Source organism: Lepus europaeus, chromosome 1 (genome assembly GCF_033115175.1).
Source record: "Lepus europaeus isolate LE1 chromosome 1, mLepTim1.pri, whole genome shotgun sequence".
NCBI lineage: Eukaryota > Metazoa > Chordata > Mammalia > Lagomorpha > Leporidae > Lepus > Lepus europaeus.
Window position 1 is genome coordinate 150,991,231 of NC_084827.1, and position 144,179 is coordinate 151,135,409.

Here is a 144,179-nt window from a genome sequence, read left to right on the forward strand (position 1 = left end):
TATTATGTACACATGTTGTTTTGAAATATGCATGCACCAGGATGATTAAATCAAGCTCATATATGTATGCAAGCCATCGATTCTACTTCTAGGAATTTAGCCGAAGGAAGTAATATGACGATGATGCAAAGATTTATTCAGAGACATTCATGAAAATTTTGGAAATAATACAGCTATTTAAAAGGTTCAGTAGGTTTTTAATACTGTACTTCATCATGGTAAGATGATTTTTTATTATTTTTCATTCTCTGAAATCAGGGTGTGTCTTATAGTCAAAGGAGTCTGCTGATTGTAATTGATAGGGATTTTTCTTTCTTATGGGTGCATAACCTAACAATTATAGGTGCCTTTCACTGATTCAGTGAAGTATGAAATATTGATGTGGAATATGGTCACCACATATTAAGTTAAATAAGAATCCTACAGAAAAATTCAATGATAAAGTCCTATTTATGTTAATTTATATGTAAATCTCTGGAAACAGATACACCAAATTTTTAATTGTGATTGTCTCTGGGTAGAGTAATGAGAGATTTAAGTTTTCTTTTTTGGCATAATTTACAACATTCATGCATTGGAAAAACTAAAGATGTTTTCAAATAAATAAGTTGCTTTGTTTTTAGCTTCCCACCCATTCTAAGGTTTTTCACTCAGAATGAGAAGAATTTCAGAACTAAATCCCCTTAAAGGAGTCAGGTGAGCAACACATTGCCTTTGTCTCTCACAATCACAATTGGCAACATGGTCATAGCCTCAGGTCCATGGTTCTTGGCTCTCAATTCTGTAATCCAAGCAATCCTTTTATGATGTGTATTAGTGGGCTATTAGTATGTATGTATTAGTATTAGTATTAGTATTAGTATTAGTATTAGCTATCAAGTTTAGCCTAATAGGACTGATGTCACACTGACTGATGGTGAGGCATTGTCGACATTGCTTGACAGAAGGATGAAGGGGAAAGAGAGAAAGTGATCATTTGAGGGGAGATGCTAGGTATTCTAATAATGTAAGAGTAATAAGAGATGGGGGAGACATATTTATGAGTGAAGCTAGCCGTTTATCTTCTCTTAAACCAGAAGTCACATATGTTTGGTAAAGTTGTAGTTGTCAGGGTAATATTATTTCCACAAGTATTGCAGAATTGAAGATCAAATGCTTTAAAGAATTCGGAATGCAAGATCATCACCTAAAAGTAAGAGGGCTTTAAAAAAGTATTTAATTATATTACAGTATTTAAATAACCATAATTAGACGATAGCCAGTTATTCAAATTTATTTAATGTGTGGTTTTTAAATTCCTAAGCATTGTGCTAAGTATAATGTTATGATCAATTAAATTAGTATTCTTACCCCTTTTGCTCTCAATAACTTCCCAGCCTTCCACTGCTATTAACTGGAATTTCAGTAGCATCTCATTAGTAATGGCTCATTGTTGCTATCCCGTCTGTTCCATTAATAATTTCTTTTTTTTATTAAATGAGGTGACAGCTGTCCCTCCTGCCCTCACTATTTTGTCACTATCTTTCTTCCCAAAGTAATTTTTTTCTGATCTTCCTCATTTTCATTCCTCATTTTCCCCCCACAGACAAGCTTAGCTCCTGGTGTCTTTCACAAATGGATCTGGAATTTCTTCTCCGATCTTCACCCCGCCTACCCCAATCTGTTCACGCTCTGTCTTCTTGATTTCAGTTCTGTATTCATCTCTCCCCCTTCAAAACCCCTTCTCACTTCTCACCATCTTTCTTCCCTACTCCTCCCAATTGTCTTGAGCTCCTTTTCTGCTGAACCCTCATTCCCCCTCCTAAAAACCCAATCATGCTAACTTCATTCTCTATTTCTCTGTGCATTTTAGTTTATATTCTAAATATCCAGTCACAGAAACACAGTCTTTAACACAACGAGACAAACTTAGCACCGATTTCATCCTGGAAGCCCTTTGTGATCTCAAAACTATCAATATCATACAAACAGCCTCCTTTACTGCCATCAACTTATTTATTCAATTCTGGATGTTTTTCCCCTAGCAGTTTCTCGTAATGAGAAATGGAAAATGTTAACTTTGGAACAAGTCATCCACTTGATATCCAAATATAACTCCCAGGAGAACGTGTTTTTTAAGCAGTTCATCTTCCAGGACTGCCTTTTACTGAGAATGTGTTGTCACTATTTTAAAGTCTTCCCTCTTGTTGATAAATAAGCCAGCTACAAACTTTTAAAATAATTCAATAAGAATTATATCTTAGTTGAGAATTTTTTTAAAAAGTTATTCAGGACTCAATCTTAATTCTATCAGACTTGATTGATCTGTTTCTTAATTGTGTATGTAGAAGCACAGATAGAACTAGAAGAAACCTCAATGGATCCTCACTTCATAGATGAGGGCCCTGAAAAGGTAGAGCTTTCAGATTTGTACTATTCAATACAATATCCACTTGCCACGGGTGGCAATTTAAATTTATACTAATTAAACTTTTAAAACAAAAGTGAATATTCTTTAGTCACACTAGCCACATTTCAAGGGCTCAATAACCATTGTGGCTAGTGGCTACCATAGTAGAGAGTGTAGATTTACAATATTTCCATTTTAGCTTAAAGGTTTAGACAATACAAGGTTGAGGGTTTAAAAATCTGGGACTGCTTCAAGTTAAAGATGCCAGTGCTCTCTAATATAATTTATTCCATAATGTCGCCTCACAATATAGGAACCTGAGAGGTCACATACAAAGGGAAACTGAATTAAATATAATTTCATATAGTTGGTCGCACATGAAAAGATGCTTTTCAGCTTACAAAGCACTTTCACATCCATCATCATATTTGAAGTCCACAACATCCCTGTATAATAGGAATGACAAGTGTTCAACATAATCATTCAGAGAAAGATCAGCAGCTCAGAGAAATCAGGGCTTGTCCAAAGGCACACTTCTTTTAAACTAGGACATAAACCTGTCTCCTTTTCTAAATCCTTTGATCTTTCTACCACATTAAAATGCATCAGGAAGATGGGAGTCATTTTTAAAAATACCATGTGCATTAAAAACATTTTAGAAGCCCCTAGCCTGAGTTTCGGTTTAAAGTTTAAATTGCTTTCTTTTGGGGGTGTGGGGGGGGGGCGGTTAAATTTGAAACTTCGTACCTAAAACCAAAACTCAGGCTAGTGGTTGCATAAGATAATACATCCAAAATACTAGAAGAGCCTGCAGCTTCTAGAATGTTTTTAAGTTTTTAATGCACATGGTATTTTTTTAATGACTTCCATCTTCCTGATGCATTTTAAATGTTTGATAGCTTCTCAAATTTACAACAGGTAAGGTAGCATTGCAATAGCCTAGACAAGAGATGGTAGCTTAGATGAAGGTGGCATTAGTGGAGGTGGAGAGAAATTAAGATGGTTGGGGAATATTTTAGAGAGCAAGTTCCCTGGATTTGTTGATGGAGAGGGAGAGAGAAACTGAGGAACCAAGGAGGACTCAGGTTTCTCACACAAGCAATTAGATCGATGCTATCACTTTCTGCTGGGGGAAGAGTACTTGTTCCAAGAAATAAGTAAGATATGGGTGTCTTTCTGCCTAAATCCCTCAGTGGCTCCCCATTGCTCTTAGAGCAATCCAACATTTTGTCCTATGAGACACATGTCACCTGACCACTCTCCAACTTCTCTTTTACCAATTACCTGATGGCTCTCTGTCCACTGACCCCAGTGGCCTCCTTTCTGCCCCTCCAGCTCTGCAATCCTATCTTCTCCCTTGGTTTTGTTCATCCTTCCTGCACCCAGACAGCTCTTCTTTATCTCTCCCCATGAATGCCCATTGTCTTCTCCCCAGGTCTGAGAGCAAATACCAGCTCCTTAGAGCAGCCTTTTCTGACCATTCCATCTAAAAGGCTCCACATCCACCATCAAAACTGCACTGTCCTGTTTAGTTCCTTCATAGTACTGCATAAAAATTTCCATCAACTTGTACATTTACTGCTTTCCTTGTTGATGGTCTAAGAAGACAAAGACTTAGCTACTAACGTCAATTATTTCACATTTGGTTGGTATGGCGGCTAAAATTTGAACATAAATATATTTGACATCAAGGTCTGTTCTTAATCACGGGTTTATGCTATGTCCTCATTTAAAAAAAATTCTCTGTGCTCATTTATTTGTTTGCTCATCAAATACTCATTGAGCACTTATAAAGTACAAGACATAGCAGACAGGCAAAATTTTGGTTCTTCAAAAACCAAATCTATTCCCTTTCTTTATATGACTTAAAATCCAATAGGTAATTCTTTTGTAAGATGGAAAAACAATCACCAATTCATTTTACCTATTTAAATGATTTCCTTAAATCTGCATATTCTGATTAAAACAAAAGAAACATAGTGATAAGCAATTTCTTGGGAGATAATTTCTTGTTTCTTTCCCCTACTCATTCCAATGACAAGAATCTCTTTTAGATAATTTTCTGGAATGGTGGTTTCGGAAGATTTTTTAAAATCACTGATCAAAATAAGATATATACGGTGCTTTGTCATAATAGACTGAATTATTCATGGCACAGATGTGATCCTTTAAATTTGTATTAAAGCAAAACCCTGAGATAGAAAGAATAGTGAGTTCAGCATTGAAAAACCAGGTAACAGTCCCAGCTCTAATAGTAAACTAACCTTAGCCAAGTCAGAATCCTTTAAAAATTTCTTTCTTCATCAATAAAATGGGGGGAAGGGGTTGTGTGTGCTACTTGCCTCAGCAAAACTGTGAATCCAATGAATTCATGTAGTGCACCGAAAAGCCAGCAGTGCTATGCAAGGTGTTTCCACCATTTAAGGACTTCACTTGCTCCTCAGAGGATGAGGAAAGTGGATGGGTCATAGGTACCAAGGCGTAGACTGTTATTTTTCTTTTCAATTTCATCTTTCCATTCCTTCATGCTGTGATTCCATGCTCCTGAGCCTCTAGTCATGCTGTTCCTTCTGCCTGCAATGCCCTTTCTTCACTGATGATTTTCTTTTCATATTTCAAGGCTCAGTTTGAAACTCACTAATTCCTATCTTTAGGCAAAGTAATTGATGCTTCTGTGTTTTTTTGAGTAAAATGGTATATGCCTGTAATTGAGCTCATGTTAAGATAATAGAGTCATTCTCTGTTTGGAGACCACAAGACTGGGAGCATCTAATATTAACTGATAGAATTAAAAAGGAGAGAACGATCCAACATGGGAAGCAGGATACACAGCAGATTGATAGAATGGCAGATGTCCTAAACAGCACTCTGGCCTCAGAATCAGCCCTTAAGGCATTCAGATTCAGCTAAAAAGCCCATTAGAGTATTTCAGGCATGGAAAGCCAAGACATTCTGACAAAAAAAAAAAATGACCTAAATGAAAGATCTCTGTAAGTGAGATCCCAGCGGAAAGAACGGGCCATCAAAGGAGGAGGTACCTTTCTCTGAAGGGAGGAGAGAACTTCCACTTTGACCATGGCCTTGTCTAAATAAGATTGGAGTTGGTGAACTCAATAGGCTTCCATAGCCTTGGCAGCTCATGAAAAGAGCCTTGGGTGATTACTGATGTCATAAATAAGAGTATCAATTGTTAAGTCAACAACGGGAGTCACTGTGCACTTACTCCCCATGTAGGATCTCTGTCCTTAATGTGTTGTACTATGTGAATTAATGGTATGCATAGTACTCAAACAGTACTTTATACTTTGTGTTTCTGTGTGGGTGCAAACTGTTGAAATCTTTACTTAATATATACTAAATTGATCTTCTATATATAAAGATAATTGAAGATGAATTTTGATGTGAATGGAATGGGAGAGGGAGCAGGAGATGGGATGGTTGCAGGTGGGAGGGAGGTTATGGAGGGAAAAAGCCACTACAATCCAAAAGTTGTACTTTGGCAATTTATATTTATTAAATAAAAGTTTAAAAAAAGGTTGGGAGCATCACAAGGGTATGGACTGCCCTACATTCATGGACAATTTTTCCACCTCTCCACATCTCCTTGCTGTAACAGCTGCTTTCCATCTGCACTCATGGGGCCATCATGGCATCCATCACACATCAGTGTGTGCTATGCGTTGCCCCTGCTGATCCATTGCACAGGGCAGTCATTTGGTACAGGGTGAGGTCCTTGGTCCAAACAGGGTCAATCAGTGGTCTTCCTTGGGAATTTTGGATCTGAAACTGAGGAAAGAGGCTCAATATCTCTGGTTTTGAAGCAATAATATCAGAGCTAATGACAGCCACGTCAAGAGCAATGAAATAGAAATCTTCAGAAAGAAAATAATGAAATAAGTGAGCTAACAGAAACAGAGCTGGGATGGATGGTCCTGAGCTCTTGAATTCTCAGTTCTTGTGGCTCTAGAAAGCACACTACACTCCTATAGTTTCCACCAAGACATCTTACTATCCTTATAGTGAATTATGCCCTCAAATCCTTATAATGAGATTCCCTTTGTGCATAGACCACTTCAAGTTGAATTTATGTTAACAACAAAATTTAAAAAGGAAAAATAAATATATAGTTTTAACTAATATAAATTGCCTTGTGCATTTACGAATCCCCGGCGTTTAACATAGTTTTTAGCTCATTGTATACTCATTAGCTAAATTGGTGAATTAATTAATCCTTATCATGATTCCTATGTCAAATAGTTTTCACAATGCTAAACAAAAATGCCTGATCATGAAAAAGACCAAATACAACAATGTGGTTGTATGTATGTGGCTGTATCTTCATTTATTATGTATTGGAAAGAGAGAGAGACACACACAGATACTGAAAGACAGAAAGCTCTCTCATCCTCTGGTTCACTCCTCAAATGCTTGAAATGGCCAGGGCTGACCCAGTTTGAAGCTAAGATCCCAGAACTCAGTCCAGGTCTGCTGTGTGTATGGAAGGGACCCTACTACTTAAGCCATCACTACATGTCTCCCAGGGTGTGCATTAATATGAAATTGAAGTGGAGAGTGGAACTAGGACCCAAATCCAGGCACTCTGGTATGGGATGCCAGAGTGCCCACTGAGAATCTTAACCACTAGACCAAAGGCTTTCCCCTAGTTTTATTTCATAGCTATTAAAATTGGACTATTTACTGTAATAGATACGTAGCACACCTTACCTTTTGAGCAACCTTCCAGACTACTGTAAGTCAATTACAAATATAAACACCTAGTAAAAGAACCACACCTTTGGACATCACAGTAGGGTAAAAAGTATTTAATGTGAAAGTGAATTCATGTAAAAGCAATGTTTTCACCTCAGCTCTGCTGCTTAGGGTCTTTGTAAATAAACCTCCCTGGGTATCAAGCAAAGATGAGGTAGAGAGTTTGGCTTAGATAATATCGATCCTCCTGACCACACAGTTGTGTTGTGAGCATTCAATGAGATCATACATTAAAGACCTTAGTGAGCTGTTAAAGCAATAACCCAAACAGGTATAATTTTCACCCTTATGCTGTTGGATCATGAGTGAATACTCAGTCTTCAATTTATGCCTGTAAGAGCTTATTAAAAATTTAAATAAACGTGGAGCTAGTTAACCCACTGATTGCACAACAAGTTAAGCTACTGCTTGCGACACTAGCATCCCATATTGGAGAGTCATTTGAGTCCTGGCTCCTCTGTTTCCAATCAGCTTCCTGCTAATGTACCTGGGGAGGCAGCAGAAGAGTCCCTAAGTACTTGGGCCACTAACCTATATGTGAGACCTGGCTTTTGCCTGGCACAGACCTGGACATTGCAGCCAATTGGGAAGTGAACAAGCAGGGTTCTCTCTTTCTCTCTGTATCTCCCCCCATCATCACTCTGCCTTTCAAATAAATAAATGAAAGTTTTGAAATGTAAATAATCAAATCAGCCTTCCTGTTAGGATATTGTATCACCATCTATGACTGGTTTGCAAAAATCAATGCAAAATTCCTCTCAGTGAGGTAGACTGGTGAAGAATGGCTCAGAATGTTCTAGAACTCTCTTAGGTCTCTTTCCCTTTTCTTAGCTTCTCTCTCTTTTCTTCACCTCTCCTTGAATGTTACTGCCTAATATGGAAGCCTTTTCTGATCGTAATAATACATTAGGCTTGCCTGACACTTTATTTAAATCCAAGTCGAAGAGCCAGCAACTATTGTCTCCTTAAGGACTAAGGAAGTGGACTCAGGGCGGCACTGCTCCCAGAAAGTCCCCCTGCTGTTAGCGACAGAACTCAAACGCAAACACGAATCCTCTGCTCAAAGCATTAAAAAAGACACTGTTCTCTCCTCACAAAAATCACCAATGCAGGGCCGCCCAGTGTCTTGTGCTGGGAAGGCCAGGGGCGGAAGTGAGCGGCGCTGAGTCACTGCACCCCTTGGCTTCCGACTTCCTTGCCCTTCTTCCTCCCAGTGCTCTCCAAGAATTGCAGGAAGTCAGACCTCTACTCTGGAAAAAAATAACATTCAGTGAAGAGTATGACAAACATTCCCACTGGGTTCTGTTTTTTGAGAACACATTGATTAGCTTTTCTCCAGAAAGTAGGATTTCTCCAGGAAATCCCTGGAGAAAGGGCAGGAAGGAACTTAGGGATATCCCCCCCGGTAACAAGAGAGGAAGCCAGAGAGAAGCCCTGTGCCATGAATGGGGCCCTCTCCATTGACTTTCCCCACCCTGGGCCCAAAACAGAAGCCACCAGTGCAAGACATGGAGTGAATTTGAGCAGCATGTCCATTTCCCCAAGGACAAAGGTTAGATTCAAGTCTAGAAAACCCTGCCCCAAAATGATTATCATTTTTATTGTGACGATGATAGCCACACTTATTTTATTTTCTTGTATTAATTCCTTTCTTAAAACTATTCTCCCAGATCTAAACAAGGCCTGGGCAGTAAAAGTGCCCTTAGCGTCTGGTTGTTTCTCACAATGTTGTCACATTTATCTTGGAGTATAGCACTCGGGATGTTACTGAAAGTGATTCCAAGCCAGAAGAGGGGGTCTTGTCAGCAAGACCTGACATGGAAGAACATGGGAACATCCAGGGTCTTTTCAGCCATGCCCATGTTTCTCTGTAACTGTTAAGTGCTAAGGCTCCCAGGTATTTCAACAGGAGAGTGAAGGCTGAAATCCCAGGCAGGACAAAGTCCAAAATGTCACATGTCATCAATGTGTGTGGTTATGTAGGAGAAAACAGCCTTACACATAAGAGGATGGTTTACCTCTGAAATATTGCAGCATAGGTAGCAAAGAGTTTTCAATTGCACATGCTGTGAGGGATTATACCAGGTTTGGGAATACTTCAAAGGTTCCTGAGAAATGAAATTAAATAATAATGTTATTCTGGTGCAAAAACTTCTGAAACACATGCATAGTTTTTCACAGTGATCATTTTTTCATGAATTTTTGGAAGACCCATGGGATGCATATGCATAATTTCAAAAATCTTTTTTGCAGCAAAATAAACATACTTTGAAATTCCATTTTCCACTTTTCCTCTAACTTTTGAAAGTTTTCTTGCATCTGTTTGTTGTCATCTACATACCCAGAACCTAGTGTATAAATTAGCTAGCATACAAACATTCTTAATGCATACTTGTTGAATGAATGAAAACAATGGCTCATTCAAATTCTGCTGTTGCACAATTTTTGTATCAGATGTTTTTGGAAATTATATGGATTCACCTGATCCATTTTCTTGATTTTTAAGGAAAGGAAGAATGAGGCCCAGAAAGGCTAGGCAGTCCACCTCAGGTCCCACAGCTCACCAGAGGCATGGATAGATCTAGCGAAAGCACTGCTGACTTCTCACCTAGCATCCTTTTGTCTGCACATCGTGCTGCCTCTCACACAACTTAGTAAAAAAACAGCTCTGTCCTCAGCTCACTGTAACAGAATTGTGTATTCCCTGGCCTCCAGTGTGCTGCCTCTCTCCTGGCTGTCATGGAACTCTCTTGAAAGGGGATTTTTTTCCTTCTTAAATCCTTTGCAAAGAGAGGTATCAGAAGGGAGGAGGAAGAGCAATTGCTGGCCCTGTTAGGGTGAGTAGGTCCATGCAGGCATTGGAGTACATCATGAACATGGAAAATAGACCTGTTTTCCAATCTCTGTTGAACATAAGATGGTTGACTGCACCATGAAGAGGAAGAATGCCCTTGTACTTTGCTCTGAGGAAGCACATTGAGTTGCCCATCTTTTCCTTCTTGCTTGTGTCTCACCCTTGGCTCTGGAAAGATCAATAAGTGGGTCTTGCCTATACTCTGGGGCAACAGCTGACTTGGCCAATGATAAGCCACAAGCCTCAGCCTTACCACTTAAATACTTTCTCACAGGAGCTAGGACTGGGGACCCGGAAACTATGCCAGTTCCTGTGGTGAATCAGGGGCAGGTGTCTTATAGGCAATAACTAAGCAAGTTACTTAGGGGCTGTGATGGTGAACCATATACAATGGATGAGAACACAAATAAACTTGTTTGTGGAAGGAAGTGCATAGCAAATAAACAGAGAAAAACAGAAATGAAATAAAATGAAAGATAGAGAGGCTCTGATGACTCTCAGATTTTCAAATTTCCACAGAGACTATTTTCCCAATACAGAGCCTCATAGAATCCGCCGCATCTTTTATTAATCCTTTTTCCTTGATACAATTTTATATTTTTGTTCTTTGCAGAGTTGTTTACTTTTGAGTTAGAAAAACCAACAAAGCAGAGGATTAAGATTTATTCATTTATTTGAAAGGCAGAATTACAGAGAGGGCAAGACAAAGACAGAGACAGAGTGATCTTCCATCTGCTGGCTCACTCCCCAAATGGCCACAATGGCCAGGACTTGGCCAGGGCTGGGCCAGGCTAAAGTCAGAAGCCGGGAGCTTCAACCAGTTCTTCCGCATGGGTGGCAAGGGTCCAGGAACCCAGACCATCTTCTGCTGGTTTCCCAGGCCACTAGTAGAGGGCTGGATGGGAAGTGCAACAGCTGTAACTTGAACTGGTGCTCATATGGGGCACAATATTGCCAGCCTCACATTTTGTTTCTTAAAGGGCAAGTGAACTGATGCTAAGAAGGCAGTACAATTTTGAGAGTGAAGAAAGTGGAAGAAGCCTGCAGAAATGGGAAAGAAAGCCAGTGTTTGGTCTAGTGGTTAAGACATTCATGTTACATCCAAGTGTCAGGGTTTGATACCTGGCTCCAGCTCCTGAGTCCAGCTTCCTGCTAATGTAGACCCTGGGAGCACACAGAGATGGCTCAAGTAATTGGGTTCTTACCATCCATATGGGAGACCTGAATTGAGTCCCCTGCTCTAGGCTTCAGCCTGCCATGTCCCAATCATTTGGGGTGTTGGGAAGAGAACCAGTGGATGGGAGTGTGCTTCCTCTCTGTATCTCTCTCCCTCTTGAATTAAAAAAAAAAATTTAAGAGAAGAAACAGAAAAGGGGGACCAGAGAAGATGAAGACATCAGGAAAGCAGGAACATCGCAGCGAGCAACCCTGGCGAAGCTGAGGGGAGAGAGTGAACGTGGCTGCCTTCCAGACACCCCATTGACTCCGTGCCCAGCGAGTTGCATTTTCCATCCCCAAGAGCAATCAGCTGCTCATCACTGCTGCACAGGGAGCACATCAGAGGGATTTAATAATGGTTGGCAAATGTCAAATAACATTGAATCTAAACCAAATTCCAGACATTGAGGACTGCGCAGTCATTAACAATCAATTAGTGCACTCACTTTTCAGTCCAGGCATTTTTTTAAAGCCTCTCCTTTCCATGACCAGGAAGCACATGCTCTGCCTCTTTTCCCCTGGGGGGCTGAGCAGTGCATCACTCCTCCCGCTTAGTCAGGGAAGGAACAATGTAGGCCCTGTTTGCATTGTGGTTTCATTCCCTTGTTTGCTCCCCTAGCAACACTTTCAGGAGTGGAAGGAAATGGTGAGTGGCATTGGTACATCCTGTCCTAAGCAAAGAAAATCAGCCATTTCGCTGCCTTTCTGGGGAATTGTGAAGTGATAAAAAGTAAAGGCGAGATGGAGAATCAGCCCAAACTCTTTTCCTAGTTGGAAACAGTGGACTCTGGACTCTGGGACGTGCAGAAGGGCTGGCTATCAATGACACAGGAGGACGTTACGTGAACTCGGTTCACCTCTGCTCATGTGCTGCGGCAGCAGGATTACATTCCAGCAACAGCCAGTAAACATTTACCACAAAACAAGACATCGCTCTATTGATTGCTGCGTATCTGCTTCATCCTTCCCTTTCCAAATTAGCTCAGATTTATGGCCATTCCCTTCCTGTTCCCTGAGCCAACCGCACCCTCTCGGGGTCCTGCAGGTCAGAGGAAGGAGAGACAGAAGCAGGAATCTGTATCCCAACATCGTCAGGAAGCGTATTCACAATCATTTTGAACATTCTTATTCTGCTCATATTTTTCCCCGCTAGGTCTTCCAGAGGTCTATTTTTAGAATAACTTTCTCAGAATATAGAAAAGCCCATATTATTTTCCAACTGTGACATGTATTCCTTCCTCTAGTTTTGTTGCTAAAGTCTGCACATAAAACCAGGCTTAGTGCAAAGAGCTCTGTTAACAGACAGCTGTCTCATATAGTGGCCTAGAGCTTCCTCTCTCTCTCTCTCTCTCTCTCTCTCTCTCTCTCTCTCTCTCTCTCTCTCTCAGGGGTCCTCCAAGCTCTCAGTCCCTTCTACTTAAAAGTTGAGTTCAGGGCACAAAGGGGGCAATGAAGAAGCAGGCAGAGGGTTAAAAAAGCAAATAGAACTTGACATACTGATGTGTCGTTGGCCTCTCAGAAACCACAGGTGAGTCTCAAGCTGCGGTCTTGTGCCCCAAAGTGAGTGAGTCCTGCAGTGCTGGTTAGATTGGCATCTTGGTTGCCAGAAAAGGCTCTGCCTGCCATAGCTCAGGGTACAAGCTGACAAGTCCAAAACCCAAGAAATAAAAACTCATATCCCCAAAGAGTTTTTACCATAGAGATCTTTTCTAAGCAAAAACTTAGGAAGGTCCACTTCAGCACATTCTTGGGAGTTTACCTAAACAATCGCCTCCTTGGAAGTCACCCAATAAGTGGTGGGGGTGGAGACAGCTCTTTTTGTGACAGGCCCTAAACAAATGCATCCCATTGAGTAGATGCATGATGCTTTAACAAATTACAAACAGAGATGTTTAAAATCAATATTTTGGGGGGCCGGTTTAGCATAGTAGGTTAAGCCACCACCTAAGATGCCAGCATCCCATGTGAGAGCTGGTTCCAGTCCTGGCTGCTCCACTTCAGGTCCAGTTCCCTGCTAATGTGCCTGAGAAAACAGCAGAAAATGGCTCAAGTTCTTGGGCCCCTGCATCCTTGTGGGAGACCTGGATGAAGCTCCTGACTCCTGGCTTCAGCCTGGCTCACTCCTGGCTGTTGCAGCCATTTGTAGATTGAACCGAACCGGTGGGTGGAAAATTCTTTCTGTCTCTCTCTCTCTCACTCTCTGTCTCTCTCCTTCTCTCTCCGTAATTTTGCCTTTCAAATAGACAAAATAAATCTTTTAAAATTAATCAATATTTTTACATAATAAAACTAGAGAAGGTATATTTGCCTTACAGAGATGTTGTTTTGATTTACAAGGCAATCCCTCAAAGCAAGTGTTTCTCAGACTCCAGGGTGTTCTGGAATGACCATGAAAGACTGTTCAAATGCAGATATCCAGGCTCTACACGTCACACCTCCTCCCTAACACACGCATACACATAGCTTCTGCTGAGCCAGGCCTGGAGTGAAACTCAGAAGACTGATTTTTTAAAATAAATCTTTGGTGATTCTTATGCAGGTGATCATTGGTCCATACCCTGAAAAACACTGCACACAGTAGGTTTCTGCATGCATTGAAACCAAAGCCAATATCTATTTGGGAAATAGAGGTTGAACATTCCTAATCTAAAAATCTAAAACCTGAAAGTGTTTAAGCTCTGACATGAGGCTCAAAAAGTGTCAGGTTTGGGGTTTCCAGTTTTTGGATTAGGGACGCTCAAACTGGTAAAGTCTTTGAAATATTCCAAAACCTGAAAAACTCAGAAATAGAAATTTCTATAGGATACTTCTGGTACAAAACATTTCAGGTAAGGGATGCTCAACTTGTATTTACATTGGGTAAACCAAATCCCACCTGGTGTTAAATTACAATTTGGAACATTCTCAATCGGACTGGCCGCAAATGGTGGAGTTAGAAATGTGCCAGGGGATTCCAACACAATCCCATCAAGATGGCATGTACCAATGCCGTCGCCCTAGTCCAAGTGATCAATTTCAGCTCACAATTGATAGCTCTGATAGGTCTAAGAGTCAAAGAGATCACACAAACAAGACAAGTATCTGCTAATACTAACTGATAGAATCAAAAAGGGAGAGAAAGATCCAACATGGGAAGTGGGATACACAGCAGACTCATAGAATGGCAGATGTCCTAAACAACACTCTGGCCTCAGAATCAGCCCTCAAGGCATTCGGATCTGGCGGAAGAGCCCATGAGAGTATAGCAGGCATGGAAAGCCAAGATATCATGGAAAAAAGAAAAAAAAAGACCTAAATGAATGATCTCTGTGAGTGAGATCCCAGTGGAAAGAATGGGGCCATAAAGAAGGAGGTACCCTTCTCCGAAGGGAGGAGAGAACTTCCACTTTGACTATAACCCTATCGGAATAAGATCAAAGTCAGCGAACTCTAAAGGCTTCCATAGCCCTAGCAACTCATGACTAGAGCCTAGGGAGATTACTGACGCCATGAACAGGAGTGTCAAATTGTTAAATCAGCAACAGGAGTCACTGTGTACTTACACCCCATGTGGGATCTGTCCCTAATGTGTCGTCTAAAGCGAAGTGATGCTATAACTAGTACTGAAACAGTATTTTTATACTTTGCGTTTCTGTGTGGGCACAAACTGATGAGGTCTTTACTAATTACATACTGAAGTGATCTTCTGTATATAAAGATAATTGGAAATGAAAAAAAAAAACAACCTGGTGTTAAAATGGAAATGGCATAGAAAATTAATTAATTTGAAAAAAATTATGTAGGATCTCTGTCTTTAATGTGCTGTACATTGCTATTTAATGCTATAATTAGTAATCCAATGTACTTTTTTCACTTTATGTTGCTATATGGGCAAAATGTTGAAATCTTTACCTAATATATACTAAACTGATCTTCTGTATACAAAGAGAATTGAAAATGAATCTTTACATGAATGGAAGGGGAAAGGGAGCGGGAAAGGGGAGGGTTGCGGGCGGGAGGGAAGTTATGGGAGGGGGGAAGCCATTGTAACCCATAAGCTATACTTTGGAAATTTATATTCATTAAATAAAAGTTTAATAAAAAAAATTCGAAATTGCATAGAAAATTAATTAATTTTTTAAAAATATTATGTAGGATCTCTGTCTTTAATGTGCTGTACACTGTTATTTAATGCTATAACTAGTACTCCAACAGTATTTTTCACTTGGTGTTGCTATGTGGGGGCAAACTGTTGAAATCTTTACTTAATATATACTAAACTGATCTTCTGTATATAAAGATAATTGAAAATGAATCTTGATGTGAATGGAAGGGGAGAGGGAGTGGGAAAGGGGAGGGTTGCGGGTGGGAGGGAAGTTATGGAGGGGGGGAAGCCATTGTAATCCATAAGCTGTACTTTGGAAATTTGTATTCATTAAATAAAAGTTTAAAAAAAAGGCAACAACAACAACAAAAAAAGAAAAGAACTGTGAGTTAAGGAGGTGGTTTATATCTGGTATTTTTTAATCCTGACTCTTTAAAATTCAACAAACAGCTAATTCATTATTGTTGTTGTTGTTGTATTTCTCATGTGTCTTATTAAGAAATGTTGAGATTTGTAAGTATGTTGCTAACACATCTTATACAACATGCATGCCAAGCGGTTGATTCACGGGCTGGCATATCACACTGATTAACAAATGAAGATGTGTTGGAATACTCTATGTCATCCTGCAGTTTTCTGTTTCTAATTCTATCTAGGGAAACCAGGAAAACAATCAAAAGCATCTTACTAATAGTTTCTTTCTAGATTATGCTGAAAAATGAGTTCCCTCCAACTAGAAGGTAGGGACGGGCACAGAGCAGGAGGAAGAAAGAGCACCGAGGGAATATGGGGCCAGGTCATCAGAGGAACCCAGGACATGGACCTTGGAGCCAAGTCCTCACAGTGGTTTTTTGTGATACCAGAAGGTAGAGGAGAGAAAAGAAAGACAAGAGAATAGAATAAATGGGAGAAATATGAAAAAAAAAAACAAGTTTGGGGACAGAAAGATGTTAAAATTTGAGGAAATAAAGACAAGACATGAACTTTGATCACTCATTCATATTGCCATCAGACACTCTGCCCATTTGAGTGTAGTTGGATATTTCTAAAACTGAGATGGAAAACATTTTTTGACAAATTTGACCTTGCAACAATTAATGTAGGTTTCAAGTGGAAAATCTGGTCTTTGTTTCTGTGAGTTTACCAGAGTATGTAAATAAGATCAGGGTTTTTAATTTCTAAAAGCTTGGCTTCTTTGACTAGTAATCCTATAAGCCTAGCTTATGTAGTTCTCAAGAACAGTCTGCAAACCTAACCCCAGGAACACAGTATGTCATCGAGCCACAGAAATATATCATTATTGCTTTGGCTCTGATGTTAGAGTCCATACATGATGATCCTTTAAACACACCCCTGGTCCCTCAAATACATCCCCAACTTTGTAGAGTGACTGTGGGCTTTCTGCTTGCCAGAAGATCTGGAAGCTGGAAGAACAGAATCAAGCCCAGAAATGGGAGATCATAATTGCCATTATTATCTAACTAGAGGTTACCGATTTGCTGGGTAGCTGTTTCCTGTGATAAGTTCTGTGGGCTTTCATTTTGATCATGTAGGAGACTTTGCTAGCCACTCAATACCACGTCAGTCCCTTCATGAAATCACTAGACTGTCCTATGGCTCTGCCATGATGAGTGAAGCACTGCCTGCCTGGCTACTTACCACTCCCACCCGAGTCCCCAGGCTGCTCACTCGCGTCGATTGTCTGTGACCTTTCTATCTCTCATCCTCTTCACTTAGAACCTTTTCCCATGAGAGGAAGGAATAAACTCACACACATTAAGATACGCATGATCAAAAAGCCTCAAAAAGGTACCTCTTCCTGGATAGATGTAGCTTAGAAATAGGAAAACTTTAGGCAAAAAAAGAAGTTGCATTGTATGCACAGGTGCATGTAGAGTTGCTGGCCTGGGGAATCCGGGCATGAAGGTGAGGAGGTTTGAAACTGAGCCTTACAGCATGCACTGACTGTTGACTGGGCCCATCAAGAGAACAAGACTTTCTCGGTGCAGCCAATGCCCAACACTCGGGGCTCCCTTCATAGAATCAAGGCATAACTTGACCATGAGCTTGAGTGCCTTTCTCTGAGGGAAGAGGGGTACTCCAAGAACAGGAAATTGAGGCACAGAGTGCACCACACTCATTTTACTCTCAGGCCATATCTTCTCCATCTTCCTAAAAGACCTCTGCATCCTTAAGTAACTTCCCAGTCATCAGATCAGTCTTTATTAAATTTTCACATGCACTTAGTTCTAGATTCAATTTGAAATGTGCTCCGAGGAGCATCATATAGACTAAGTAATTAACGAAAGAGAAATGGTGCAGTATAGATTTTAGAGAAGGGCACAGAATAATGCCTCTCAAGTCCCACCAGCAGTAATTGGGAGCTCTAATGTAACAAGATGAGCATTTTTATTTTAAGTTATTTATTTATTTATTTTCATTTGTACTTAACAGAATGACACTTTATGAAACCAGTGGTTTGGGGAATATTGTTGCTTAGGACAAAGCTAAAACACATATTCAGAGCTTTCAAAGTGCATCAGTTTAGAGAAAACAACTAAGGAAGTAATTAGTAGCACAAGGATTTTGCAAGAATCTTGAAGGTCACACTCTACAATTTAAGAAACATTGCTCAGACTGATAGAGCATAACCGCAAATCAAGACCCTGGGGTGACCTCTGTTCTGCAAAGGACATGTTATGTGACTGTGGCCAACCTGGAATCCTCTGAGCCTCAATTGACTCTAATAGTGTGGGAGTAGTGGAGATAGGCCAGATGCCATCCACTTCTAGCATGCGATAATTCTATCTGTATTATAGTCACCTCTGTGACTATATTATAGTCACATCTGTCACTGGTGGAAAGGAAATGAGAAGATTAAGTCAAGCTGCCAATTATGATATTATTGCTGGAGACATATACCAGCCAGCTCCTGGTTACCCTGAAGTGGCGGGCATAGAAGACAGTCTGCTGAAATGGAAAACACGGGAACTATAAGCCAGCTCTGGCACTCACTATTTCCCTGGTCTTGACCAAGTCACATACGCTCTTTGAACCTCAATCTTGCCATCTGCTTTTTAATTAATTATTTTTACTTGATAAATAAAAAATTGTATGTATTATGTACAACATGGTGTTTTGAAATATGTATACATTGCACAATTGTTTTGGTGTGCTAATTAACAAAAGCATTACCTCATATAGTTATCACCTTTGGTGGTAAGAACACTTGAAATCCAGTCAGCAATTTTTAATACTATGCATTGCTATTAACTATAGTCACCATGTTTTACAATCTCTTGAGCTTGTATCTCCTACTTAGCTGAAATTGGGTCTCCTTTGGCCGACATCACCCCAGCCCTTGGATACCACCATTCTACTCCTGTTTCATGAGTTTAACTATTTCAGAATCTACATATAAATGAGATCACGTGGTATTTATCTTTCTGCACTGCCGGTTTCTCCCTTACAAAGAGCAAATGGTCATGGTGGTGAAAAATGCCTATTTGATCTACACAGTCTTGATGGGTGCCCCAACTTCAGTACATGTAACATGGAAAATTCCATGCAAACATACTCTCTTGTAGCTTTGTTTGTCATCATTTCATTAGTTTTAAATACAGCGTGGGTGCATGTATAGCTATATTATGAGGCAGGATCTTTTTTTAAAAAAAAATATTAAGTTTAAGCCAGTCAGTAGTGATAGCTTTTAAAAGCTCAGATAAAATATTTAATGTTGGAGAAGGAATTGTGAACCAGCTCATAATGGAAACGCCATTACCTACCAGGAACCTGAAAAATGTTGTTTCAGTTAAAAAGTTTTAACAATCTCCTCTTCTCAACCCCTAAGTGGAAGATGAGCTAGAAATACTAAATTATTTATCAATTCTACTAAACTCAGCTTTTCAGGAGACTCCATTAGCCCAGTGTTCCCGACTGGATACACAACCTCAGATGACAGCTGTCACGAGGGTTATGGCGCTGTACTCCCCCAGGACATCCAGGTCACACTTGCAGATGACTGCCTGTTGAATTTGAATTTCAGTTATTTTTGCACTTAAGAAGTTACCAAGCTTGCTTATTTGACCCACTAGTCGACAAGGAGATAAATACTGCTAGAAGGTAATACACAATTCTGCAACTTCCAGATGGAGAGAACACAGCAGTGAAAGTAGCAACCATTCAATATAAAGAGCAGATTCATTTAGTGTCCGGGCAAGCAACTCTGCTGTCTGGAGCAACCCTTGAATTTGTATCGTAGTGCAAGAAAAAAATGTTCAAAAAGGCGGCAATGTTGGTAACATACACAAGTATTTAGACCTTTTTATACACAAAAATTATGTCTAAATAATAGAGCTTCAGTCTTCAGGAATATTCACTTGTATCAGCCAACTTATTTCCTTATGCCAAACAGGTTAGACTTACCACTGTGTCCTCTTACCATTTCAGCACAGTGAAGGTCGTCCCCCACCTAAAATGTTCAAGTTCATATGCTTTTGTAAGTCAGAGAAACAGAATAATAAGCCTTGTTTTAGATAATATCACAAAGCTATCCTACCCCTTCTTGCTCAAAGGTGTTTCCAGCTAAATGATTTTGGTCATGAGAATCACATTTTTCACCTAGTGCTGGAGTGACTGAAAGACCAGGGCCTGGGAGGCAGGTCTGTGGACTCTGGGTGTTTTCGCCACAGGCATCATGGAGTGTCTGGTAGGTCATCCCCGGGCTGCCGTGCGCGCACACTGCTGGCCTGCTCTGCAGATGTGCCAGCTTGTATTAGACACTTTCCTGAGCCTGCAGCGCCTACTGCTTCCTTCATGCTTTGCTAGAGCACAGACACAATTACTCAGCTTCCCCGTCACATCTGCCCCACTCCTTACCCCTTACTTCCTGTTCAGAGGCTAAGAAATGTCTGTGCCCACACAGCAAGTGCAACCACCAGAGCCACGTTTCTAATGTCAACATTTCTATAAAGTGTCCTATCAGAGTCTCTTGACTAGGGGTGGAGGTCACTCACCACCGGGCCCACTTCCCTAAATCCAAAGAGGGCAAAGAAGGCTTGATCAAGCGCCGTGTTTCATGTGGCAAACACCTTTGCTGTTTTCTTCACATAATGACACCACTCCCAGGGGGACTCGCTCAGCAAGGAATGCTGGGGTAGGGCCACCGGTTGGATTCTCTCCCTTCATCCTTACTGATTCTTCCCCAGAATCCGCGTGCAGAGGGGAAGGATTTCAGAGTGTTCTTGACACTTCTGAGAATCTCCATCTCTCTCTTCCTGGCGTCTGAGGTTGCTGTTATTTGCATCTACCGTTTTGTACTCAGCACAGCCACCAGAATCTCTTGGCCTCTGATAGGCCATTTTTTGCCCACTTGGTTACCAAGTGTCTCCTGGAAATTTCCTCTCCCACCCCTCACCTAAGTCATTCCCTCCAACCTTTCGCCTTCTCCCTCCCTGCACAAACTGCTTCCAATAATCCTTTCCAAATAGTCTCTAATTCACAGCATCACAGAACAAACCGCCTCCTTCTCTCACCAAATAAACTGCTTTCAATAAGCTTCTCCCAGCCCCCTAAACAAATAACATCCCACAATCCACCTCCTACTAAAATATTGCTTTTCATAACCACCAGCCATTTGCTTCTTTTCTCCCCCTGAGGAAATAAACCATCTTCAACGTCCCTTCTTATTAGGGCTCAGAGATACTCCATTGAAATCACAAAATACACATACACACAAACACACATGCACGCACACACACACACAATCACCTCACAAACAACAGCGATCTACTACAACATTTTGCCTTCCCTTTCTCAGAAAAAGAAAACTTTTATGAGGTACAGAAGGATCCATTCGTGTCTTTTTTTGAGGATGTTTTTCCCCCAGTAAAATAAGCTCAGGAGAAAATACAGTAAGGCATTCCAAGGCCAAACACATTCTACTGTTTATTACACATATTACATTCTTAAATAAAAATGCGTCACATAACATTTTTTGCATAGATATCTTACAATATACCAATTTAAAAAAGAATTATGAAACAGACCAGTAACAAAAATAAATTTTTTCTTCATTAATAATTTTGTAACATTAACATACCACCATCATATAATACAAATAATAGTTTTAAATCTTAAGACTTTTGTACAGCAAAAAAACTTGACAAAGTAATATATTTATATATATATATAAAAAGCTTAAAAAAAATAAAATGTCAAAAAAAGGCATAACCGAGGGCTATAAGACTGGGTACTTCTGTGATATATTATAAATACCAGAGAAGGCCTGAGAGAATGTGACCGGGGAGGCAGGGTGAGGGATGGGGGCTGGGAGCAGGTCTCTCCAAACACACTTGTTAGACACATCTGGCAAAAAGAAAATGTATAGTGCAAAAATAAATTTCTTCAAGCAACTGTTAAGAGGATAATAGAGATCTGAACAAAAATGTGTGGCGGCCGGGAAATTGTATGGTGAGACTAGGAAGTGGAGGGGGTGTGTGGAAAGGGGCTGGGGTGGGGGGGTGGCGGGGAAGGTAAGGGGAGGCTTCAAAACATTAAACATTTATTTTTGCCTCTGTGTTAGCAAGGAGATCTTGGCCATTAACAGGTGTATTTTTCCTCCCTGGAATGAAGCAGAAGTGAAAGGTAAGGAAATTAAACCAAGGCTGGGTTTAGCTAGGAAATGCATGCTGGGGAGAAAAAAACAAAAAGGTTGAGAACCAGCCAATGAGCCCAAAAGCCTGCAGGACCCAGATTTGCAGAGATCACTCTGCCTCCAGTCCATGGGCCTAGGATTCACATGTCCCCTCTCCCCACCCACAGTCCCTCCCCTCCATGTGGAACTCCCAGTGTGGTTTCCATAGACTGGCAATTATAAGCATCCATCCCCCCCAAAAGATATTAGGCACTGGTGGCTACTCCTCTTAAAACGTCAGTAGCCTGTTTTCCTTCCGCGAAGGTATAATAGGTACAGATGCGCACGTGTCTAGGTGCATGCACGCACACCACCCTCATTCGTCTGACGTGGGGTCCATTTTATGGCAGTAGACAGAAGCTGGAGTCAAAGCAATTTACGATTCCAAAGCTCACAGTTGAAAAAAAGTGTATAAACAGTCCCCAACAAAGAACGCATCACCCTTCCCTCGTGATCACTGAGGGGAGCCCTGTTGGAAAAAAAGTATCTTGTTCGGGGTATTTGTGGGGCGACGGCCTAGGATCTCTCTCCATTTTTGATACCTGTTTCCCGAGAACGTATACGCAAATGCAAAACACCTGAAGAATACAGTACTAGATCGGAAGGATGCACATAAGGAAGTTAATTGCAGCTTGATTTTTTCCCCCCTTTTCCAGGATCTTTTAGGAACCAACAGAGGAGATTTAGGAGAGTGTTAAATGCCAGAGAAAGCCCTGAGGCCTCAGGCGGTTAGTCACGGGATAGCACAGGTTTACAGGCAGGTGTTGCTTCTTCTGACACATTTCTGTCGTTCCAAAGATCCTCACTGAGGAAAATAGGCCATCAAAGAGGCATTGATGTCGACTCAGGCCAGGCCCTTAGTGTTCACATCGAGCTACCACCATGTTCGCCGAATTTTATCCCGGCACCCAGAATCCAAGTCGGCCCCCTCTGCCCTCACTCCCGTGCTTGGCAGATGCCGGTTCCGGAAAATGCAAGGGAAAGCTTCCAGGAGTCATTTCAACCAGGTTCTACTTAGGGAACTTTCGCTTGGCAATGTTCCGCGCGCAAAGCTGCGGCCAGAAATGCTGGCCTTGTGTGGTTTTCTGTTTATTTTTTTAAGAAAGAAACAAGCAACAAATTTTATTTTTCTAGTAAAATATGTGGCATCTCTCTGACTTACCCTACCTTCTTCTTTTTCCTAAAAACAATTCATGCACTTACCACTATATTTTACATGGAATGAAGCGACTTCCATAGAGGAAATCATTGGAATCATCAAACGTAATTATCAGGTTTGGTTGTTCTTGCAATCTGAGTTTCTTTCTTTTGGCTTTGCCACAGCATGCAGGAGTGAAGACCATAGGCATAGTACTCTGAGTGCACTGGACATGCCCGCCCCCAAAACCCCATTTATTTACCCTTCGATGCAAATAGACGTGGATAAGCTCAAAGTTTATCCCAAACTAAAGTCCTTTAAAAATCTCCTCTGGCTTCAAAGAAGATTTTTTTAAAACTAGGAATCGGTTCTGCTAACATGCATGAGGTTGGCTGTCTTTTTTACCCTGTTATAATCAGGCTATCAAAGATGTAGAAGGGCACAAGAGGTGCAGGTGGGGAGACGATGGCATTGAGAGGAGGCATTTGAAGGGTTTTGCAAGGGAAAGTGTGTGGAGAGGAGGACATGGCTGGCATGGAGTTCATTCGGGGGTCTCCAAGATTTTTACAAAATGCAGCTTTGTCATAGAATCAGAACTTCTCTTTTTCTGGACGTGATACTCATCACCACCAGGCATTAAGCTGGGGCCAATCACCCTTGAGTGGGGCAGGAGGCCAGTAGCTAGGAGCAGCAACTTAATTTCAGGCATCCACATCTCTGACTTACAGCCACGTGGTAGGAGAAAGAAGCAAAATTTGAAATAAAGAAAATGGTCAGCGGCTTAGAAACACTTTTCTACACATCACACTCTGAACCCTGGAAAAAGCGTGCTTGGGAGGACAACCACAGAAACACGATGCCAGGTTCTTCCTTGCAAGTTTGGGATCCCCTGGAATGCTAGGAGGTAACAATTTAAATGAGAAATGGGTTTAATGTGTTTCAAATGTCCTCAAGCACTGTTTTAAATAACCAGTCCTTTGGGGGAGAGAGCTGTCTTCAGGCTGTTGACTCTGGAGGTTGCCAATAACCATCTCTGCCATTTCAGAGATGATGAACATTTCTCATAAATCTAGTTCCAAAACAGTCGGGGCTACCCCTACCCCCACAGTTAGGACTGGTTACCACAACAGGTGTCAGTCTGGGCTAGAGAACAGTTTCAAAGCCGTACGCTTAGCACCCACCAGATTCTGAGGCCAATTCTCACGGTCAACAGATAACGCTGAAGCAAGCAAGCACCATCATCGTGTTTCAGTGCACCCTGCTCTGAGAAAAGTCAGGAGCAGATTACAAAGGACCTCACTGATACAAAAGAGAGAAAAATTACCAAACATTTCAGACACTGATGAGGATCAGAGGGCCTTTGTTCTGCCACGTCCAACAGAGACCACAGATGACAACAAGGGAGCAAACAAGCAATGATCACTCTTCTGCATTCTTTTAAAAAAAAAAAAACTTTCTTTTTAATAGAGCCTTGCATTGGTCAGTTCAAAAATTAAATTAAGTATTATAAATCCTTAATAATAATAATAATAATAATAATAGCATTTTGAGAGGCAAGAGCAGCTCCAGCTTGGGAGAGAACATTTGTAAATCGTGGCAGCCATGGCTCAATGCCATCACTGGTATGTGCGTGCATTCCTGCTGGAGGCTGCTATGGGAAGGAAAAGAAAGGAACCAACAAAATTCGGGGTGTCTAAAGTTTCATCTAGTGCACTGACTGCAGGCGCTACAGTTTAATACAGCTGAGGTTCAAGGTTCCTCACACATCCTTCATCCAGAAAGGATGCACCACACATTCAAATAGAATCCCATGGTTTGCCCTGATGGACTGGCCACAAAATGCACTCAAATGCAGTAGAGAACTACAAGATTGTCAGCAAGCAGTGCTCCAGAACTTGTTTCTAAGTCATTTCTATTTTTTTTTAATCTTTGGAATAAAACTGATTTTTTTAAATACCCTCCAACTAACATATACATAATTGCCTCCGGCAAATGGACAGATTTTTGTGTGTGAATATGTGTTTAGGATGTTTTTTCTTTTTTTAAAATTTTTTTTAATTTTTTTAAATTTTTAAATTTTTTTGGTCTAAATTGAAAAAAAAAAAAAAAGGAAAAAGAGCAAGAAAATTCTAAGGGCCAGACCTCGAAATGCCCCAAGTGTCCAACTGGCAGCTACAGCATTCTGATAAGGAGGTTCCATTACCCTCAGATGAGTAGTTTCAACATTTCAGTGAAAACAAAGGTTGTAGAAAGCTGAAAACGCAAATGCCAAGGATCTTGAAGGTTGCTGTCATATATGTGTTTGTGTTTCTTATATTATGGTTTCCTTTTAAAGACTTCAGTTTTGCATCCCAAATATGTATGGGGTGACATTTTAACAGTCAATGAGTCAAACAGTCAGAGGAGGGCAGGAGGGGAGCCAGCTGGTGAGAAGGAGCAGCAGCCACGAGCGGACCAAACGCCATTTTTGATTTTTAGACTTGTCTTGAAGGGATGGTCCCAGAAGATACAAAATATACAATCTGTCCTAATAACCACCCCGCTTGCTTGCATAGGCCATATAATGGTCCTAAAGGCAGTCTTTGGAGTTGAGGCCAGTGCCAGCTAGCTAAGAATGCGGGTAGAGAGAGAGACCACTCGATGTGTGTGGGGGATGACAAGTGAGGAATGTGAGCCCCCATGGAATCAGCTTGCAGAGTGAATGCGAGGCCTCTGATGACCCCGGGTGTTCTAGGTCACAAGTCATGGTGGGCCTAGCCAAAAAGAAATTAGAAACACGTCTCTCCTTTTAGACAGACCATGAGAGAAACTCCTCAACCTTTTCCTTAAAGGTCAACCCTTCGTTCCCACAATGGCATTTTGAACTGTGTGTTTTGACAAGTGGGGTAATATGAGCTCAGTGGGTATGAAAGAGGAAGCTAGGATGATGTTTTGTGAAGCCACTAGATTTGGGAGGCATCCTCAGTTTTCCCCATTCTTGGAAAGAGTGATATTTTTGGCTTTGTGTCAGGTCATAACCCAGAGTTAGATTAAATACGCAGCTGCCCTTTGAGACTAGCGACATCTATGCTGTAACTGGTTATAGGGTAGCAGTGACACACAGCACAGTGGGCGCTCACTGTGAGCTGAGGTCACCGTGCCTCAAGGAGGATGAGAGAACTGTGATGTCCCATCTGATTGGCTGCTTCGAGAGCTGGACATCCACGTGCCGAGAGAGAGTTCTGGAGAGGTTTAGTCCATGGAGAAAAGGTAAAACATTTAAGCTTCCAAATAAGCTTTTTCAAGTTTTCGTTAGCAAAAACAGAGATTAAAAAGAAAAAATCTAGCACTGGCAATAAGGTGAGGCTCAAGGGATATACTGTGATTTATCATCAAGGACTTTATTCTCTTGGCCACTTTGCAGTCATGCTAGAAGTTTCCAGAATCCCTAGTGCATATGGTGTGCAAAAGTCAAAAAGTAAGAAAAGAAAACTCCTCCCTTGAGAGTGCAGTCTAGAGAAATGCAGGCCAGAAAGGTGTAAGGTGTAATTCCAGAGTCTGCCGCCCTAAGGCCGTTGGTATCGACTGGAAAGATCTCAGTGGTACTAAGAAGAACCAAAACCAATCAACAGTTCTGTGAGGAAGTCTGACGCACGGAATAGTAGGACTTTTCACACACAAAGGACAAATAAACCAAGAGTTAATTTTGGCTACCAAACTGCAATTTGGTTTTCTAGGTCATTTTCCCCCAACTATTTAAAAAGAAACATTAGTGCTACACATATGCAACTTTAAGACGGTGTGTTCTCCTATCAAGTTGCACTGAGAAGCAAGTTAAATAAGCCCCTCGTACTGCCGTCCACCTGCAGAGACGTCACATCCATTTTCTTTGATTTCCATTGGCAACAGCAGGAAATAATTCCAATAGTGCTGAAGTAAGCAGCCAGTCTGCCTTGCTGAGTTCACCTGGTTTCCTTCTTTTTTGTCTTCTACCATCTGGCTAGGGCAAGGCATAAAGAATAGACGTATATATTTCAATATAGTTGAGTGCATAACAGTGTGTATGTGTGTGGGTCTGTGTGAGTGTGTATGGATGTGTGTGTGTGTGTGTGTACACAGAGGTTTATAAGTGAGAACTTTCTTCTGAGAGGCAATGGGTCCCCTCCTGAAGTCCAGCCCCCTGCCTCACAGCATTCCTTCAGACATTGGCCGATGCCATGGCAACTCTGGCCTTTAGGGTTTTTAGATATGTCTCTTCATATGGAGGGCAAGATGGTCAGACCTGGAAAAACACCTAGAAAATACAAACAGCAACAAGGAAATTAGAGAGGTTCAAGGAAAGATCTCAACTTCCATCACCCCTTAAAGAGAGGTAGTACATATGTATTGAGAAACTGGGTGACAAAAGGTAGCTCAGGGGTTAGACTGCTAGGGTTCAAACCCCAGTTCTTCTAATAGCTAAGTGACTCTGAGCACATTAACCTCTCTGCCTTAAATCCTCCTAAGTGTGAAACATTATAGTACCATTCGCATAGGGTGATTGTGGGGATTAAACCAGATGATACCATAAAGTACTTAGAAAAGCTACCCCACTCCTGGGAATACATCCAATAGAAATTAAATCAGCCGATGAAAGAGACACCTGCACTCCAATGTTTATAGCAGCTCAATTACAATAGCAAAGACACAGAATCAACCTATATAACCATAAAGTGATGACTGGATAAAGAAAATATGGCATATATTTACATGTTGGAATATTACTCAGCCATAAAAAAGATGAAATCCTGACATTTCCAACAAAATGGATGGAACTAGAGACCATCATGCTAAGCGAAATAAGCCAGAGCCAGAATGTTTCCCCTTATTTGTGAAAGTCAATATATATGGAGCATAACAATTGTTTGGATTTCAAATCTTTGGGTATATGGTTATAAACATTGCTTCATTGAATCATACCATGTACATAATACATCCTTCTTCCCTCCACTGTGATCATCAAGGATCACTCACTTTTGTGATACTATTAGCTCTGTTTTCAAGAAGAATTAGTATATATGTGTATTATATAATATCTACATTTGAAGAGAATGTGGTAAAATGTTTAAAATGTTGAATTTTAAAACTGAAAAAACTTTTAAAAACTTGGTAATAAAAAAAGAATGTTGTGGCCGGCGCTGCGGCTCACTAGGTTAATCCTCCGCCTTGCGGCACCGGCACACCAGGTTCTAATCCCAGTCAGGGCACCGATCCTGTCCCGGTTGCCCCTCTTCCAGGCCAGCTCTCTGCTGTGGCCAGGGAGTGCAGTGGAGGATGGCCCAAGTCCTTGGGCCCTGCACCCCATGGGAGACCAGGAGAAGCACCTGGCTCCTGCCATCGGATCAGCGCGGTGCGCCGGCCGCAGCGCGCCTACCGCGGCGGCCATTGGAGGGTGAACCAATGGCAACAGGAAGACCTTTCTCTCTGTCTCTCTCTCTCTCACTGTCCACTCTGCCTGTCAAAAATAAAAAATAAAAAAATAAAAAAAAAAGAATGTTGCCTGGAATACAGCAAAATCTCAATGCATGTCAACTATTAGGATCATAATTCTAATTACCTAAGAAGACAAAAGTGTGAGTGCCTTTGGACATGAATCATGCCCAGATCCTGTAAAGAATGAAAAAAAAAACAAAAACAAAAAACAAACAAACAAACAAAAACAGTAGCTAATATCATCAGTGGCTTCTGACATTCCAAACCCAGATGTCAACCCTGAGCTTCACCATGCTCTGAACTTTTTAAGAAGCCCAGAAATGCTGCCTGTGATACCCAGAGGGCTAAGCAGATACACTGTATGCAAGTCAAGGGAAAGAATAGAAAAGGGTGCTCATGTTTGTTGAGTATGTTAGAATAGACACTGGGCTAGGGGGTTCCCCGGCATTACCCTAGTAACATCCCAGCAACCTTCCGTGATACGTGTGAGTGGTAAGGAAACCGGGGCTAAGACTGCTCATCTAGTAGGTGATAGAAGTGGGATTGAACCAGGCAGATATTCAAGCCACTCATCTGAACTGTTTCTTGAAATCTGATGTCCGTAATTGAATGTCCTCCTCAGTGTCACAGTGGATGCAGTAGTGATCTTCCTTCCTCTTTCCTCTGACACCAGCAACTTGATATTCTCTTGGATAGCAAGCAACTCTTTGTGTTCTCAGATGCACAGAGCTGATCTTTCTCCCAAACTGAAGTTATGGCCATAGTCATCTGTTAAGTGACAGTCACATGACCCATAGAGGCCAATGAAAGGAAACCCTGGGATACCTGCTGAAATGACTCAAAGAGAGAAGCTCTCTTTTTACTGGGACTGCTAATAAATTAGCCTGGAGTAGCTGGTGTCCATACTGCCAATGTGGAAGAAAGTCTGCTTGAGAGGGAAGTCAGCAGAGAAAAAGGCAATCTGGGAAATGGAAAAGGAAAGAGTCCTAGTGACAACATCTGAGAACCTGAATACAGCCAAGCATAGACAAATCTAATTCTGTTCATAGTTACCTGAGCTGATAAATATTCTCTGAAGCTAATGATTCTGAGTCAGGTTTATGCATTTAATAACTAATAGCATGACATTTCCACATCCTTGCAGCTTATAACCTAAGTTTCTGGCTACAATGATAGAATCTGCATGTAAGACAGTAGTTAGGGCTAGCTTTGTGGCATAGCAGGTTAAGCTATCGCCTGCAGTGCCAGCATCCTATAAGGGTGCCAGTTCGAGTTCTGGCTGCTCCACTTCTGATCCAGCTCCTTGCTAATGTGCCTGAGAAAGCAACAGAGGATGGCTCAAGTGTGTGGGCCCCAGCACCCACATAGGAGACCCCAAAGTAGCTCCTAGCTCCTAGCTTTGGCTTGGTCCAACTCCAGTCTTTGTGGCCATTTGGGGAGTGAACCAGCAGATGGAAGACAGCTCTCTACCTGTCTTTCTGCTTTTCAAATAAATAAAATAAATCTAAAAAAAAAAAAAGACAGCAGTCATTTTTGCTCTGGTATGAGCTCTCTGTCTGACTCTTTTTCCTAAAACAGGCCACTTTCTTACCAATGGTTAAGTTTTGAAGCTTCCCTCAAAGGCTGCAACACCCCACAGTCCAAAACTCTTGTAGGATATTAGAAAGCTAACCCTTTCAGGTTATCAGGGTTTCCTGTTCAGAGCAGGATTTCCCTGTGTTTGTTCATTCTTAAAACAAACAAAAATCCACCCTTTCCCTAAACCCAACATTCTCTATGCCCTCTGTTTGTGCCTATTCCTGAAATAGGTAAATGTACAGGATAAAACTCCAAAGAAGTGAAACAGGACAAATGTTCAATGAAAAACACCTAAGAATGGGGAAAGTGTAGCAGAAAACAATCAAATTCTGTAACATCCTGTATAATCACAATTCTAGTTACACCCACTTACTTCAAGCCCTGATTTCGGATAAGCAAGCTCTTTGGAAAATACCTTAGAGATACCTCTAAATAGGATTTGATTTGCTATAAAACAATGATTAGTTTTCTTTAAAAGCCAGTACTTGATGTCTCTGGTATACAGAAAAAGCAATGTATTCTGTAGGGAATTTAGCATTTCACACGCACAACTCTGTCCTGTCCTAGGGCACAGCTCACTGCCTTCTTTCCTCCCTCCCTCTTGTCTTCCTTCCTTCTTTGTTCCTTGTGTCCCTTCTTCTTCCTTCATTCCAATGTCCTAGAGAAAGAAGATCCAAGTTGGGAAGTTCTCTTTGCAGGTGCTTCTTTTAAAACTGACATCCTTACAAGAACTCTATAAAAAGAGGTACCATTCTTATCCCAACTGAGATATCATCAGAAAGTAGCAAAGCCAGGATCTGAACCCAGAGAGTTTGACTCCACAGCCCATTAACTTAGCCTCTTCTGCTTTGTGGACTGAGAAGGAAGGAGAACAGAGCAATCAATTTAGAGTTGGGCAGAATGATGCCCAACCCCCAGGTGTAGACCTGTGATGATGGTATTGTTGCATGGCCAAGGGGAACTAAGGTTGTAGACAGAATTAATTTACTAATCAGTTGACCTTACAATAAGGAGATTATACTGGATGGGCAAGGTGCATTACAAGCATCATTAAAAATGGAAGAAATAATGTAAAGAGAGAACCAAGGAAATGATGGCATGACAAGGACTGGGCCACTTTGTTGAAGGAGGAATTGCTAGGAATTCAGGGCAGGATTTCCAATGATTGCAGGCAGTCTCTAGAAGCTGGAAGATGCAAGGAAATAGACTCTGCTCCTCCTTCCATAGCCTCTAGAGAAGAATGCAGTCATGATAGTACCATGACTTCAGCCCAGCGAGACCTATGCTGGACCACCAGCCAACAGAATTATAAGATACTAAGTTTATGAAGCAAATAAATATGCTGCTAAAAATGTATGGCAATTGGTCATAGAAGCAATTAGAATTAATCCCGAGGCTAAGGTGGACAGACCTGAGTAGTTAGGATCTATGAGAAATCAACAAAGCTAGAATCTCACTAGCGGACAGAGCAGATGCTCGGAGCAGCAGTTAAGACTGCCTGGCGGGGGTGGGGGTGGGTGGGTAGGAGTTGGAGTGGGAAGGGCAGGAGCAGTGTTGTAGCACAGTGGGTTAAACTGCTCTTGTAGTACCCAGCATCCCATGTGGGTGACAGCTCTACGTCCTGACTGCTCTACTTCCAATCCAGCTCCCTGCTATTGAGCTTGGGAAAGCAGTAGAAGATGACACAAGTGCTTGGGCCACTCCTGTGCATGTGAGAAATGTGAACAAAGTTCCAGGTTCCTAGCTCTGGCTCGCACAGCCTCAGCCATTGCAGCCATTTTGGAAGTGAACCAGTGGATGGAAGATCTCTCTTCTTCTCTTCTTCAAATAAATAAATAAATAAATAACAAAACAGAACAACAAAAAAAAAAGACTGCTGGGGACATCTGAGTTGAGGTGTCTTCTCATTTTCAGCCTTCTTCTGGTGCATACGCTGGGAGGCAACAGGTAATGTCTCAAGTACTTCAATCCCTGCCACTCACATGGAAGACCTGAATTGCATTGCCTGCTCCTGGCTTCAGCCCCAGTCTGCAGGCATTTGTGGAGCAAACCAACAGACAGATAAATCACTCATGTTTTCATAAAGTAATCAATCAATTGATTAATTTTTTTAAAACAAGAATCACACCCATCCAAAAGAGGAACAAAGAGAGAAGGAGGAACAGAGAAAGGAGAGGCAAGGAGAGAGAGGTCTTGCATCTGCTGGTCCACTCCCCAGTTGGCCACAATAGCCAGAGCTGGGCCGATCAAAAGCCAGGAGCTTCTTCCAGGTCTCCCACGTGCATACAGGGTCCCAAGGACTTGGGCCATCTTCTACTGCTTTTCTAGGCCACATCAGAGAGCTGGATTGGAAGAGGAACAGCCGGGACTAGAACCGGTGCCCATATGGGATGCCGGCGCTTCAGGCCAGGGTGTTAACCCACTGTGCCATAGCGCCGGCCCTACATATTTTTTTAAAAAATGCATGGATTTCAAAACCTAGTGCACCAAAACAAATTTATCATTTAATTTCATTTTCTACACGTTTTGATCCCCTATAGTCATTCAATCTTCATTCTGCCTTTATTAATTGCTGGCTCCCTATCACTTTAAGGACATGTATCCACTTTTATCCTTCAGGTTCTTTCAATAAAAAAATCATGGGCCGGCGCCGCGGCTCAATAGGCTAATCCTCCGCCTTGCGGCGCCGGCACACAGGGTTCTAGTCCCGGTCGGGGCACCGATCCTGTCCCGGTTGCCCCTCTTCCAGGCCAGCTCTCTGCTGTGGCCAGGGAGTGCAGTGGAGGATGGCCCAAGTGCTTGGGTCCTGCACCCCATGGGAGACCAGGAGAAGCACCTGGCTCCTGCCATCGGATCAGCGCGGTGCGCTGGCCGCAGCGCGCCTACCGCGGCAGCCATTGGAGGGTGAACCAACGGCAAAAAGGAAGACCTTTCTCTCTGTCTCTCTCTCTCACTATCCACTCTGCCTGTCAAAAAATAAAAAAATAAAAAAAAATTTAAAAAAAATCATGGAAAAATCTTCAACATAGTATGAAATCCATCAATTGTGCATGATTATTTGTACAAATTCTAGGAAATATATGATGTTTAGGATTAAATCAGGTCCCTCACCCCTGTCAATGTGCCATAAATAAATATAAATAAAAATAAATCTTAGCTATGATTATATTTATTAATTTCTACTTGCTGGAGCCTACATACAAACATTAAAAGGTAATAGATAAACTCAGCATTTAGAAATGCAGAATCAAATAATTTTAAGGATAATACACCTGCATAGGGTAATTATAACTCCACAGCAACCAGATAAATAAAAAGGTTCTTTTAAGGATATATTTACTTGTTTTGAAAGTCAGAGTTACAGACAGAGGGAAAGCCAAAGAGAGAGACATCTTCCATCTGCTGGTTCATTCCCCCAGAAGGCTGCAATGGCCAGGCATGGGCCAGGCCAAAGCCAGGAGCTTTATCTGGGTCTCACATGTGAGTACTAGTGACCCAAACACTTGAGCCATCTTCTGTTGCTTTTCCAGGTGCATAAGCAGGGAGCCCTATCAGAAGTGGAGCAGCCAGGAAACAAATTGGCACCTGTATGGAATACTACCATCATAGGCAGCAGCTTTACCCACTACACTACAACACTAGCCCCAGAATGTTCTTAGTGATTTAAATTTGTGTATTTTGGAGAAATAGCCAAACCCTATCACCTTTTCTCTTGCTTACAGAAAAGTTACTATAGTCACACGGTTATTAAGCCAACAGCAACCCTCTGGAAGATCCAAGGGCTAAGATATTGGTCAGTACTTCTTAGCACCTTTAAATGGGATGATACAAAAATAGAAATTGCCCAACTGAACTGCCCATGATATTAGATGTGCTACTCTGGTGGTGGTCTTCTTGGACCACCATTGCGCTGAGTCTGTGGGACGATGGCCTGCATGTCACCAAATGGAAACAGAGCCCAGTGTACCACCAGCAGCAGCCTCATGCTCTGTGGTCTGAGAAATTCCTCATCCTTCCAGATGGGCTACACTGTTCAGTCTGATGGTGAAGAATGGCAGAGCAACCTCACTGCTTTCTGCCCTAATGCTAATCTGGAGCCAGGGGTCTCAAAATCCAGTGTCTATACGGGCGAGGCAAAATAAATAAATAAATAAGTACAGCTGTTCAAGTGTGAGAAATATATAACACCCGTGGACTCTCTCTTTCCACATCAGATAAGGCAAGCACACAAAGAAATATTATTCTCTTTCAAAGAGGAAACAACAAGCATAATAATACTTGGCAACCAATGCTTTGCCTTCATGCTGGGGAGACTACAGGGAGTGATGGGAATATCCCATGACCACTGCGAAAGGTAGTGATTGCTATTCAGCACCAGCCAATGACAGACACATAGGAATATGAAACCACTGAGGCTGGTTCTGATTTTGCCAGACAAAGGCAGAAATACAGACTTTTTTTTGGTGACATTTAACAATTTCAAATGATGGCCCCCAAAAAAGGAAAAACTTGTGTATTTTTAAACTACCCTATATGTAAAATAATCGCATAAGTTCAACTCAGTACACATTAATGAAAAAGGATGCCTAAACTCTAAGTAGCTTCCAAATAGGGTAATCTGACTGCTCAAATTTTAAAAGGCAAGAAGTGGTGCACTTACATATATGTGGCACCAACAGGATACAGTGTCCTGTTCAAAGCTATAATGGATGCCCTGCTTCTGAAGCTAAGTGTCTGCTAAGGAATGCCAAGTCCAGAGTCAGTCTAGGCTTCCCTTTCCTCTGCTCTGGGGCCCCTCCAACTCCCCAAGCCGCCTCCCAGGCCTGTCTATTCTTAGCACAATCACTGCAAAGGAAATGCAAGGTGCTGTTTGTTACGAGACACCAATGAGAGTCCAACCCTCATTTCTGACTCGTTGAAAATACACTTTTTTTCTATGCCACAGACTTTGATCTACTCACAATCCCCCAAATTCCACATCACATGATGTATATCATCTGCTTAGTAAATTTCTGCTTCCAGAAACCATAGTATAGTTTGATGAAGAAAATAAAGCAAAAGATTAACCAAATTACCCATCTCTGTCATCTCTTTTGCTGAAATATCCAATGGGTTTGGAATTTTTTTTCCATATAAATCATCCAACGAGCTTGATGGAACTGTAACACATCAACTGTTAGGAAGTCCTAAGTGCCTCGAGTCCATTGATTTGGAGAGAAGAATACTAACTCTGACAATGGCCTCATAAAACCCTTTATCCACTTCCAAGATTATGGAAAAAATGCTCAGCCTCGGAGCAACTTCCTCCAACCCTTCAGACATGCTGGACTTGTGTGTGGACCTGCTACCATCCTACTTGGATAGCACACAAAGAAAGCACCTTTGTCCCGTGCAGAGAATGGAATGCTCCCCCAGAGGACTGTGGGCAGAGTCACCATCTGCATGGCTTCTTTGCGAGCCAGGGCTAGAGAGGAGCGGACCACGCACATTTAAGATGGGAGTTGAAGGAAGATGTAAAAAAGGGAAACCTGACTGAGCACGCTGTGCAGAGGAACAGCTGCTGAGTCATGTAAATTCAGGAGGACTTCTATGGAATGGGATGGAAATGTGTTCCTGGGTAGAGAGAGCTCCAAGGCGATGGGGGGAGAATAGCTGTGGGACGGGTACTTCCTCAGCCCTGGGGTGGGAGGTTATCTCAGGCTCCAGGAGGCATGGGCTCTTTATTTAGTTCTGACAGAATACAGATAAGAGGAAAATAGCCTCTTCAGGAAGAAAAAAAAAAGAAAGGAAGGAAAAAACATAACTGTTCCTTTATAAGCATCTTACAGGAGCACCAAGCCAACTTGGCCATCCACGAGACTTTGCGCTCCAAACACGCATTGCCATGGAGGAAGGCCTGGTAAGCAGGAGGTGCGGGCACAGGGTCTGGGGGAGGCAGGATGTGCAAGCGATCACATTTCCTCCCAAGGAGAGCCAGGCCTCTGCTGACTTCCTGCACACCCCCTCCTGCCATCCTGCGAGCTGCTGCCCAAGCCAGGGAACCCTGAGGCTTTCAGGAGCTTTTATCGTATTAGAAGCATTTTTCTCATCATAACCGAGACCTTTAGTATTGCATTAAAAAGATGGTTAATTTTCTTAAGCTTCCTTTTAAACACAGAAATAGGATTAGAAGGATAACACGCTCAGATGCAAGCCCATTATTTGATTATGTCTAAACCTAATCCTGCCTTCACCTTGGCCTGCAGAGTCTCCATTTTGGGGTTTATTGGTTGATAATGCCAGGGCTGTCAGATACTATTACTTGGGTAGTATCTGTTGCTACGTGCTCTTTCTTCTACTATCAAATGCTAAAGGTTTGAAATTGAATTATAAGATAAGTTCTGAAAACCTTGCCATCTTTTGGACCTTTGTACCTGTTTTCAAGGAGGGGAAATAATGGTGTAGGCCCCCAGAGAATGGGATCTGTCTTTAGAAAAATTCACTTCCAATAATGGTTCAGTGAACAGCCTTATAACTAATCTTCCTCCCCACGAGCAAGCTTTCTATTTTTTCTTACTATGAAGGAGGAAGAAAAGTGGTACTGATGTTAATAAAAAGATCAGGAGAAGCAGCTACAGGTGACCATTTTCTATGCGATTACTTTTCCTATTATACTAAAATTATCTGTCACATCATCTCCCTGAGGGTCAGTCTTGTGGATACGCAGTGACTAACACAGTTCCTGACCCAAAGCTATTGCATAGTAAGTGCGGTATCCACCTCTGGTTTACATGGAGGAGGGCACTGCATCTCCTTGGTTCTCTAACAGAGATGTAAAAGTCATTTACCCATGAGACAGGCTGGTGATGAATCTAAGAGCACACACACAGCCCACCCCCCAGCCCCCCACCTCACATCTCCCCTCCCCAGCCCAGCAGCATGCAAGTCTCTTTACCTGTCGCAGTGGTTGCATTTAAAGGGCTTTGCACCTGTGTGTTTCCTGTAGTGCCTTGTGAGCTCGTCGCTTCGTGCAAAACGCCACTCGCATCCTTCCCACGAGCACTTGTAAGGCTTCTCACCTGCAAGGAGAGAAGGAAGGGCCCCGGTCAGCAACAAAACGCCTTGCGTCTGAGCGGGCTCTGCTGTGCTCGGTGGTCAGTCTTGGAAAGGGCTGTTTAAATCATTCTTGAAAGATTAGATTTCCTAACACAGCCTGTCATTTTTTTTTTTTTTTTAAAAAAACATCTTCTGGTGTTTGGAGCCTTTTTATTTTTTTTTTAACCTTCAAAAATGGTTTTACAAGATCCTCAAATCTGAAGTTGTCACATCAGTTCCCAGAGTCAGAGCACTTCCTTCGACTGGCGAGGGATCAATTTTTATTTATTTTCTACTCCCTGGAGCACTCTGACCCCCACAGTCCAAGCAGAAAGGAAATGTGCTATTTTCATCTGAACCACAAATGCTTCTAATTCTATTTTTCTCCAGAACCTACAGTAATTTACCATTTCAAGCTTTTTAGTCTCCTGCCTCCCCTTGCCTCCCACCACAAACAGTAGCCAGGTGGCTGACTGACAAGGCAAAGAGCCCAGGTCTCCCAGAAACACTGTAAATGGGAGCGGACGCACAGCTAGGAGGAGAAAGGACTACAGCATGAGAGTAAAACAGAAGCCTCTTGACAATTGCTGGCATTTATGGAAAATACTGTCCGAAAGGTCCTACTTAGGAAGCCCATAAGTTAATGACTCCAGAACACTCCTATTAGAGAGCAATATACATTATCACAAAATATTTTAAAAGCCAATTTGTAGAGCAAGGTTTTAGCCACGGGGAAGCTGCTTATGAGATGAAATCTGAGCACTTGTGCTCCAGCGACCTTTTCCTACAGGAGGAATGTGTAAGAAAAAGCACGGGACTTCGCCTTAGATCCCCTTTAAAAGAAAAACACAACTCATCACGTCTGTTACCAAACATGACAAATGTTTACCCTCCCAACTGTATGGTGGGCTGGTTCTAATTCAGCAGAGAAAGAATCTGTAAAACCCCATGAAATCAGGAAGCACTGAGAAGCAGGGAAGCACAGTGGTTAATAACAGCCAGAAGTCAACCTTCCCTCCCGGTCACACTTTTCAGTTCTTCAGTAGTTACTAAGTCTATCTGAGTTTCTGGTTTTTAAAGAGATAATGAGACTGTGTACCTTGGAAAGGATAAGTCAACATATATACTAGAGTACTTCAAAAATTTCACAGAAAGAATTAATTAAAAGAAAGGTTGACTTTGGTTCAACGAAAAAACAGATTAAGTATTTTGATTCAAAACAATTTGAGGGTCGGTGTTGTGCAGCAGGTTAAAACACCACTTGCGACACTGGAATCCCATATTGGAGTGCCTGGTTCGAGCCCCAGCTGTTCTGCTTTTGATCCAGCTCCCTGCTAATGCACCTGGAAAAGTAGCAAATGACAGCCCAAGTACTTGGTTTCCTACCACCTGTATCAGAGACCCAGATGGAGTTCCTGCCCCTGATTTTGTCCTGGCCCAGACCTAGTTGTTGAAGCCACCTGGGGAGTGAACCAGTGGATGGAAGATAATTCATTCTCATTCTCTCTCTCTCTCTCTCTCTCTCTCTCTTTCTCAAATGAAAAATAAATCTTTAAAAACTTTTTGAAATCCACATATACTTTCTTCATAATATGCATTTTCCATGAACTTTTTGAAGACCCTCTGTATGTATAGATTTCAATTTTTTGCACTAAAATAGACTTCTCATTCAATTTAGCACAAGGGTTTTCAAGTACCCTCAGATGTTTTTATATATTAACTCGAATGGCAGCTGGCACATATATGATTCACATAATAGGTGAAATACCATAAACCGCCAAAGTCACAAGTTCAGGATACATAAGTGCCAAGGTACTGTGGCTATCCCATTATTTCTCCATTTTTAACAGCTAAGTCTTCACCAGGCAGCCCTTAAGAAGACATGATCCAGTTATTATACCTGACCTACTTTATTCCTTTCACCTTTCCCCATCCCTTCAAACCTGACTACAAAGCTCTCTCGATTCTTTATTTGTATCACCTAGAATCAAACCAAACATGCTTGAAATTTTTATTTCATTAAATCGGTGCCCTAGTGAGCCTCTGCTCTGTAAGACACATACTGAAGAGGAACGAGACACATAGGTCTTTCTTTAAAGGGAACCAAGAGGACATGAAGGAGGGCTGGAAGCACAGGAGGAAACCCATTCATTTTTGGAAACTAGGGGAAAAATATGAATCACTGAGCTGTGATAAAAGTTCACCTTCTGGCTCCTTAAAACCAAAAGTTTAGAAAAGATGCACCTGCTAAAGAGAAGATAGCTGAGTGCGGGGTTGGGGGGGGGGGGGTTCACATAAACTCTGGAGTCAGCACTCTTGGGACCTTGCCAAGATCATTTCAAACACTTGGCCTCAGTGTCTTTATCTGCTAAATGGGGTGAGCTTATTAACAAATCTGTGTTTAATGTGAGGTTTAAATAAATCAGTATACATAAGATACAGTCCTTGAATCTGGCACATAGCTAGTGTTCCATTAATCTCAGCTCCCTTTTTAGCCCATGTAGCTGTGAAGGCCGCTGGAAAGACGGGGCTAACTAGCTGTCAATAAAAGTATGCAGCCACTCTAGATAGCCTTAAGACTGGAAAACTGAGAACATTTTAAAATTTTGTTTGTGAACAACCACTGATCAAGAGAGATGGGGGCAGGGGGAGAGAGAGAGAGAAAGAGAGAATGAGAATAAAAAAGACATAGAACTTCTATCTGCTGGTTCATTCCCCAAATACCCACAACAGCCAGGACTGGGCTATGTTTAAGCCAGGAGCCAGGAACTTCATCTGTGTCTCCCCCATGGGTGGCAGGCACTCAAGTACCTGAGACATTATCTGCTGCCTACCAGGGTACGCATTCAAGAAATTGGACAGAAAGCAGAGGCAGGACTCCCAGGTACTCCGAAATGGGATACAGGTGTCCCAAGCAGTGGCTTAACCCATTGCACCACAACACCCAAGGCAGCATTTTAAAGCTTAAATATTTTCTCAGTGTGTTGAATGTTCTTGTCGTTTGTTCTCAGTGAGTGGGAGACTGAGGGGAAGTTACAGACCCCGGAGCCCTCCTGGAGGGACTTCTCGACATCATTTCCTCAATGCTACTGATTGCCCACAAACCCCTGTTATTTCAAGGGGAAATTTGACACAAACAAAAAGAGAATGAGGTCCCTAAGACTGGAGAAATTCCAAATGTCCTCCAACCTCAAAGGCCTTCCAGTGTAAGTCAAACTGCACATTCCTGGCACCTTAGGGGAACCAAACACACCCCATAGGCAACACAGCACCCAGGAAACCCCAGGACCGTCTACAGCAACAAGCTGAGACATCCAGTTCCCAAAAATCAATTTCACAATCGAACAGATCCATCCATCATAGGCAACCCCTTTCTGAAGGACACAGGAAGGACACAGAAAATAACGGAGATGGAAGCAGGTGTCTTTGAACATCTTTCTTCATTTCAAACTAGTTGCTTTTCCCTCTGCTGAATTCTTTTGGCTGGTTTTGTTCCATTTTGATAAATAATATCACAGACTTAGTTATTTCCCAGGAAATGATGTTAACGCTTAGTTAATTCTCAGCACACACCAACGGCCCCATCCGGAAGCAGTTTCAGGGTGCTTCTAGTGGCTGTGTGCACTAGAAAGAAACTGCGGTGAGCTTGACATAGCTCTGAGCCTGATCATCTCACACTGTCTCCTGCCTGGGGCCAGGTGCTCGACAGAATGATGCCACAGACATGCCTGTTTGTGCCCTGATATCTCAGCAAAGCTGTATTTATAGGGATTCATCAAGCTATTTTGCAGTATCTGATTAGTTTACCTTCCAGTTGCCGATTCTACAAATATCCACTAAGAAGACATAGAAAAAAAAAAAATCAAGAAAGAATTCCACTAAATGAAGAAGCAGTGTGTGAAACAGGCAGAGGTCAGAAATTGGAGGAGCAAGAAAAAATATACAGAGAATTTGATATTTAGGGCACAAGAAGAATGGGGTTAGCTGGCCTCATTTCCAGGCTCTGTACCCATGTCCATAAACCACCCTCCCTGGCAGGACAAGGCAGTAAAGTTCTCCTTGTATTTTCAGCACAGCAAGAGTGTCTCTGCAAGACAACACCCATGGTGTGATCTGGGGGCGGGGCCACTGCTAGCCACAAGCTTTCCTCCTAGGAGCTTACATGAAGACTTCTGCTTGTTTTATACGAGGCATGGGTTTCTTTCTTCATAAAAGCAAAAAAAAAAAAAATTTGTTTTTTCTTTATTAAAAAAAGATGGAGGGATGGAGAGAGAAGTTCAGTAACTAGGTTTCCCACAAAATCAGCTGTCTCCTCCACTCTACTCGTTCACTCTCCCTGCTTCTCCTTCCTCCACTCCCCATACTCATGGGGATAAAACAGAAAATGCCAGACCTCTGTATAACACTATGCCAAATCACACCTGGTATAATGCACACCATTCAGCTCACTGCACCTCGAGAGTGAACGAAAATGCTCAAGAGAGGCCAAGTCGAGACAGGCAGAAGAAAGAGAATAATTGAAACAACGAGAGTCAAGTCCAGAAGGGGTGTGTGACCGCAGACAAGCACACCCTAAAGGCAGATGAGGCCGCATGGCTGTGCCCGCGCACCTCCGAGTGGAACGTGCTCTTCAGAGCCTCCTACATTTTAGGGCAAATATCAAGAACCACTTTTCCAGTCTGGCAATAACACCGGGAAACTTGTTTCCCCAGGGGAATACACACCACCGCCTCAGAGGTGACAGTACATGTAATCAGGTGTAAATAGATTTATGGCCAGATGAGGGCTCTTCGGGAGAGGTGAGGGTGCTTGAGAAACATGACTGACATTTAGCGAGGTTGAATCGTGGCAACAACTCATGCTCTCCACAGAATGGATTTCAGATGGAATGTTGCCTGAGCCAGTGCAGAATAATTCTCCTTACCTCATGATCATCAGCTTGGGTTGATCAACAAACACCATCATAAATATTTTTTTAGCGTATACCTCCAAAATGTATAGATCTTCACAAATTACATAAATATTGTAAGGTCCTAGAATATTATAAAAATGCATTCAACAGACCAATGGAAAAAGAGGGCAAATTAAATATAAGCAGAAGCTATACATTTTTGTTCTTGCACTCAAAAAAACTATAAGTTTCATATAAATAGAAGCTACACATTTTTTCCGGCACTCAAAAAGGCTGTGTTATACAATTGTATCTCGGAAGCCACGACCCTGCGGGATAAATGAGAATGGCTTTGCTCCCAGCCCTGTCTCCCTGGTCCCAGTGCCTCCATTCTTGGCCCCTGTGGTCTACTTTCCCTGCAGCCCTCAGAGGAAGCTTTGAAAGCGCAAATCACAGCCTGGATGTCCCTCACAGTGTCCTTTAATCTATCTATTTCCATATTCCTATTTCCTTTGACATCCCCTGCATTTTATTTTATGCACTTACAATCATTATTCTGCAAAGGGTTCCTCAGGCTTCATCAGATGTCAAAAATGCACACTGCAGTCAAAGGTTAAGGTGAAACTGAAATGTAATTGTTCTGATGACTCCCGTCATTCTCAGGATGCAAGTCCAAAGCCCTTGAATTCCTAGAGGGGAGAGGCTACGTGATCTGACCTCTGCCACCTGTTCATTCTGCTCCTTGATTCAGCACCTTGCTGCCCCACCTCGAACACATCTACCTCAGGCCCTTTGTACTCGCTACTCCTCCCTCTGCCTGGCACACTCTTGCTTTCTCACTTCCTTCAGCCCTCTGACGACGTGACTCCTCCCAGATACTTTTACCGTCTTCTGTAGAAAAGCAGCAGCTGTCACTTTCTCCATAGCACTTAATCACTGTTGACTTCGATGGCAGGTTGTTGACATTTATTACGGTCTGCTTCCCGCACGAGAGCATACGCTGCATGCAGGCCCTTGTTTGGCTCACCGTGATACCAACAGCTCCAACGCAGTGCCTGCCCCAGGCTTATTGAACACATTGAGAGAACTGAAAAGAGCACCTTGACGTCTGCAACAAAGACCTGAGTGCAGGGAGAGGAGCAGCACAGCCCAGTGATTTCCAGCCCTGCGCCTTCTCTCTAGGGAGCTGGCTTATGAGCAGAAATGTCTGATTGTTTACACCTGATACTCCTCTTCGATGGGGACTACAGCGTGTCCTTCTACAATGAACTGGGGGTTCTTCTGCCATCAAAGACCATCTCCACTTCGTCCCTCCCTGCCAGGCTCTGAAGAAGGAAGACTCCACAACTCTTCCTGCAGCTCTCATCTCGCACCTCGTGCCTCAGCCTCCTCAGCAACATCCCTTTGGGAAGTAAAGTGCCTCACTTTATGGAAATCATTTGTAAAGGTTTTCTCTGAGTATGTATTTGAAAGAGCGTGACTGGTATATGGAACGTGCTGTGCTATACATGTGCCTCTAAAACACAGATTGCCATATAAAATACGAACGTGCGGCAGAATCTTGGATTCAAAGTTTCAAAGTGCCTTGAAAACACACATGGCTACTACAGATTCTCTGCACCCGTTTCTGCAAATTTCACATTCTTAACTCAAGTCCTAAAACAATTAGGGCTTTGACATGTCCAGGTTTCTGGCGAAAGCAATTGTACCTGTGTACTTTATTTTATTTTAAAAAACGTGGTTACTAGCCATTTGGGATGTTAAAGTCCTAGTCCCATCAAGATCTGGATCAAGGACTTGGAAACCTTCCAACCCAGGAAAGGGAAACACAATCTGGAAAGGAGGAAGAATACTTTGAAATGGGTTTATGCTGCTGCCCAGCACATCCAGAGGAAATCAGCGAAGACCCATCAGTTGCTTTCTCACCACACTCAGCAGCACCTGGGGAATAAAGACATTGTAGAGAGAAAATGTCACTGAGTTTCCCTACACTAGGAGCAGTGGAACCAAAAAGCATTACTCCATATTGTGGCAGTGCCTACTCAAGGTGTAGGGGCTGCTACCACTGAAAAATAGAAAGTTATTGGCTTTGGAAAAGTGCCTGAGCTTCTCTTAGATTCCAGTTGAACCGTAAATATATTTTTTTTAATTCAAGGATTTTGGCTTAGCTAAATGATGGAAAATAAGACAAGTTTTTATTTTCCAAATTTCAAGAGCATTTATAAGAGATGCTACATAAAATAAAATGTGGACTCACTGATTTATGTTTCATGTCAATTTTTCATTCATTCAGGACCTGCACATCCAAAGGCCTACTAGCTACTGGGGCTTGAGTTGCTGAATTTATACAAAGTACCCGATCCTTCACAGACCATACAAACATTTACTCTTCCTGCCTTTCTTCCTGCCTTCCTGCTTTCCTTCTTTTACTCTTGAAACAATGATAAAACAAAGACCATCCTGGACTAGGTTAACTTTTCATAGCCTACATCACCACCTAAAAATAGCTGCTCAAAGGTCTATAATCTAAACTTAAAGCATATCCCCAATGAGGTACAGCTCCTATTCCAGCAAGTGAAAAGGGGTGGGGCTGTTGACAACTTCATCATCCAGTACAGTAGCCACTGGTCACATGTGGCTATGAGCACTTGAAATGTTGCTCAAGTAATACTTTGCTCAAGTAAAATTAAAAAGAACTGAACTTTTTAATTACCTATGATTAATTAAAATTTAAAATCTAAATAAGTATAAAATATTTTATACTTATTAAACATTTTTTAAAGTAATTAACTTATTTTTAAAAGAAACAGATGAACAGAGAGGACTGTTCATCCCTGGTTCACTCCCCAGATGCCCACAGTGGTCCCCAGCTAGAGCTGAAGCCAAGAGCCAGGAATTCACTACAGATCTCCCATGTGGGTAACAGGGACCCAATTACATGAGCCATCATCATTGCCTCCCAGGGTTTGTATTAACAGGAAGCTGGAATCAGGGGCCAGAGCCAGGTACTCTGATGTGCAATTCAGTTATCTTAACCACTAGGCTAAATACCTGCTCCAAAAGATATTTTATACTCTTGTTTGGTTGGACTACATTTAACTCTCACTACTGGAAATTTAGCATATGGGTTGAAATATGCTGTATGTATTTAATATACACTGGATTTCAAAGAGAACATAAAAATGTGGAATATATCTCATTATTTTTTCATATTTATTTTACATTGAAATGCTCAAATTTTGATGTATTAGTTTCTGTAAAATATATCATTAAAAGTAATATTATCTATTTCTTATTTTTTAAAAATTAGGTTATTAGCAAATTTTAAATTATATTTTACAGGTGTGGCTTGCATATATTTTTACTTTGGACAGCACTGGTTTAAATTATGTTTTCTACATAGAAACTCCACCACCAATTCAAGCCTAGGGGCTCCTCCTTCCCATATTTTCCCCCATGCCCAGTGCATGGACTTGTATGTAGCGTTTCCATTTCTACATTTCCTTTTATGGCAAAAGCACTTTCCTAGACTCAGAATCTCAGAGTGACCCTGAGCTGCAGGAAAGCCAGTAGGGGAATGATGTGGCAGCCAAGTCCAGTTGCTCTACCTTTGTGGAGTCTCTCATCTCCACCTTTCTCTTTATTCCCATCACTATCATCGTGACTGTCTGTAAACCACGACTCTCACCAAATGCAACCACAGCCCTCCTCTGTTCTGAGGGTTCCCTTCCCTGTGGCTGTTTCAGGATCGCCTCATCTATTTGCTAAAAATTCAGATTCCAAGTTCACATCTCAGATCTTTCATGTCAGAATCTGCTTTTAGAATCTCTATGCATGGTTCAGCAATCTGAGGAATTAACATGTAAGCCAAGATATGCAAGAGATGAATTTAACTAGGTGCAGAGTGAAGAAGTCTAGCAGGGTTAAAGAATAGCATATACAAAAGTACTGAGAATAGCAGCTTCTCACAAAATAGTGAAGAGCCATGCATGTGGCCTGGTCAGTAAGACATCTGTGTCCCAAACCAGAGATCCTGGGTTTGAGTCCTGGCTCTGGCTCCTGAACCCACCTTCCTGCTAATGCAGACACGGGAGGCAGCTCAAGTAATTGGGTTCCTGCCACTCAGAAACCTGGATCGCATCCTTGGTTCCCAGCTTTCAGCTGTCCCAGCCAAGGCCATTGTGGGCATTTGGGGAATGAACCAGTGGATGGCAGCACACATCTCTCTCTAATACACAAACAAATATAAAAATTGCAAATGGCAATCAAATCAAATAAACCTTCTCTGATTCCACACTCCACCTCCAAACTTAATAATACATTTGGAATCCCTCTCTCTCTAGCCAGGATGTGAATTTCATGAAGGCAGTAGACAGCTCTGACTTGTTCTCCACAGAGGGTAACACAGACTTAATCCATATTAGAAGCTCAGACAATATTCTTCCATCACCTATAAAAGTGCCATAGAAAACACAAAGCAATTTCTATCTTGAAATAGTTCTCATGCCTCGTGGTCATCTCTCTTGCCATAGCAATCCTCTAGTATGTTGGTGCTCAAACTTCAGCTTGTTGTGGACTCCTCTGAATGGCTTGATGAAAGACAGGACCTCACCCTGAGAGTTTCTGATTTAATAGGTCTGATTCTAGGGGAGGGTCAAAGACCATGCATCTCTAGCAGATTCCCAGATGATGCGGATGCTGTTGTTCCAGACACCACGCATAAAGAACAACTGCTCTAATGGGAAAAAATAGACTTGTCTCAAAACATAGGTTATTCTGGTTCTGGCTCTCCACATAATAGCAATGTGGTCTTGGAGAGTCGATCAATTTCTTTAAGACTTACAATCTTAACTGTATGAAGAAGGAACAAAATTTTTAAAAGCCCATCCCACTTTCATCGTAGCTATAAGGATTCAAAAGACATGGACCACAGAAGTGATTGTCCAGTGACAAATTCCCAAATGAATGAAAGTTGTAATTATAAGGGCAATGGTATTACAATGGAGCTTGCAGGATACAAGAAGCCAGGGGACTAAGGGAATGGAGACACCTGTCCCCTGGAGGAGTAGGAGAGGGGGAGGACACAAGGGAGGGCTTCTCTATGACACTTTAACGGGATCCCAAGCAATGCTCTGACTCACTTCATGGTCCCATCTGCCTCGTGAAGCATAGCCAGGGAAACACACAGGACCAAGCAAATCCTGCAGAGCCATATTCCATCCTCAACAATTGTTAGATTTCTCTGAAGTGTTCCTTTGGATGCAAAGTGTTAGATTCTTGGTGAATCTGAAATGCTGAAAAAAGACTGGGTTGGTTGTGAAAATTAGCAATCAGCCAAGATACTTAAAGAAGTTTAGCTGTTGAAAACTGTAGATTTCTTGCAATGCAGCATTCCAATATATGGTGTTTAGTATTGTTTCATGTTTCCCATAAACCAAGGCATAATATAAAATTTTCAAAGTCAGGGCTGGCATTGGAGTATAGCATGTAAAACTGCCACCTGTGAAGCCAGCATCTCATATGGGCACTGGTTTGAGTCCTAGCTGCTCCACTTCTGATCCAGCTCTCTGTTTATGGCCTGGGAAGAGCAGAGGAAGATAGCCAGAGTATTTGGGCCCCTACCACCCATGTGGGAGACTTGGATGAGGCTCCTGACTCCTGGATGTGGCCTGGCCCAGCGTTGGACCATCAAATGGAAGATCTCTCTGCGTGTCTATCTCTCCCTCTCTCTCTGTAACTCCATCTTTAAATAAAGAAATAAATCTTTAATAAAGTTTAGATCTTCAAATTCAAGTCTCTCTTAAAAAAGGTGTAGAGTGTTCTACTTTCTAGTAGACTGAGAGAAGTATAACTAACACCATCCCTACTCAACCAAAGCAAGCAAAACCTCACAACTCTTAGATAGATATTACAGTAATTCTCAAAAGATTGTGGACTCACTTTAGAATTTACACCTCAACAACATTCTTACCTGTGCTACATTTTCTCAAGTTTTGAAACAGGTAAGGATGACCACTTGAAGAAACTAAATGTCTTTTTAGCAACAGAGTTAGTGTTTTCCTACACTTTTGTCTTATTTTTATTCTTTCTGTTGTTCAACATTAATTTTAAAAATTATTTCATCAGCTTTTGTTAGAGATAAATCCAAAGAAATTTCATGTCAGCTTGGAAATGTAAATATATTTTAGTGATTACTAAAATAAATTACAGTTAAAATAAAATTCAAAGCTAGATTTTTACTAAATTTGAGGAGAAAAGTTAATAAAACACTCATCTTTTCCTTCCAAGATAATGACTATACCATATAAATTTATTTGAAATTAATTTGTAGGACATATCCTCCATTTAATAGTATAAGTTAAGTTCCCTCAAATTATTATGTGCAAGTTAAGTTCCCTAAAATTCAATATGATATATGTAGGTAGAAATTTTATTGTTAAAAAATATACATTTTAAGCCGGCGCCACGGCTCACTAGGCTAATCCTCCGCCTTGCGGCGCCGGCACACCGGGTTCTAGTCCCGGTCGGGGCACCGATCCTGTCCCCGTTGCCCCTCTTCCAGGCCAGCTCTCTGCTGTGGCCAGGGAGTGCAGTGGAGGATGGCCCAAGTGCTTGGGCCCTGCACCCCATGGGAGACCAGGAGAAGCACCTGGCTCCTGCCATCGGATCGGCGCGGTGCGCCGGCCACAGCGCGCCTACCGCGGCGGCCATTGGAAGGTGAACCAATGGCAAAGGAAGACCTTTCTCTCTGTCTCTCTCTCACTGTCCACTCTGCCTGTCAAAAAAAAAAAAATACACATTTTAAACTCACCTTTGGTTTTTGCATTCAAATGTAACAATAGCCATCTTGCAGAGCACATATAGAGAAACAGACTTTTATTATTAGAACAATGACCGAACTATTATTTTTTGAATCATGTTAAGAAAAAGAGAAGAAAATGGCTTTCATTATAAATAACATTTCCCAATACGACTAATGCCAAAGGCATGACCAAGCTGCTCCACAAGGGACGATAGCACTAAAGCAGGAGTACATTCTTTCATGGTAAACAACAGACATCAGGAAACTGCCCCTAAAGATCGAACTGATTTCAGACATTGGCAACTTACGTATAGAATTCCAAAGTAAGGAACCTTTTCTTCTTGCAGGGAGGGTGGCTGAAGAAAAAGGGTAACTGTGGGGCACACAGCTTTGAGAGCTGCTGACCCTATATGACCCCTCTTCTGAGGAGGTCTTCAGAGGGCTGAGGACAATATGGGAGGGCTGGATGCCTAGGATCCATGGAACATGGAGAAGCAAGGAGGGTGAGTACAGCTAGGGAGAGGAAGGAAGACCAAAGCAAGCTTCCTCAGAGCAGGGACCCATGGTCACCATCAGTGGGCACATAACATTTTGGCTGACAATGCCTAATTTGTTGTCCTGGATATATTGATTTTTTTTCTTTTTGCTAACTAAAAATGGGAAAACAGAGTCATTTACTGTCAGGATAAAATGTTAACTTCCTGATATATGAACATTTAAAACTAGATGGCCAATGGTATAAAAAACTCATAGGAGAGGATAATCCAAAAGCCACCCAAGATCTGCTTTGGGGAGCTACAAAACGATTAGCTTCAGCATCTTGAATTTGTTCTGATTAAGCTAATGATAACATTAATTGTTATTCCCTAATTATATAAATGCAGATGGTGGAGAATTGGTCTACACATATCAACAGATCATAGGGTAAATTGCCCTAAAATTCAAAAACAAAAGATGTAGCTGTATCTTCAGGAAGCCCAAGTAGAATAATTCATGTACAGATAATGGAGAAAAGGGCCTTCCCCTAGATGGCTACCACTGAAGTTGGATATAGATCCAGTTGCCTGGAGATTTTTTGAGGCAAATATCGAATTAGAGAAGGTTTAAAACATCAATATGTCTACATAATTCCCTTCCAATGTCATCAAATATTTTATTCAGAGACTGAATCTCCTCATTAGCTAAAGCAACCCAAATATGTGCCTTCCTCAAGAACAAAGTCTAAGGAAAATAATCCAAAAAGAACATTGAAGTTTCTTTTTTTTCTTTTTTTTTTTTTTTTTTGACAGGCAGAGTGGATAGTGAGAAAGAGAGACAGAGAGAAAGGTCTTCCTTTTTGCCGTTGGTTCACCCTCCAATGGCCGCCGCGGTAGGCGCGCTGCGGCCGGCGCACCGCGCTGTTCCGATGGCAGAAGCCAGGTGCTTCTCTTGGTCTCCCATGGGGTGCAGGGCCCAAGCACTTGGGCCATCTCCACTGCACTCCCTGGCCACAGCAGAGAGCTGGCCTGGAAGAGGGGCAACCGGGACAGGATCGGTGCCCCGACCGGGACTAGAACCCGGTGTGCCGGCGCCGCAAGGTGGAGGATTAGCCTACTGAGCCGCGGCGCCGGCCCCATTGAAGTTTCTTATTTTGAAAATAGCAACCTAGGACAGGCACTGTTCACATACGACTGCTTACATATTTAAGAAACATGGTCATGGACCTGTGTCACCTGCTTTTCTGCTCTTCTCATCCAGTGGGCCTGACATAAACCCTCTACTCTCCCATAGCCCTAAAAGCCCTCCCCAGCCTTTCCCATTTCTGGGATGACTGAAACCACAATTCCAAGTATTTTGCCTCCTCAGAAAACTACAGCCAGTCTAAGCTTTTAGTCTATGGCCACTTAGTTACTCTTAGCTGTAGATTTCCACCATTTGATGTCTTGGTCCCTTGTCTTGCCTTCCTCCATCCACATTAGCTGGAAAGTGCTTTTAACACTGGCTCATCCTCTATCTCTACTTCAGTAAACACTGATTAGGTCTCCAATGTGCAGGCAGACACCAGCCCAAAGGCTTCAAATTTCCATTTGTTTATCGTCCACAAAGTCCATCACAGGCTCAGGCACATTGAGTGCATTCAACATGATGTTTGTTCATTAAAATACCAGTGAGCAATCAAAACTCAATAGTATAGAAGTCTTTGTTACCACCTTGCTTTCTATACTCATAAACCCTAATATGCATTATCTCCAAAATACACCTCTCTGTCCACACTGAGCAGGCAACGTCGAATGCTTGTCTTTTAAGATGTACTTATTTATTTGAAAGGCACAGGTCTGGCATTATGGAGCACTAGTTTAAGCTGCCACCTGCAATGCTGGCATACCATATGAGTCCCAGTTCAGTCCAGCTGTCCCACTTCTGATCTAGCTCCCTGCTAACACGCCTGGGAAAGCAGTGAAAAATGGACCAAGTACTTGAGCCTCTGACACTCATATGGGAATATGGGAGACCCAGATGGAGTTCTAGGCTTCCAGATTTGGCCTGGCCCAGTCCCAGCTGTCGTGACCATTTGGGGAGTGAACCAGCTCATGGAAGATCTCTCTTTCTCTCTGCATCTATCCTGCTCTCTGTGTAAGCATAACTTTTCAATAAATAAAATTAATTTTTAAAAAAGAAACAGTGACAGAGAGAAGGGGAGAGACAGAGAAGAGAGAGAGAGATCTTCCATCCATTGCCTCATTTCTCAAATGGCTGCAACAGCCAGGGCTGAATGAGGCTGAAGCCAGAAGCCAGGAATTCTATCCTGCTGTCCTATATGGGTTGCAGAAGCCCAAGGACTTGGGTTATCATCCACTGCCTTCCCAGGCACACTAGCAGAGAGCTGGACCAGAAGTAGAGCAGCCAAGTGCTGAACCAGCACACTGATATGGGATGCCAGCATCACAAGCAGCAGCTTAACCCACAGCACTATAAAGCCAGTGCCTCCACAAAGTCAAATTACTAAGACTTCTGGCTTACTTCACTGACAGTAAAAATACAGTCCCTATAGTATAATAAGTTGAATTCCAAATCGGCTCTAATGTTCACATTGCTAAGTTATTAAAGCTAAAAAGAAAAAGGCTTCTACATTAGAGAACTTCCCAGGTGAGAGCACACGACCCAATATACTTGATAAACCAGTGCGTACAGCGCACAGAGGAGGAATTCCAGAAGATATGAGCTGCCTTGAAACTTGGAGGATGCCACGAACAAAGGCAGTGAGCATTTCAGGGAGAAGGACAAGCACATGACAAAGTCCAGATACAAGAGATAACAACTTACCATCATAGAGGCAAAGGATAAATGTACAAGGAAGAATCTCAACAATCAGCTAAACAGGTGGCAGTGGTCATATCCTCAAGTGCATTGACGACAAACTACCCTGTGAAGAGACTGGTTGCCCTGAGGCTGCACCCAAACCTGTGCATATTTGTACTCTCAAAGCTGGGCACAACACATGGCCCTACTATTCCAAAAAGCATATCCTCTCAGAAGTGACTGATCAAGTTGGATGTTCCTTCCTTCAAACCCCCTTCTACTGCTCCCTAATAGAAATAATTAGCAAGAAAAAATGATTGAAGCTGCCACAGAAACCACTCTAACACACACACACACACACACACACAACCTCTCCCCTTGCCTCCCAATCTGCAAACAATCCAACACAAACATATTGACACCTACATATGTAGAAACACCTTCAGAAGTCTGACAGCCCACACACCTCTAACCTCAGACAGGCTTAATTTTGTCTGTGCTAAGCCCACAGCTACAAAATACTTTGTCTTTATTGTTCTAATGAAGAATAAAGGCATCCTGGGAGGCAAATGTCAATACAATGTGACTGTACACTCTGGAGGGGCTTGCTGTCTCAAGTTATTCATTTCCCAGTCTCTTCATATTATTCCAATAAAGTAACAGTCTCATGAAACAAAAATGTAAATTAAGACCCCATTCAGAACTTCTGCTATCCCACAGGAATCTAGTTTTCATGCAGTTACTTTGATTTTACAACGTTATTACAAAATAGCAAAATAGAATGTATTAGGATCTCCCCTTCACCATGTCATGCCTTTAGAATTTCAGCACACTTTCAAAGTGTTTGAAGTTAAAATGTGTGCATCACAAGCTAGAATGAAACTATTCTTAAAACCCAAAGTAGAGCTGCAACTTCCAGTTGTCCCCTGTATTTGTTCTGCCTTTTCTCTGTAGTAAGGGTACCCATAATGTATTTGAGTTCATGGCCAGCAGAATAAAGACTACATTTTCCAGCTCTTTTGCAGTTGCTTGTAAATATATGACTAAGTTCTAACTGATGAGATGTGAGCGGAAGTGACAAGTGCAATTTTGAAGTGTAGTTTTAAAGACTGGGACAGCTCTTCCCCTCCCCATTTTCAAAAGCGATCCAAGAAAACCAGGTTCCTGGAAAGCAGGCCTGGTGATGGCCACATGGAATTAAGAGGACCTGGGCAATTCCTTAGGAATAGAGACCCTAGGTAGTGGGGTCAGAGAGGGTCGGGGGATGGGAGCCAATAGAACAGAAGGAATTTGGGCTTCTGACAGCTTCTCAGAGCAGAGCTGCCCATGAGCCTGGATTTTATTAAAAAAAAAAAAAAGAAGGAAAAAATCTTACATCTTTAAGCTTCGTTAGCTAGTGGTCTCTGTCACAAAGCCTTATTTATGGCCTAATTAATTGCAAGGGGAACAGAAATGAACAAAAGACAATTACGTATTTCCAATTGGTCAATAACTGCAAGACAGATATTATTTCACACATCAATCTCATTTTGTTTCAGCAAGGTTGCTGAGGTTCCTGGAAATGGTATCTCACATATATGGGTACAGTGTGGTAAACACACACACACACACACACACCTCACAATCAGAGAGCCTAGACTCCTACTGTAACTATTTACCCCATGTTCATAATGGTTACATTCTCTTCGATTCTCACTTTCATCCTCTGGAAAATGGGTCCAATCCTTCTTTGATATTGGCTTCAGAGGGATATTGGGAAGTGTGGAAACAGACAGTAAGTCAAAGCATTCTACAGGAAAGGTATTTATTAAAATATTCCCCATGAAAAATCCCTCTTCATATAACTTGACTCATACCAGCATTCAGTATCTGGGTATACCTTCCTTGGTAAATAAAGGGCCTGCAATCATCCGTTTCTGGCTGAGACAGTTGAAGGTCCGTGCTCAGGTATTAAAAGCAGACCACCTCCTGAGGCTGCTGTTTCATTCATTCATCAGAGATAAGACTCCAAGCCTCATCTCCCCGACTTGCAATGTGTTATTCATCAGAAAGCCAAAGTGTTTGGATCAAACAGCACAAACTCAATACCACATGTTGGGAAACAACCCAAAGCACCCTGTTCCACTAAAATTTGGTGTAAATCTGATTGCATTGCAAATCTCATCCACTGAAACACTGGGCTTTTCTATTGGCTACACAGTTGGTAGAAACAAACCTGATGTAATATATATACTGTCTTTCCTCTCACAGGTACACTTGCAGAAAACAAAATGTGGGAGAAGCACAAAACATTATCCATAAACAAGCTAAATAATAAATCTATCTTTGGAGAGAAGAAACCTGAACTGATCATCCTGGGCCAACACTTGTTGTCCAGTTCTACCTGTCTTCAGTGTGGGTAGTGTTTTACAAACATGGGGAAAAGGATGTTGGCTATAATTTATTGAGCATCCACTCTGGAGAGGCTGGTGCTTCATGTGTATTCTGTCCTTTAGTACTCTCAATAGTTCCATGAGACACAAGTTTCTATCCTAGATGAGGAAACTGAGGATCGGAGAAAGTATGCCATCCCTTACGTTCATCAGCTTGTAAATTCATCCAGACAAGACTCAAACCCAGGTGGTCTCACCCTCGAAGTAGTCAACTCTGCCTCTTATTTAAGTGCCAACAATTAAAATAGAACAAATGCTCACATTATTTCTGCAAGCATTTTTCAGATAAAACAAATGTTTCAACAGGAAATAATGTAATATATACAAGCAAAATGGCATTTTAAGATTTGATTATTGTTTATAGCCCTTGTCTATACTCTTGAGAAACAGTGGTTTTTCTATTTACTGTTTGTTGACTTCTTTATTTAGTGGAGGGGTAAACTCATGATTATAAAGTAAATTGAAAGTATGTCATTGCAAAAATTAAAAGAAAAATAAGAAAGGAAGAGGAGGGATGGAGAGTGGGAGCAAGTGAGGGAGGGGGGTAGACTGGGAAGTATCATTATGCTCTTAAAACTGTATATATGCTAGTTCCCCTTATATAAAATTTTAAAATTAAAAAATAAATAAGTAAACAAAGGAGTGGAACCTATTTACACTAGAGGCCCACTGTGTGATCTACAACTTGCTCAGCTTCCTCCAGGGCCTGTGGCATCATCCTTAGCTCACAGAGAGGTCACTCGCTGGAGAACCTTGGTGTGGCTGGGCCCTCCGGTTGTTGCAGGGGAAAACACCTCTACAAACTTGTCCAGTGTTTTTCATTTCATTCCCTTTACTTCCTTAAGAAACATCTATGCTGCCTAACACAGCCCTAGATAAACTGAAAATGGAAACCCTTGAGGCTGATAGCAAACCAAGGCGTTCATCCTGCCACACACCTTGTGCTGCCAGTGAGACCTGTAGAAGGGTAGAATCATGATGGGTCAGTACAGGGCTTCTTCTCCAACTCCATCACTGGAATGGGAATTGTTCACGTCTATGCCATATTCTTTCCCACTAGTCCAGGAACAGGACAAAGAAGGGGATAGGAGTGTGTGTCCTACAGGGACAGAAGGATACAACGTAACTAAAGAATAGTCACAGGTCAGACCACACAAGGAATTACACATCTGCATGGGCCAGTGTGGTAGCTACTTGCACAGGTAGTCCCTGAGCACTGGAAATTGAGCGATCTGAATTGAGACGTATCCCAAGTGTAAAACACACATTGGATTTCAACGATTACAAGATGAAAAAAAGAAGCAAAAGAATGTAAAGTCACTCATCAATAATTGATTTTATGTTAAATGATAATATTTCAGATACATGTAACAAGCTAAAATACAGTATCAAAATTAATTAGCATAACTAATTTTAAATTACAGTTGCTAGAAAATTCTAAATTATATATGTGGCTTACATTATATTTCTATTGGAAAGCATTTTTCTAGATCTTGTTTAAGAATTTGAACATAGGGGCCGGCACGGTGGCTCACTAGGTTAATCCTCTGACTGCAGTGCCGGCATCTCATATGGGCGCTGAGTTCTAGTCCCAGGTGCTCCTCTTCCAGTCCAGCTCTCTGCTATGGCCCAGGAAGGCAGTGGAGGATGGCCTAAGTGCTTGGGCCCTGCACCCATATGGGAGACCAGGAGGAAGCACCTGGCTCCTGGCTTCCGATTGGTGTAGCTCGGGCCATAGTGGCCATTTGGAGAGTGAACCAATGGAAGGAAGAGCTTTCTCTCTGTCTCTCTCTCTGTCTGTAACTCTGTCAAACAAATTAATTAATTAATAAAATCTTAAAAAAAAATTTGAACATAAAGTCAGTCATTGTGAGGTTTTAAGCAGAAGCACGTTTTATAAGAATTGAGCTTTAAAAACATCACTCTGGCAGGGCAGGCGCGTCTTGGGATGCTGCTATCCCATATCAGAGTACCTGGTTCCAGCCCAGCTACTCCGCATTTCCAATCCAGCATTCCTGCACCTGGGAGGCAGCAGATGTTAGCCCAAGCACTCGGGTTCCTGACACCCACACAGGAGACCTGGATGGAGTTCCATACTCCTTGCTTTGGCCTCACTAGCTCTGGCTGTTGTATTTGGAGAGTGAACCAACAGATGGAAGATACCTGTTTCTGCCTCTGTCTCTGTTTCTCCCCACCATGCCCCACTCTGAAATAAATAAAATTAAAAAAAAAAATTATGAGCATCACCCTGGCTACCAAATGGAGAATGGGCCAAAGAGGACAATGAGCAGACCATTGAGGAGGCCCTACCAACTCCCAGGAGAGAGAAGACAATGGCTGGACCATGGATGACACACTCATAGCAGTAGAGATGGAGGGAAGTGGCCAAGTACAAAACATTCAGGAAGCAGTGCCCCAAAGAGATGGAAGTTGGTTGGAAGTATGCGCGCCAAGGATATCTTGAGGGTGCTATGGTAAGCAGAGCGGATGTATCCATCCTCTAGTATTTTCACCTCTATGGAAAATGTGGTCAAATCGAGTAGCCTGTCTGTGTGAAGCTCGGCTATAAGACGTGGCAATCACAGATGCTCTGAGAACCTGGGAACCAGCACAAGCTGTTCCAAAATGCTTTCCTTCTCAAGTGCTCCCGGAGCAAGGGCCTCAACATTCTGCCAAGAGCACTTTGGGAAGCTGCTGGTAATTGATCCAAAGACCAGGAAATGAGCTGAAAGCACAGCAAATGGTCTGGGCTGGGGTGGCAGGGTGGGGGCAGGGTCTTTCCAGCAGCATCCTTTTCCTGCCTTCCTCCCTAGGAAAGTCGAACACAACACGGCAAGGCAGCCAGCTCTGGAGTCCAACTCACACTTGTGAACAGGCATCCCTGAGCCCTCCGAGGCTTCCATTTTCTCAACCCGAAGATGGGAAAATCACCACCTACCTTACAAGGATTCAATGGGTGCCCCACAGATGGGGAATGTGCCAGAACGGCTGTTATCACTGAAGATTTCTCCTCCATTTCAGCCCAGTGAGTGCCCGCTCCACCCCCTAGAACAGAGGCACTGGGTGTAAATAGAACCTAGCTGCTTCTCACCTCTCACAGCTGAAAGCAGGACAAATCCCATGGAAAGCCAAACAGGCCTTTCCAGTGTTAAGGGCGCAGAGAACTCACACCAGCCGGCGGCAGCTGTGCCATCAGGGGCCTGCTCTTTCCAGGGCAAGCATTATCATGAATAATTAAAGCAAAGCTCTGCTTATCAAAATAAATGAACAAAGGAAGCCACTTACATAGCAGCCGCCCCCACCCTCCCCCAACTTCTTCTTCTTCTTCGTTGTTTTTTTTGGTTTTGTTTTTGTTTTTTAATCGTTTTGGGGGCAGCTCGTGCTCCTTCCATCTGATCATCTTCAGAGGCCACCCTATCAATTTGAGTAAATTAGCAGGCTTCTCTTCCATATGGAGCTGTGGCCATAAATCACAAATATGAGTGTGTGTAAAATTATATAGCATAGGCCCAGTGTAATAATAAACACATTTATATTTTATAACTGCTGTTTTCTCCACATTCAAGCAGCCTCGTTGCCTGGGCCCTGGAGGTTCCCAAGTACTCCCCACTGGCTCCTATGCGGCAGGCTCGCTGTGTGCGCAGTTTTCTCCTCCCCCCCTTGTCACGGAGCGCTCTCTGCCAAATGCCAGCCGGCTTCTCTTTGTGCTGCAGCAAGCAGCCAAGGAACCACTGCACTCGAAGCCGTCTGCAGCCGAAAACAGGCGCAAAGGAGCAGGTGACCTTCCGAACCATGCCAACACGGGCCCTTGACCCAGTGGCCTTGCCGTCTAAATCACCCAACTGAAAAGACCTAGGTTTGCACAGTGTGAATGTGTTTACACAAAGACTTAATGCCTCAATAGAGCAAAAGCTGTTCACTTAATTTTAATTATTGCTGTCTTCTCCTCACCACAGATTTTAAAAAATGTTTAGCAGTGGGCTGGTGGTAACTGATCCCATAAACTGTGCCTACGGCCCTTTCAGCTCACACAATGATAGCACTAGGAAGCAGGCAGGAAAAGTTTCCCTGGGCTAGAAAGCCTCCTCTCCAGCCCCTGTCCCTGGCTTTGCTCATTAGGCATTCTTTTCGTAGAAGATGCACACCAAGAAAAACCACAGAAAAACTGAAAGGTCTGGTTGTTGGGCTTGAGGGTGCAGGGGAGGGGGCATGGTGGGCACTGTGGCACAGTGAGTTAAGCCATTGCTTGGTGTGCCTGCACCCCACAGTAGAGTGCCTTGGGTTCAGGTCTTGCCTCCATTTCCAAGTCAGCTTCCTGCTAATGTGCATCCTGGGAAGGCAGCAGTTGATGGCTCAGGTACTTGAGTCCCTGGCACCCATGTTGGAGACCTGGATGGAGTTCTCGGCTCCTAGCTTCAACCTTGTCCACCCTGGCTGTCACTGTGGATACCTGAGGAGTGAACCACAGGATAGAAGATCTCTTTCTCCCTCTCTCTACTTCTCTCTCTCTCCTCTGCTCTCCTCTCCTCTGCTCTTCTCTCCTTCTCTCCTCCCTGCCTTTCAAATAAATCAAAGTAAACAAACTTTAAAAATATATGACTGGTGGGAGGGGATGGGGGCAGCAGGTACATTGGTGGGTTAGAAGTGTTCCAATGTTTCACAGCAAATTCTAAGCAAGCAAAGGCTATCAAATGGGGAAGAGGGTCCTGCCAATTAGAACGCCTGATTAAGAATACTTCCTTTGGAGGTAGAATAAAATAAAGAGTGGGGAGTAAATAGCAAATAGATGGATCTCACAAAGAAACATCTATAGATAAACACTCCTCAAAGGAGTAGACCCTCCAGGGGTAACGTGTGCTGTTCCTCCCACTTTCCAGGATCCATTTTCCTGTGTTAACACTGTTCTTTCTTCAGATCTCTGGAAGACAATGCAAGAGCCCATGGCTCAGAGAATCCCAAAGATCCTTTGGGCAGAATGTTAGAAAGCAACTCTTCTTCACTGTGTGCTTTTCTGAATACAGAGAGGAGCTCTACATGTGCCTGCAGCATCAGAACCTGCGTTTGGAAGTGCAGCCTATTAATGAAGTTATAATTCCTCCATCTACCAAGAGATTTCCTTCTTAAGACATTGGACTCAAATCTAAATATCCTCCAAAAAGTAGGTAAAAAAAAAAGTATCAACAGAATTAACCTGAACTCCACATTTATCATACCAAGAAAAATAAAGACACAGAAATAATTTGGTCAAACTCACCCTGCAAAGCTCTCATAGCTAAGAAAGAACATACTATTTCCACACCAAGGTCCACCCATCCATAGCTTTCTTCAGCTTTGTCCCTAAGGAACCAGTTCAGGCAGAACTTTCTATTATTTCTTGTCACTAATTTCCTAAAATATGCAAATGCACTAGTACTCAGATATCATTTCAACAATCAATATCTTTCATTTGTTTACATCTTCAAAAACATTTTGCTTTCTTAAAATAGATGAAAAGAATTAGGACCAAAGATTCTTAAACTCAATAAAAACAGATAAACTATAGGTATAGACAATACAAACACTTAATTTTCTTAGCTATTCTGACTTTGTAGTCATCTAGAATAAGTAAGATAAGTCACACAGCATCTGTGTGAGTTAAATAGCATGGCAAATATTAATCCATTTAATTTCTTGACCATAAACACAACTAAATTCATCTATATCATGTGTTAGGCCTGCAAAAGAAATAATTATCTCTAAATGAAAAATGGAATGGGACAGGCTCTTTTACAGTTCAGTAGTAAAAGCTTTGAAAACTCATTCTCTGAGCCTGTTTCCTCACCTATAAAATCGATATGACAGGAATACTTACCCTACAGGTAAAGGAGAGTTAAGTGAAATGGTATGTGTGAAAGCACTTGGTGAACCATAAAGACCAATACAAGTGATAATATCATTGCTTCTTTGGGTGATGCAATAATGTGATGGTAGCCATTCCCAGGCTTGGTACCCAACTGCCTTTTCAATCCTCAAACCACCCAGAGTAGGAGGATCTCTGTCTATCCCTTCTTTAGCACATCTGCTCTGGGGAGCTGACTAAACAACCATTGCACCTTCAGGTCACCAAGATAAACATTACTAATGCTCTACTGAGTCTAAAACTAATGTCCTTTAACAATTGTGATCCAAAACATGGCACTACCCATGACCCCACGAGGCCAGCCCACTAATGACAATCTCTCCAAGTGGCAAGGGATAAGCTAATCTGTGTGAAAGCCACAGATGTCTCGTACTCCCTACAGCCACATTCACATGTATGAGAGGAATAATGTCAGCAGTATTATCTGCAAACAGCAAGGACAATGCCATACAATTATAATAGCATATTGTCCATTGTATCTGGGGATGACATGTCTGACAATGTTATTTTATATGCATGTGAATGTAGCTGAAAGGGCCAATGCATAATTCATATTTCCTGACAAAATGCAGGCAGAAAGTATGTGTCCATTAGATAATGCCATTTAAATCTCTTTACCTGAAATAGCACCTTTCTCCCTAAGAACTCAAAATGCTTCCAGTGCAGGTGCTAACCAGAAAAGTGAATAATAGGAAATAATAGGAAATACTTTGAAATAGCAAGCACAAAGACAATATGGAGTTTTTCCAACAAAAGTTATATGTTCTGACTGGAAATACAGCAAGTCTCATTTCTGCACTAACACTTAATCTTCTTTTTCATAACAAGGAAACATTGTAAATTGTCTAGGCTGTGATAAGAAAGAACAGGTAGAGAAATGATGAGGCCACGTGGCCATGCAGATCCTTAGCACACTATCAGCCAGACTCATTTCCGGGAAAATCATCTCTCCTCCACCCCACAACCCCCGGCACCCTTCCCCCCACCAGCCTGGCAGCTCATGTGATTCAAACCACTGCCTCAGCAAAATCTCAAAGCATTACAGGTTGGGAGCCTTCAGGGCAAGGGGACAGGTGTCGTGAAGAGCCACAACTACTGGTGTTAAATCTAGAAAGCTAAGCATCTGGGGTGAGGGTGGGGAGGGGATTTCCTTTATATATCATAAGGGGAATACAGACCATCTTCTAAGTCCTCGCAGAAGTAATGAAGGACACCATATTTTGATTTAGTTAATATTCTTAAAGATCACAAAAAAGAAGGCAAGACCTGGTCAGCAGTCTTTAAAGGAAAGGGTAACACTTTGCAAGTAGGTCACAGCCAGCAAAAGAGAAGAGACCAAGGCTGACTCGGGCCAGAATCAGGCCAGGACCTGTCCCCTCAGCACTGTCGATACTTGAAGCCAGATGACTCTTTTTTTAAAGACTTATTTATTTAGTTTGAAAGTCAAAGTTACAGAGAGAGAGGAAAAGAAAGTAAAGGATGGAGGGAAGAGGCAAGGGGAGAAAGAGAGAGATCTTCCATCTCCTGGTTCACTCTCCAAATACCTACAATGCCCAGCACTGGGCCAGGCCAAAGCCAGAAGCTTCATCCAGGTCTCCCATGTGTGAGTAGCAGGGGCCTAAACACCAGGGTCATCTTTTACTGTTTTCACAACCTATTAGCAGGGAGGTGGATTGGAAATGGAGCAGCTGGGACACAAACTGGCCCTCACGTGGGATGCCAGCATCACAGGCAATGACTTAGCCTACTCTACCAAAACACAAGCCAAGCCCCTAGAAGATTCTTGATTGCAGGCCTGTCCTGGGTGTTGCAGGGTATCTAGCAAGATCCCTGGTCTCTACTTGCCAAATGCCAAGAGCACACTCCCTCCTTTTGACATGATGACAGAAAATGTCTCCAGATGTCGTCACAGTCCCCTGACTCGCAAAAATTTCCCTTGGTGGAGAACCAGGGCATTAGGCAACTAATCCTCTCACATTTCAAAAGAAGGGCTCAATGAAAAGATCTGCTCTCACAGGTAAGGGCCTCTTCAGTCATTAAGAGGAGATCCCAATCTCCATGCCCCCACCACCAAGAATTGTCATCATATGACTTTGTCATGTGATTTTCATGTTCCTGCTGTACCTTCAGTGGCCTCAGAAGTTCCTTAAGGCTATAAGAAGGCCCCTTGAGTGAGTCATGCCCCTGAGCAGTCCAACTGTCTCTCAGGCATAGGGCTATGTGCACACCATGGAAGGGGTGCCATTCTTGATTAGCACAGAGACATGCTAAGGGCTAGCAACAGCCCCACTGGGGATCTAGCCACCACCCAATTTCTCTGTCCCAGGTTTATCATCTGACTTACCTGATGTAAAACAAAGTAGCTGCGTATGGCCATAAGTATTAGCAAAGCAGATTTTGGGGGACCCGGGAAAATCCAAAAGTTGAAGCAGCTACATGGGTTATCTCCTCTCCTCTTCTCCTAAAGCGTTATGCCTACACTCCCCCACGGCTTTAATAATGAAGACTTCCAAAGAAAAAATATCTGTTCAGGGCAGGCATTGTTGCAGAGCAATTTAGGCTACTACTTGAGATGTCTCACACCATCTTGGAATGCCTAGTTGGAGGCCCAGCTACTGCTTCTGATTCAATTTTCTGCCAACGCAGAAGAGTAGAAACATTTATTACTGGGACTAACCATGACCACATGAGCCTTCAAAGACCCCTGCTTTGGGCTTCCCAGTGCCATAGTGAGGACAGGTCACTCAGATCAATCAGTGTGTAAGGAAAGCAAGACAAACACCCAGGACTTCTGTGAATTTTTTAACCCCAAGTCAAATAGGGATGATCTACAATGCACTCAAAACTTTGTTGTTCTGACAATCTGTCATTAACAAAGACTAAACACTCGCACAGTCAAGATCACCCACCTCCCAAAGTCAGAATATAAAATCTGTCAAGTGATGAGAATTTTCTTACTTCCAATGGCTCCTCACTAAATAGATGGCTAAATCCTTTACTGGACAAATACTTTTGAGTGGCTAACAACTGGTCCGTCAGATAAAGATAGCAGAAATAATACTATACCTGATCTGGAATTATCCTCTGGTATAGGGTTTTCTTTCACAGTTAAAAGCTACTAACACCTGGGGCCAGGGCTGTGGCATAGTGGGCTAAGCCTCCATCTGCAGCACCGACATCCCATATGGGCGCTGATTCTAGGGGAGTGAACCAGCGATAGAAAACCTTTCTTTCTGTCTCTCCCTCTCTCTGCCTGTAACTCCACCTCTCAAATAAATGAATAAAATCTTTAAAAAATATGTTGCTAATGGCTAACTGGGTTCCATAAGGTCTATGGAATATGGCTACATTCTCTCCATCATCCTAGCCTAGCTTAAGGCCTTCCATCTATTTTAAGGATACTTTAAGCAGAAATAATTATACAGAGTTTGATCTGATCTCATAGTAGAAGGGCTTGTCATTCAGAATAGACTTCCTCCTGCCTCAATTTTGATAGGGGATAGCAGATCGCATTAGTATGGGAAACAGCATTAGCCATTAGTGTCAAATAAAAGCTGTCTTTGCTAACTATCTCTGTGCACTGTCACACAATAGGCTTTGAGCTTCCTCAATAAAACAGCTCTTTCCCAGGGGGATGAGGAGGTTGCCTGTTCAGGGGGTCCCAATATACACGCACTTTCTAAACTACTGAAAGTGCAAGTTCCTTGGAGCACGACCTCACTTATGAAGAATCTTCCTCCTCACACTTCCAGTGAGAATTTCTTTTTTTTTTTTTTTTTGACAGGCAGAATGGACAGTGAGAGAGAGAGAGAGAAAGGTCTTCCTTTGCCAATGGCCGCCGCTGCCGGCGCAACATGCTGATCCGAAGGCAGAAGCCAGAGCCAGGTGCTTATCCTGGTCTCCCATGGGGTGCAGGGCCCAAGCACTTGGGCCATCCTCCACTGCACTCCCAGGCCACAGCAGAGAGCTGGCCTAGAAGAGGGGCAACCGGGACAGGATCTAGCACCCCGAGAATTTCATAAAGATGAAAAGGACACGTCTTCTTAACACAGGAAATGACAACTATACAGAGATTAATTATAATTTTTACTTTCTTTTTAAATCAGAAATTGTTTCCATATTTATTTCACATGCCATTTGTTCTTTTGCCATCAGAAAAGAAGCTAAGGTATGCAACACGTGTTTATTTCTGTGTAAATTCAGTGTGTCACCCCAAATCATGGAGACATACACTGTGCACATCAGGGGAATTAAAACCACCATGGAAAGTCAGAAGGGACTAGAAACCTTCCTTTATATGCACTAAGTACATAAAACAGGGAAATCCCATAATACTTTTAGTCTATTTTATTTCTTTATACTCTGTATGCTATCAAGAAGAATCACTACAAAAGAATTTAGTCCACTTAGGAGATAAAGTGACTATCTTTAAGACATTAAAGATACTGCTTTGTTATTAAGCTAGCAATTTTAATGTTTGTGCAAATTCTGTTAGTGTCCATATCAAACATACATGTGTAATATGTTGCCAGTTTTTAAGAAGACCAAATCCCTCATTTAGGTGCTAAGTCTTCAAATGTCTTGTTTCTTTTAAACTATATTCAAAAGGTATTTGAAGAACAGAAAGACTTCAAGATTCTAATGTGTTTTCATAGCTAAAGGATTTAGTTGAGAAAGCAGGATGAGGGGACGCAGGTGCCAGACATTGTGTAGAATTTGCACTTATGCTCCATTAATTGCCAGCATATCTTCCTCTCCCTTTCCGTCCCCTCCCCCCATTAAATCCCTCTGGAAAACAGCAGAGCAGCAGGCCCAGACTGGTACCCAGCAGCAACACCAGGAGCAGAAGTAGCCAATTACCCTCCAGAATACAAAGGGGGGAGGGGGGAATGATGCAGTTACCTAGCAACAAGAAAGAGCAGAAACAGCTGTGTAGCAGGCCCAGGCTGGTACCCAGGCAGAAACAGGATAGCCAATTAGCACACTGTATTTAATGCTGATGTGGTTTCCTAGTAACAAGCTGTACAAGTCTGTCTGTTGCATTTTCTCTCTCCCTTCCTCACATTTTCCTCAATCACACACAGTATTACTATTTGCCCTAATTACTGTTTCTCCACTGCTTCAAGCGACCATTATTTTGTCCCCAGAGAAATTGGAAGAACTCAGGAAAAAAAATCTTCTGTAATGACAGTATTTAGTTTCAAATTCAGTTTAGCTATAAGCCTTGAGACACTAAACAACAACAAAGAATGAAGGGAAAAAAAACCAGCAAATCTTTCTTTGCCTAAATTTACAAGTAGTGTATGATACCTTTTCTACATTCTCATATTTACATGTGAGTAAAACAAAAAACACTTAATAGTACATACTGTCATTTTGCCATACACTACATTTTCAAGTAGGTTGAATTCTCTGTATACTGAATTTATTCCTATTGATTTTCTGACATTCTCTCCTGAACGCTAGGAACATAAACCATCTTATTACCTACATCAGAGATGGGAAATGTATCTTTTGTTGCACCTTTAAAATACCAATACTAGCTTCAACAGGCTCATGACCAATTGAGAATTCAATAGGAGGAATCATTATTTCCACTCAACAATAGAAGCTGAATACAGGTGAAGGATATGTATCTCATAGTAAGGGGACTCAAAACATCATGCCATAAGTTCATAGCCAGGTAATGAATTCCATTGAGATGACATTAAACTGCACAATGTGAGCACACAACATGAAGACAGAAAACACGTCTACTGCATGGTCATTCTAAAATACTTCTTATTTCATCTTAATGCTCTTATAATCTACAGTATGTTCCAATCAGCCTTTTCCTTGAGTCCTATTCATTAGGACACACATGATGTAGTTCCACATTTTTAGGGCATCCATTTGACTCCCAGAATCTCTCTCACTGAACATTGGCTTCAATACTGAAAAATTTATAGTCCTTACAAAATACCTCTGATACAAAAAGAGTAAGGGGTCCAGAGGAAGATGTTAGACACAATAACACACCTCACTGGGTAACACTCTGCTGCAGAGGAAAAGGACTTTCTCAACTGAGGATGGCTGCTACCTTACTGGCTGCAGCAAAAGGACAGGCAGCTTTTTATCATCTTGAGCTCAGCTAGTGAAATGGGTAAAACAATTCTATCTCAATGAATCTAAGACTTAACAAAAAAAGTATGTTTGCTTGAAAACAGTACATACCACTTTACTGAATCCTATAGACTAAGTGTTGATTATGGTAAAGAAAGGGGATACATTCTGAAGGCACAAACAACAAAAGAAGCTTAAGTATATGTTTTTCTGATACCAGAGAAAGGGTTGGTAATATGAGTTTTACATAAATCCATTTAACGCTGCAAACAAAATAAAAGGAGTCTTACTTGAATGAGGATAACTTTTGAAGGGGAAGAAAGGAAAAGATGCAGGTTCCAAAAAAGAAGGGGAACTGCCAAGGGGGTGGGATTAGAACAAAGCAAGCCACAGGTTTTATAGGAAACTAGCAATGGGAGACTCTGATTTTCCATCTGTAACAACTCCTGGGGTCTAATCCTGTGTCTGTAACCATAGATGATGAGGGAAAAGGTAATGTGAACAGAAATATGGGACAGACTATTGTAAGCTTATTCTCACTGCAGACATTCCTGGTTAGGTAATACCACTGGTGACTGAATTCCTACTCTGCAGGAATGCAGAGTAACTCAGTCATAGGTTGGCCAAATAATCAACACATTAAAGTGTCACCAACATTGTATTACTTTGAATAACCTTTCTCTACCAACATGTAGCTTAATAGCTGTCATGCTAATACATACTTTCATAAATGGTTGAAAAGAGGCTATTTGTGAAAAATGCAGAAAATCCAGCAGCAAAGGAGGGAGAACAGTGTGGCAATGATATAATGTGTGGAAGGTTGCTCCAGCTTCCAATATTCTCCCAGCATGCTTGCTTTCAAAGTCCTGAAATTCTATTAGCAGTCTGCCATAACTGAAGTTTCAAAAAAATACTATAAGGTTACTTACACTGGTTGACAGATGGGTAATAAATCAATCAACAGTGTATTACTACCACATCCTTTCTGAAGTCAAGGAGGGTAAAAGAAGACTGGAAGTGCCAGAGTACAGGAAGGTACCAGGCATTACATACTTAGGTGGAGAAGGCAGAAGAAAAGAATTGAGGTTTTAGGAAGCAGGCTCACTCAACCCATCCAGTTTGCCTCCATTAGTGTGGTTACAAAAGAAATTGCCTACTTGGGAAAAACCAAGCATTCTCCATTGGGTACATGAGTAGCCTAGTAGAACTTTATGTAACACCACACAATCCACCTATGCCTACAGTATAAAGTTTGTTTCCTGATCATCCATTATCAAAGTTTCAACTATAATTTCTAGCAGAATTAAACAAGATAATTTTCAAAGAATGACACATTATTTTATAAATGTTTTATCTGTTTTAAAAAGGGGATCATTCTCAATGTTTCTTTTTAAAGCTATTATTATTATTATTATTACACATGACTTTCTTAAGCTCTACATTCCTTTTTTCTTCTAATTAAATCACTCCATTATTGTTTCTACTTCAGGGGGTATGACAATTAGTCTACCACCAATTACTCTTGTCAAGTTAGCCTCATTCCTTACAAAGCTCCTAACATCATATATCCAGGTTAATTAAGATCATGACGGCTATTAACATTCTTATTATAATAAAGACAGCTTCTGTATATTATCCGTCTATTAAAGGGGACAGTTTTTACAAGTTCACACTTGACCTTCCCAATGCCATTCTTCCCTTAAACAGACTTCTCATGAATCTCTTTCCCTCTTTTGTATCAAAGAGAGCTTGGCCTGTCTTTTGAAACTTAGAATTTACAAAATTCTGTTACTTCCACTGCCTTTTCTGAAATGAGATTCCTCTTTTTTCTTCTCCTTCCTTCTCAGCCTCTTTTCACCTTAATCTATTCTCTTTTGAGATGCTGCTGCAAATAGAATGACTCTGTGGAACCATATTTGAAACTTTTGCATCAACAAGGTCCTCAGACATGGAGAAGGAATAATGTCTGGTACACTGAATGTTCAAAAATATTGTTTATGATAAATACTCATTAATTTCATATTTTTTTCTTCCTCTGTCATTATTTTAACATACTTGCTTACTGTGTGACTACCAATTAGCCACTAAAAGGACATCTGGAATAGGCATCCCACAAAGGCTATATTTATCACCATTTTACAATGATAAAAATGAATATGTTTGCTGTGTATCTGCTGAGGCTAAGCCATTCTAACCTATATTTATTTACATAAAGTTATCTTCATCAGTGTTGAGTTGTTGCATTGCTAAATTATCATGTGACAAAGTTCGAAGATTTTCTTGACTCCTAAATTCTCCCATCAATTATTTTCCACCACCTCATTTCACACCCCTTCCTTGCAAACTCCTCTCAAGCCTGTGAATATGTTAAATCCAAACTATCAAATCCTCCCATTAAATTCTCTCCACCTTGTGAACTCAACATTTAACCCTTATTCCAGTTTCCATTCCATAATTATGGCTGAATGAGTCTCTGCCTCAACACACATACAAACTTCATTAGCAGCCATGTGTCTCAGCATATTATAGGCCCTTTATGTCTTAAAATTGCCCTATTTCTGTTGCTATTGTACAAATTCAAAGAATTCTTATCTATGGCACTTAGGAAGTAGAAAGTGGGCGATAGACCCCCTACTGTTCCACACTGAGGTATTTAATTTTATCCCGCTGATATGTCTGACCTTGAATCAGGGTTTCTATTTATATAAATTAGTGTATTATCACATTGGTATCATTTAAAAAGATGAACAGCAGCAATAAGCACCCTGTCTAGAAAGAGAAAAACAAGTTTTTATTTCCGAATCATTCACGCTGCCTCTGAGAGCTGATGCAAGCCACTACTCTGGTTAAACGCTCACTCGCCATTTGGCACTGTCTCAGGATGATCTGCCATGGTGTCACTCCAGCGTAGTGCCTAACAGCTTTGAGCACTTAGTATCCACTTGTGGGCTGACTGAAGGGCATACAGAAATAAGAAGCAAGATGATCTACTAATCAGGGTGCAAGTTAAGGGATGGGAGACATGGGTCCAATTTTAGTTGTGACAGTGGAGGGCTGCATATCCTGAACCAAGTTCTTACATGTTTGGTCCTCAGTTTCCCCTATATGTGATAATGCTTTTCTTTGCCTTTCTGATTTCACAGGGATAGAGTGTTAACATTTGTCATTTTAATGAGTAAACCAGGTCTGTTACAAGAAAAGCTCTCTTTAATCCTAAAGATTTTTTTTATTACCATTAAAATGGTTATAGTGAAGAATATGTTAGCTACAGCGGTAACTATAATAGTCCCGGAAATGGAAGACACTTCCTTTGCTATTTCCTTGTGCTAGTTCTTAGTCACCTGAAGTAGCAATATGTTTAAGAATCTTCCTAACTCTTATCTATTTAGAAGTCATTTAAAGTGGTTTGCATTGTCCATTTGCATATAAACTACATGTTTTTCATTTCTTCTCAACAATGGGTTATGAAAGAAAAAAAAACATCTGACTCTTTTTCTATTGTTGGAAATAGCAAAGGAAGTGTCTTCCATTTCCGTTAATTCTCATAGTACAACACATTAAGGTCAGAGATCCTACATGGGGAGTAAGTGCACAGTGACTCCTGTTGTTGATTTAACAATTGACATTCTTATTTATGACACCAGTGATCACCTGAGGCTCTTGTCATGAGATGCCAAGGCTATGGAAGCCTCTTGAGTTCACAAACTCTGACATTATTTAGACAAGGCCATAATCAAAGTGGAAGTTCTCTCCTCCCTTCAGAGATAGATACCTCCTTCTTTGATGGCCCCTTATTTCCACTGGGATCTCACTCACAGAGATCTTTCATGTAGGCCATTTTTTGCCACAGTGTCTTGGCCTGAAATGCTCTCATGGGCTTTTCAGCCAGATCCAAATGCCTAAAGAGCTGATTCTGAGGCCAGAGTGCTGTTCAGGGCATTTGTCATTCTATGAGTCTGCTGTGTGGCCTGCTTCCCATGTTGGATTGTTCTCCTTTTTAATTCTATGTATTATGGTTAGCAGACACTTGGTCTTATTTCTGTGATCCCTTTGACACTAATCCTATCTTTTTGATCAATTATGAACCTAAACTGATAATTTTAACTAGTAAGATGGCATTGGTACCTATCAACTTAATGGGATTTGGAGTCCCATGGCAAATGTTTTGCTTTACCATTAGGGGTAAGTCCGAGGGAACATGTGCTGAACTGTACATCTCCTCCCTCTCTTATTTCCACTCTTATTTTTTTTTATTTTTTTTTATTTTTTGACAGGCAGAGTGGACAGTGAGAGAGAGAGAGACAGAGAGAAAGGTCTTCCTTTGCCGTTGGTTCACCCTCTAATGGCCGCCGCGGTAGCGCACTGCGGCCGGCGCACCGCGCTGTTCCGATGGCAGGAGCCAGGTGCTTATCCTGGTCTCCCATGGGGTGCAGAGCCCAAACACTTGGGCCATCCTCCACTGCACTCCCTGGCCACAGCAGAGAGCTGGCCTGGAAGAGGGGCAACCGGGACAGGATCGGTGCCCCGACCGGGACTAGAACCCGGTGTGCCGGTGCCGCAAGGCGGAGGATTAGCCTGTTGAGCCACGGCGCCGGCCTCCACTCTTATTTTTAAAAGGGATCAATTTTAAATTGGATTTAACCACCTAAGAATAATTCTGTGTTAAAAATAAAGAGTTCAACCAATGGTACTAAGTAGAAAAAGAAAATACTAAAAAGAATAAAATAGTAAGCTGTTCCTCGACAGGACAAGGGCTGATCAAGTCATCGCTTCTCATAGTGTCAGTTTCACTTCTACAGGTTTCCTTTTAGGTGCTCAGTTAATGTCACAGATCAGGGAGAAGATATGATATTTGTCGCTTTGAGACTGGCAAAGCCTGTAAACTTTGCGATGCTGAGAAAATTACTTAACCTCTCTGGGTTGTTATTTTCCTCATCTGTAAAATTAAAATATAAAATATAAAAGTAATTATATCATTGGGTTAATCTGAAGACTAAATAGGTTAGAATTTTTCAAAGACTTTAAACAATGCCTGGCAAATAGTAATTGCTTTATAAGTATTTGTGGAACAAGTAAAGTAAATAATATTTCAAACTTTAAAGAACTACACATGTGTATAACACAAGACACTTTTGTTTGTTTCCTAAATACTGTACTTTTTCTTTTGTTTGTAGTATTTTTAGCTATCTTTTCATTTAAAAACCAACTATTTCCCCAAGTCCTGATGAAACTCAGAGACTGTGTTACTGCTTGATTCAGTGACACCCTACCCTAAAGCAGAGGTAAAATGCCCAGCAAACTGTATCCTTGTATGACTATTTACCTGCAAAGTAGCCTGGTATACCCTTCAGTGCAAAACCTAGAATAGTCTTAACAGTAGGCTGTAGCGACACCAGTCCATGGGGAACACCCTCCAAGTAGCACACGAGAAAACATTGCTTCTTCCTACCTCCCTCCAGGTGACCAAGAACCAAAGATTTAGTTGTTGACCTCTGTCCTGACTTTGTCAGCATGACTCACTCTTAATACTATAATGCAGATATGCTTTTCTATGAATTTTCAAATTGGAAAGTCTTCTCAGGGTGGCAGACATTTGGCCTAGCAGTTAAGATGCTGGGTTTGGAGTCCTGACTCTAGTTCCCATTTCCAGCTTCCTGAAAACGCACACCCTGGGAGACAGTAGGTGATGACCCGTTTAGTTCTGTCTCTGCCACCCACATGAAGGACCTGGAATGACTTCCCAGCTCCCCGCTCCAACCCAACCCACTCCTGGCCATTGTGAGCATTTAGAGAGTGAACCAGCCAATGGGATTTCTCTCTGTGTGTCTCTCTCCATCTCTGTCTTTCAAATAAAATCTTTTAGACACTAAGAAACAGAGAAAAGTCTGTTTTCTTAAGACAAAGTACCATTTCAATTACAAGTTTTTCTTTCTTCTCAGAAGTAATCAAGAAGAAATGGGTAAAACAAGTCTTTCTCATTTACACAGAAACTGCTAACATTTTAATAAATGATTTTCGGGGCCAGCACTGTGGCGCAGGGGGTAACGCTATTGCCTGCAGTACCAGCATCCCATATGGGTGCCTGTTTGAGTCCTGGCTGCTTCACTTCCAATCCAGCTGTCTCTTATGGCCTGGGAAAGCAGTAGAAGATGGCCCAAGTCCTTGGGCCCCTGCATCCACATGGGAAACCTGAAAGAAGCTCCTGGCTTTGGATCGGCACAGTTCCAGCCATTGTGGCCATTAGGGGAGTGAACCAGTGGATAGAAGACTTCTCTCCATCTCTGTCTCTGCCTCTCGTAACTCTGCCTTTCAAATAAATAAATAAATAAATCTTTAAAAAGATTGATTTTCACTGAAAATGAACATAAAAGGATTTTTTTAACATTGAAAGTGGAGGTTCTGCTTGCATCAAAGTATAAGGATTATTTAGTTGACTCAGAGAAGATGAATAAGACTATCATCATGATGGTTGAATTTCTGAGAAAGATATTCTACCAAAAAAAGAGAGAAAACACAGTGGGAGAGAAAGGTCTGTAATGGTTTGGCTGCTAAAGGACAATTTTATGCTCATGTAGTGCTAAGTGCTCTTCCCAATATGTCCATTTCTATATGCTTTCTTGCACTAGGATCCGAAGATTCACAACACTCTCCTGGTCTCACCCCTGCCTCATCTTCTTCCATCTCCAGGCTGACTCTCTCATTCCTACCTTCACCTCCTTAGGCAACCAGCATTTGTGCCCTAACTACCAACTTGAACATCTGCTATCTTAATAAATAAATAAAAAAAAAAATCACCTCATTGCCTAACATCCTCTAGGGCAAAAAGTCTGAAGGATTCAGCATCCTCAAAAAGAAGACACAGAAGGCAGGGGCAGGGTGAGGAATGCATGCATACATTTTCCAGCTCAGTAAATCTATCTGTTTAAGATCACACGAATAACACTTTGAAAGTTTCTAAATGCAAGCAAATCCATGTTCTGGACAGTGTACTGTCTTCCTTTATGCATAGAAGATGGAGACTCACACATTTTATTTTATTACATGTTTGTAACTGTGTCTCCTTTGCAACATATTACCATAAAAAAGGATAGTGTGTGTGTGTGTATACACAAAACTCCAGAGAACAAAATGCCAATATTTCCCCCTTTTTCTCTGGGATGGATTTCTTTTTTTTTTTTTTTCAAATTTTTCATTCTCAAAATACCTCCCCAACTGGAAAACACAAAAATATTTCCACTGAATTAAAGTGAGTCCTGTGTTAAAATAGCTTTCTTGAATCCAACCAGAGCCCGTTTCTGAAAACTTCATTGCAACATTTGATCAGCAATGGATCAGCGCAGCTCTCCCCACCCCACTCCTGTATCAGCAAAATCTTTCCAACCTGAATTCCCATTGCCATATACCTTTGCCCTGAAGCTTTTACCAGTCCATTTCCAGCTATGTTTGCATTTAATCTGATGCCATCCTTCATGCTTTTCTCATTGCTCTTAGTTCATCTACACCACATAAATTATCACCCTTGTTTTCAGTTCCCCATGTGCCCCATTCACACCAATTCCAAATAAATACTTCTGATTCTCATCCATTTAATCCAAATGAATGCACATTCTCTCCCCTCATCCTCCATCCCTATCTGATCTCCCCTCTTGTGTGTTTCCCTTTCTTCTAGCACCTACTTTTCCACTTATGCTTGTCTCTGAGGAAGGTTTTACAGGCAAGATGCTTCTGTGGGCTGCAAGGCAACTGCTTCCTGCATTGTCTCAGGAAGCCGTGCTGCTTTACACTACTGCCAATGTCACAGACTCAGTCTCCCCTTCACACCGGTGTCCACGGCATCATCCCCCCCCCCCCCAACACACAGTTCCCTGATCAAGCATTAGGAATGAAAAAGAAAACTTTCTTGCTTTTGGATGGTATTTAACTTTGGCTAACTGGCTTCTGTCTACTTTGCATAAAGCAGTTTTTCTAAACAATCATTACTAATCCATACCAGCAACAGCAGTAACAACTACAGTCAAACTCTGCCACTGTCTTTAGTGAGCTCTTACTACCTGCGAGTATTTTCCAAGGATTTGCATATTTAACCTTCCCAAACCCTATAAGGTAAACACAAAGATCTCTACTTTACAGTTGAGGAAGCGGAGACTTACGGGAAGCAAATAACTGATCCAGGTCATGAATCTAGGAAGCAGTAGTCAAGAACAAACCCAGGTGTACTTGACAAGCACACCCTATTCTTAATGGCCCTGCAATATAGCCCTCCTAATCATAATTCAGTTCCCTGTGGGGAGGAGTTATTTCCACCTCAGCTCACCATAAGGCAAGGGGCTTCAGGTGCTGGGTCACATAATGAGCCCCACCCTCACAGGCAATGCACAGGAAACAAAGCACCAAATGAGGTACTCATCTAGCAGCTGCCCTTCTGATATCTCTGTTGAGAAGGTTTAGAAAGAAGAAAAAATGCTCTGGGCTCCCCCCAAAAAGACCAGCTTCCCCAGAGAGGTCCAGCCTCCATGCTAGGCAAGGATGTAGCCTGTCTGTGCAATCCAGAAGACTGGGCACAGGCAGAAATGCCAGAGCTGCAGCAGATCTCAACATCCCTGCCTCTTCCTTGTCTCTCTGGTTTCCTGGGGGCAGGTGGCGGGGAGTCATGCTCAGAAGCCAGAGGACACAGCCAAGTCTTGTGGTTACTCTCCAACTTCAGGAAGACAAGAATATAAATTCGAACTAGCTTCAGAACACTATCAGAGAGGGAAAATCTGGCAGTAACAGGAAGCATTACTCTTGGTGTATGTGAAGTAGAAAACGTGAATGCAAAATCTGATGGAAACACAAAGTGGGACTTTACCTTTGATCAGGAGGATTCACAAATTGTGTTAGGAGACTACACCATGAGCCAAGCAAGAGCCACCTGGGAAATTAAGTTTAGAATGAGAAGGTCCATGCCTGAGCCTTATGCCAAGTAGGCAACTGACAGTTCTCATCCTCCCCTGTGCATAACTGAGACTCAAAGCAGGGATTCCTACTCCTCTATATTGCACATTCTTATTTCAAGAAAGGTCTGTGTCCTGGAAGAAGACATTTTAGGAACTCCAGAACATTAGAGCTGAAACAGGCCTTAAGAGCCAGGTTGTTTGATAGATGTGGAAAATGAGGCTCAGTGAGGAATTAGGACATGCTCTAGGTCACAGAGCTGGTTAGTGACAGAGTCAGAACCAGAACCCAGTTGTTCTGATTTTCCACTGCTGACTTCCTTGGCGGCATAGTCTGAGAACTGCTGGAGCACTGTAAGCTTCTAGCTCATATGTTAACACCCATTTCTCCAAGAAAACTCTTGCATTTCATGCCACTTATACCTTTTGGGATATTCCCTATTCAACTTGCAGCATGTAAGCAGTATACAAAAACCATACAGGGAATACACTGTTAGAGACCCATTTAATACCACCAATCACAGTAATAGCTACTACCATGTCAGTAGACCAAGAAGCGGCACCAGCCCTAAGCTCCAATCTCAAGGCAGAACATGAAGCCCAGTCTTCAGGAAAACACTAGTCTCACTTGTTTCTGTTGAAACCCCAGTTTTCCAAATTATTGCACTGCTCAAAAGATCAGCATGATGCCATGGCATCACCAGGGAAGTCCTGAGTGAAATATGCAGTCCCCGTTCCTCCCTCACCGCCCTTACCACACACATAGCAATGTAATCGCTTTAGCAACTTCTCAGTAACAAGCTCATTAAAAAGCAATTCTGCCATCTCTCCATAAAGCACGCGCCAGAGAACAATGCAAAAGAGGAGCTGCCAATTAATTATAGAATGATCACATCTAATGAACTCCGAAACCCTCCTGCTGGTGGTGACTTTCATGAAAACTCAGGGATGCTGGGAAAAGAGGGGATGGGGACACCCCGGCTACCTTGTTTAACTGTAAATGCTTTCAAATGTGCCTCCTCAGATCCCAGGGTTGATGAAAACTCCCTAGAGACACATACAACAATGAGCTGTGTCAGGAAAGGGACACGCATTTACGCAGGCACAGCTCTGAGTCACCCTACGGGGTCCCCTCTGGTCATCCTTCAGCACTGTTAGATTCTGTGCTGTGGCTGGCATCGCCTCTGAAAGCAGTTCACAGGCAGCAAGTGACAAACCCACTTCCTGCGCTCAGGACATCATGAGATCTGAAGGTATGAAGTGCATCATTCTGCTTCCCCAGCCCGGCCTTCCTGCCTGCCTGTCACCAGCCCCTCAGTATAAAGGCACTTCTCAGGACACAAGGGAGCCCTTCCCACCACGAGGCAAAAGGAGGGGAAAGAAGAAACACGTGCAGCCAACTTGTACCACTACCTGTGTGAGTCCTCTGGTGGGCCTTTAAGTGGGAGCTTTTTGTATAAACTTTCCGGCACCCGTTAAACTGACAGCGGTGAACCCTCTTCTTGTTTTCGGGGCATTCAGCCCCTACCCCTCCTTGTTCACTGTCGCTCTGTCCACTCTTAACTGCCCCAGCTGCCGCCACGGCTGCTGCTGCTGTCGCCACCCCTCCCACCTTGACTGAGCTGAGCGCAGCCTTCTTGGCCACCAGTTTCAACGTCACCGTGCCATCCACGGCTGAGAGGGTCTGTGAGGTTTTGACCAGATGGCGGCTGAGCTCAGGGGAGGATGGGGGCGTTAATGAGGTCACTGCGTTGAGCTGGGCCTGGTTGACGGCTGCGTAGCTGTCTAGAGAAGAGCTGGTTGGCTGGAGGCTGAGGCAGGTCTCAGATAGCAACTTGTCCCGAGAGAGCAGAATGTCCACTGCTGAGCTCTTCTCGCAGATGGCCGCTTCCACAGGGAGCAGCAGGGGGTCTAAGCGCCGGAAGCTGTCTTCAATGCACGGCGGTGGAGAAGCATGGAGGAAGCAGTCCAAGTCCTCACCAAAGGTCTCTGAGATCCTCCTGGGCTCCGTCTGCAGGTAGCGTTCCAACTCAAGGCATGTCTGCAGAGAGGAAGCAGGGAGGAGAGAAACAACCATCAGAGGTCAAGAACACCAGGAAGCCACGTGTTGCCAGGCAGAGGGACAGTACACAGAGAACCACCGTGCAGGGCTGCTCTCAGAAATGCCCCTTGTTATTTAATCTGTGAATACTTCGCAAAAGTCTGCAAGGGTCACACGTGATTTAAACTGCTGGGGGAAGAACTGGAGCCTCCAAAGGACTAGCTCACACCTTCCAGGTCCCAGAGAATATTTGGTGCTTAAATGGTGCTCTCCTGCCCACAACCCAGTGCACTGGGTCAGATTCTCCAAGCGTCCTGAGGCGCTCCCTCATAAGCAAGAGGTACACAGAAATGGACAAGGTTTGCATACCAAACTTCCAACAGACCAGTTTCATTTTTCAAAATAGACTTGAGCGAATGACAAAGGAAAAGTCAATTTTCTAACTGACTCTTGAAAATGAACCATATCCACTCAAACTAGGAGGTGACCTCAGCAGCGATCAGCCAACAGTAATGCCACCTTGGGCCTGAGTTCTCTAGTGAGCAAGAATGGATATTGCTCTAAAGAGTGCCTTCTTTAAAATCTTTGAAGCAGAAAAACAAAACAAAACAAAATAAAACCTTGTTTACACAGCAAGCTATTAAAAATGTAATTGCTACATACTTTATGGCAAGAGGCATGAATCTATTACAATGATTTAGCATCTCTGACCATGTGATAAAAACAAGCTCGAAAACAGCTATTGAGGCCTATTCATGATAGGACCCACTGTCATTTCAACGCAAAATTTTCATCTTGGGGTGGATGTTCAGCACAGCAGTTAAAGACACCACTTGTGATGTCCACACCCAACACAGGAGTGTCCAGGTTCGAGTCTTAGCTCCACTGTGATTCCAGTGTCCTAACCATGCACAACTTATACACTCAATGCTTGGGTCCCTGCCACTCATGTGGCAGACTTGGATTGAACTGCAAGCTCCTGACTACAGCCTGGCCCAGCCCCAGCTGTTGGGAGCATTTGGGAAATGGATAAGTGGATGGAAAAATCTCTGTGTCTCTCTGCCTTTCAAACACATTTTTAAAATTTTTTTCACCTTGTAGAGAAATAAGGGAGAACCGAAAAGTTTACTTTCAACAAACCTTTATCGATAGTCCTCATTAGTAAGATGGTAAAAGTATCTTTATGGTAAAAAGTAGACGCTTAAGTTTGTATTTTAAAGCTCTCCTAACAAAAATTCTGCCATTCTAGCTTCTTCTATAGAACAACAAGGCTAACTGGCATCAATGGTTCAATTTTCTTCATCTTCTGGACTTCAACAAAACAAACCAATGGCAAATTTAAAATGTAACTACCTCCAAATTTACTGTCTGTATGAGTTTTTAATCCAATGTTCATTCTAGACTTTTATTCTGTTTAGAATATATTTAATGATATACCTAGTTGTGTTGTAACTGTCAAGGATTTTATTTTTGGTGACATTTCAAGAGATTAGTTTTTAATTAGACTTGTAAAACTCTATTACTAAATAAAAGTATCAGGTTTTAAAATAATGAAACAGCTTAGAGTCTCACTGATACTTTTTAAACATTTTTAAAAGATTTATTTATCTATTTATTTAAAAGGCAGAGATACAGAGAGAGAAGGAGAGGGAGGGTAGAAAGGGGGGTGGAGAGAGAGAATGAAAATCTTTCATCTGCTGGTTCACTCTCTAAATGGCTGCAATGGCCGGGGCTGGGCTGGTCTGAAGCCAGGAGCCAGGAAGCTCCTCCAGTTCTCACATGTGAATGACAGCGTCCCAAGCACTTGAACCATACTCTGCTACCCTCCCAGGTGCATCAGCAAGGAGTTAGATTGGCAGTGGAGCAGCCAGGACCTGAACTTGTTCCCAGATGGGATGCCTACATGGCAGACAGAGGCTTAACCTACTACACCACAGTGCCAGGCCCTCACTGATGATTTTTAAAGATATAAACTAACAAATGGTCGCAATCTTCATTCAATACTCACATTACAAGTGTTCTTTCAACTGCAGGGCTCAGAGCTAGGCCTTGAATGTGTTGAAGACACAATATACTAGACCATGCCAATGCAGGAAGAGACTAAAAAATCTCAAGATAAAATGACATGAATAGGGGCTGGCACTGTGGTGTAGCAAGTTAAGCGGCCATTTGCTACACTGGCATCCCATATGGATGCTGGTTTATTACTGGTTGCTCCATTTCTGCTCCGGCTGCTTGCTAGTGTGCCTGGGAAAGCAGTAGAAGATGGCCCAAGTCTCTGAGCCCCTGCACCCACATGGGAGACCCAGATGAAACTCCTGGCTCCTGGCTTTGGCCTGGCCCAGTCTCAGCTGTTGCAGCCATTTGGGGAGTAAACCAGCAGATGGAAGATCTGTCTCTGTCTCTCCTTCTGTCTCTCTGTAACTCTGTCTTTCAAATAATTAAATAAATCTTTTTATAAAGTGACATGAATATAGAAAGCCACATAATAACAAATGACAGAGAGAGTACTGGGAAATTCATAAGGGGTGAGTGGGCAATAAGTGCTACATTCTATATGGAGGTATTAATCAAGAACAGCCTATTGGAAATGTGTGCACTTTGTTTTACTTATTGATCAGGTGAAAACTGTGCTTCAGTAGCTTCCCACTATTTAATATTAGGAAACAATACTACCACTTTCTGAGGTGTAAAAATTTGCACTATCCTCATTTATCCCCTTTTCTGAATTACACGGCTCAAAAATTTCCTCTTCCTTTTTCCACATCATTGCTAAAAGTTATCATTTACTTCTTTCCAATACTGAAACTTCTAGTTTTAGCTGCAGTCAATTCATTTCTTAATTATAATATCTTACTTCTGAAACCTCTCTAAACTTCCCCTTCCTTTTCTAAACCATCACCCACCAAGCAACAGCACCTGGTACCCAGCAGGTACATAATATCTGTCAAAGACAAAATCAACTTTATTCTATTACTTGGGTCATTCTTCCTCTTCCACTCATCTTGGAAACATTTTATACAGCACCATACTCTGAGAGATTGTCATCCAGACCTGACTACCTCTGCTGACTAGTGTATTCAGGTAGTTGCTTTGATATTATGTTCACTGTTATATGGTTATTTTCAGTGGGGGAATCTATCATTACTGGAGGCAGAAGTAAAAAGTGTATTCTTTAATATTGCTATATACTTTTGTGATTTTTCCAGATATCCTTCTGCTGTTGATTTCTCATTGGATTTCTTTGAGGTCAAATATCATAGTTTATAAGAATTTCAATCCTTTTCAAGGTATTGAGGCTTATCCTCAATGGCCCAGAATATGATCCATCCTTCTAAGGTTGGTAATCTTAGAAATGACCTATACATGTCATTGGAAACACAAATGTAATGCTTCTTGAGTTTTGCCCAAAGGGCAGAACCAGATCTCAAAGACACAGATATGTTCCAGGTAAAAATCAGCTCAGTCATGGGTTATGAGATGCCCCTGAGAAAGTTCCCTGCCTCTGATGCAAGGGTCAACTCACCAGTCACCATGGGCTGTTGATGTAGCTCTGTATGCCCTGTCCCCTTATATATTTTCCAGTTCAAAGATTTGAAAGTCACTAAGAGATCATTGTGATTGTTAGGAGACCCAAATTTCTTCATGTTCAGAGTTCTGAAGAACTGAGATACTCTAATCACATTTGCACATTCTTCTGGGAAGATTAAAAAATTCAGTATGCCCTGGTTTAAATCCCAGGAGTGCATGAGTCACACGTATGATCTAAAGATGTAAAGATTGTGATCATGGAAATGTGGGAAACTTTGGACCACTCCAGAGAGGCCAAGACTTGCAATCCTGATACAGGGCATTCTCTTTCCAGCTGAGAATTAAAGAAGCAAAAGTAGCTATCTGGATGTGCTAGACAGCCCTGTGAAACCATTATGGACTTATTTTTGCCTTGAGATTTTCACTTCTTACAGTATCTAATGGAGATGAAGCTTAGAGGGAGGAGAGCATCTTGTGAATTAGAGACTGGGGGAAAGGGTTTAAATATTTTCCCACCAAAAATGTGGTGATGGGGTAGATGTTTGTCACGGTGGTTAAGACACCACTTGGCACCTGCATCCCATACCAGAGTGCCTGGATTTGAGTTCTGGCTCTACTTCCAGTTCCAGCTTCCTGTTAGCACATACCCTTACAGGTAGCAGGTGCTTGTTCAAGTTCTGGTACTTGGGCCCCTGTACCCACATAGAGACCCAGATTGAAGTCTAGGATCCTAGCTTCAGTCTGGCTCAGTCCCAGATGCTGTGGGCAACTGGAGAGTGAATCAGCGGATGGACTCTCATTCTCTCTCTCTTTTCTCTCTCCCCTCTCCTCTCCCTCTCCCTGCTTTTCAAATATGATATATTTTTTAAAGTTGATGAAAAAATATCTGTCTTGCCTCAAAGTATTCCTCCAACAATGTATTTGCTAATTACAAAGATAACATGAATAACTTTACAGTGGAGCAACCTGGCCAACACTACCTTAACCGTGTGATAAAAGTTAGCAGCACCCATAACAACTCATACTGATAACATGTACCCCGACCTTATATGCTAAAAGGACACATTCCTGTCAAAAATGCATCTCTTCAATTTAATCATGACAAGACATCAGAAAAATTCCAAGTTGAGGACCATTCTACAAAATACCTGGCTAGTATCCTTTGAAAGTGTCAAGGTCATGAAGAACAAAGGAAGACCAAGAAGTAGCACAGATTGGAGAAGACTTAAAGAGATATGACAACTAAGCACAAGAGACCCAGCAAACAAAAAAACATTGGGTGGAAAAATAATATAATTCAAATAAAGTGTACAGATTAGTTAATGGTATAGTGTCAGTGATAATTTCATGGTAATGATAATTGTCCTATGGTTATATGCATTATGGGAAGCTGGGAAAAGTGCATGTGGACCTCTATGTACTATCTTGCAACTCTTCTTTACGCTCAAAGTAACTTCAGAAAAGAGAAGGGGAGACAGACCCATCAGCCAACTAGAACCTGTTGGTAGATTGTGAACTTGGATGGAGAGTCCAAATTGCGTCTATCAGAATCAGAGATGTACTCCATTCCAATGACACTCCAGCCAGCAAACTCCAAGTGTGAGTCAGCAAATGTCAGTTTAGTGACATAAATTTTGCCTGTCTGCTACCTCACCTTGGAACTACAAGGCTTGTCTCAGCATGTCCTAACAATACAACTTAAGGCTCTGGCCACCAACCCACACCACATGAAAAATCATTACAATTAGCAATGAGGAGGAAATGTTCCCAAATGCAAAGTGATTTTCTGATATATTTGCAAGCTACAAATGAGTGTTACAAAGGCTCTCTGAAACCTCCACTGAGATGCATGGTTTCCTCCTCTCCTAGTTTCCTTATAAATCTTGCCTGAAATTGGTTTTAAAATGATCACCTGGAAACCTTTTTTAGTACTCTTCATACTCATCCTCTTGTGGAAACATAATTATTAAAAGTCAGAGCTAGTTTAAAAAAAATTCAACCTACTACTGCCATACCTCCTGCTGAAAGATGACAGGATAATTCAAGTCTCACAGCACATTTTAAGTGTACCAAAATCTCGCTGCTACCAACAAGAAGCAGTTACTTTCATGGGATCAAGAAAAATATAAAATAATTTGTCATATATGGCTATGATGTCAGACAGAGTTACCCAATAGGTTTCATTTAACCTGTCCTTATCTCATCATTCAGTTACTTTGAACTGGGCAGTCAGCTTTTGCAAACATCTAGTGTCACTTTTACTATTTCCCCTACAACTTTTCCTTAAAGCATTTCCTTCATCTCTTTTTCATCTCTACTTTCTCTTATGCCCATATGCCTGAAATGATCCTTCATTTTCCCTCCTAATAATCATGCTTTCATTAAAAGCTCAATATATAGTCTATATCCTTCAGGAAGTCTAGAAAAAAATGGAGTAATGAAAATATGCTGAATGTCAAGTGTTGAAATATACCACACCTCAACCCTTAACAGTTAAACGTTCTCTCCAAAGTGAATCTAAGAGTACACAGATTGCTGGGACGTCTGGTGTATTAAGATTGCTACCCAAAAAGCAATGATCATATTCCTTACATGATTCTAAAACAGAAAATTAATCATTTGAAACTAAATCTCTACCTGTTATCTCACATGACAGAGATATCTAAGTGTATGAAGTAAAGGGGAGTTACAAGGAAGGGCTAGAATTTTCTGGAAAAATTAGAATCACTTCCATATATCAACACCCTCCTGTCCCCACCACTTTAACTATAAGCATTGGTTGGTTCAGATTCTCTAGTTCAGGTTCCTCCGTGTAATCTCTTTTCAAATTAAATGTTTAGAACATAAAAATTCTAGTTTTTACTTGTCTCTTTTACTTTGAACATGAAACAAAATCATTAGTACAATATTTTTGCCACCACTCAATAATTGTTCCAATATAAGTAATTACTTGGAATATTTGGACCCATGTATATTTAAGTTGGGAAGTCAAAAAATAAAAGAAATTTTTTTTCTAAACTAATACAGAGTCAATGAAATCATGGTCCACCTCATACTACCTATGTCTCTACTCAGTTATCCATCATTCATGGTCCTTTTAGCCAGCTTCCCTTATTCTCAATAATTCTATCTATCTTGCCCAAAGGACTCAAGACTTAGAAGTATTTTTTAATGGGAAAATATTAAAGCTGCAAAAATATGGGCAAGTGAAGCTTCCCATTTTGTGGAAACTTGCAAAGTCATGCTTCCTCTGTAATCAAACCTTGACCTGATGACAATAACAATGATGATGGTGAGGAAGGGGTGAACTTTTGTTCCCAGAAAGAATGTTCACCACGTAATTGCAAACGCAGGTGAACTGCACTTAGCCTCCCAGGGGAGCCTTTTCCTGACATTTACTATGTGTGGTTTTGTCACGTGCTATTAACCATGGTACCACAGTCCCCAAAGAGTATGAAGTACAGAAAGAGAGAAAAGAATCCCTGGCCTTTCTGGGAGGCGCCCAAAGCCCAGTTGCATTTTTGTGTTTGAAGTCTTCACACACATCTCAAAATGGAAACTCAGGGTGACACAAAACAAGCCATTGATGAGAGAGGGCTGCTTTCTGTATTCAAGGCATCTTCTAAAATGCTCATTTTTTTTCCCTGACTTCTTGGATGTGCTACACTTCACACTTTTTTAACAAAAATGATGGATTCCTCTGATTCTTGAAACCAACATAAAAAACTGTAGGATTGAAAAGATTGTTACTGATGTTAAGTTTGTGACACTTGCCTGTCAAAGTATGATACAGTGTAATGATTTGGACCCATTTCTAGTCTTTTAACATTAAGTCATCCATAAAAGACAGGAAAGGCAGTGGAATTATGGCCAGAGAGATCTGGTACCATTTTCCTCAGGGGCTGGAGAAAGGGAAAAAGCATTATACACACCGTGAGCTCACAGGAGACACTCAGCCACCATGCACTGCAGCTGTCTTGCCTTCTTTCCTGAGTTTCAACATTGTAAATTGGAGGCAGAAGATGATCACACAGATCCTGACTCATGGCAGACAGGATACATGAACCAGAGACAAGAAACAATCTCCTAAGACCTAGACAATATTTCCTAAGAAAGTTTTAAGCACATGATCACTTTCTTGACTTCCAATGTCAGGAAATACTAGGCTAGAAGGTTAAGAGACAATGAATTTTGTCTAGAAAACATGGGTAAGAAAGTATACTGTATAATGAAAATCTCTTACTGCATTTTTTTAGCTATTAGGCTTTTTCTCAAAAAAAAAAAAAAAAAACACACACACACATCAATAGCACACCCCAGAGGTACAATAGTATTACACATTACTGTCAAAATTGCTGAACTCCACAAAATAACCACGGTACTACAACCAGTGTAAGATCGCATTCCTTGCAACTGTTTCTCACATCAACTGCTAGCTGGAGCTGAAACCAAATTAAATATTTCCTTCTAGTAATCTGTAAATTCTGAGAGGCAATGCTGCAAAACTTAATTTAATTCTGGGCACACATGAAAGTTGGGAGATTTCTATCAAAACCTCTTCTATGTTTCTCCTCCCCAAACTATTTTCAACATACAAAGAAAATATTTGTTTGTATATTTTTCCTTGGGGAGGTAGGAGAGGAAGGAGGCAAGATTAAAGGCCTGGGGAGAGGGTGATGTCTTTGAAATTACTTTCCCTGGGCACATGATGCTAAGCAGCCTCAAACACCCCTTTCATCTTCCAAGGATTCCTTACTAGCAATGCATAAAAGAAATCCCCAAAACAAATCCAATCCAAATTAAACGTGAAAGTAAGCTTTAAAGTCACGGAAGCTGGGCCAAGTGAGGAGCTGTGGCCTGGGTCTTATACTTTGCTAAAGGAAGGCAACGGGGTCCCCACCACCTCCAACAACTTAGAAATGCACTTTCCTCTTTCATAGTACCTGTGACCTTCAAAATTAACAGGGTCCCCTAGAGACAAGGTGACCCAGGCACAGATAAGTTCTACCAGGCACCAGACTTGGTTCACTGTTGTTTTTACTTTTCAGAATATAGTCATGTGAAATCTATTAGTCTGCCCCCTACCCACACTTGCAGCTAAGAAGAGTCTGCTTAATTACCTTTAAGAAGAATCGCTCATGAATACTTGACCACTGGACTGTCACTAAACGTCCACTTCTGAGTGGTCAAGAGATACTGCTCCTGTGTAACTCGGTCACAGAAGCTGCTCCTGCCGGCTGTCCCCACACCAGCCAGCCAGGCTGCTGTGCAGGTCGGCACACACTGGTGGAAATTCCATTTGTTACTTTGGCGCTGGATAGTCAGTTTAATTAGATGTCCCTCCTCCATTCATTGCATGTCTACGGTCAAAATTAAATTCAGACCTTAAATATCAACGGAAAACAATTCTACACACACCAATAGTAAGAGCAGAGGGCTGGATCTGGATTGAAAGTGAGATTTAAGAAAGAAAAAAAAAATCAGAAAAACCCACTATGACACTGCCAACCAGCATCTGCTCGGGGGTGGGGAGGGGAACACTCACTGATCCCAGCTCCTCACCAGAGCCCACCGACTCAGGGGCCTCCCTTCTGAGGACTGATGGCTTCCCAAGAACAACAATGGCACTGACGGTTTTTCAGCTTCACCATTAATTTTCCATAAAGAGCAGTTTTCTTGACGAGCCCTTGTGTCAGGCAGGGCCTGATGCTTCAGAAACCTGTAATTATTCTTGGCTCCCCACCCCCCACAGCCTCTGCACCTGTGTCAGTTCAAGGCACCAGCTGGCCATGTCTTGCCTCCTGCCTCTTAAGAGGGGGGGAGGGAGGAGCATCACTGAAAACCCAAACTCACAATATTCGCCTCCTCTTCCAAAATGCAAAAACAAAAGAAAAATTTCAAACTCACCAATCTCAACCCTTCTCCTAACGGGTCTTGCCAAGGGAAACAAATACACATTAATTGGCTAGAGAGCCCTCATTCAGACCAAAATTACTGACAAACACAGTAACAGGGAAAGGTCTGACAAGGGGTTATTAATCCTGTTTTACTGCCTGCTCTTCCACACCCCTCCACCCGCTCCCATTAACTTTACACACACTCGCACATCCTCTTCAAACTCCCTGGGCCCCGTGACACTTAGTGGCCAAGACAGGAACATGCCGAACCAGTTACATCATCTCCCCTTCCTCTCCCAAATCACTTGTACAGGCTGACTCAGGCTACTGGGACTTTCTTTTCTTTACTTTCTTTTCTTTTCTTTTCTTTTCTTTTCTTTTCTTTTTTTTTTTAAAGCAAACTCATTTCATTGACTCCCTCCTGGAACAGTGTCATATCCTTCTCAGCTGGGTTAAATATGGCCTTCCCCTACCCTCCATTTAAACGTATATTTGCATATATGATTCCTTCTTTTACTACAAAGCACAGTTACATGTGTGTACAGTGTTTTTTCTCTCTCCCACTCACAGCTTGAATTTCCCAAGAACAATAGGTTCGTTCAAAGGCCACGGGTGCCCTTAGTGGCAGATACAATTTCGTGGCTGGTGATCCCAGAGGATACTTGCAAAGCAGAGAGCCTGCAGGAACTTCCACTAAGGAATGTTAGGGACAATGTTGGGGGGTGCAAAGAGAGATGTTTGCTGTCTCCTTAGACGGTGGAAAATGAAACTAAGCGCTAAGCTTGGCTTCCTGCATGGACAGTAGCACTGCTACTTAGTTGGAGACACCTGGAAATTGTGCTGCCCACTCCAGTTAAGGGAACAGACTGGACCCCATGTGCATTGAGAAGCACAAGAGTAGGGGTTAAAACCACTGGCCCTGGAAGCAATTCTGGGTCAAAATCAGTCTATACTCTTTACTAGTTCCATCCCCCTAGGGGAAGTGACTTCTCCCATGCCTTGTGTAAAATGGGGTAATGGTAGTACCTGCCACCCATGAGTGCTGTGAAAGTTCAATTGATTGATGGATTCCAGGTGCTTAGAACAGGGCCTGTATGTTGTAGCTACTACCTAATAAGTGTTGTTTTCATTATACTTCCAAGAAGAATGAAAAGGCATGGAAGAATATATAAAAAAAAAAAAAATAATTGCCCAAGTAAACTCTGTGGATATGAAGGCTTAAGCAGTCAGGGGATCCTGAATCAGGAAAGTCAGCCCTGACCAGCCAGCTAAGTGGCTTTAACCTCATTGAGCTCAGTGTCCTTATCTACCAGGGCAGTGGACTGAACTTCTAAGAGCCTGACAAGTGTGGAATTCTACATATGATGCCATGAAATAGTAATAGCCAGGAAAAGACCTGAAATGAGAATTGTTCGCTCAGAATAGGCTCAAAGAAACTGACGCTCTGCTGTCAATGGGGCAGGGGAAGAACCTAGAAGAGCGTGGTTCTTGGACCCTGCTCTGCATGGGGAGCTCATGGCCTCTGTTATAAGGCCTCAGACACTCCAGGATGCTGAGAAACTTTAATGTTCTGCTTCATCATGGGCATCAGCCTCGCCAGCATTAAAAATGTAAGCTTCACTAGAATGTGGGCTCCACCAAGGCACCCAGATCTGTGACTGATTTGTAGCCTGCCTGCCTGCCTGAATGAATAAATGAAGCAACTCTCAAACAAATAATCAGTTGAAAAGTTAACAGTGAAAAGTCCTGGGTAAGCATGGGTGCTAAAAGCTAAAATTGCCTCTTTCTTCACCACAAGGCCATCAGAAACAAGGTATATATGTTTATTTTACTGACATTTCTTATAGGATACATCACCATCTTAAGATTTAATTTATTATTATTTAATTTATTATTATTTAATTTATTATTATTTCTTGTGTCATCGATGTTTTCATTTTAAAGAAAGTATTTAACACTGAGGGCTGGGATTCTAAACTGAATGAAAAATTTAAGTTCACAGGGCAGCCCTGAGCAGCTCCTGTGTGGGAGGTCAACACCAATTCCCTTGCCCCAGAATGTCCCTCTCCCGCTGTTACTTTCTCGTACCCCCTCTGGCTTCCAGGAACCACCAGGAAGAGAATAAAGGCAAGTGGACACAATACTATCTTCAACTCTCATTTTTTTTCTTTACTGGTGCAAAGAATACTGGCCTTGGAATCAGTTTTAGTGCCTCCCTTTCCCACACCACCCATCGCCTTTTCCAATAAAGTACTCAAGTACACTTCCTTCCAAGCAAAATGAATGAGCCATGCATTCAAAGACCCCTTCCAATTCACACTTCTTGCTGATAATCCTTCAATGGCCTGCCCTCATTCTTACTGTTTTACCACAGCAAACCAGACCCCACATGATCTGGCCTTAATTCCCTCCACTCCTCCACTTCTTCCTTCAGTCCCTACCCTCCTCACACCAGGCCCATCTCTATCTCAGAGCTCTAGAACCTGTCATTCCAGACCCTTGAGTGCAGACTCCCTGGCTAGTGCACACCTGCTTTTTAGAAATCTGTTGTGTTCCAGATTTACTGTCACCTACTCAAAAGCCCGTATTTGATCTGCCCAAATAGACCAACCCAAACATCCCATTCATTCTCCATCACACTGCCTGGCTTTGTTTGCATTTTAGTATTTACCAAGACCTAGAGAGATCTGAATCATGTGTCTGCATGTTCACTGTCTTTCTCTACTAGAATGGAAGGCCCAGGAAATTAGGGAAATGGTCTTATGAACCAATGAGTCCCCACACCAAGTGCTGCACCTGAGAAAGGCCTCCAAATTGTACCAGCTGAATGAATCAGCTGAAGCCATTAATCAGTTCTGGGACTCCAGGAAGCACTCTAACTGGTCAGGAGATCTACTCCAAAATATCCACCTTATTAGGTCAAAAGGATCCATCATCATTTCTCCTCCATTACAAGTTGTAGGGCTGGGAAGGCACTCGCTAATTCACACTCACAAGACTAAGGGGTCAGTCTTGGGAGCACACCCCACCTGCTTCAAACAGATGCAAAGAGCATTTCTTCCCAGCAATCTGTATTGCATCATGGGCTCCGAGTGTCACTACAATAAAGCAAACCCACCTCTCTCCTCACCCCGGTGACAGGTGCTTATTAACTGGCATCCTGAGGGAGCAGATTAAAGATAGAGGCCCCACACATTTTACATGGTATATTCCCATTTCTACCACCTGAAAGGACTTCCCCAGGAAAGGCAACACCAATCACTGGTCTCCAAAGCATTTGGGTCACAGCAACGTGACGCCCAACATTAGCAACCCTTAAATGAAAAGGTCCATTCAAATTTAGCAGTCAATATGGACCCGTGTTTTCTGTTACCCTAAATACCACACCCTTCACTTACATAGATGAGATACTTTGAAATTCCTGTGTTGGCCCATTCTGGTGCCTTTACCATAAATTCCTAAACATGGAAGCATTTCCTTACCCTCTATTCCCTTTAAGAATTTTACATAAAAAGACATCTCTAGTGAGAGTGCTATTTATTTCAGGACCATTATTTCAGATACAGAAGTCTCAAACACTGGAAGGGAGCCAAAATCCAATTAAGAGGGTATGGCGTTTGAACTAAGCAAGAGCTAAAGGGTGGAAATATTGAATATAAACTGCACAGGGTTCCTATGAGAGAGACAGAGAGACACTTTGTGTGTGCAAGCCACTCACAATGAAGTGTATGTTTTTCCTGGTAATTCTTTATTATTTTATTTTTAAAATTTTCTATTAACATACAACACTTATAGATTTTTATGTATTTTTGAATGCCTTTCTCTAAACCTGTTCCTGTTCTCATACTCATATAGTCGTTCTCTTTCTTATTCATTATGTTAGGCAGTAAAGAATCTTTCACATGCTGGCTGGGAAGAGGTGAGGCAGAAAGGAAGAGATGGGTTTCTATCATGTAAAGTAACATTGTATTGGTCCATTTTTTAAAATTTATTTATTTGAAAGAGTTACAGAGAGGCAGGAGGAGACAGAGAGAAAGAGAGAGAGGTCTTCCATCCACTAGTTAACTCCCCAAACGGCCACAATGGCCAGAGCTGGGCTGTTCTGAAGCCAGGAGCCAGGAGCTTCTTCCATGTCTCCCATATGCACACAGGGGCCCAATGACGTGGGCCATCTTCTGCTGCTTTCCCAGGCCACAGCAGAGAGCTGGATCAGAAGTGGAGCTGCCGGGACTCAAATCAGTGCCCATATATACCAGCACTGCAAGGGGAGGCTTTCCCTATACTCCACAATGCCAGCCCTGGCCCATTTCTGAACCACAGTAAAACGCTGCATATTTCAAGTGAACTCTTCAACCCAACCTGATTAGGGGAAAATCAGGTACTAAGGTCTTAAAGTTTGGATTCCAGTAGCTCTGGCACCTCCCTTCATCTTGAGTGGCTCCACTGATACCAGATGACACAACAGACTCTGATTGAAGAAGAGACACTAATTTGAATCATCACTGCCATCCCCTCTCCCCTTTGTTGCTGTCTGAACCAATTTCCATACAGTTTCAAAGAAATCATCAACCCATGCAAAGGGGAACTCCCAATGGAACAAGAACTACATTAGCAGCATACAGGGGGAAATCTAATTTCCAATCCAGTTGCTTTGTTGTTTCAACCTCCAAGGAAGGTTGCTACATTTGCACAACACAAATTAAGTTTTAAAACACCACTGTGATCTAAAATTAATAAAAACCTCTCATGGGGAAAAGGTGATCCTTGGTACGAATCTCCTTGTGCAATGGAGGTCAACTTCACCAGAGCTTGTGGGTGGTCTGGGCCTTTGAGGTCTCCATTATCTGAGCCAACAAAATATTTATAAATGGCATATACTCATGGAAACCACTGCATATGTACTCATAGCTTATGGTGAATTCATTTTTAGTTTAAGACAGTATCCACATTAAGAATTCTCAAAGTACCTTGTTGACAGATCTCATAGAAATGTATTTTAATGGTCCAAATTAAGGCTTCCTTTTCAGCATGACAAGATATGCCAATGTGATTTCCTAGTGCCCTACTTACTGAAATAAACCTTGTGGCCAGACACCAGTGTGACTACATCATTAATTAACCTGAACTACATACCGGAACATTGCTGCTAATAAAACTCCCGTATAAAGAAAACATGTTTTCTCTACTGAGAATCCTGGAATGTGGGCCCCAGCAGAGCCATCACCTTAATTAAGGAGACATTTTGATGTTTGTGTCTATGTCTGCAACTGCCACAAAATTTGGTCCTAGTTGGCTTGATCTTCAATAACTTGAGATCCTCCTTGCACATGCTTTTTTTGAAAAAAAGAAAATGAAAATGACATCTACACTACCAGGATTTGCTAACAACTATGTGAATGAAAGGATTACTTTTGCTAAAGAAGGTAGTGCTTTACTGCAGTGTTCTTAAAAGCACACCCTGAGCTTTCAGCCCGCAACTTACCGAATCAGAAATCTACAAAAATCTTCCATTTTCTCTGGAAAATAGGCTGACAGAAACAGGAACAAAGTCCTCACTATAATGTTCAGGTGAAACTGGGACTTTTCCAATTCACTCCATATGAAATGACATATACTTTTTTTTTTTTTCAACAGAGAATTCTTTTGGGAAAATCATCTGAAATGCTTATCAATATTTGTCATGTAATGTCATACTTGGGAGTCCCCCTGTGAGACTATATAGGCAACAAGGATTAAAATCTCCATCCTATCTACAAGGAACCCAACCTTCTAGACAAAATAAGGTTTTACACAATTCTGCAACCATGCTACAAATGAGACCAGAAACAACCAAAGGTTTCTTGGCTATTAACAATTAGTCTTTTCCTGGTCCAACCATGAACCACCAAAGATCTCAAAACATTCTAAAAAATCATGATCCCTGAGTAAATTTGGATGTTTAGGATCTTCCAAGTTAGAAACACTACCAGATCCCAAATTTCATTTCATAAGCTTTCACCTACATTTATCTAAGTCATTTCTCCTGGTGAATGGTTTTGGTTTTGACAAAATCCCTTTATTATGAAATTTCTGAGTTTTCTCTTGTCATTCCATACCTTGGTCAAACTGTTTCATCTACTCCAACTTGTCAATACTCAGTTGTTGACATGGAAAATGGAACTAGTTATCACTTTTTAAGATCTAGACTAAGGGCCAGGCATTTATTACAGAGGTTAAGATGCTTCTCAGGAAGCCTACACTCCCATATCAAAGTGCTTGGGTTGGAGTTCTGCTCATCTGATTCTAGTTTCCTGCAAATGCACACCCTGGGAAGCAACAAATGATGGTTCAAGTAGTTTGGCCCCTGCCACCCAACTGAGTTCTGCTTTTACTTGGCCTAGTCCTGGATTTTGCCAGGCACTTGAAGAGTGAAGCAGCAGGTGGGAGGTCTCTCCATCTACGTGTATATCCCTTTCACTTTCTGTGTCTTTCAAATAAATAAATAAATAAGCAAATATAATACCGAACTAAAAACCTTATAAACATGAATACAGTTTACTTAAGACTTTTGTTTATTTAATTAATGCAAAATACATGGAAACTAGAATTTATATACTTTTAAAAAAGAATAGAAATGTGCTATTCAACATTTAAGAAACATTTCTGAATTTTAACAAATATAAAAATACAATTTTGACTAAATGAGATTCCATGCCTTCCCCAACAGTGCCCTTCACAAGTGGTTCTTGGCTTATTTTCAACACCAATATTATCAATCACCCAACTCTTCTGTTCAAGATTCTAATTGAAAACACAAGGAGAAACACACAAGAAATAGAAGCAGTAAGAAAGGAGGAAAAGTAGAACAATGGGAACCAGACGAACAGCAAGTATCTCACCCTTGTGTAAAATTCCTGAATTTCATAGCTGTGTCTCACCAGTAACACATCTCCAAGGAGGATCCACCAAACCCGGGGAAGCACAGCAGTTCCAGGACAAAACTGACTCCTGGTGCTGTCCCTCACATGGAACAAGACCACTAATTTGAAAGTGCTTTTGTCTCCAATGACCCAGCAGGGATCACTGAAAGAAGGACAGACAATGGTGAAGAGGATTATTGTAGTCCAGAAAAGCAATGGTAAGGGGAGGCTGTCTTTGTTGAAAATTAAGTAATTTAACTCTTTTTTTTTGGGGGGGTGGGGAATGGTGTGCCTAAGCAATCTTAAATATGAAAATCCTTCAACTCTAGGGCTTTTTCTAAGGATGTAAAATCAAAGACAAGGGGAAGTGATGGGGAAAACACAAACCAAATTCAGGAGAACTTTTACCAGCCCCTCCCACACAATTAAGCCCTTTTGTGAGTCATCTCCTCTTTGGGCATTGGTCTCTTCTATTAACAAAACAGATGAGATGTATACAATCTCTTCCAATGCTATGGAAATCCTCTGACTTTGAATATATGAAATTTCTTGTGCCCAAATTTTGCTTGTTAAGGAAGCCAGGCATGAAGAACATGAAATGTAGTACCCTGATCCCTCTGCAACTGGACTTGCCATGTTGCCAGGTATCTCAGTTGCAGACTCAGGGCTGCAGTTTCTGCCCAGCCACCTGGTTCCACATGGCTATTCTTGGAATACTGGGGTACACAGGTATTATTTCTAAGGGTACAGCCATTAATGCCCTTATTGATGAAACTAGGTTAGGATTCACAGACTCAAATACACATGGGGTCAAGGGGAACAGTATACATACAAAGAAATGCTGATTTGGACACATCAGGGAAACAGTCAAGGAAGATGACAATAAGCAGAGGTGGAGACTGGTGAACTGAGGAAGTTACTACATAGCTAAAAGGGGAAGTTGCTACACAGCTCAAACTCACTGAAATCATGAGGCAAATGAAAGTACGGTATTGCAAGGTTTTTAAAAGAAGCTAAAATTCCACAAGGTTGATGTCAAATCTCCAGGGTTTTTGAAATATTGGTTGGTAACAATTAGGAATACTGGTAAATATTGGGAAGTGGGAGTGTATAAAACCAGCAAGGGACCATAGTTGCCATTTTGAGACGTGTGTTCTACAGGAAAGGAGAGGCAAAAGGAAAGACACAGGCATTTTAGGGCTACTCTTTCTCTTGTAGAATCAGATCATAAGATAACTTAGAACTTTATCTCCTACAGTACCTTCCAGCTGGGGAAAATTAAGCCCCCTTCCAACAGAGTTTTCCTATGAAACCCTCTGGTTGAGGGAAGACCCATCTGGATGGAAGAGTGAATGAACAGCATTTTTCTGAGTTCTCTGCTCATATACTCTTGCCCAGTATCTCTCAGCTTGTATCCCTACTCTCTTGTTAAGCAGAAGGCAACAAGGGCTGTGACAAATCCACAAGAGCTTTGAGATCTGCCACCAGTTTTAAACTTTGCACATTGTTTGGCATAATCAGTAATTGCTCAATAAACATTCCTTAAATGATTTTTTTTTAAATCTTGAATAAGGGCCACTATCATTTCTTATTGCATGCTATTCTCCAAGGTGATTGGGTCAGGCCCAGATTGGCAGATTTGTTCACTAGGACAACAATCAGAAAGAAAGAACTGCTGGCTAAGATAAACAGGCTATACCTGTCTGAACTCTGTTGCCTTTTGGGCACAGGGACTGTATGTTTTACTTGTTTTACATTAATCCAACAATTATCTACTGAGCTTCCACTTTATATAAAATACTGCTCCAGAGACTTCAAGGGCTCCTATATTTTTGTACCTGCCTATAAGGTGCTCAAGGTATATACATAAGGGCTACAAATACATTTAATTAAAGGTGACATGTTATATATGTGAATAAGAACCAGGGTGAATAAAGTGCTATGGCAACGTACAGAAGGAACCAATGCATTCTTCCTGGAACATCAGTGATGCTGGGTGAAGTTACATTTGACTTAGACCTCGACAGACAAGTTGAGAAAGGGAGCAACAACATCATAGGAAAGAGCAGACATGAACAAGGGCACAGATGCATGAAAGCCCCACTGTGTGTGGAAAAGGATGAGCAGTTTAAGGGTCCTTACTTATGGGGTACATAACAGGAAGAAGCAAGAAATGCAATGGAAGGGCCTAGAAAATGAAAGGATTTTTGGTTAACAAAGATTGCTTTCCTATGGGCTCAGCCCTATCACAGCATTTACTGAAAGGCAGTGGCCACTTCTCTAGTTCCTTGGTAACCATTTAGGGAAAGGTTACAGAGCCTTTAGGGAAAGATTAGAGCCCAAAACATACTAGTGAGGTTCAGTAGTCATACTAATGTTGCCCTGTAATATTCCTAAACTGAAATATTTAGAAAAATCATTTGAGACATTTTCTTGTTCAGATTCACGCTTCCAGTTAAAAGCACATGCATAACAAACCACAAAATGAGAACCACCACCAAAAAAGATAAGAAATACTGCCCCCAAAAGTCTGAGCTAAAAAACAATGAAATGCTACTGAATGAAGCACAGAATTAAATCCAGCCCTGAGCTGCCTGGTAGTAAAGCAAAAAGATCAATAATAAGTTAAGAAATTCTCTCATCAAATCAAACAAACATCAGCTTCTCTGAGGTCAACTGATCTGTGCACATTAAAAGGTGAAGCAGAAGGAGAAGAAAACATGGAAGAGAAGATGAAAAGGAGGAGAAAATAAGATGAGAAACAAGGAAAATCTCCACACCAAAAAGTAAGGTTTGATAAATTCCTTTATTAAAAATCCTCAAATGTTTTGTTGATCAGAGAACTGAAGGTTCAGGTCCTAGGTATGTTTTTGTCCTTTGCAGCCTCTTTCTGTTGATGTTTTTCTGGCTTTCTAAGCAAAGAGGAAACCTCACCCATTCCTCTAGACATGTATTTATGACCACATTCTCCGGGCCAACAACCCTCTGCAGCTCCTTGAGGCCCTTCTTAAGGGGGCACCAAGCAATTGGATCTGGTTATAGAGGGGCTACTGCTACTGCTCAAGTTCAACTCTGGTGAGTTCAGTGAGGGCTCTAGGGCAAGCCTCACTCATTAAGGACAAAACACACTGGCACATTTGACCTTTGGAAATCCAGCCCTGGTCCAAGCTTCCAGATTCAAAACAAAAGCTCCAGGGCTGGAAACAGAGTTGGAGGAAGCACTCTGCTAGCTTTGAGCCCATCCCCCATGCATCCCCCGTGACTGAGAGGCTCACAAAATCAATAGAGCAGCATTATTAACTGCAATATCCTAAGAGAGGACTTTGCTCTCGGCTGTAGTGGAGACAGGAGAGGGGGAGGGGCAGGCTGGCTCCCAGGGAATGGATGCTTCATTAAAGTCTTAACTCTGGGGAGGCAACTGCTGTGCAGCTCAACAGATGAACCCCGTGTGTGTTGAGAAGCTCCCATAAACACCTTGCCCCTGGTCTAGGAGTTGTCACAGTAGAAAAAATTGCACAGTTAGGCCAACCACAACCAGGATGGCAAAGAGCTATTGTTTGGCATAGATTTCCAAACACGCCAGCAAGTGCTGTCAGGAAGCTCTTCTAAGGCAAAACTTGTAAATGCGTCAAACCCATGTGTACTCCTTCATCTGCAGTCACAAACGCTAAAGTATCACGTTGCCACTAATTGTTTTGCTGTTTTCTTGGGTCACCTCCAAGTACCAAAATGAGCACTTCACATTTTATCACCAGCCCAAAATACAGAGCTATTGCTAAACCTGCAAGGCAATGAAACCAGCAGTTCTGTCCCTGACTACCTTCTGATTGGCCCGGGTCCCCAAGCCAGCTCACAGGACTCAGTACAACAGCCTCTGTTCCCAGGTGAGTATAACCAACAAATCCCAGGAACCCCCAATGAGCAGGGGTCCATGTGCTCTTTCCCTTCATTTGAAGATATACTGTGGTCTCTCTCTTATTCTGCCGTCATCCCTGGATAGTGCCAGTAACTGTCATTGTAAGCTGCAAATTTGCTGACATTGAAGGTAAACAAAGTAAGTTTGCACATCTGTCTGAACCCCCAAGTCTTTCCTCTAATCATGCAAATCAAGCAAATTTCTTATCTCTGTACACTCATAGGTGTTTTCAGCTTCTCTGCTCTGGCATTTGATTCTAGCTACAAGGTTAAGTACCCCCATGTTGCATATCAGAGTCACAGCAATTCAATCCATTTGCTATTTAAAAGCCATCATTCTTCTCAGAAAGTTTTTTCCTCTTTATCCATATACTAGAGCAGAATCAGACAAATGTGGTCTGATATACTTATATTTATTGATATTATTCACATCTGTCACTAGAGGACAATGTTAACTTGTCAATCAGTCCTAAAGCAGAATTTAAGGAATGGAATACTCATCATATCAATATAAAAAAAAAAATTGTCACCATTGTTGATCATAAAGCACCTACTGCTTTTATTTTTTAGGAAGTACCATGCAGTGGCATATCATTAAGGCATTTACTGACAGGTTTAGTTAAAATTTTTTGCCAAAAGGACCTGAACAGACATTTTTCAAGAGAGAAAATTCAAATAGCTATCAGACACACGAAAAAATGCTCAGGATCATTAGTCATCAAGGAAATGCAAATAAAAACCACAATTAGAATGGCTTTCATACAGAAATCAACAAACAACAAATGCTGGCAAAGATGTGAGGAAAAGGGTACCGTAATCCACTGTTGGTGAGAATGTAAACTGGGGGCAGCCACTGTGGAAGACAGTATGGAGATAACTCAGAAAACTGAATAAAGTCCTACCATATGACCCAGCCATCCTACTCCTGGGAATTTACCTAAAGAAAATGAAATCAGTATATAAAAGAATTATCTATACCTCCATGTTCAATGCACCTCATTTATAATAACTAACATATGGAATCAACCCAGATATCCATCAATGGAAGACTGGGTAAAGAAATTATGGTGTAAATATACACTATGGAATACTACACAGTGGTAAAAAAAAAAAAAACTGTCATTTGCAACAAAATGGATGCATGTAGAAACCCTTATATTTGGTGAAATAAGCCAGTCACAAAAAAAGACAAATACCATATGTTCTCTCTGATATGTGATAACTAATAGAGCACCTAAAAGGTAATCTATAGGAGTGAAACTGACACTTTGTGATGCAACAATTTTGAACAGTTGAGGAACAATTTTTTTTGTTTGTTTTCTTTTTTCTTCATACTATTTAGTTTTTTCTTTTTCTTCAGACTTAGTGTAGGATTAATCTTATGAGTATGAAGTTAACTGAAAATAAATCTTTGTAAAAAAAAATAAGAATGGGAATGGGAGAGGGAAGAGGAAGAAGGGTGGGATTATGGGTGGAAGGGAGGTAGGGTGTGAAGAATCACCAGGTTCCCAAATTTGTATATGTGAAATGCATGAAGTTTGTATTCCTTAAATAAAATTTAAAAAAAAATCTCTTGTCAAACATGATTTGATAGGTAACATGGAAAACCCCATTAACCTTTCCTTTTCTTTACTTCCTCATTTCCCCTCTGATCACATAGCATTCTCAACCCTAACATTCACCCTGGTCTGGCTGCTGCCTTGGTCTCTGCTGGCAAGGGTTTCCACATCATTAGTTCTTGAAATATTTTAGGACATGTTTCATTTTTCCCTAAACAAAACAGTATTTTTCAGTAAAGTTAACTTGTGAACTTGAAATGCTACCACATGATCTGAAACCTTTTTTAAGTACTTGAGTGAGTTTCTATCCTCTTTTTAAAAAATCAAAACTAAACCTTGGAAGAGCATACATATTCAATTTTCTAGAGAAAGGTATAGCTCTCCAGATGGGGAGTCTGTGCAATTCATGATCTCAAGTATTTTACGGCCATACGTCCCTGCAAATTACATTGGTGGCAAAAATCCAGATGTGTACTCAAGTGTTTTGTCACATTCCTGACCCTAGAATCAAACTTCTCCTGTGTGAGGTTGATGCAAATGTATATCCCAACAAATCCTTTCAAAAGTGAGCTGGGAAGTTGACAATCCTGCACCTCTTCACTTCTACTCCCCCTCTTTGTCTAAAGCCAGGGCAAAGAGATTCTGTTACCTGTTACTTCAGGGTTCCCACCCAACCCAACGTAGATCTTAGCCAGATAGGCCAACACCCTGGATAGTACTGCTTTCTAAGACCAATCTCATGCAAACTTTCTCTTTGAATGAATGGTTACAGAGCTACTCAGTCCAAAATGATAGATGGGCTGAAACTCTGGTAGAAATTCAACTAACAGTATTTCAACAAATGTAATATTTCTACTTTATCCATAGGTTTTTTTTTTTTAAAAAAAAAATCAGGGTAGTTGAAATAAAAATTTAGATTTCTGGCTTATCTTGCAAAACCAGAAGATCTAGCAATAGGTTCTATATCCTTTAAGAGGAGCAAATTACTAGAGCTGAATGGCACCTGCACCTTTGGATAGAGTCTATACTTTCCACATCACCACAGTCTCTACCACTTTTTACTGCCTTATATTTCTGCCAGTCTCACTTGCTGACACCACCAGCCTGGCTTGCGGCAGCCATCTTTATGACTCTTGCCCTCCAAGGTTTCCTTTGCCAATGTCTGCTTTAAGGAGCACAATCTCCTATCATTCCTCAACTCCCACCCAATTTTCCACTAAGTTCTTGATGCCCTTAACATATGATACACTCAAGTCATTTCCTGTGTTAATGTCCTTTTAGTCAAGATCACAAGGACAAAGGAATGTCTCCTTACAAACCAATTTTTTCTTCTACCCAAAGCACGTAGTTTCCATCAGCTCTTAGGAATACAAATCTTAATCTTTTCCTCACTGATACTAAGTCCTGTTGATTCTTTTGTCACACACACACACACACACACAAAGAAATTGGTTTATTTTTCTTTCTGAGATAGATCTTCAATAATTTTCTGGGGAGAGAAACTTTAAAAATATGCTGTAAAGAACACCCCCACTCCAAGCTGTTGCTTTCTCTCCAGGAGGCTCTGCCTTTGTCTTCTGAACTGGCTGTACCTTTTCTAGCACTTACCACTGCAAAGTGTAGCAGGGGTGCCAGACTCACATAGAAGGGGCCTCCTGGGCCCACATCCCAGGCTTGTCTACATCTGTTCTACTGGAAATGATGTTAGTCAACCAAGAAACTGCCAGCAATTCATCCTGGCTTTTTTGTGCTTACACTGTACTCAGTGGTGGCAGTGGCCACTGTGCATCCACCATTGCTGCCACAGTCACTGGTGAGAGAAGCCATCCAGAGAGCTTCTCACAGAGATGCAGATAGGCTCTCATTTCAACCAGTGTTCTGGGTTACAGAATGGGAGTGGACTTTGTACCTGACACCCAGGCTTCCACACCCAGGCTTCCAAATCCTTGTCAATATGGCACCTGTTGGAAGCAGCCTGTAGATCACGCATCCAAAGGAGAAGAGTTCAGGAGCTGTGGTCAACACAGTCAGTGTGGTCTTTGTGTTGAGAGCTCAAACCTCCCTTCCTATCTGCAGTTACCTCCCATCCAGGTGATCTCAGGCTGGGATAAAAGTCCCTGAGAATAACATACCGCTGTGTTACTCCAACCCTAACATGGCATTAAAAAACAGGCTTAGATTAGAAGTCTTGGTAAGTCCAGGACTTCCTATCCAGGTAAATCCCCATCTTCCTATCCTCTAACCAAATGTGAGACTGCATTGGTCAATGAGTCATTTTAGCCACAAAGACTCTCACCTTTAGAAGAAAGCTGTCCCCAGGGTACTCACCTCCCAGACTTTCCTCATCCGTGGATGCCATGACCACACACATACATACACAAATACACACAATTGTTTTGTGAGTGTGGTAAAATATTTTAATGATTAAAATGTATTTAAAAAATAATGACAAATATACCATCTTTATCCAGACATTCTGACATCTATATATGACAGACTGAGTTTATTTTCTCAAAGTCTAGGTGAGAACTAATACACATGAATACACACAAAATAGATTAGTAAGTTACATGTGCCATTTAGACAACCAGTAAGAAAATTTTCAGTGCCATAAATAAAGCACAAATAATAACTCCATTTTAACAAATAAGAAAGGACTAAAGTCTTACTCAGAAAACAACACAAATCATAAAGAGGAAGAACGTCAACAAGAAGTAATAGTTTAAGGCTTAAAACAAAACCTCCCCTACCACAGAAGAGAAAACAACAATGCTGTGACAGTTCACAAAGCACTTTCACAACCATCTTTCACTTGATTGGAACAATCCTATCATTATAATCCCCACATTGCAGAAGGGAAAATACAGTTCAGTATTTGCCCTGGTTTATACTTACAAAGTCAGGACTAAATTCAAGGTTTTCTAATGTCAAATGCCTTGAATTTTCCATAACACCAATGCTTTCCAAACTTTAATTTCATTTCACCTTCTGCATTTTTAGTAAATCAGCATTTCTGTATGTTTTACATGTTTTAATCATCTCATTAAGGAATTATATATTAAGCCTGCATGTGTTTTAACATTACTTTACTGCAATAGCCATTAATAGAAGATAATCATAAAGTTAAAACCAAGAAAATAAAATATATTAATTTTAAATGGGATGTTTGTCTGTCAAAAACTCTGAGTCTCCTTAATATTAAAAAAAAAAAAAAAGGAGGGAGCAAGGGAAGATAGGAAGAAAAGGGCTACATGCACATACAGCCCTAGAGAGATGTGGATGACATGTAACAACAAAGCTAGCTCTTCACCTTGCATTAGAAAGACTGAAAAAAAAAAAAACTGAAAAGGGAGTAAAACTGCCTACCAAGGTGATTCTGCACTATTTCACACTGTGCTCATGAAGCCCTGAGAGGAGCAGCCCACCCTTTGAGAGGCACTAAGCCTAAATTATGCTGGATCACCCATTGTGCTAACATGCAAATGTGTTTAACATATTGAAAAGGGGCTCACAGTTCCTGAGTACACAATACTGGATTGGACTTAAAGAATGACTTCTAGAGCACAGGTAGGATATCTGAAAATTAAGGTGGGAGGCAACGGAGTGAGGTGTCTGGAGCTCCTCAAGTTTCAATACTTGTAAAATCCTAGTGTCTGTGGGTAAGGAGCATCAGAACAAGCTCATGGATGCAAAAGCAGGAGGAAAAAGCAAGCAGGCACATCTTGGGTGGGAGGACAAATGGTTTGCATTCTGTTTCTTTTTTGTAGGAAAACCATTTGTGTAAGGACACTCTATGTCCACATACTGCCTGCCTAGCTTTCTTTTATCCTTTCTTTTCCTTCTTTTCTTGTTCTCTTTTTTTTTCTTTCTCTTTCTTTTCTTGTTCTCTTTCTTTCTAGAAATAATTTTCAGAAATAGCTTAATACTAGCTTATTTTTGCCATAAGATAAAGTTATTGTTTTTGGAAAAATTACACACTCACACACACACATGGATGATAATGACCCTGGGCCTTTATGTAGCACTGAGAAATTTTTAAAGACAAAGATTGGAGGAAAGGAGAAACACCCTGTATCAAGTAATACAAAGAAATGGCTTAAGAAAAGAATGACCCTGAAAATCACCATCTGGTCAACCTAAATGATATCCTAAGTAACATAAGGAAGCCAATATAAAAGAATAAATTATTTTAAATACTCCTAATGTATAATAACATCCTGAAAGCATTAGAAAATGAAGGCCAAGTGCCTTGTCGGCAGTATTTGAATGCCAAGTGTAGGAAGAAAGCAAATTACTTCATACACAGACAAGCACTTTATTATATAATACCCTAGACTTCTTCACACCAAAGGCATTACTTCCTCCAGGAAACAAGTCATATCAAACCCACTTCCACAGAAAATAGTCAGCGAAGGCAGTTTACTAAATTCTGCACAGTATGCTTCTATTTCAAACCAAGAAAACTCAGAACTGACTACAAGTTTTTCTTCCACACTCAAGAGTTCTCCCCACAACTGTCCAGTTGGGTTTCTGGGAGTGACAAATCATGACAACAGCAGTCATTTTGTTAAGGAGCAGTGTCACGTGAAAAAAAAATCTTTCCCTTAGACCAAGAAGAAGCTGCAAGCTCAGGAAAGTCACAGTCAGTTTCCAAGTTGGAAAATGTTGCAAATACCAATAAGAAATGAGCATGCTCTAAGCAACTGCTCAGCCCTGGCGGGGGAGGGGCAAACCAGATGGTCTTTTCCATCCCAGATTTCGATGATCCACAACAGAACCTGGATGACTAGGAAAAAGTGAGATGCCCAAGTGATGCTACGACTGGTACTGAAACAGTATTTTTATACTTTGCGTTTCTGTGTGGGCGCAGACTGATGAGGTCTTTGCTAATTATATACTGAAGTGATCTTCTGTATATAAAGAGAATTGGAAATGAAAAAAAAAAAACAACCTGGTGTTAAAATGGAAATGGCATAGAAAATTAATTATTTTGAAAAAAAATTATGTAGGATCTCTGTCTTTAATGTGCTGTACATTGCTATTTTATGCTATAATTAGTAATCCAATGGTAGTTTTTTCACTTGATGTTGCTATATGGGCAAAATGTTGAAATCTTTACCTAATATATACTAAACTGATCTTCTGTATACAAAAAGAATTGAAAATGAATCTTTACACGAATGGAGGGGGAAAGGGTGCGGGAGGGGGGAGGGTTGCGGGCGGGAGGGAGGTTATGGGAGGGGGGAAGCCATTGTAACCCACAAGCTATACTTTGGAAATTTATATTCATTAAATAAAAGTTTAATAAAAAAAAAAAAAAAAAAAAAAAAAAAAAAAAGAAAAAGTGAGATGCAATTTGGAACTTGCTTTATAAAATATAATCCCAAACAAAGACATTCAACAAGGCAGAGAAACTGACAAAGAACTGAAAATGAATTCTGGGTTACAGCAGACAGCAAGCCAGCTTGAGACCGATGGAGAAACAGAGGTAGTCCCCAAATCATAGCATTTTGGAGGAGAAAGGCTTAGATAGTACAAGTTCAAGAGTCACAAACCCAAATGTGTGCTCATTGGGCCAGAGATAAGACATGAAATGAGTTGGAAACCAGGGAACAAAGTTAGCTGAAGAGTGTAGTAAAAGTTCTAAAACATTCAAGGTATAAATAAAATTAAAGTCTGCATGCTGACCACATCACATACATCTTCAAGTCAGTTTAGCATAGGAACTTCCTGTATATCCCTGACAATCTCACTGTTCCTAACTACTGCACGTACACATGAGAAAACAGAGGAAGCAGCATTATTTGAGGATATACACAGAGCAGAGCTTGTAGTAGCAGAGCCTCGAAGCTAGGATTATATTACACACAGAGACAATGGCAAACAGAAACAAACCAATGACATTCAGGCCAATGTCTTCTGCACACCCCTCGGTCCAGGTGCACTCAGGTTCACATGCTTCATTTCTTCAAGAACAAATTAAATGATATCTAGTTAAATGCAAAGCTACTGAGAATTGCAGGAAGATACAAGAGACAACTGTGCTGAAAACGAACATCAAAGTGGTCAGGGAGTCAGACATTTCATTTTTAATTGAGCTTTTAAACAACTGTCAGGGGCCGGCACTGTCATGGCGCAGTAGGTTAATCCTCTGCCTGTGGTGCCGGCATCCTATATAGGTTCTAGCCCTGGCTGCTCCTCTTCCAATCCAGCTCTCTGCTGTGGCCTGGGAAAGCAGTAGAAAATGGCCCAAGTCCTTGGGCCTCTGCACCCATTTGGGAGACCAGGAAGAAGCCCCTGGCTCCTGGCTTTGGATCAGCATTGGGGAATGAACTAGTGGATGGAAAAACCTTTCTCTCTCTCTCTCTCTCTCTCTCTCTCTCTCTCTCTCTATCTATCTCTCTCCATCCCTCCCTCCCTCCCTCCCTCCCTTCCTCCCTCCCTCTCTGCCTCTCCTTCTTTCTCTGTGTAACTCTGACTTTCAAATAAATTAATTAATCTTAAAAAAAAAAAAAAGTCAAGTGTCCAAGGTTCCTTCTAGATACTCCTCAAAGAGCAAGGTAGGAAAAATCTTTAGTTAACACACATTAAGAAAATGAGTAAGCCCAAGAATCCTTTTTTGTAAGTGTAATTCCAGGGCTGGAGGACAGGGATCTCACTGAGATTTATAAAATATTCTTGGGGAAGTCCATAAAGTGGAGAGAAGCATGTGACCATCCTCCCCCAGGGAAGCTGGAATCAGAGTAGACAAAGAACTGGAAAGTTCCTTCAGGGTACCTACCCCCTGCTAGCCAATGGGGCTTTCCTCCCCTGGTTTCTATGTATCTAAAAAAACACAAATACACAGTCTGCAGAAGGAGGGAATGTAGTCTTCACACAGGGCTGGCATACATGAAATAAATCTCTCCATAGGGGCTGAGCTAAACCTTACACATGAAGAAATAATCTTTGAATTTTATAGCAGCATACGTATGATTCTTCCCCCTCCCCCATAAAACTCCCAACATCAACAGCTCCATCAAATTATGGCTTTTCAGAGGCCAATTCCAAAACATCCTCCGTTATCACGGAAAGAATATTCCTGTGTGTGAGAGTGCTTCCATTATGTCTTATTTGAAGGGGGAAAATGAAATAAAAATCCTATCTGAAATATTTATAGATCTCATAAAACCTGATTCACTCTTATAAGCTGTTGTAAGCTCAGTCATCAGGTGAGGTAGAAATGGCAGGTGCAGTAACCAGCGCTGTATTATGTTATATATGCCTAATTCCGACTCTTTAAAAAATAACTGCATGCTGGAAAAACTGAGAGGAAGCAAGGCATAAGTAAGACTGAAGAGAAAGAAAGAGGAAGAGATTGAACATTTGCATAAGCAAGTCTAGCAAATTCCAAGGTTGTCAAACAAGCTGGTTTCTGGGGGCAATAGGTATTGCTAGTCTTCCCCCAGTTCTAAGTACAAGTTACTCAATGGGAGCTTCTCCTGTGTAAAGGTAAAGGAATACCTTGTTCAATTCCCAGCATACTCCCCCCAGCCTTCCCTTATGCAGCCTCCCTTAGACATCAAGCTCACTGGGATCTTCAAGAGATCAATACTAAGATACTCGTTAGAGAAACAGCATTGTGCTACTATGATTGAGGGGAGATTGGGGAAGGAAGGAGCAGTTATTGAATGCATGCTATGTTCCAGAAAGTAGGCCAGAGAGCCAATTCTTATGGAGAAACTAATAACTCATTCCACTGATAATGAATGAGACTCAGAGATGTTAAGTAACTGTCTCAAGGTTCCAGCTCTGCCTGACTTCAAAGCCTCCATGTAATTTGTCTACTATAAAACACTGTGACCTTAGGCAGCATATAGCACAATGCAGTCCTTTTATAGATAAGAAGACCAAGGCACAGAAAGAAGACAGACTGGTGAACCTCAAATCTATACATATCCACTGATTGTCAGGCCACAGCCTTCAGCTTCCTAATCAAGTGTTTATATATATATATATATATATATATATATATATATATATATATGCAGGTGTTTGTATATATAAAAGTGTCATTTAGCCTACCTAGTGGATCTTGGCTCAACTACTTCCAAGTTGAGTGCTTTAAGCAAGACATTTAATGCTTCAACCCTCAATGAAGATAAGGAGAATATATATTTCACAGGGTTGTTGTAAGAATTAAATAAAATGATACATATAAGGTGCTCAAGTGGAATCATCTTTGGTAAGTATTTGATACATATTACATATATTATGATGATGCTGGCAAGAGTGACCAAATGAAAAAAGGGAAGAGGAAAGTATATTCTATCAATGGTTTTGCAACTCTGTTGCTTTGCAGCCACAGTAAGACAACTTGCTTAATCTTCCTTTGCCCCAATTTACTTGCCTCTGAGTGGGAAATTCTGTAACATCTGCCTTCTCCCTAGTTACAGAAAACAATGTGCTCATGACAAGAGACCATGAGCAAAACACCCTGAACCCTTTAGGACAACCATTCAATACAGATGTTTTTTAGGTTCTCATAAGCAAACAGGAAAATCCCATCACAGATAAAAATCATCTCTTGCTCTACATTAAGGAAAGAATCAAGGGCCAACGCTATGGCATAGTAGGTTAAGCCTCTGCCTGCAATGCCGACATCCCATATGGGCACCAGTTCAAGTCTCAGCTGCTCCACTTCTGATCCAGCTTCCTGCTAATAGCCTGGAAAAGCAGCAGATGACCTAAGTACTTGGGCTGCTTCACCCATGTGAGAGACTCAGAAGAAGCTCCTGGCTCCTGGCTTCAGATTGGTTCAGCTCCACCACTGCAGCCATTTGGAAAGTGAACCAGCAGATGGAAGACCTCTCTCTGTGTCTCTCCCTCTCTCTGTAATTCTATCTCTCAAGTAAATAAACAAATCTTTATTTAAAAAAAAAAGATAAGCAAGAACCTTAAGATAGGAAGGGAAATGCACAGGTTAGGGCTAAACAAGCTTTGAATGTAAAAGTAAAGTCAGCAACTCAAGTCTGACATTGAGCATCATCTGCAAGAGCCCACAGGATAATCCATTCTGCAGAGGCCTCCTCACAGTGTTGGAGGAGCAACTGTGCTCCATGAACAGGGTCTGGAGTGGCTATATGAAAAACACTGAAACCTTAAAGGTAGGGATTGAGAGTAGGGAGAATCTATTTCTACTCCTTTGAGCAAATTTGCTGCCTCTCCAAAAATAAGTGCCAACACTATGCCCACTCCACTGAATTCCTGCTAACTTGGTTTTGGAAGGGGAATGTGAGAGTAGGGTCAAGAGCAGGTGGGCAGTCCCTTGCAGGGCAATTGCTTCATGGCTAATTGCCATTTTCACAGCTGGGTTGAGCTTTCCAAAAGGCATCCTTCCACCCTGAGCTCCTCTCCTGATGTTCTCTTGCCAACCATACCCCCATCAAAGAGAGTTTATAGATGAAAGGATGCAGCTACAGTACATACAATTTTGCAAACATCGCAGATTGAAAAAGAGGCATTTCTAAAGCTTCTTTGTGAAGATCGCTGCATGCCCACAGTTAATACCACAGGAGCGGAGCCTTCTATGGATGTGCACGCAGCCTCCTTGCCTGAATGTCCTCAGCAGCAATTCTTCTATGGTCTATTTTTGTTCTTCTTACTAGAAAGATGATTTCTTTGAAATTCTTAATAAACAGAGTCTACTTCCAAACAGTGTGGTAAGAAAAATGGACAGCTGGTAGCTAATACCTATCTGGCATCATTTGACAGATGTACATGTATGCACCCATCTCTCTAAAACCATGGGGCAGGCTTAGGTAAGTGGGAAAAATCATGGCTGAGGACCTACCAAGGATGAATTATTTGGAACACAGCATGGCTGCAGTTTAATGCACAGCACCATAAAGTTTCCAGAAATTGAATTTGACCAGGTTAAGCAAGCCTCTGGTGGGTCATAGGAAATGTGAGCCAAGTAAGACTGCCTTAGACACATTAAGGTGAGGGAAAGCAAAATAAGAAGGATGGAGCAACACTTGGGCAGCTACTGTAAACAAAGAAGCTGGATGAAATACATCTGCTCATTCTGTCCTGCTTTATAATAAACCTCTGGTGCACTCAGACTTCAAAATATACAAGAAATGAAATGTTTCAATAGAAGGACTAGGCACCTGCCACTGTGAAATACCATTAACTCTCAACAGATCAATGGTTCAAAGCCTTGGCTGTTTCACAAACACTGATGCCTAGGTCCCTTTCAAAGGAATATTTATTTAATCAGACTGCATAGAGCCATGATTGAGAAACACTGCTAAAGAGATGGTCAAACCTTACGTGATAGTCATAACATACAACCCAAATAACCACCTGTGTGCAGGGCTCTCTGAAAAACAGATCATATATGGAATCAACCCAGATGTCCATCAACTGTTGGTATATATACACTATGGAGTACTACTTAGCTATAAAAAAAAAATAATGAAATCCTGTCTTTTGCAACAAGATGGACGCAACTGGAAACCATTATAATTAGTGAAATAAACCAGTCCCAAAAAGACAGATATCATATGTTTTCCCTGATCCAAAGTAACTAGTATAGTACCTGAAATGTAATGTATTGGAGTGAAACAGACATTTTGAGATCTGATGATTGTTTACAGCCCTTGTCTCTTCCATTGAGGAACAGCAGGTTTTTTTTTTTTTTTATCTTTTTACTATTTGTTGAACTCTTATTTAGTGTAGGGTTAACTATATGATCATTAAGTAAACTGAAAATAGATCTTTGTAAAAATTAAGAGTGGGAAGATGAAAAGGAGGAGAAGAAATGGTTGGAGCTTGACCGGGAGGGAGGATTTGGGGGGAAGTGTCACTATGTTCCTAAATCTGTATATATGAAATAAATGAAACTTGTATAACTTAAATAAAATTTTTAAAAATACAGTAAAAAAACAGATCATACATTAAAAGTAGATTAACAAAATTATAACCATGGCATCAATTCTGCCTTAAATCACATAGGCTAATTAGAAAAAATAAGACAACAGGGGGAAAAAATAGGAACTAGAGAATGAACAACTGTATCCCTGGAAAAATATCATAAGGAAGTAGTGAGTTCTGCACAACAGCGCAGAAATAGTAGCAATTATTGTTGACTTTGGGCAAGGGAGGGAGATTCCTGGAAGAGGTGGCAATTGTCTGAAAGTTAAAGGATGGGTGGAATTTGGACAAATAGAATTAGGAAGAGGAAAGGGAAGAAGAGGGAAAGGGTGAAGGAAACAACCTAAGGACAGAAGCAGGAAAAGCAGTCACTCAATTTGTATAGCATTTATGACACACAAAAGTGGGTAGAATTTGCAAATGTTTGTGGGCCTGCTCTTGGTAATAGCGAAGGATTTACATGATCTGAAGAGAAACCAGAGTGGAGTCCTACTCTAGAAACATCCTGACTCTAAGAAGTCCTAAGTGTAGCACTGGGCCACTGTGATTTTGGAAGCTGGCTACACCATGAGCTGGGGATAGAAAGACAAACCCAGGGAGGTGACAAGGGTGACCCCAAGGCAATGGTGGTAGGAGAGTAGACAAGAATTTGAAGACACTAAAGTATCTTGAAAATCAAATCAGTGGGATTTTGTATTTCATTTTTTATTTCAACTAATGAGATTTTTCTACCTAATTTTTTATTAGATTCAAAGGGAAGAGAGGAGCCAAAGATGGCATTATCAAACCTTGATCATGAGAAGAATGGTCAGATTAACAAAAGAAATAGGGAGTCCAAGAGAAGGAAAAGTTCCATGGAAGAAGCTGATGTATTAGCGGTTTGAGATTGAGCTGAGGCGTTGGTGGAACAAGCGCCAAAATCTTTGACTGTCAGCCCCACATTTCCAGTTGAGAAGGGTGCACCTGAAACCCAGGAAAGTATCAGAAATTGCCAGTGAGGGCTCTGAGGAAGTAAAGAAGTCTCTGTTTGGGAAGGAGACTTCAATTTCTAAGATCTCGGGGTGAAAGAGATCTGTGAGATGAACACCAGAAGAGAATTTCACCATCATAACTGCAAGAGACTGCACGGGGGAAGGGAGGAGTAGAAGGTAAGTGGGGCAAAGGCATGGAGAGAACCTTGTGCTGTCTTTCCTCAAGAGGGAAACGGTGACAAGTAGGTGGCCTCGTCCTGAAGTCCTCAAATAACTTTTGGGGAAAAAAATTCAGAGGTTGAGAGTCTTCCCAAATGCATTTTACAGTATGAAGTATTTTTTTAAATAATTTATTTATGAGGAAGAGAGAAAGAGAGACAGCCTTACACCTGCTGGTTTACTTTCCAAATGCCTACAAGGACTGGGGCTGGGGTAGGGTCAAAACCAGCAGCTGGGAACTCAATTCAAATCTCCCATGTGGATGGCTGGCACACAGCTACTTGAGCCATTACTACCGCTTTCCAGAATCTGCACTAGCAGGAAATTGGAATCAGGAGCTTGGAAAAAAAAAAAAAAAAAAAAAAAAACAGGTACTCCTAAGTGGGTGGCAGCAAGTGTATTAACCGCAATGCTAAATGCTCATACATATGCAGTACTTTTTGTTTAAATTTATAAAACATTACACCTCACTGCTCATCCCACTATCTCAGTAAAAACACACTTCAAAAAAGATTGTCATGAACTGACACGTAGGTTTCTATTTCATGCAGTCCTTTTGTCGGCAAAATGTCAGAAACAAGGCTAATTCATATTTTCTGCTTTCTATATAAAACCTCAGTCCTATCTCCCAGCCAGCCCCCTATCAAATATGCCGTAAGGAAACTTCCTTCCTCCCCATTTATTATTAACTGATGGTACTTTTTATAAGATTATAATATCATTGATGACTTTTAAAAAAAATTCAGTATGGTGTATATTTTCCAATTTACTGCACATTAAAAGTGGAAAGGATTAAATTATACAAGTAAGCCTTTTAAAAATTTTCAATAGCTTGGACTGATGCCTAGCCAATTCCCAAAAATTCGTGTATTAGTACTCTCCAAAGTTAAAGGGTGACTTCCTTGTCTCTCTTTCAAGGAAAAATGTTCACAAAGACAGAAGAATGAGAAGTGAGTCACCTGAAAAACACTGGGCCATGGAACCAGCAGTGTTAACTAGCTGTGTGAGCCTGGAGAGTTCAATGCCTCATCTGGCTTTAACATTCACCTGGTTCAACCCTACTATTTTAGGATTGAGGAAATCAAGACCCTTTCAAGATCTGAAATTAAAAGATCCAACGTTCCCAGCTTTGGTACAAGGCTGGGTGCCTGCCTTTCAATATGACCCTCAGGAAATGTCAATAAACTCATATTCAGAAATAGATATCACATATGGCTCTACGTTAATTATTTTAATTAACTCTAATCACTTCCGAATGACACAGACATGGATGCTATTTCCTGGTCATTATGGGCATGTGTAGTCACACTGTATACTCATCTGCCCCCAAAGTGTCCAGCTTCCAACCTGCCTTCAGCTCAAAGCAAGCCCACAATAGAACTTGGGAAGTCTCAACATGTTTTATAAACAAGAGTGTAACAACATGGGTAAATACTGATAGGCACAGGTCAGAATTCCAAAACACAGAATTTAATATTTCTTGTTTCAGCCATCATGTTCTATTCTGCTCCTTAATTTTGAACATGCTTTATTTCCCTACTAGAATCAAACTGCTAGGGGACAGACTTCATATCCAATTGGACTTTTCATCATCCACACACAGTATTCAGTCCATAACAAAGGCATAAGAAAGGAAGTGCTTGTTGTGTTACATTTTATTACAAACAAAGAAAACCCCACCATGTGACTGGATCTATCTACCAGCTCATGGTACCCCCCTAAAACCAGAAGCCACACACCTCAAGCAGGAGGAGACTAGCCTCATAGCCCCAGGCTGTTGCTGATACTCAGTTATAGCAACTATATGTCAAGGATGGGTAGATTGAGAAACTAGAAACTGTTCTGATGGAGAATGGAACAGACACCATACATTTAATGGGACCAAACTCTTAGGGTCCACAAATGCCAAGTGAGGAAAACAAAAAAGATGCAAGGCAGTAGAAACAATTTTGCAAAAGAGTAGCAGGAAATAAGGACCAGGTGGAAGAGGAGTAAGTTCATGACAAACCTTGGTAAAAGCAAGTCCTAATAATGGCAATACTCATTTCAGAAGCTCTTAAAGTAGACTGAATAAGGATGTTTTTTTATTTGAATGTTCTGAAAGGAGAATACCATGTGTGTGGGGGGGGGTAATTTCTGTAATTAATGTAGCATTAATTATTAGATACTGTAACTTGTTCTACCAACACTATTAGCAGTAGCAGAGTTTTCTATTCACTGTTCTTGAGAAGTTTGGCATCTGGGGGTTAAAACATTTCCACTTGCTTATGAAGTTAAGCACAGCTGATTTGGAAAAACAAAGAGATTAGCAGAGAGATGGACTCTCTGTCCTTCACCCTTTTGGCTCTACTCAGGTTAAGTTGCGGAGCTGTCCTAAACTTTCAGCAAATCCCAGCGCCCACACCAATGCACACTGAATGACTAGAATCACAGAGACATTCTCAGCATTCAGCAGTCATGGGGTCCAGAAAAGGTGATAAAAAACACCTTGCACACTGCTGTAACTTCAAAAGACAGGGCCATCCACCAGCCAGTTTGTTATCACAGCAGCTATTCTAGCAACACAAGCCAGCTGAAGCCAGCCAGAGTAAACCGCATTTTTCTTACTCTGGTAGGTGCAAAGTGTGATGAAAGAAAAATTGTAGTGCCTTCTTGGATTCAAAAAGTTAAAACACAGGAATTCTCTGAAGTGAGAGAATCTGATGATTCGTAAGAGAAAGGCTATTACAAGCCCCATTAGGACCCACTCTAAACTGTCCATCTAATTCTCCAGGCAAATGAGCCCCCACTGCCACTTATATTTAGAATATGCTGGGAGAGATAAAACAGCCCACAATTGAACGCTTAAAGTCTCTGACATCTCCTTGAATAAATCATTGCAGGGCAAGACTGTCACCCTGCATCTTCTGCTCTGCCTCCTAAATGGATGGGACCCCAACATTTCATTCTCCCCAGGGCAGGGAGTAGGATGGGAAGTTCACAGAGAACAAAGAATGGTGACTCCCTTCCCCTTTCCCTTCCCCCTGCTAAGGACAGATGTAGTAAAAAATCTGCACTGGAATGTTCACCTACTTTAAAATAGCAAACTGCAAACAGGTAGATTGCATGACAATTTCAAAGCTCCTAAATCTACACAAAGATGTGTCTATTAAAAGAACATGGAAATGAATCTATTAAAGAAAGGCCAAGTGTGTGATTGATTGCATTCACATATGCTCTCATTTTTAAAGCTACATTTATTTAGTGACTGTGTCCTTATAAAGACAAAGCTGGCTAATAGGGGCAGTTCTAATTTTTTTCATCTATCAAGTCACTGTTTCAAATAAAGAAAGAGATTTACGGTAACTGAAGAACACACAAATCACATACAAAAAAAAAAGCTAGCTATTTTATCCTTTCAGTGTGGTTAGTAAGGCTCCTTTGTGTCTACAAATTTCCCTGGGTGGTGCTGTTGCCAAGAAATTCTAATTCATGACAAGGGTTTCTGCAAATTGGGGACAGAGGCAAACCTGCAGATGGATGGACCCTACAGTTTGCTTTGTCTTTCTGGCTGAGACAGCACCTGGCTGCTCAGACCTGTAGAAGGCAGTGCAAATGCAAGATCTCACATAGAAGCAGCAATGTGGCTTCCACACCGAATCCCATCCCTGGTACCATGAGGTTGTTCCTGCAAGGCAACCATTTCTGTAGGTTGTCCTCTAGAGATGCCTCGTACCAAAGGCCCTCATAAAAAGTGTTTCAAGATGCCTGAAACCAAGATAAAATTGCAGTGCTGTGGGGACACTTCAGTCCTTACAGTAGCCAAGTATGCCATTAGTTTAAAACAATGGAGGAATGAGGGAGGAGGGAGGAATGTTCTATGATTTATTTATTTGTTTCCAGTAGCAGTGGAAAATTTTCTCCAAGCAAAAGGGAGGCCTGAAACTGACCCCATCTGCCAATTGTGAATCAGCATTAATAACGAACATAATTCCCTAAGAGTTTCCAAGTAAACATGCCATGATCCTCAATGACATGAAGCAAAGCTAAGTCTAAATAAGACTTAGTACATTGCTACTTGATCTATACTCATGAAACAGCAGCCTCACTGTAAATACATAAAAATTCTAAAAATCTTTGTATAGTAGAGAAGAAAATAATAGTATTTTATCAAATCCTTTTTATTCTCCAGGTCAGACAGGAGGCCCTCCCCCAAGGAGACCTATAAACAGATCTTCCTCTATCCATCATCAAATGGTATCCTATAAGCCGCTCCAGCCACTGTCTTACCCTTGACTTTTGCCTACTTTTGCTAAGACAGATCTTGGAAAATTTCCTGCAAGTTTCCAAAGAGCTTAAGGTTGGTAGCTTTAAGAGTTGTGTATCACCTGAATTTCATAAAATAATTGACCACGTAAGCACGGTGTAATTTACAGTTATGACAGGCAGAGATGATATTACTTGGGCCAAGTACTTAAGCATGCAGTCAGAGCCCAGAAATGGAGAGCTGTTAATGTAGGGTGTCCATTTGGATTTTAAAAGTATATCAGCAAGGCTTTTCAGAATTGGAGCCACATGTGGCTAATGCATCTCTGCTTGAAAATCCAACGTCAAGATGATGATCTCCATGACAGGAGGTGGCCCTGTCACAGTCAATGACTTTGTCACAGACTCACTGACTATTAAGCAGGACAATTATGCTACATCCTAAGTTTAAAATAAAATCCCCTAAATAGTCCATCTTCAATTTCCTGATGCACAGATGTTCTTGGGTTTATCATCCAAGCCACTCTTTCTCTAGAAACCAAATCAGATTATCAGAATCTCCATATTTTGCTCATCTCCCTAAGGCCAGGTACACCGCTCACTTTAAGAAAAACATCTAATAATTACTCTTTATTTGACCTCTAAAATCTGATTATCCAAGAGCATCAGGAAACTTCCCCCTGCCTGGGGTTCTTTGTAGCAACCTTCTCAAGTTGTTTTGAGCAAACAGTCTCAAAATTTCACCATCTGATGGTTGGTTTGGAACAAACAGTTCCGTATAACCACCACTACCCCTCACACTCAGAAACTGCAAGAGGATTTGGGGAGGAGGAGGAAGGAAGAGATAGAGTTAAGAGGTTTCTGCCATTGCTTTATGTAGTGCAGCTGTGACTGGAGAGTTCTGTGCAGGAGGCTCCTGAGAGTGCTGTCTTGGGCTTATAAAGTGCTTTCCCACAAGTTGCATTTCAGAAGGACCTGAAATAAGCGTGCCTCTGAAATAACTTGGCCAAGGGCTTTAAGGTGACGGTGCTTGGCAGTTGGAGGCAGTTAAGGCAAGGAATAAGCAGAGAACTCAGAAGGGGTGAAAATCCCTTTGCCTACAGACACTAAGCTGGAGATTCCCCGTGAAAGGGGGGAGGAGTAGAGAGGGAGGGAGAGCGGGAGGGAGCAGAAGGAAGAGCAGAGTGGGACTCTCAGGAAACAATAGATGGAAGACATCCTCTGATGGCCAAGCCCCTGATGTTGCCATGCAGATCTTGAGTTCCTCCCAGATCTCTCTTTTCTAGATCTCTCCAACCAGATCTAGAAAAGCAGGTCTCTTCAGGAGAGGCCTTCCCCCAAGCAAGCTCTACTAACTGCAAAAACTTGAGCCAAAAACAAAGTTGTGTGATTCATCAGGAGGGAACGCTGTAACAAATAAAGCCAACTTTCTTCCCTCCGAAACTGCTCTGCTTAACAGTTAGTCACAAACAAGGGCTGCCTTGGGCAGGCTGACTAAATCAACAGAGCCCCTTCCCTAACCTGTCTAGACGGTTGTTAATATGCAACTGATGTGACACCAGCGAGCTGACAGCATGAAATGAAGGCTATTTCAGAAATGAAATCCTGGCAACATTTTGGTTTAATTAGCATGTGAAAAAAGATTGATGGAGTGAGTGCCTTCATGAGAGATAGACTCCTTAAAGATGCATCGAAGAAATGCTCTATGCTAAAAATGTATCAAGTGTGTTTACAGAGAGCCAAAGTCCAGAATATCTGCCAGCATCCTTGAAGAGGAGTGCATGTGCTGACATACAGACACCAGAAGCCAATACCTGGAGGAAAACTCGCGGCTTCTAATCAGGAGAGAACAACAACTAGTAACAATGGTTCAGGCAGAGGATCCTTGTTGCCACTCCAGCGCCTTCTACCAAAAGCCAAACCTCTCTCGATGAAAGCAACAACTGTTACATCCCAGCCCCAAGCTGGCAAATCCTGCTTTGGATGCTGGCAGAGGAAATTCAGCCGTTCATTAGCCTTAACAAGCTGCTGTCACTGAGCCCGAGCGGAGAGTTACATGAGCAGCCACACACCGAGCCTCTTGCAGCCCTCCCCAAGGGCCAGTGGCTTCTGCAGCACCGACGGTACAAGTTCACACTTCCGATGTGCAAATCTGGACTGTCTTCCTGGACTTTCCATGGTGCACACTCCAGGGCTTTTAAATACCCGTGCTCCCCCCGCCCCCACGCACCATCTTCCCTGCAGAATGTCCCCTCAGCAGCTCCTAATCGCTGCTGGAAAAACCACCGTTCCCGCAGCAGCAGACCCAGCCTTTTCCACTGACCAGCAGTTTACTGGACTTCACAAAGCCCGGTGAACTTGTCCCCAGCCCCGCTTCATCCTCGCTGGGACACCTAGCCAACTTAGTGTCCGTGCCCTCAGCATCCTAGGAGTTTCCTAACTAGTCCTCTAAGACAGAGTCCCGGGCATGGAAGCACATGCCACCCTTTGTCCGAGCTTGTGCCATCTAACTGGAGAGGGACCCCAGTGAGAGAGAGAGGAGAGAGAGAGAGAGAGAGAGAGAGAGAGAGAGACATAGGGGCAGGGGCAAAAGATGTTTTCTCTCCGGAGGCATTACACTGGGGAAGCCCAAGATGCATTGTCAGCCCAAGACAGACACATCTTCCATCCTCCTGGTAGATATCCCTGAGTATCTTTTGTCACTTGCTCTGCTGCCTTCTGCCCACGTTCTAATCTCAAAAGCAAGCTCCTATTCCTTTATTGACATTAGCTCCTTACCGGGAAAACACTCCTGCCCCAACACCCCCCCACCCCCACCTGACAGTCGTCAGCACCAGTTGAAAGAGATGAACCTGATTAAGGTACCAAGAAGGTAGAGCTCCTGCATGTAGAGACGTGGTATCCTGTCAGCGATCGCTCCTAAAACCCCAAACCCCCTTCCCACCCGGCTCCTCCGAACCCCAGAAGTTCGACAGATCTGCTCGGGGAGGGGGGTGGGTGACAGGGAGCCCCCACAACGTGTGCGCAAGGATGTGTGTTGGTGACTGAAACGCAGGCAGCTGGGACCCGCTGCTCCGCAAAGCACACTGCCGGGACTGGGGCGGGTGGAGAGGTAAGCGCATAGGACTGTTGCAGAAAACGTTTTAAACAAAATACAGTCCAAAGAGATATAAAAGAAAAATAAAAGGAACAAACAAAAAATTCAACCCCAGCCCACACCAACGCAGCCCCTTCGTCTCCACCGACACACGATTTACACAAGTAATTTAAATCATTCACCTGCTGCCAGGTCTCCTCCAGGGATGGCAAAGCTGAGAAGTAGCCGGTGTCGTGGACAAGTTGTAGCTCCTGGAATATACTATAACTAGCCAACACGTCCATGCTGCTGCCGCCGGGCACAACGCGAGGAGACACCCTCCCCCGGACACAGTCGGGGCTGTTTGTTTGTCAGTCTGTCTGGCTCACCCCCCAAGAAGGCAGACATCCAGTGGCCCTTTTGTTTTTGTTTTGTTTCAGTCAACTATAAAGGAAAAAAAAAAAAAAAATCAATGCAGGAGAGAGGGAGCGAGGAGGTGAGAGAGGAGAGAGTGAGCGGGGTGGATGGAGCGAGGCATCCAGCGTGTACAGTGCAGACGGCTGCCAGGAAAGGGGACTTCACGGGAGTAACAATTCCCTTCCAGGGCTCTGATCACTCCGGCGCGTGGATCAGGACGGGGGATGCAAACTCACTGACACGAAGCTGCCATCTATTTCTGCAGCGCTGTTCGCTCCTAATGCAATCTTTGCTCTTTATTTTGGGAGGTTGCATTTTTTTTTTCTCGCGATCGCTTCTCTCTCCCCCCCTTCCCTTCCCTCCCCACCCCCCACCCCATCCTTGCTAGTTTGTAGTCTCTCCCCCCTCCCCTTTTCTCCTCCTCCTGCTCTCCCCCCTCCCCACACTCCCTCCCTCCGCCCAGCTCTGCGCGCAGCCGTGGGATCTCGGAGGAGGGCGTCTATTAGGCCGCGTGTGACCATGTAAGGTAAACAGGGGGCTCATGAAGTCACTCAGGGCCAATGGGGAGCGCGGAGCGGGGCCCGGGGCGGAGCCTGGCCCCGGCGGCGGGCGCCGATTGGCGCGCTGCGGATCTCCCTGCTGCCTTACAAGGCGGCGCGATGCGAGCTATTTTTAGAGGGCTATATAAAGGGGTTGAGGCGGCCGCGCGGCGGCCGGGGAGCGCGAGCGCGAGGGACGGGGCGGGCTGCGGCGACGCTCGCGCCGGCTCCCGGGACGCCGAAGCGGCCGGGCTCGGGCTGCGCGCCGGCCTCCGACCCGCGCCCTGGTGCCCGGCGGAGCCCCGCGCGCTCGCAGCCTGCGCGCCTCGGCGGGCAGGGGATCGCGCGCTGCCGTGGTGGCCCTGACGCGGCCGGGCAGCAGAGAGCAGGGTTAGGGCGGCCTCCAGCCGGGGGCGAGGACACGTCCACCCCGCCTCCAGCCGGGGCCCCGGCGGGCGGCCTCACGTACTCATAAACAACCAGAGAAGGGCGGAGAGGCACCAACAGTCCCTCCGCGAACGCCTCACGGCGGCCCTGGTGCAGGGCAGCGGCGCCCGAGGAGGAAGCGCCACACAATGGCAGAGAACAAAGGCGAGCGGGCTGAGGAGAGCCGCCGGCGCCCGCCCCCGCGCCGCGCGCTGTCCCCGCCCCGTGCGCGCGCCCGCCACCTCCCGCGCGCTCCGTCCGACCCGGCCGGGGGTGACTGCGAGGGGCGGCGCCCGAGGGCGGAGGTGGCGCGGCCCTGCTGGAGGCCGGGCGTGAGGCTCCGTGCGCCCTCGTGGGGCGAGGAGCCTGGGGGGCCGGCGCGCAGACACGAATAGGAGAGCTGGTGTTAGCGGAGCTGTGAGGGCTCACCGAGGGCTTGCTTGACCTTAAATGGTTAGTGTTGGTTCAAGCTTCCCCCAAATGCACTGTGAACGGAACTTCTACTTTTTGAAAGATTGCACAATTTTGTACGTAGAGATGAGAAACTTCGTTCTAGCCATAACGGAAGGAAACCCATTCACCTTAATCCACTTCCTTTCACTACATGGGACTGGGTATCACAATATGGGAAAGATTCTGCTTTGTGGAACAACTTGAAATTTAGTATTTACCAGGGAGAATTAAACAGGAATAACTGGAATGGAGGAATGTCTAATTTACTTGTTAGCATCTGGAATTCTGGTTGGTCAGATTTACAGCATTCGTTGTGTGATTTGTGATTTTAATAAAATGATGGCTGCGTAGGATGTCCAGGGAGGCTCCTCCTCACCGGTTGTGTGACTTTGAGTAAATTAACAGGTCAGAGCTTCTGCCTGCCACTGTAAGAAACCAGAATACTTGGACCCATGGGGGCCGAGGTGGGGGCATATCAGAATCTTAGAGATGGCGGGGAGAGGAGGCAGAAAGCCCTTGCTGCTTGCTTATAAGGTCCCCTCTCCTGCACCCCCACACCATACTAGTAGAATGGGGAAATGGGCAGAAGGCCATTGAGAAGCACAGGACAGAAGCTATGCTCATAGAAGGAAATTCCATACAGGAGGTGTTGGAGACTAAAGTGAGCTTTATTTTTTTGTGTTACACTACTACCATTTTGGTACATGTAGAAACATACTTGCTATCGTGTGAATTTAAAGATTTCAATAATAGCTGTTAGCCAGAATATTCTGTATATACCCAAATTTTCATTGAATCTCAGGAGAACCCCAAGATAGGCACTTTCACTATCTCCTAGTTCTGTGGCAGAAGATACCAGGTTTGGAGATAACCAGTAAGTTTGTTGGTCCCACAGTCAGGAAGCGGTCAAACTGGGGTTCAGTCAGAAGCATCAGACTCCTAGGACTGGGGGACTGCACCAGGCTGTGTTTTTTTAAGGCATTTATAAAAATTAGAGGGGAGCCTGGAGGAGCTCTGTTGAACTTTTCCCATGTAGATGTTAGCCATCCAACTTACAAAGGAACTCAACTAAAATTTTACAAAATAAGTCCCGAAAATCTCATTATAACCAGTTTTAGAGGTTTGAAGAATAGTTCAGAATTGGTTCTAAGAGATTTATGCAGCAAGGTGTTCCAAAAGGCACATTTTCAATAGTAGTCACACTTACTTTTTCTAACCTAAAGACCCTAGGTTCATATTGCAAAACACATGCAAAGTATCCAAATGTATGCAACAATCAACAAATTAAAATCACAAAGAAACTCTGGCAATCAAGTGAACCCAAAAAAGCAGCACTGTTATGACTACCACATATTAAATGACTTCTCAGTGCACACATTCATATCAGACCTTCACCACAACCATGCTGGGAAGCTACCACTGCTCCATTTTTATAGGTGAAAATACTGATGTTCAGGGAAGGCGCATAATTTGTCCTCTATTATGTCTATTGTGTGGCAAATGCCGATTCAAATATAGGTCTGCCACCAAGTTCACTATGAGGTCTGTCTCCTCTACCAGCATTGCTTTGGAGGACACTGATAATACTCCTAGTATTATCCTTTGGAAGTAACACTATAGGAAATAGTAGTAACTTGTAAGTTACTTTCCAAGAACTTACAAATGAAGATATTTTAGATATAAAATAATAAAGTTTCACACTTAAACAGAAACAAGGCATCGTTTCTTCCCACCAGGAAAGCTCTGCTTCATTACCAGGAGGCCCCATTATCCTGGTGTGAATGGTACTGGGAAAGCCCCCTCAAAGGAAATCTTAAAACATGGGCCAAATTGCAGAGCAATTAGTTAAAAAAAAGATTTGCTTAGGACTTCATTTGGAAATAAAACCATGCTATTGAAATGCATTTATTCTCTACTATATCAACACAATTTATGTTGTTAAGCATAGCCATGTGCTAATTGCATTAATGAATAAATATTAAATCAAGAAACTTATTGTTGGCTTAATTTTGCCTCCAGAATATAGCACCTTCTGGGGTTGAGAGCACCACACTCCAAAGCTTGTCACCTCAGCTTGCTGAATATTTTGAGATGTAGGAGACTGGGAGAACTACAGAAACAAGAAGGTCTCTCCGATCTTCCCCTGCTCATTTAAGAGTTGTTTCTTCGATGAAGCTGGTCATGAAAACTAGAACTCTATTTGGAAGCAAGTCATAAAACCTAGGAAGGTCACTCTCCAATCTCCTCCCTTCCCCCTTGAAGATCCATCCTCATGTGACAGGTGTCCTGCTCGGCCCCCACCCCCGGCCAAGAAGAGTCTGAACAAATAAGCCTTGCTAAGTTCTGCCACCACCCCAGGCTTATTTCCCTTAGATCATGCCTCTTTTTGGCAATCATACTTCTACATGACTTCCATTCTTCATCAAACCTAAGCATAAAAATATACACTTTCCCCTGAAGGTTTGGGTCTTCATTTCTGAAGTCTCTCATGCCAACGTAAAACTTTAATGAAATTTGTTATGCTTTCTCTTGTGAACCTGTGTTTTGTTATAGGAGTGTCAGCCATGAATTTGCGATGAGTGAGGACAAGATATTATTTTGCTCCCCTACACACCTTACAACAGGCTTTAGTTCATATTTGACTTTCTTTTTTAAATTTTTTTTTCATAATTGACTTTCACAGCATGATCAAAAAGAGTCATTTTGTAAAAATGTTAGAGAGTTGCCTAAGTTCTCCCAAAGGTCTCAGTTCTTTGATATTCAAAGTATGTTGAAGCAACAATAGAGTCATCACCAGTGTTGATTAACTTTCATTGTTAGTTTAATTCTAGATTCTCTTTTGCCACTGGTTTTATCAACCTCACTTTCACTGATATCCTGAAACCTTAAACTTGAGGCAAGATTTCCAATAGAATTTTATGTATTTGCACTGTATTGTAAATTTTGCCACCACAAGGTATGAATAGAACAGTATTTCATGTTCTAAGGACTTCTGCTTCCTACACTATCTTACTCTAATGGGAGAAAGTGTGAACTTAGGGAGCCTTTGTGTCATAGAAAACAATTGTCCATGAGGTGTAGGCTGTTAAGTAAGATACTCCAAAGAGGTACTTTAAATTGAGGGAGAAAATGCATATATGGCCACTTGAGAATTTTTTCATGATTGAGAAAAAAAAGGGGGGCGGGGTGTCTTCATCAGGCCTCTCCTATCTTGGATAAAATATTTCTCAAGAGTACACAATTCTTTGTTTTCATTCTGTGCTCACTTTCTGCTCAAAACTTGACTTCCCACTTGTTCTGCCTGCAGGGAAAGAATGTGCTGGTTGTAATCACAAGAGCCTGGTCACTGTGACACTACTTGTTGTTATTGTCAATTAATACAAAGAGATTTTAGTTACATGTTTGCCTCTTGTGAATTTAGTTAGCCAAGGTCTGATCTGACTTCCTGGGGTCTTCAATTTTGAGACCCTGACATGCTGAGGTTCCAGACATGGTGGGCTTAACTAAAATTAGTCTTGAAGAATTAATCAAGAATTCTTGGCAGGTAACCTGCTGATTTTCCCCAGAAAAGATCTGAGTCTTGCTATTGGAGTTTAGAAATCTGTGGGTAGGTTATACTCTAATAAAGTATATGTTTATTTTAAAATAAAATGCCTCGAATGAAAAACAAAAATCATCATTTAAATTCAACCATTCAGCTTGTTACATAAAATTTTCAGCCATTTAACATATGCCATATAGAACACAAGGGGAGAGAACTTCCACTTTGACTATGACCCTGTCTAAATAAGATCGAAGTCAGCGAACTCAAGAGGCTTCCATAGCCTTGGAAAATCATTACTAGAGCCTAGGGAGAGTTCTGACGCCATAAACAAGAGTGTCAAATTGTTAAGTCAACAACAGGAGTCACTGTGTACTTACTCCTCATGTGGGATCTCTGTCCTTAATGTGTTGTCCAATGTGAATTAATGCTATAACTAGTACTCAAACAGTATTTTACACTTTATGTTCTGTGTGGGGGCAAACTGATGAAATCTTTACTTAATATATACTAAATTGATCTTCTATATATAAAGATAATTGAAAATGAATCTTGATGTGAATGGAATGGGAGAGGGAGTGGGGGATGGGAGAGGTGCAGGTGGGAGGGAAGTTATGGGGGGAAAAAGCCATTGTAATCCATAAACTGTACTTTGAAAAATTATATTTACTAAATAAAAATTAAAAAAAAAAGAAAATAAGATGCTAAACACTGAACACTGCTGATGTCACATAGTAGTGCTATATCTTAGAAGTCAGAAATGGACACACACCTAACCTGGGAGTGTCATCTTTGACACACCCTCAACCCTGAGGAACCAAACAGAGCTCTCAGGCCACACTCATCTCAAGCCTCTAAGGCTCCACTGAAAGCAGACAGTCCACTTAATATAGAGCCATAGCGTAACAAGAAAAAACACCACAGTGAAGAAACCAAATATCTCCAACATGCCAAACAACAAACGCAAAAACCAAGCTAACAAGAACAAGGAAGACACTATGACGCCCCCAAATGAAAAAGACACCCCAATTCAAGATTATGAAGATGAGGAGATAGAAGAAATCCAAGAAGCAGATCTCAAAAATTTGATAAGAACATTAAGCAGTTCTCAAAAACAAATTCTTGAACTACAGAAATCCTTAATGGACAAGATAGAAAATCTCTCTCGTGAAAGTGAACTATTAAGGAGGAATCAAAATGAAATGAAACAACTAGTGGAACAAGAAACTCTGATAGTGACGAGAAATCATAATGAAATGAAGAATTCAATAGATCAAATGACAAACACATTAGAGAGCCTTAAAAACAGAATGGGCGAAGCAGAAGAGAGAATATCAGACTTAGAAGACAGAGAACAGGAAAGGAAACAGGCAAACCAAAGAAAAGAAGAAGAAATTAGAAATCTAAAACATATTGTCGGGAATCTACAGGATACTATTAAAAAAACCAACATTCGGGTTCTAGGAGTTCCTGAAGGCATGGAGAGGGAGAAAGGATTAGAAGGCATTTTCAGTGAGATACTAGCAGAAAATTTCCCAGGTTTGGAGAAGGACAGAGGCATCTTAGTACATGAAGCTTATAGAACCCCTAAGAAACATGACCAAAAGAGATCCTCACCACGACATGTTGTAATCAAACTCACCACAGTGAAACATAAAGAAAAGATCCTAAAATGTGCAAGAGAGAAACGTCAGATTACTCTTAGAGGATCTCCAATTAGACTCACAGCAGACTTCTCATCAGAAACCCTACAAGCTAGAAGGGAATGGCGAGACATAGCCCAGGTACTAAGAGAGAAAAACTGCCAGCCCAGAATATTATATCCTGCAAAGCTCACATTTGTGAATGAAGGTGAAATTAAGACTTTTCATAGCAAACAGAAACTGAAAGAATTTGTTGCCACTCATCCTGCCCTACAAAAGATGCTTAAAGATGTGTTACACACAGAAACACAGAAACATGGTCACCAATATGAAAGAAGGTAAAGGAAGGAAAACTCACAGCAAAAGATCACAGGAAGCTTAATTTCTCTTTGACATAGAATTAAACTCTGATGCTCTGTTAAAGCAATGTGTTAAAGTAATCTATTATGTTCTCTTGATGTCTGTTAAATTCTAATTTTTCATAAACAGCTGAGTTTTTATTAAGAGCTATGGGTTATTTAAATATGTGCTTATTTTCAAAGATTTGAATAATCACCTTGTAACAATGATCAAATTTGGTCTATGTGATATCATGATTTTAAGGAATCTTATTTCAACCAGATATTTTGGATTTTGAGCCTTCTTGGCATTCTCAACAGGCATTCAAAAAATCAAAGTTTCAAACAATCTGGACTCTAAAATTTCCAGTAAATCCTGGACTTTGGTTTTTCCAGTTTGGGCCCAACTGAAAAAATCGAAGGACCTATGTCTCTCATCTTATAGAGACACCAACTAATCAGGCTATTTGGATTATATTAGAAGTACTGTCAAGATGTGATGTGGTACCAGACTTTAAGTTTCTATAATGGAAAATGCTATTACTACAAATGTTTGAGAATTAAAAAGTCTAATGATCTTGTGTTACTAGACATGATAGTTATCTTAATGAGAAAGCCCCAGAGGCCTAAAGGGTTAAATACTTGTAAAATCCAAAAAAAAAAAAAAAAAGAAGTCAGAAATGCACACAAAGTGTCCAGTCCAGCCTTCATCAGATCCACCACTTCCCTTGGCAATATTCCTTCCAGGAGATGCACAGTTCCTCCAACAATGGGGAAATCCCAGTAGGCGCTGAGATGTGCCTCTAAGATGGAGTCCAGTCTGACTTGCCACTTAGGATTAACATCTCAAGCTATTCAGGGGATTCCAGACAAAGATTTTGGGAAAGAAACCAGTAAGAAACAAGAAAAAGATTTCTAAGAACTAATTTTAAAGAATAATTGCCTTTTCTATACAATGATAAAAATGGCAAGATAGTTGTGAAACTAGTGAAAAAATAAGTTGCTAATGTTTTAGAGTACTGCCATTCATAGTATGTGAGGCACAGTTTATAAGACTGTGTTGTGTTCATCTAGAGCATTTTTTGTTGTGATATGTTGAATACAACACAGTGTTACTGTCAATATATTGAATATCACTGCCAATATTTTATCAGAACATTATCATTTTTCTTTTAAGTGCACCATTTCCAAAGGATTTGGTATGCAGTAAATGGGATTGAAACAGCAGACTGCCCTCAGATTTTGTAATGGAAATCAATGGGAGAATCAGATGGATTTGATGGAAAGTCTCTGTACAGCAAACTTTGCTGACAATGAACATTCCTTTTAAGCGAGGGATACCTATTCCACAAGTGCCCAATGATGAGTTTTTATGCATATGATAGATCTGGGTAGTTTGGAAGATTAATAATGTCAGCAACAGTTTTTTTGCTGACTGATCATTCATTTGAATTTCACTAAATTTTCTTTACCAGAAGGATGCTAACTTGAATGGTTACAAAAGTCAGCTGACTCGCTGTTTTTATTACTAGCATTTCTCTTGAGTAAGCTTGGCAAATGCTTTAACCTCTTAGTTATGCAGCCTAACTAGGGGGAATAATGTTCCAGTGCTCTCCTCACAATTCTTTCCCAACTCATCTCTTCCTAGAGCTTTGCAATTCTCAAGGAATTTTCTAAGCAAGTCTGTTCCTGTTTTATTCCGAGTCATTTCATGCCAGTTCCTCTCAAGCAAAGGCATCATGGATGACATGGTCTTGACTGTGTTGTTTCTATGTTGGTCATTATTTGGGAAGCAAGGGAAATCCCAATAATGAAAGTCAAAAAAACATCTAACTCAGGGTCTTCCTCTCTTTACCTATTTGTCGGAATGTGTCGAAATGCAGCCCTTTCTGACCACGAATTAACTTATCCTTGGCTTTTCTGCTGTGTTGGTTCTCTGTCATTGAGGAATGTTTGCAGGAAATCAGTTTTTATTTCATGCTTTCTACATGTTCATGTGCAGCATTGGCCTGGTTCAGATAATAAACTCCTAGGGAACGTTTGCCAAATTAACTCTGTACAACATTTAACACGTTCTATGGTGCACATAAGCTATCCTTTTAAAAAAGTGATTCATTAAATAGCATATAAAATATTTTAATTAATTTTTAAAATAATATAAATCCTTCTCCAGTATTATTTACACATTGTTTTATTTGTGCCAACTCTGTCAAGTTGGCCTAAATAGGAGGAAGTGATATTACCTCAAAAGATGTCAAATGTGCTTGAAAGAAAATAAAGATTCTATGACTCCTAGAAAAAAAAAAACCCTTTATAGTTAAAACTGCCAAAATCAAGGAAAAGGATATTAGACACATTATCAAAGAACCCACTTTACAGAGTGACTTAGATATATTATGCATTGTTTTAAATAAATGTTTCCTAGTCTATCAGGAAACACTTATGTTTGTTAGATTTTAAGAGAAACTATAACATTTTACCAAGCAATATAATAACAGATTTCCTGGGAACTAGTAACAGCTTGGGCAAAAGGAAGGTTGGAGAGAACATATTTGCTAAATTCTCTTCACTCTGTCCCCGGGTAAAGGAGATTGATACCAAATGACCTTTGAAGGCCACTAAGGATGGAAAGAGTTCTGCTTTAGTAGCCTTAAAGAAATTGTTTGGCAACTTTGAATTTCCCCTTTCTGGCTTGTCTTTACCATAACAGCCTTCTGATTTCTGGACAGATTCTATGAGTTTGCCCTTCTTAAACACATAGTATCAACTTCTATTTATTTACCTACTTAATTGTTCTTCTACTTCCAGGGAGGAAATATGAATAAAAACAGTAAAACCTAGGAGCTGCAATTAAAAAAAAAACTATTAATATTAAATAAAAAACTAAGGTCAAGTGCCAAAGGAGATAACAGGCTGCCATTATCATTCTAACTGCATTTCCCATTAAATACTGATCAAGCTATGTTGTTATTTATAAATTAGTTCCTTGTAAATTTGCTTAGAGTGAATCAATGCCCCTGGAGCACAGAATTTCCTCTGTGAGTTTAATCGTTGTGTGTGTGTGTGTGTGTGTGTGTTTAACTGAGAAAAACTGATCATCGTGTTTTTCAGTTCTAGTTGGACCCACCACCCAGATAGTCTCATTTATGGTTACTTACATGATTTTAATTACTCAACAGCCATTGACCACCCATTCTGCCAGCCACTAGGCTGGGTACTGGGGCTGTAAGGATGAAGGAGATATGATCCTTGCCTATATGGAACTAAAATGTTGACTGACAAGAAACTTAAATTAAAAACCGTGAGGTAATGCAACACAATAGATCATTGGGGCAGATTTGCTGTGTGTAAAGAAAATAAACAAAATGATAGAAAAAGATGCATATGAACATAAGCATTGATGAGCTGAGAAGAAAATAAGGAATTACTGGATTAACATTTGAATGAAAGTGAGACCAGCATGATTTTGACAGTGTACACCCTTAAACTCAATTTTGCCAGCAATGAATGTATATTAGAAAGAGCTTTAAAAATACCCTAAGTGAGAGAATCCCACAATCAGAGTGCTTTGGTTCAAGTCCTAGCACTAGCTACTGACTCCAACTTTCCACCAGTGCAGACACTGGGAGGAAATGTTAATAATTGTGGTAACTGGGTTCCTGATAACCACGCAGGAGACTTGGATTGAGTTTTGACTCCAGCCCTGGCTACTGTGGGTATTTGGGGAGTAAACCAGCAGATGAGAGCATCCTCTCCCCTCCTTTCCTCCCCACCCCCTCGATTCCCACCTTTCAACTAAATTATTTTTTGTGATATATATGCTCTTCCAGCAAAGGCAAACTAACTGGTATTGGATGAACTGTCGCTCTGAGAACAATTACCACATATAGACAAAATGTAAAAATATATGATGAAGGCATTGAAGGTTATATCCAAAAAAGAAAGGAATCCCTGAGAGAGAAGCTCAGTAATCAGCATTGTTTTTGTTCTATTGAAAAAGTGCCTAAAGCAGTCTTATTTATGGTGTGATCTACAGCCTCAACAACATCCTAGGTACCTGTCCCCCCCTCCATCCCCTCCCACCTCGCCATTGCTGGAAGCCAGGTGACCACAAAGCCCAACCACCAGTGTCAGCTCCACCCACATCCTAATGGAATTTGCCACTCCTACTTCCTTGCCCCCCCACCTCGTTCCTGAACACGTGGCTCTCTCAATCTCTCTGTCTCTCTTTCTCTCTCCTTCGCTCTCTTTCCCTCCCTCCCTCCCTCCCTCCCTCTCTCTCTTTCTCTTATGCTTTCCTCCTTCCTCTTTTCCTTCTTTGCCTCTTCCCTCCAGTCTGTCGGGTTTTCCCCCCAATAAACCCTTTCCCTTAAAAAAAAGTGCCTAAAGCAAATCTGAACACAAAGCTGAAGATGGGACACTGAGTAGAAAACATTTATTGAAGGGGTGATAAGATAAGCAAAGGTTTTACCGAGTTCAAAAGGCTGAGGGCATAAATATTGGAGTTTACAGGCTGCCCAATATTTAGGGTAAAGTAGGTATGAATGATAGAAATAGGCTACCCCTTACAAGTACTGAAGTCTGGCTTTGAAAGGTCACAATCCCTGATTGGAATAAAGTGATCTGTCTCTAGTTGAGCTCCCTACCAGGAAAAAAGAATAAATCTTCTATGTAAAAATATAACCCAGAAGCTTCAACTATCTCTACAATTTTTTATACTCAATCTCCAGCATTCATTTAAAAACAATCAAGTATAAAAATAATAGATTATCTAACAAAGTGGCAATTAAGCAAGAAATCAATAACATAACAGGAGGGGTGAGCATTTAACCTACTGGCTAAGACAATGGTTCAGATGCCTATGTCCCATATTGTAGTACCTGGGTTGATAACTGGCTCTTGCTGCTGACTTTAGCTTCCTGTTAATACAAATTTTGAGAGGCAGTGGTGATAGCTCAAGTAATTAGGCTTCTGCGACCTATGTGGGAGACCTGTGTTGAGTTTCCAGCTCTTGGCTTCAGCTGACCCAGAGCTGGCTGCTGTTGGCATTTGGAGATTGAACCATTAGATGGGCGTGCTCACTCTTTGTCTCTTTCCTGTCCTACTCCCTCTCCCCCTCCCCCTCTCTAAAAAATTTTATGTACTACCAAATAATCTATGGCCAAAACAATATCATAATAAAAATATTTAAAAATCATATTTTGAACTACTTAAAGATAGAAATGGAGACAAATACATGATAAATCATATAGAGTAAAATGTTAATAGTAGAATATATGATGTTCACTGGAAAATTCTTTCAATCTTACTACATGTTTGAAAAATCTTTATAATACATTGTTTTTTCTGCCATCAGATCAGCGCGGTGCGCCGGCCGCAGCGCGCCAACCGCGGCGGCCATTGGAGGGTGAACCAACGGCAAAAGGAAGACCTTTCTCTCTGTCTCTCTCTCTCTCTCACTGTCCACTCTGCCTGTCAAAAAAAAAAAAAATGTAACCACAAATTCACAGAGATACGAGGCAGAGGACAGACAGAGGAAGAGGGTGAAAGCAAAGCCAGTTTTGAATGTGAGGTGCTGTGTATGAGCCTGAGTGAGTGAGTGTGTGTGTGTGTGTGCATGTGCAAATGAACCTTTCTTTTTCATATTGATGCTCATTCTATAGGTATTTGAATTAAGTTGGTTTATAATAATTTATTGAATGCTCACTAGGGACTGAACCTATACTAAATGGTCTTAAGTATACCCTGTCACTTAATCCTCCAAACAACACCAGAAAATGGGTGTTATTGTCCTCATCTATTTTACCAAGAGTTTAAGTAAATTTCTCAAGGCACTACAGCATAGAAGTAGTAGATCCTGGAAGTGACACCAATGAGCCTGGATTTCAAGTTTCAGAGTCATAAATTAAAACTCATAATAAGAGCAAATGTAAGCTCTTCAAGAGCATATTATTTTTAAGAAAACTTTAATAAATATAAATTTTAAAAGCACAACTTTTAGATTATAGCAGTTTTCCCCCCATAACCATCCTCCCACCCACAAACCATCCCATCTCCTATTCACTCTTCCATACCATTCTTCCTTAAGATTCATTTTTAATTATCTTTATATACAGAAGATCAATTTAGTATATACTAAGTAAAGATTTCAACAGATTGCACCCACACAGACACACAAAGTATAGAGTACTGTTTGAATACTAGTTTTGCCATTAATTTGCATAGCACAACACATTAAGGACAGAGATCCTCCATGGGGAGTAAGTGCACAGTGACTCCTGTTGTTGATTTAACAATTGACACTCTTATTTATGGCGTCAGTAATCACCCAAGGCTCTTGTCATGAGCTGCCAAGGCTATGGAAGCCTCTTGAGTTCACAAACTCTGACCTTATTTAGACAAGGCCATATTCAAAGTGGAAGTTCTCTCCTCCCTTCAGAGAAAGGTACTTCCTCTTTGATGGACCATTCTTTCCACTGGTATCTCACTCACAGAGATCTTTCATTTAGGTCATTTTTTGCCACAGTGTCTTGGCTTTCCACGCCTGAGAAAGAGAGCATATCATTTTTAAAATTCTTTTTATGCTTCCTTCAGAAACTGGTACGATGTCTGACACAGAATGGCATACTTAATAATCCTTATTCCATGGTTATATGTCATGACAGAGGCAATAGTACTCATTTGGTACCATTTTTCTCTATGATTTCCATCCTTCCAACATGGCTTCAATCCATCCATTCATCATTCAACTATCCATCAATGCAGTGATCAATGATGACTTACCAAGAATAGAATAATTTTCAAAGATTAGGGAGATATCAGAAAGAATCATACATGAGTATGATACACATGCACATTGCAGCCAATATTCGAATCAAGATTTTAAAATATTTTGCTTCTTATTTGTAGATCTATCATTAAAAGCTTGATATCCCAACATTTTCTACAACTTGCAATTGCAACAGGTTCCCAGTTTCTATGTGTATTTGAGTTTTGCCCACACTTCCACAGTTTTAACAAATGGCCCATCATACATATTTGCAGGACAAAAGAAGTTAAGATTACTTCTAGATCCTCAGAGTAAGGAGACACCCTAGAGACTAAGGTAAGAATCACAAACTCGAATGCATACAGACCACACAGGTAACCTCAAAGAGGAAGGGACCAAATGAGGAGGTAGATCACTAAAGAGGGCACATCCCATTTTAAGGAGTTGTCTACTCCTCCACTCCAGCTATTTGTGGTCACAAGGGGTTACAGAACCCTCATATACTGCATAATCATGTAATTTCTCAAGGAAAGCCTGAAAAATGGATTTTTATTTAAAGCCTCCTGACTTTAAACTTTTTGGCAAAGGATGCAGATTTATAAGAAAAAATTACATCAAGAAACTACATAATCATGGACCCAATCTGACCAATGGGCCAACAATATGTAACCATTGTATTCGTAACTACCCCTTCTGCAAACTATGAGTTCTTGGCAGTGTTCTTCACCAAGAATTGTCTACCAGCTGTGGCCTAACAAATCTGGTAAGTAGAAACTCCCATGCGTCACCATGCATTTCAGGTGGTTCTTAGTCATTTCTTCCAAACCTGACAGAATCTACCTAGCCTCTAGTGTCTTCATACTGGGCCTGTCTGGGCATTCCCCAGATACAGCTCTTTCCCCTTCATATACCAGTCTTTAAGCAATATTAAGGCAATTATAAACTTTCCCCAAGTCTTTTCTTCCTTGGACCAAACATCCCCCAGTGCTTGCTAACGATCCTTTTCACAATAAGGGTTTAATCCTTCTATTCTTTTGGTTTATTTGGATATGCATGTTGTTAAGGCCCACAGTGAGGAATACAGACCAGAATGGGATCTGTTATTCCAAATGCAGTTCAACTAGTGCATGGGCTGAGTTGGATTGTATTTTCCTTTTTTTCTAACACTCTATCTGTGTTAAGGTAGTCTAAATCTTGTATTTTGGAGGTGTATCTCATGGTTAACTTAAATTTACCATCCATTAAATACTTACAGGTCATTTTTCACACATGTACTATAAAAACAGATCTTCTTCATTCTATATGTGTTGTTTTGCCCCAAGACGAAACTTTGTAGGTATAGTTACTAAACTTCACCTTTTTGTAGTTGGCTGAGGTTTCCTTTCTGTCAAAAGTCTTTTCAGCTTCTTGGTTCTTTAGTTTGACCTATTTGTTATCCTCAATCCCATGTCACCTGTAAATTGGATAGGCCTGATTGTAGTAGCCAATGTGGATGAACTTGCTGTATACCAAACATTGTTTTAATGCTGTATTTGCATATATTATCTCATGCTCACAATCATACACCTATTAGCTACCAATAATATACCTATTATACATACATATACATTTGTATACATGTGTGTGTGTGTACACACACACAAATGGAGGCTCAGAGAGGTAAAGTAACTGACCCTGCCCAGACAGTTCCTAAGTGAAAGGCCAGGTGAGCTGAATCCGAAGCCTGCTTGCTGCATTATTATCTTGTGCTTTTCCTCATCACTTCTATGAGGGAAATGTAAACATCAATAGAATCATGAACTCTTACTTTACAATAACATCTTGTGTTCTGTATAAGGAATTAGAAGAGAGGCGTTCATAGGTTCCAAACAGAAAGAAAATAGAAATACAAATTTCCTGACTTGATCAGTTTACACTATGTACATGTATTGAAATGTTGCATCCACCCCATAAAATGTACAAGTATTACACAGATTTTATTTAATTTTAAATATATTTTATTTAATTTTAAAAGACTGCCCTCCAAGTTGAAGTTCATCAAAGTCTCTTTGGGGTAACTTTAAAGCCAATGGACTACTTTATCATACATTCTATACTTCATATCTTGTCCCCAAAGATACAGAAGGTTTGGCTACTTTCTAGGACATACTGTGTCCACAATCCCTTTGCCTTTGGCTAGATCACCTCTGAGACAAGGATATTGTGCTATTTGACCTGACTCCATCTTGGGCAGAGGCTCTTAGGAGATTGTGACTTTCTCTTCTGGGTCCATACATGCCATCCTTGAATAATTCCAGAATTTTTTAAGAAAGTGTGTCAAGAATAAAAATATAGTCTGACTCAGAAAGGGATTTTTTTGGTGAGCACCCAAATAAATTGATCCTGAAACTGAACCCCTGTAATGTAAAAGCAGGACCCAGACACTTATCTGTCTCTCTTAGCCCAAGATGTCCTTGTCTATGTTTACTGAAAGGAATTCACTGACTTGAAGAGTGATCCAGCTGGCCTTACAAGGTTCCAATCACTCAACTCAAGGAGTTATTTGCTTCTCCAATAGATAAAACCTTGATGGCCAGTATTGTCCAGAGTGGTTTGTTTAGGGGAATTCCAGGTCTGCACAGAACGTAACTGCCACTTTCACATAACCCCAAGACCAACTGGAGCCCACCTGACCATCATAAATTCCTTAAAGGGTACAGCATCACTTCCAATCAAAGGAAGGTCCTGAGCAGCACTCACCTACCAGAAACTTAGACACAAGCTCATCACACACACACCTCTCAATCCCAATTTCCATCTGCAAGAACCTTCACTCCTTTAGGAGTCTTAGAATTAAGCAATAGCTGCCTGGCTCCTTGCTTTGTGCTTTGCAATAAATACATTCTTTCTTCCACCACCCCAGTGTCAATGATTGGCTTTCTGCACATCAGGTGACCCGACCCAGTATGAGGTTCTATAGCAGCACCTCCAACTAGTTTGGGGTGTTACTTGGCAACATTACAAGGATACCTGTGGTATTCAGGAAAACAGGTTCTTGGCCATGGGTCTCTCACCTGGGTACCCCTAGCATTGCTAGTTTTTAAATAACAAGTCATCCTGTCCTAATGCCTTCAAGATACACTATTTGTATTTGTTCTCAGTTGTCTCATCAATATTCACATGTTCTTTTAGAATCTAAGGTTGTTAAAGATACCGCCTCCAATGGCCCAAGTCCTTGGGCCCTGCACCCGCATGGGAGACCAGGAGAAGCACCTGGCTCCTGGCTTCGGATCAGCGCGGTGCGCCGGCCGCAGCGGCCATTGAGGGGGTGAACCAACGGTAAAGGAAGACCTTTCTCTCTGTCTCTCTCTCTCACTGTATAACTCTGCCTGTCAAAAAAAAAAAAAAAAAAAGTTACTGTCTCCAATACAATAAGGGGAAAATCTTGTGATTCCTTACTTTTTTCTCAGTAACGTTCATCCTCAATATGTTGTCAAAATTTCAGTCCCAAAAAGAAAACTTTCTGTGCTTGGGTATGCTTCCCTTTCCGTGATTTAGACCTTGCTATCCCAACTGGGGCCTTCAACCTGGTAGCCCTAACAACAGCTGAGAGCTTGTTAGAAATGCAGAACAGCAGACCCCAGCAGACCTACTGAATTGCGAGATGCATTGTAACCAAATCCCCAAGTGATTTGTGTGCACATTAAAGTTAGAGAAGCATTGTTATAGGTCTAGAGCTCATGATCTATCTTTTTTCTGAACTTGTAAATGGTTTGCTGAAGCCAAGAGCCAGTTCCATCCAGCCACGCCCACCTACCTAACTCTATTTGCTCAGAGATAATGGAAGTTGTTTCCTGTGGTGCTACTTCCACTTCATCAGTTGGTGTCTTTTGGTTGGTTAGAATTAGATTTAGAAGAACTAATGTCTTTCTTTCCACTGACTACAACTTCTAAGAGAGGCCTACTTTATCCCAACTTTCCTTCATTCCCAAGACATAGAAACTGAAATATCCCTTCTGTAATTGTTCTTTGACATATGAATAGACCTTTTATTTTTATGTCTGTTTAACTTGGTCCTAACAACACCTCTATGATGTTTCTAGCGTGAAAATGCAAATGGCATTAGATTATTTGTCAGATAAAAATGCTGAGACTTACAGCAACATATGCAAACACCATATACAAATAGTGGCAAAAGGAATGCTGGTATCCATACCTCTTCTATACTTTCCATGGCACAATTTTGCGTCCAATGTGTTATATCAGCCCTCTGATGGGTGTTAGCAAGAGTGCTACCCATCTTGTGGCCAATTATCCGGCACAACTATTTTCTCCCCTTTGAAAAATGCTTTCAGTTACCCCACCCCTCCCCAGTCATTATTCATTTGCTACCAGAATCCTAATGCTTAGGTTGGAATATGTGCAGCTAAATACATACTTTCCTTGCCTCTGTTAAGATAGGGGTGAACAGGGTCACAATTCTGGTGAATAAGATGCAAAAGGTCATCGAAGTTATATTAGTTTCTAGCACTACAGTAACCAAGTACCACAAACTGGGAGGTTCAAAAGGCTGCAAATCTGAAATTAAAGGACTCCTAAGATTGGTGCCTCTTAGGATTTGAGGGAAGGATCTGTTCCAGGTCTCTTTCCTTGGCTTGTGGATGGCTGTCTTCCCACAGAATCGCATTCACCTAGAATGTACATCTCTGTGTCCAAATTTCCCCTTTTTTAAGGGCATCAGTTAGATTAGATTAGTGCTCACCCAAATGACCCCATTTTAATTTGATCACTTCTATAACACCTATCTGCAGGTAAACTCACATTCTGAGGTGGTGGAGGTTGTAACTCCAACATATCTTTTCTTTTTTCATTTTAGAGGAGGACACAGTCCGACCTGTAACAAGGGGAGGGGTGTGGGTTTTTTTGGAAGTGTTTGCTTTCCTTGTAAAAAGGGACACCACAGTGTACCTTCCTTCCACTGCCTCTGCTTCTCACAGCCTCACAGTCTGCCCCAGCAGCTGAATCTTCCCAGCCATATTGTGATTACAAGAGAAAGACCAAGATAGCCAAGGAGTTGAACCACCACCAGGAGCTGCCTGACTGTGCGTATCTTGTTCCCTGAAAGAGTAAACCACTGTGCCTTTCAGTCCTTGTACTCAAGGTTTCTGTCATTTATCCCAAACATGTTCTGTAGAGCATTGACAAAAAACTAGCTTTGTCTGATTTGATCTAACAATACCCATAAAGCCAAAGTAAAAGTGTTAGTTATTATCAGGTTGTTTACAAGTGACTTTGAATGGCAGGGGTTGGATAAATCGAATGCTGAAAGTATCTTACCTTTATAGACAACTTGAAAACAATGTCTAAGAAAAATATATACATCAGAGACTGTTCACCTACTGCTGTCAAATTTCCTTTTGTTGCTAGTTCTTGGAGGTGACTGGTGTCTCCAACCCCCAATGTTGTTCTTGACAAGCCAATAAAAAGGATCCTGCTTGCTATTCTTAGCATTTATACCAAGACTGGTGTGAGAGAGAATGAGGTCATGGCTTGTTACCCTCAACAGTGGAAATTTTAGCAAGTCCCTCCATGTACTTTGACGACTGAACATGAGATCATCTCTGTAGTTAAATTTTACAGTCTTAAGAGCACCTCTGCCCACCCTGCCATGCTGGGTCCTGTAAAAATCTCTTTTGGAGTTCTTTGGAAAGTGAAAGAAGTCTGGCACATAGCTCCAGAAACTGCAAGTGTGAAAGAGACACTGCCACAGAGCCAGGAAGGCTGTTCTGTGAACAGGTCAGGGGACTGGCTGGGCAGGAGAGTCACCAAGGGCATAAACTTGAAGGAGGCACTCACTCACTCTCGGGGATGTGCAGGCACAGGCCTGCAGGCTGAGTGCCTCTTAAATGCTCATCCTGGAAGCCTGTTGGCCTCTCCCTTAGCCCTGCCCCTGAGTAAGCATCATCTTTAATAGACATTGCCATCCCTTGCATTCATCTCAGCCACTGCATGATCTGCTTCTTGGTTCTAATCTGGATGCTTTAATTTTGTTTGAAGACCTAACCTTTTAATGGTAATCCTAATAAGAACACATTTGCAGAAAAAGAAGATTCTTTTCTTCCCCTCACACCCAGGTTTTTAATTGTTCACAACAATAAATAATTGAGTACTTGTGTTTGCAGCACTATACTCAAATTGTGTAGGTTTATTATATATACAATGTGTACAACTCACTGAGAAATTCTGCAACCTAGGCCTTCATAGTCCACTTTATAGATGAGACTGGGAGAGATGAAGTACCAGGCCCCAGGCTCTCAGAGGAGAGGGAAAATTTCACTCGGGGCCTATACCCAGTGCCTGTACCTGCTCTCCCTCCATGCCTCAATATCCCTGTTTTCTAAGCTTGTCTTGTATTAACTCTCTGGATCACCACAAATTCCACCTCTTTATATCCTGGCCAGATTTTTTTAACTGGACTGAAAGATATTATTGCTTTGCTTTTGTGCTTCTGTTCTCTTTTCTACTCCAAAAATAAAATCATTGAGTTTGAGAGTAGATCAGTATGTCAAGTTTTCTCAAAACATCCTTGAAAGCCATTTTCTGATATAAATGTCTAGCGGGCAGAGCTAAATGGGGCCACCAGGTAAGAAAGCAGGACAGCCCCCACACTTGGGGGCTACGAGGAGAGAGAAAATGGAAAGGAAAAATCTTATTAGGTTTTGTAGGTCAGGGAAATCCTTTCTAGCCTGGATTTTTAAACCCTCTGAATTTTAATTGAAAGTATTTCTCCAGGGTATTTACTTTAACATGACTGTGCACTCTCAAAAACATATTCCCTGTCCATATTAGAAAAAAATATTACACATTCCAGGGAGACAAGATTGCGTTAGAAGGAAGAATTTGAAGATGTGCCCTTTCTGCTTCAGACGGTGACCGTGAAATTGCTGTCAATCATAAGAGCAGCCAGACTTCTATCAAGCAGCTCTGCTAGGAAAAACACAGTGCTCCAGGGTAGGGCTCAGGACTCCAGGCACCCATGTGGGAATCCCCATTCCTTCTTAAAAGAAAGAAGCAATATTTCTCTCAAGATTTATGACTATCCACACCAAAAAATGCCCCCAAATGAGACAGTAAAATATTGGGTTTAATGTATCTAGGGGCTATTGTTAGACATGTATGAAAGTTAATGAACAAAAAACTTAAGGTCACCCTGATTTCTAGTTTCAGGCTTGAATGCAAAACATTGTTTGTACTTTGTATACTACACAGACACATAATATACTCCAAAATATAGAAATTCCCAATTGTTCCCTAATAATGAATGCAAACCCAAGGGCTAGCTATGTGTTATCACTTTTTTGAAAAATTCATATACTCATCATTGCCTGAACTAGAAATGACTATAAGGTCTTCTTTCTGTACTACAACTAACTGCCATTATTAGTAAAAATGCAGATTTTTGTAATGCCCTGGTTTACTCAGAGCTTTTTGTCTTCCTGCTTCAGTGTATATTTTCTTTTGTATCCCTTCTTTTTTACTGTGTCTGTAAAGCATGTTACCATTTCTGATTTACAGATGGGAAACTTTCAGAGCGCTGAAAAGGAAGATGATATGAGGTCAAGCAGTCATGAAAAATTGGTCTTTTAACCCGCTCCTATATTGCAAAGAATTAACTCTCTGTAAAGGCAGAGAATGGAATCTAACAATAAGAAGAAAGAATTTTCAGTTGAAAGAGTGATATAGCATTAAAACACATTTCCAAATTAGGGACCTTCCTTTCCAAATGCCTTTAAACACAGAAGACTGAGTATTCTGGATGGTTTCAAAGCTGACCCACCTGAGCCAGGGCATTTATTGGGCAACTTTTTGAGGGCTCTGAATAAAATTCTTATGATGCTATGACTAAGTGATCACACCTTCCCCCACCTCTTACTCACATTTTCCCAGCCCTCTTCTTAAGGAAAAACTCACTTCAGCCCTTCCTTGGAAACATACTTTCCTATAGTACTTCAGAGTCTTTACCACAACTCGGCTACAATGTCCCCACATGACACTCAGTTCCCTGCTCTGTCCAGCAGGCATAGAGCTAAGGTTCCTTCCACAGGACTCTAGCACTAATGAAGGGTGGAGAATATGTCCCTTGTTCAGCCATCCATTCTGATCCACCATTGAGGGCAGGGGAGCTTTCTTTCCTGGGTGCTACCTGATTCATAGAAATCAGCTGTCTCCCTGTCTCCCACTCAAGTTCAGTTCTACAGGTCTCAGGGATCTTTGCAGTCATAGGAGGCTCAGAGACGACCAGTATATGAGTACAGCCATGACCTCCAGTGCCAGCATGTAGAATGCAGAGGGTGTATTCAGCCCAGCCATGAAACTAGAAGGTATATGGAGGTAGAAGTTTGGGGCGGGGGAGTCGTCTACCATCTGCAACCCACGAGGCTGTTAACCTCCCATCTACACTGTGGTGTGGCAAAAGCAGCGCAGCACTAATCAATGTAGTGCTCAGCAATCTGGGTTCTGATTCTAGAATGCACACTTTCTTTGCCTCAATCTTTGCATTTAGATCTAACAATTTTTTTGGAATGATTGTACATCAGGTACACATTCCCAACATTTAATATAATGTTCCCAATATTAATATAATATTAGGGCCGGTGCCGCGGCTCAATAGGCTAATCCTCCTCCTGCGGCGCCGGCATACCGGGTTCTAGTCCCGGTCGGGGCACCGGATTCTGTCCCAGTTGCCCCTCTTCCAGACCAGCTCTCTGCTGTGGCCCAGGAGTGCAGTGGAGGATGGCCCAAGTGCTTGGGCCCTGCACCCCATGGGAGACCAGGAGAAGCACCTGGCTCCTGGCTTCAGATCAGTGCAGTGCGCCGGCGGCAGCATGCCGGCCACGGTGGCCATTGGAGGGAGAACCAACGGCAAAGGAAGACCTTTCTCTCTGTCTCTCTCCCTCACTGTCCACTCTGCCTTGTTCTGATTTTCTTCTGAGAACTATGTCTCCTCTAGTCACAGCCCATGAGCTTGGCATTGCAGTTGAGTTCTTCTCATCTCCAGGTATGAAGCAGTGGAAATAAGCCTGATCCATCCATAATTCTTTTTTTCTTTGGACTGTGTGATTGATTCAGGAGTGGGCAGCCCACCTGAATGAATCACAAGACCTTCCTAGCAGTTACCAGAAGGGACTTGGCTGTAGCTCCATTGACCAAAGTGTTGGGTGTGGCTGTGCTAGGAGACACACCATATAGAGCTGAGAATGAGCCAACCTAGGGAAGTGATGAAACAGAACCAAGAAATCGATCCTGAATTACGCTGACCTGAAACTGTATCTATTCCTGTACTTTTATTAATAACATCCTTTTTTTCAGTTGAAGCCATTTTGAGTTGAATCATCTATTAAAATTTCAATTAAAAATCTAGTGATACACAGTCTCATTTTTTCTCACTGCTTGTATTTGCATAAAAACTGGCAGAGCTAATAAACAGTATTGTCATGAACAGCAAAGAAGATAATAATATAAGAGAAATTTCAAGAGTACAAACAGAAATAGGAAAGCATGAAAGATTATTGTCATTCATCCTCTTGTTATTTTTTCTCTTTAATCACAATATTTAAAATCTGATTTCTGTGAAGAAATTGTGAAGTCTGACTTATGAAAGAAAGCTCATTAAAGGTTACTGGCCTGAATTCTTTCTTTTTTTCTGGAATTGAGGTTGGTAAAACATAAAACCAAGTGAGCATCCTAAATTTCTCCCTACCCTCCCCCCTCCACCACACACACCTCTTATCACCAAGTTCTATCAAACTCTTTTTAAATGTCTGCTCAGTCTTTTTTCCTATCACTCCTTTCAGTAAGGTTCTCATTATTTCTTACATGAACTGCTGAATCTGGACTCTAGTGTAGGGCACTGAGGAAGGAAATGCAGGAGGAATTTCAAATTTTTAGTATTGGTTATATTTGCTGCATGACTAATTGCCCCTAATGTTAGTGGCCTACAGCAATAATAAGCACTTATTAATTCCCGGTTTCTGTGGGGGTAGTGTTCAAGAATGGCTTAGCTAAGTAAGTGGACTCCGAGTCTCTCATGAGGTTGTCAGCCAAGGCTGCCGTCATCTGAAGGCTTAACTGGGCGTGAAGATCTGCTTCCAGTTTGGCTCTGTTCACATGCCTGGAAAGTTGATGCCAGTTGTTGGCAGGAGTGTCTCCCATGCCAAACGGTCCTCTCCGTAGGGCTGTGGAGCATTCTCAGGGCATAGCAGCAGGCTACCCCTAGAGCAAACGGTGTTAGAAAAACAAGAAAAAAGCCATGATATCTTTTATGACCAAGCTTCAAAAGGTATGCTTTGTCTTTGTCAATGTCCTTTGACTGCCATGATCACCCCCATCTAACACAAGAAGGAGAATCCAAGGACAAAAATCACAACAATCTGGGATCATAGGTGATACCAAAGTTGGGAACACTCAAAACTTTAATTTGGGATGTTAATTTTGGAAATAAAGTTCTTATATAATATAGAGGAGATGTGAATGGTGGCGAGCTGGATTTGGAGATTGTGGCTCAGAGGAAGGATATGCATTGGTAGTCATTAATACAAAGATGGCAGCTGAAGGCAATGAGCAAGATCCCCAGGATGAGTGAGAAGAGCATGAAGGACTGGGTCACCTGCACCTGGAGATGAACACAGAAAGAAAAGGGTGCACAGAAAACCAAGAAAAGTAATCTTGAGAGGCAGAAGCAAAGCACAGATACAGCAATATTGAAAGGAGGGGAATCACACTACTGAGATCTAGAATTCTATGATATCAGTTAATAGCTATAAAAAAATGAGTTTGGCTCAAGGACAATAGAAATACAATGAGAAATCAGGTTTTTAGAACTTGGTAGCTACTATATTGGTTAAATTTTGCAGTAACTTTGAAAACACAGAATTTTGTTTTGGTGGAGGTAATGGAGTTTTATTTTATTTAAGTTATACCAGTTTCATGTATTTCATACATACAGATTTAGGAACATAGTGATACTTCCCACCCTGTTTATTTGAGAGGTAGGGTTACAGACAGAGAGAAGAAACACAGAGAAAGGTCTTCTATTTGCTGGGTCACTCCCCAAATGGCTTCAACAGCCAGAGCTGGACCGATATGAAGCCAGGAGCCAGGAGCTTCTTCTGGGTCTACCATGTGGGTCCAGAGGCCCAAAGACTTAGGCCATCATC

General features: G+C 41.7%; 1 protein-coding gene across 3 annotated transcripts; it reads right to left on the reverse strand.

Annotated features, from left to right (window-relative positions):
* Positions 1-21,345: 21,345 nt before the first annotated feature.
* On the reverse strand, positions 21,346-119,604 carry KLF7 (KLF transcription factor 7). Of its 3 annotated transcripts, none has more exons than XM_062190332.1 (4): positions 87,068-87,224; positions 76,999-77,629; positions 37,111-37,234; positions 21,346-27,420 (listed from the first exon to the last, which is right to left on the reverse strand). In XM_062190332.1, exons 1-4 carry the CDS (start codon positions 87,116-87,118, stop codon positions 27,369-27,371), a joined length of 858 nt encoding a protein of 285 aa, XP_062046316.1. In that variant the 5' UTR covers positions 87,119-87,224; the 3' UTR covers positions 21,346-27,368. The 3 variants fall into 3 exon arrangements, with proteins under 3 accessions (XP_062046316.1, XP_062046307.1, XP_062046297.1); XM_062190323.1 differs by lacking the exon at positions 87,068-87,224 and adding an exon at positions 119,062-119,604 and having other exon boundaries at positions 21,347-27,420; positions 77,002-77,629; XM_062190313.1 differs by lacking the exon at positions 87,068-87,224 and adding an exon at positions 119,062-119,604 and having other exon boundaries at positions 21,347-27,420.
* Positions 119,605-144,179: the final 24,575 nt, after the last annotated feature.

Excerpts from the sequence above, each read along its gene's own strand:
- KLF7 (XM_062190313.1), bottom strand. The coding sequence starts at position 119,163 with ATGGACGTGTTGGCTAGTTATAGTATATTCCAGGAGCTACAACTTGTC. Across the intron at positions 77,630-119,061 it reads TGGAGGAGACCTGGCAGCAG|ACATGCCTTGAGTTGGAACG; the intron begins GTGAATGATTTA and ends TCCTCTCTGCAG. Across the intron at positions 37,235-76,998 it reads CCAGAGGACTCACACAGGTA|GTGAGAAGCCTTACAAGTGC; the intron begins GTGGTACAAGTT and ends CTCTCCTTGCAG.